At 34.4% G+C, this 144,179-nt stretch overlaps 1 long non-coding RNA gene across 1 annotated transcript; it reads right to left on the bottom strand.

The window, feature by feature from the left end:
• Positions 1-34,329: 34,329 nt before the first annotated feature.
• Positions 34,330-113,124, bottom strand: LOC125692052 (uncharacterized). The gene is made up of 4 exons (XR_007376427.1): positions 112,992-113,124; positions 55,967-56,077; positions 41,663-41,885; positions 34,330-34,950 (listed from the first exon to the last, which is right to left on the bottom strand). It is a non-coding gene; the product is annotated as an uncharacterized LOC125692052 (long non-coding RNA).
• Between the last annotated feature and the right edge of the window lie 31,055 nt (positions 113,125-144,179).

The raw sequence follows: 144,179 nt of genomic DNA, 5'->3' as shown, positions 1-144,179 counted from the left end.
TCGAAAGCAAACAGAAATAACAAAGTTTAAGGAATCCATCTATATAATAAAATATATATTATGAAAGTATTGATCTTGCAATAGATTAACTAGACATTGCAAATTTGTAATTAACTGTCAATAAGTTACTAGAATTCAATTCTTAATGTCTTGACCAGGGAACTAATCTATAAAGAAATGTGATTCTTCATTTACTTTGAAAAGTTATTTCATAAAGATCAAGTAGATTTCATAAATTTCATAAAGATCACCAAGAACATGCAGATCTCACTTCAGCTGAGGTAGAATAGCAGCGATTTTTAAAGGGCCAAGAGGATTTTATTACTGCCATGGAACTATGGAAGGGGTTAAACTTAACATTCCTCCAACATTTTATATATTCCTTTGCTGTACGTTGGAAGTGCAAATTTCTATAACAAGAAAATTGTTGAGCTTAAACGTTAAAAAATATTTTTAAATACTCTGATTATTCAAAAGCTTATATTATTATATTTTGTTGCCTGTCAGCAAACAAAACCCTTCTGCAAGTCTTAGATCATTCTGTCTAGCAAGGAATTTATAATCACCTTTGGCACTAATGGCCAAGTCACAAAGAATATAAAAGATCTTGATCTCAGTCATAATTGTTTAATATTTCATATCTGGCTCAGCAAGAATACATTTTAATATCTGAAGACCTTCCTTTAATAGAAAATCTTTATATTTGACTCAACAACAGTTATTCTTCATCATTCCACCTTCACAGAAATGTTCTATTTACGTTCCTCTTTGCCAGGTTACCAGACAATACAGCTGTTCACATGAGAGAAGATTTCATTTTCCACACTGGCTTTTGTCAACTGAAACTTCCGTTCCTCTTTTGTTCTCATGCTCCATGATACTGATTATTTTGCATCACAACCCTTTTAAAATAATTCAGTGAACCAGAGGTATATATAACTTCGACTTATTATTAAATGCTGAATATAATTGTCCAAAGTCAGCAACAAATACTAAATTTGTTCGAGTGCTCAAAATCTTAGCTGAAGCATCCTGTTTGCACTTGTATTAATAACATATTCAAGTAAATACATGGAAGCATACATCTGGATTACATTCTAACTATTTGGTCAAGAGAACAACTTAAGAAATGCATTTAATTTCCAACATTTTAATTTTATTCTCACCTGAATACTTTACTTAATTCTATAAAAGTAATTAAAAGGAATACTTTTCCTACGTGCCTAGTAGTCCTGACATTACTTAAAAAACAAAATATAAATGAAAATACATCAATAATAACTCCTAGACCAGTTTTGTTTAACCAGAAGTCTGCCACATTCAGCACAAGCCTCAATTTGCACATTTGTTTATTTTATAGCATTGTAGTGTTGACGGAGTAGTATTCAAAAGCAGCATTCCCATTTTTCAAGATCACTCTATTTATGGGAGGCAGCTCAAAAGGTCTGTTCTTGTGGGTATGACCTTTTTATGAGCCTCTGTGTTCAAGAACACATTAACCTTTCCATAGAAAAAAGCACATTATCAGTTCTGCATCATACTAGCGATATCTCCACTTCCACAAACTGATTACTTACATCAAGCCTTTTAAAATGAAACTTACTTTTGCCAGGTATGTTTAAATATTCTTTTTGATTCAGGCAATATCACCTTCAGAAGCAACTGAATCATTCATGTTCTCACCATTTCTAATTTGCAAGCTCTAACAAATTTCACTGTAAGGAATTTTTAGATTTTATGTCCTATTTAGTAACATGGAAAATCAGATGCAGTGTGGAAACAGACAGGATTGCTTCCAAACATTTGATACAAATCCAAAACCCCTCAAGCCTGAATTTATTTGGCAGGACAGACAATAGAAGAATAACATTGCCAAGACCCTGCTGTCTATTCCCTTGTGTGGTTAATTATTTTTGGTAGTTGATTGCTGTTGGGATTTTTTGTTTAGTCTGTTTGTGAGTATTTTTTTTGTGTTTGTTTGGTTTGTTTTTTTCAAGGGCAAATTCACCAAAACAACTGCTTGTCAGTTCACAGAAAGCTATGGATTTCTAATACTCAAATCATATTAGGTGGAAGTCAACAGTAATGTGCCATTTGGCAATTTAAGGTGTTATTTTCATATTTCACATAAAAACTTCATTAAGAAAATTAAGTGATCATTTTTCTCTTGTAGTCTTTCAATGTAGAAGAGTGGAGAACTTGATTCTAAGATTTCTATGCATTCTGTTCAGCAGCTTAGAATTCCTTTCAGAACCCATTGTTAGGTGGGCTAATAGAAATGGCGATGGAAGAAAATCTTTGATTATGAAGTGACAAGAACTCAATACTTAGGAAAAACAATTCAGGTTACACTATAATGAATAGCACATACCTTTGTAGTTATTATGAGTCTTTGTAACGGAAATGCTAGACTCTGAAACATCACCATCTAAAAAGAAAGACATCATTAACTGTAGTGAGACGCTCATTTTTTTGTTAATACAAAACCACTTTCAACACTGCCTATCAGCTGCATCTCTTTTGTCATATTCTGAACAGTCTAAACAAGAGTTGATCCATCCTAATGTAGCTGCCTCTGCTAGTATTAGGGCCTCTCAGAAATGCTAATTTGACATGGGAAGAAATGACATTGACACTTAGCATAGGATTTACCTTCAGAAATTAGGAGATCTGAATATAGACTTTTTTTTTTTTTTTTTTTCTGTGATAGTTGTCCTGATATTGATAACTACACTGACAGGAGTTGAAAAGAAGAAAAGGCACAAAGGCAGTGTAATTAAATCTGCAGAGTGATATAACAGCAGTAAGATTGACAACTGGCTAGGGAAACACAAAGGCAGATGCAATTCTCAAAATGCTTTCTGGTCTGGAAAACTTTAGATGGACTTAGAGAGCACTGTTCTGAGAGCACTGTGAGTTCCCAATCTCTGGGAACTCACACATTATGGGGAAGTTCTAGAACTGTTGTTAGCCATTCCATATGTGAATTATGAGTAAGACGTGTCTGTTAGTTTGTCCAGTTAGTTTGTCTGACTTCCTTCATATTAGATGAGGAAAAAGACTGCTGCAGGTGCTGCTGTGGCCAGTAATGGAAGGTGCATGATGAAGGACGGATTGCTCTGGTAGAATTGAAATACTATAATATTGAAATTGCTCTGCGGTCATGGTAAGCATGACCTGAAGCCAACTAAGGCACATTATCATTATTCTTTAAAAGACAAAAAGGGCCTTTGGATAGTGCTTCTAATGAAATGTATTTCTGCTAAAATGTAGCATGGACTGTAAGATCCAGTTATTTTCTAATTGTTTTCAAAAGATTCGTCTCTTTGTGGGACGCGTAAATCTCTTGCTGTTTTAGAAGGAAAAAAGTAAAAGCTCACATATTTTATTTAAAACATCACACAAAATTATTCCATGTAGAAAAAAATGGCACCCATAAACATTCATTAACACTTGCTGACTGTTTATGGAGACCAGCAGTGGATGTCAGCGAAGTGAGGTGATACAAAATCTTTTAAGTCTATGAGTTGTTTCTCATATTTTTTCAGGGTTTTTTTTTTTTTTAGGCATTATCTATAACAGCTTTGCCTATGTAAGTGTATGCGTGGAAAAATAGCAGTTTGTGGAATGGCTTAATCTGAGAGGAAATAATGACAGAAACTGAAAAAAATATCACATAAAAGTTATATTTCTGTTAAGTCTTTAGATAATTTATATTAATTCTATCAAGTGGTACAAATGGGAAGCAAATAGGAAATAGTTGAAAAATAATCTGCCTTATTTAAATGATTATCTCTTCATGCTGATTTTTAACATATTAATTTCTAGACTGCAAAGACAGTATGTTCAAAGCATTTCATACAAGCATTTAAAAAAAAAAATAAATAAATGTGCTGAAACAAAACTGAGTTGCCCAAACCAGTAATGTAACTATTACAAATTTACTAATTCATAAAATTTTAGATACAGAAATATAAAAAGACATAGAAACAATCTGAATAAAGCATTTACAAGAAAGACGTTCTAATTATGAATAAACTTCTATCACCTCCATTTTTCTCTTTTCATATGTGAACAGCCCACAGAACGCATGCTTCCATTTGATGGAGGATTATCCCCTGTATACACTTTTCTTTCTGAAAAGCATAGAGGTATTTTTGAGAAATAAATGTGAATGAGCAGAACAACAGGGATGCAATCTACAGTTATGTAGAAATTCCCCATAGAATACCAGATTTATAATCCCTTGGACTGCTTTATCTTCAAGCAGACTGCCCTAAATGGCTGTGAAATCTTGAAAATACCTATACTTAATGCTAGCTCTGATCCTCCCTCCTCTGCAGCAGCATTTTTATCTTATTTCAGCACGATTCTTTTAGCAGATGTCAATCTATTGTAAGGGTCAGTGAACAGTGTGTTCTAATTTTGTACCTACAGCATGACTGTATTTTAGTCCTTGCAATTTCCTGCCTCAGATAGGCAATTAGCTGCAGATTACATAAAATGACCTAACCTGTTAAAGTATTAACAAATGATTTTAAAGTAGCTTTTATATAGTTTTTAAGTGGTCATTAACCTAATTCCACAACTATATAAAACAAAATATTAATTTCCTTTCACTTTTACTCTAGAAATTTTACAGAGAGATGTATAACTACCAACATTTGATTTCACTTTGAAGAAATTATTCTGTCTACATTAAAACCTGTCAGTCTTCGAAGGCATGGTCCAGATTAAGCTCCTACTTACTGAAACTGAAGTTTGAGTCGTCTTTAAAGCAAGGTATAAACCAAGTATTCCATTGATCTTACAAGTTTTACTTCAGAAAGCTCAGTGCAAATACTTGGAACGTCAAAATTTTTGTGTGTTGCACAACTAGTAAATTTTAAGGCGGTAGAACTTCCTGGAGCTACTTTTTCAACGATTCTTCATTAGTTACAGTCTTTCAGTGAGGCATATTTTATGATTTTTTTTTATAGGTTTTGTCCTATTTTTCCCCATTTACATTTTGACTGACTTGCCAGAAAGAAAGAAAAATAAATAAATAGTAGAATCATAGATTGACTTGGGGTGGAAAGGACCTTATATCATTCCAACCTGCCTGCTGTGGACCTGGCCTTGAATGCATGAAAGATGCATGTTATCAAACTCAGTGAAAATTCTGAGCAATAATTATTTGTCTGGAAATGCCTGTGTGAGTGTTATTTTCAAGAACTATATACACTGTAGAAAGAAATTAGTCCAATATTCATATGTGGCTATAATACTTCTAAAGTCTTAGACAAGGCTAATCAGAAACAAAATATAATTTTCATTATCTCTTTCAAAATTTGAAGCCAAAATCTGAAAAAATCAGGGCCGTACAGACAACTGATTTTAGAAAAATTAATGAATGTTGCATAGTAAATATAAGTAAATATTTACTGGAACTTTTTGAACTCGCGTGCTGTCTTAATACATCACCTTAATACAAACTGTCTTAGTATTTGTCTTAATATACTGAAGATAAATATGATCTGAATATTTCAGTACTTCTGCTTATTATAGATGAGAATGAGTGCTAACATCCACCATTTTAAGAGTGTATATTCTGGCTTCTTATTTACAGGCCACAGATGTGTAGCTTAACTGTGAAGCTTAAACTAACGAGAAAGAATAAGATACATGAATATACTCTCAAAATATAGAATACTTCACAGAACTGTCTAAATATAAATTATGAGCATGTGCTTACCAAGAATCAGATGGAAACGAATTCATCAGAATAAGTCAGAAAGTCAGAAAAAATATGTGATAAACCAAATAATTGGCAAAGAATACTTTTTTCCCATCTTTGCTTGTGTATTCATTAAATTTCCTAATGTATCTAATACGATTTCGTCGTCTGTGTGTCAAGTTTTACATATAACAGAATAAACTGTGAAAGAACTGTTGAAATTCTATATACACAAGATGTTTTTCTGTAGTCTTTTCAGACATACTGTTTTTGGGAAGAACGAGTATTTACCAAGTGTAGGCCAAGAATTCAAACATTTACAGACAGTGAAACTAAGAAATGTTTTTCACTGCATTTATCAAACGTGGATGTTCAGTTATATCAGAAATATTATATATCAGGTATATCAGAAATATTATAGGAAACAAACAAACAACAACAACAAAAACCCAGAACAATAACAACAACAACAAAAAAAGGAGCTCACACAGCATATGCAATAAAATAAATAGAACATTTTAACTTACCCTCACCCTCCTGTCAGACAGGTGACAAAATTTTAACCACGTTTCCACCAGTACCTTGTACTTTGATAGGATGAAGAAGCCGTTTGACCAATAGGATTTGTGATGTTCTTGTTAAATAGCTTCAATTAATGTGCTATGTTATTTTCCCTAGGGTAATTCAGAATATAACTTTTTAGATTGTTTCCAATTATTTAGCAAGTAATAATAATAACAAACAAAAAAGTATTTATAAGTGACACGGAAATGTGCAGTAGTAATCTCTGCAAAGCACTTACAGAGAGTGGCTATGAAAGGCTTTGTGGAAATAAAGGTACTAATTGATCTTAATGGATTCTCACAGAACAGAGAGACAGCATGTACTGTAATGCAAAAAAAAAAACCTGCTGTTTTGCAATCTGTGTTGCATCAGAGTGGATGGATAAGCCCTTAGTGGAAACCAAGTTAAATATCACTACTTGATTAACTATCAGGAGACAGCACAATTATTTTATTTCAGAGAAATATTCTTCAGTGGCAACAATACAGGCTTTCTAATCTTCATAAAAAATATTGGCAAATTAGAGCAGTAGTAACTGCTCTATTTGAGTATACTCAATTTGAGAATATCACAGGAAAAGCTATAGCTATAAAGAGAGGGAGGGAGGATATTTGTCCAGTAAACATGCTAAAAACTGTTCAATCAAAAAACTTTTCTGAAGTTTTTATTATCTTGGCTGATACATAATTTCTCATGTGCCATCTTTCTTGGAAAGAATGTTTGAAAACATTACAGAAAGCTTCTTACCTTCTCTATGTTACTATTGTATCCCAGATAGCCATTTCAGCTATCCTTTTTTTTTTATTATTTTTTTATTTTTTTTTTATTTTTTAAATTTCCACAGATTTCACACAGGCCTTAAATATTCATGGAATCATAAAATGGCTTGGATGATAGCTTAAAGATTACCTAGTTCAGACCCTCCTGTCAAAGGCAGGGTTGCTAACCACTAGGATCAGGCTGCTCAAGCCCCACCCAGTCTCACCTAGAACACCTCCAGGGATGGCTCATCCACAGCCTCTGGGCAACCTTTTTCAACTTTTTCCCTGTGAGCAAAGGATTTCCTTCTACCACCTAATCTCTTTTTGTTTAAAAACATTCCCCTTTGTCCTGTCAGCATCAGACCATTCAAAGTGTCATCTCCCACTGTTTTATAAGCACTCTTTAAATACGGGGAGACACAGATTTGGTAATCATTAGTTTCACTGGGCAGTAAAAAAGTATAAGCATCTTTCCTCCTTGTAGTAATCCAGAGGCCCTGTAATTTCTAAGATCTTATGGACATAACATGTGTAGGACCAGCTTTAAAAGGCAGAAAACTTAAAACATTTATTTATCTCAAGTGAGATAATTTGGATTTAGAAAGGCTGTTTTATAAAAAACGATGTGTTGATTTTTTGGAGGGAGGATCTGTACGGAAATGTATTCTATACTGATTTACATTTGTATTTGGAAGGATTAGAGTTTTCTGTCCTATATGCAATGTAACTTCATTCAGCAAAATGTTTATTTATTTATTTTATGTAGAGCACATTTCTAAAGGAGGTGTCACTTCTAAGACACAGAAGACTCCATGTTATAATAAATTAAACAGGTAGATACCACATTATTAAACATAACTTTGCTTAGCATTAACAAACTAGTTTATCTTCTAGACTTTATGTTGGAATAAATCTTTAAATGGTTAGGTGGAATCTGCTGAAAAGGTAACATTATGTATATTCTCTCTACCTAAAATTTCTTAATACATTTAAAAGTAAATGAAGAGCTATTATATTTTTACCATTTTTAAAATAATATTTCCATATTCAACAAGTTGACATCAAAAGACATTATAAGAAAACAGAGGAAACAGAACTAAGAGCACGGATGGTCTTACCAGGTTCCAAAATAATTTTTCTCAAGGACCAAACACTTAACCCGAAGGAAAAGATTCTTTTCTGATGAGCAGTGAAGACCACTACCCTGCTGTTTCACAAAATGTTTTTTTTGGTTGGCTTACAAAAAATAGTTTACAGTTTCTGTAGCAGTTTCCCCTGTAAACAAAGTTTTAGGAACAGTGCTGGATTTATTGAAAAGGTCTGATCTACGAGAATAGGGAATTCTGGACTTCCTGAAGCCTGATGTTTGAAACAGTCCCAGTTTTTCTAGAATTTAGATTGTTTCATCTGTTTGAAGGTTAGATGTCTCCCCTTCATATATGAGTTCTACTTGCAATCAAGGAACATCTAACAATATTTTTAGAAGCTATTATATTATATATCAAGGTAGTTCTGCCTGTGTTTTGCTCACAATTTCAAGTTGGATTTCATCTAATTTTGGTTTGACTAGCAAGAGAAAGTATCTTCAGTTTTAATTACCCTTCAAAAACACAGTGACACAAAGATATCTTAACTGTTTCAAGATTGTACTTGTTACGAAAATACACTGATGCTCCTGATCTCTGCTCTTTACTAGTAATTTCCTACTGAATCTTATGAAAACAAAACACCTATTTTCCAGAAAAAACATGGCATAATTACAAATGAAAATGAAGAAGTATGTTTAAAAAAATAATGGCAGATGACATTCCTAAGCAATTTGAAAAATGAATTGAGACCGTAAAACATGAATATTGTCCTTCCATGAAATAAGACTATGGATTTATCAATAATTTTCACATTATCATTACTGTAACTACAACTATTACAAATATGTTTGGCTTAATGGAAGTGAAAGCAAATATTTTCTACTATCAAATTGTGAGTTTAAACACCTGCTTGACATTAAAAAAATAAACCTCAGGGCTACGATTTACAAGAGTGCATTTTAGCAAAGTTTTATGTGTCTTGAGATTGACTGATTTGCTAAAAGCTTCTCCTGTAGATAGAACATAAAGTACATGTTCTTGTTTGCAAATATATTTCTGTATTGCATGATTTTTCTCGTAGCTCTATTTGTTTAGAGATATGTTGAATTCAAATCCCTTACTTATAATACAATCTTACAGTATAAGCTTCTTTGAGGATCACCTGCATATGAGAATAGATGTTATATCAGATCCTCTGAATTTTTAAATATGCCATTTAATTTCCCTTAGCTTTAAAACCAGTCTGTCTAAATAATATGAATTAAATTCTATATGCCTCAAGAAAAACAAAAAAAACAAACAAACAACAACAAAAAAAGGAACCTTTCTTCTATTAGCAATCTGAAAAAATACACAGTGAGTATGGCTGAGAACTAGAACAGCTTATCCAGGTAGTTTCCATTTTTGAAGATACACAAAACCTGACCCTTTTTTAGCAGGGAGTTGGACCAGATGATTTCCAGAAATGTTTTCCAGCTTCAGCCATTCTGTAATTGTACACTTGCTTGTACACTGTTTCTAAGGGGGAACTGTTTGCTAAGGAACTGTTTGTACACTGTTTGCTAAGGGGAAGATGAGAAAAAAACTTCTTTACTTTGCTGGTGACAGAGCACTGGAACAGGCAGCCCAGAGAGATTGTGGACTCTCCCTCTGGAGATATTCTAAATCCACCTGGATGTTTTTCCTGTACAGCCTGCTCTAGGGAACCTGCGTCAGCAGGACGTTGGACTAGGTGATCTCCAGAGGTCACTTCCAACCCCTATGATTCTGTGATTCTGAAGAGAAGATTTTGAGACTCTAACTCTAAGACTATGTGGAAAGAGTCTGCTCCATCCTTCATTTCTGTAGCTTATCAATGGCATTGAGAGCATTTTTAATTCAAAGGAAATAATAAGGGAGAAGTCATAAGCAAGACAGAAACACAAATCTGACCAACAATAAGGGAAGCAAAAAAGGAAAGCAAACCTTGATGAAGGAATTTTATTTTTGTAAGATATGATTAAAAATATCTTATCCTTATTTGTTGAATAAGTAAAAAGAAACATGTAGAAGCACAGACTGAACAGACAAATTGAAACAATAAGCAGAAGCAAGCGTGGTCAGTCACGCTACTTGTGGGTCTAATTGCAGATAAACAGGGACTTTAAAACTGATAAGGATTCAAACCTGAGAGTATAAAATGTCTTTTTGCATAATCTCACTCTCTTTTTCATATGTTTTAGAAGTCTTATTGTTTAATTTTTAGACAATGTTTCCAGTGTAATGTACAAGTACTGCAAAGAATTAAGGGACTTCTCAAAAGCTAGAATTTCAACCACTGGTGGTTAACCTTTTAAATAGAATTTATTAGGTCAGGTATATATTAATCACTTATTGTCATTTATAATTAGCCATTATAGTCTTCATGAAATTAAATACATTCCTGCTCTTCATATGAATATCGCAGAGGAGGAAGAAGCTCACATGGCATCAGTGAGGAAAATTCATCCCACCACTTATGAAGCTCCTGCAAAGAGATCTGCTATTTCCTTATTATGTTCCATTTGTTCTCTATAAATCTCATGCAAAGCAAAACATAAAATACTTTTATTTTATTTAGGATTTTTTTTTAATATTATTTATGATTTCCACTCACCACTTAAAATCAAATAATTTATAGGCAAACCTCCATTTTCTAGACTCCTCTGTTTCTAATACTGTTTATTTTTCTAAGTTTATTATTTCACTATATGGTAACTCTGAACAGCTTGAAACTACTGCCCACCTGACTTAAAATCAGAAGCTGTAGGTTTATTGGCGTTGTATATGACCAACTGAAATATGAAATATTTTGTCCATATTCCTAATAAACCAAGCCTAGATTCCCTTCTTGAACAATGGCGTAGGAATTTCATTAAAACTTCGGGCTTTCATAGTGACAAAGTATAAAGAATAAAGTAGGATGGTTACACTAATACAGAAACTACTACAGTTTTACTGAAACCAAAAGTGATGTTTCATAAACAACCCAAAATAATCTGTAGGACAAAGTCATATGGAAGCACACCATTTCATCAAGAACAAATAGAACATTTCTTACCAAATGCATGTTCAGATGCCCACTTCACTGTCACACAAGGGAAAACATGCACAGGAGTTTGGAGAGAGCCATCTTATGTTTCACAGATGAACCAAAATTTTCTGACTGTAAGAAGTACTGTCCTCCCAGATTGGAGGGGATTGCATTTTTATTAAAAAGGTAAGAAAAGAATCCTAACTTACAGAAAAAGAAAAAAGGAACAAAATCTCTATGTCTATATACACCCATACACAACTTCTATAGTGAATAAACAATTAAGAGAAAGCAAAACATTTCCATATTCAGCATAGTAGACTGAAATTTTGCAAAGGTGTGTATGTGAAAGAGAAGAAAATGCAAAGAAGAAATAATTCAAAGCACAAGGAATAGTGTGGGAAATTAGGGTAAACTGCAAATGCTGACCTTGGGGAATAATGACTAAGCCGCACTGTATCACTAAGAAAAGAAAATCCTACTTGAAGTTGAATAACTGCAAAAACAACGAACTGAACAGATCCACAAAAGGATGTTTAGTACAGAGAAAAAGTTTCTTGACCTGGAAAATTGTTGCACTGCTATGAACATAAAAAAAGCATCCAAAACTATGTTATGCATAAAATTATGACAAAACAATATAGTACTGCTCCCTATTTCTTTACAATCCATTAGAGTAACAGTAATAGTACTTTTTGTGAATTTTGTCTTGTATTTCACTTGTACTACCTATCCCTTATTCAACCTTTTAGACAAAGAAATATACATGCCTGTAAGGAACCTCTGGCATTAACATTACCACTTAGTTGTCTTGTTAACATGTTTCATTTTCTGCCCTTTTGCCTTCTACCCTTACCATTGCTAAGTAAACATTAACATTGATTTGGTAAAATGTATTTTTCCTTGCATGTTACAGGAAATATAGAAGATTTAATACTTGTGTATGCTTGACACCACTCCATAGGATACAGAGAGTATCTTCTGCATACAGCACTAAGTTCAGACCTAGTACACATTTGGATAAATATACAGTCCATAGGAACTGCAAGAAAATGTGGAAATCAGGAAAAAATCAGGTAAAAATAATTACCTGTCCTTGATGGGGCTGCCAGGAGTACTATTCTGAAGTGCAGGTTAACCTTCATCCTTAGCAAAAAGAATTCTTGGAGTATAGGGAGTTTCTGATAGAATTTCCCATTTCCAACTGAGAATAAAAATTTCAAAGCTAAAATTAAGATGTTAATTACCAAATAACTGCATAAAATGTAAAGTCTCTTTAACACACTTTACTAACTATATCCACTCATAAAATCCAGCTTTAATGAAACAAAGTACATCACCTTTCTCAGAGAGGTAAGAGTTTAATAGATGTAACAAGCGAATGTGAAAGTATTATGTTGGTTTTCAGCATTCCTGTTGGGCTTAAGAGTCCAATATTAGGATAGAATATTAGCACAGATACAGTTATATTATAAAGGTAACCAGAAGGCAATGCCCTGGGCAAAAATATCTTACTTTGTTTACTAGTGGATCTATGTTATAACTATTTCTCTTAGTGTAACAAATAATTAATCAATTAAATAAACAAATAAATAGAGATTTGCCAAAGTCAAAAGTATCCCAAACAAAAGAACAAAGAAGAAGTTTTAAGTTCATTAATTTTGCAGAAGAAACATTAGCTTTTCATCCTCCTGGCTTTTGCACATTGAATCACTGTTGTATTTATATTAGATATTTAATTGAGTACTTGTATTTCTCCAGGCAACACTGCAATAGAAAATTAATATCTCTTTCTTTTTTCATGTAAGAAAAGACTTTCACATTTTTAAGTCAGTTGTTTGTATTTCAAATACAAGAATATGGATATTCTTCCCATTTTTATTTCTGTATTAGAAATAAAAATACCAATAGAGCTAATTATAAAAATAGCATATACTGACATTTCTTCTTGAGAAATATGCACCCTAAAATTGAATGTGAATCAAATATATTATAGTCAGTCCTTTAGGTGCTTTGGAACATTCATATCAAACATATTCTTCCTATCACTTCCAGTCTCTAATTTCTACATAGATGTTCCATTCTTTTCTCCACATCCCTCCACTTTTAGAATCTTCAACCATCAAAAGTTACAGTAAGAGAGAGAAGAAGCAATAGGTTTTTCTCTAATATATGAATTATAGTCAATCCACTTTCATTTTCAAAAGGAATGTATATATGCAAAACATCTCTGGCATAAATTTGAATAAAAAATGGGAGCTCCAGGCCATGGAGACAGGTATTTATTCCTACTGCCTAATTATTAGCTTGATGAGATAGCTCCTGGTACACCCAAAAATATATGGATATAATGCTGCTCTAAGTAATACAGATTTAAAAAAATAATGTAATACACATTTATATATTTATGTTCATATGATAGCATAACTAAAAAATTGCACATGATTAATAATTTTTTCATGTAGTTGTTTAAATTATACAAACTGAGATGCACATAATATGACACTGATGAATAAAATTTCTAAAGATATTTTTAACAACTGAGCCAGCCTCAAATGATAATATCTGAGCAAAATGTTAATACAGAACAGAAACATGAACAGTGAATACAGATAATAAGAGAATCCATTCAAATCATAATAGTATACATAGAGTTCTGTTCTGTTATTTTAGAAGAACAAAGAGGAAGGAAACTGTATTAAAAAATGAAGGCTACCATTTCCCTAGATAATATGATCACAGGTAGAAAAGCCAATAAAATAAATCATTTTAAATGTCTGTGAATGTATCAAGCAGAAAGATTTTAAAAACTCTCAATAAAAATTAGCAGCATAACATTTAAGTACGTGAATGTGTCTCTCTACTGTAGAGCTGGTCCAGAAAAGCTATAACTTATCTGAAAACACATAATTTGGACTTTGTTTCTCATGGAAAGGGCAGTTCAGTTTCTCCACTCAGATATTCCACCTTGATCCCAAAAGTACTCAAGTTTATCTTCTTTTCCTGCAATAGGAGATATTTCCTGTTGCTGAAGAATAACCAAAAATTCTGCTCATCAAGGATTTAAGCAGCATGCTGTAAGCTGAAGTGCACAGATGATGAAAACATGGACAGGCTACAAGGGAGAAATGTAAAGACATTCCCTACTCATGTAGTAATGGAATGAGGAAAACAAACACTCAGCTGGAGCTGATGACAGCAAAGAAAGTGAACTTGACAGTGACTGTGTAGGAAGCAGTTCTGCAAAAACACACCTGGTTGTTTTGATGGAGAACAAATTAAACATAAATCAGCAGCATGCCTTTGTAGCAGTGGTAGTCCAATGCATCATGGACTGTGTTAGCATGAGTGTAGCCAGCAGAACCAGTTATCCTTCCCTCCATTAGGCACTTATGAGAAAATATATAGAGTGCTACATTCAAAATATACATGCAAAAAAAAAAAAAAAAAATGCTTGAGTGAGTCCAGAAGAGGTCACCAAGATAGATGAGGGCTGGAGCACAGGGCATGTTGGAGAGGCTGGGAAACTGGGTTTGTTCAGCCTCAGAGAGGGAAGCTTAGAGGAGACTTCACTGCCGCCTATAACCAGCTTCCTGGAAGATTCACAGAAGATGGAGACAGACTCTTCTCATAAGTGCACAGTGACAGAAAGATAGGAAAGGGTAAACCTTTCTTTCTCTCTATATATAATATATATTTACAAAATTCTTACAAAAATATATGGCTGAACTTTTAACACTGTAGCGGTACACTGCAGTATCATGTGCCTCTTTTTTTCTTTTTTTTTCCTGCACACTTGCTCTGTAGCTGGTTGTCACCAGCAGGTGTGAAAACAGGTGGAAATTTCTGAATTTGTTGACATATGATACTTTGTTTCCTGACTGATTTCAAAATGCTGGATCTCACCCAGTATCCTGAAAGCAAGGAAGAGAGGAAACAAAACTGCAAAAATGCTATCAAATGCACAATTAAATAAGTAACACATCCTGCATGTTTATCAGTATATGCCTAAACTTTGCTTATCCAAAAGTACATAGTAAATATGAAATCTGAATTTCAGTTCAAGTACATAGCACTGGTGATTCAAATATGGCACAAACAGATGTTCCCCTTTTTTACAGTACTTTTAACATTCAAAAGCATGTGCAAGCTGGGTAAATTTCACAAGCATTTTCCTCAATTAGCAAATTAAATCATATTAAAATCACTGGCAAACCGCCTTTATAATATTTTTGCTATCTTGGCTTTTTTCCCTTTTCTCTGTAATGTTTTCAGTGTGAAGCTATGTTGTTATGTGCCAGCACAGTAGTTCCCTCAATACTCAAAAAGTATGCACATGCTGGCACCTATCCATCTGTACGTTAGTCAGAGTGCTTATTTTCTCTTACAGTGTTCCAGTGTTCTTCCTGGCACAGATCTTTGCCAGCAACTGACAAAATAGCAAACAAACAAAACAAACAAACAACTCTACAGTAAACAAACAAACAAAAAAAATGGAAAGGAAAAAAAATCTACTTTCAGGGTCAATCCCTGTGAAGCGGCGATACTTGATTATGATCTTTGCCAGAGTTTGCTTCTGCTGCCTACAGACATCTACATGGGAAACCTGTTTCTTCTGTTTGTTGCTGCCATTTATTACAGGGTCCTATTCACCTTCTAAAGAATCTTCCAGAGCCAGATGTATTAAATTACTCTAAGAAAGCAGTACTGCAATAAAAATGATTTTTACTTCATTTTCAAAGTTTCGTGCAGGTATGTGAACTGATATTTTATATGTAGTACAAAAGTTTGAAAATATAATTACAGAAAAAGATTATGAAGTATCCATGTATCCAGACCTGAGAAATAGGGTTCACATTCTATTGTATTCTACTATCAAATGCAAAGCTACCAGGATGTCCCATGAGTTGACTGTTCATAACGATGTTCTGCTCTAACAAGATTATTCCAGTTTTCATTTGAAACAGATGTACTTTAGCTATTCAGACAGTATTTATGTCAATTTTACGCTTAATCATTCTTCCAAGTTTGGAGTCAGCTTATACTTTTAAGCTAACATTTTAAGAAATAGAAATTAAAGTACATTAAAGGGTTTAATTTTCAGCAGCAAAATACAGTAATTTATTCTGGTCTCTTAACTGAGGTACAGTTGAATAATATGTCACATCCTTTGGAGTGCAAATAAATGGTCTTGAACTTGGGGAAACAGTCTTATATTCAACAATCTGAAATATTCTGAATAACAAAGGCTTTTTTATACATATTTTATTATTAAAAGTTTTTATCTACACTGGCATTAGTCATTGTTATCTATGATTTCCCTTAATTTAAAATGTAAATAAAGCAAAAAACAAAATGGAGTTGAAGTGAACAATAGTAAAAATATCTTCCTTTTAGCCTAAATGATATAACATATGCTGCCTAAATACAAGGCATTCATTTTAAATATAAAATCTCTCATTATAAATTCAATTGTCAAATAACACAATACAAAATAATTAAATAGAACCAAGTTAATCTTATGAATTTCTAATTTGCACTTTTATTTTGGCAGCTAGAATCACAGCATCACCTGTCATGATCTTATATTACGAAACAAGCCATTTATATGAGGTGGTGATACATATATAAAATCCAGTGAAGTTGTGTGGTGCTTATGCAGATTCATAGTATGTTTTCTCTTCCTAAACATTTCCCTATTTGTATTTAGGCAATCAAAGAATATTTTAAGTACGCATCTTACCTGCATAAACAGTGATAACTATATCACCATATTTTAAATGTCCATCTACAAACACCTTTTAGAATAAAATCTGCTTATCAATATCACTAGCCACTGTTTCTACCTGTCAGAGAACCACAGAATGGTTGAGGTTGGTTTTGAGTAAAAGGAAAATATACACGTGTTTATACTTAAAATAAAATCTGAGTTATAATTTGCATAACAGCATCAGAATAAATAACGTTCTGCTTTTCAGTTGCAATCAGTCAAGGATTAAAAAAGAACAAGTATGAGAGCACTATGAGACACATGATGTCATACTTTCAAAACTCAACAAAAGTAGCAATTTTGCATGCCAGTGCTCTTAGTCATATATAGCCCTTATTCTCAAGTTGTCTATCCAGGCTTAATCATTTTGAAAACTTTAGAAAGACTTCAACTTTCTTTTTGATATTCAAACTTAGTCAGAACATAGCATAGATTATGTAGTTAAATAGTACACAGCCTTTCAATTTCTTCTTTGATGGCACTGTTTTTGATTTGGGCATCCTGGTCATTACATTCTCATCAGATACAAAAAACTTAAAATATTACCATTTTGTTCAGAACTGCTTAAGACATCATACCTCCAAAAAGATGTAATTTGTAATGTTCCCAAATAGAACGCTCTCTACGGGTGTTTTATTAATTTCACGTGCATTTTACAATATCATAAAGTAATATATAATACATATGTTTCGTACTTTTCACGGTGTTCTGATTTTTTTTTCCAATTTTGCTAATCCAAAACAAAAATCAAGATTTTGAATTTTCTTTTAAGATTCATTTGCCTATCTGCACCATGTACATTAATTGAAAAAAGTTTTATATTGTTTGTGTGATTTGAAATCACTGCAATTCTTACATACTTCTAGAAGTATTATTTCAATTTAACCTTCTTTTACATATGGTACTTTGAGATTGCTAATTCTTAAGCTTTCTTCAAAAATAAATCATAAAAGATCTCTCTATTTTTTTCCCATTTGGTATTTATAATAGATCTCCTCCTTAAGTAATTGAACTTTCTCAGAAGAAGAGCAGCTTGTGTCCAAATGCAGTGTTATTTTAGAGCCATCTGTGCTCTTTTGATTTCATTTAAAATACCAAAATAGCGTTCCAAAGTAATCAGAATTTACACCGCAGTTAAGTCACCATCTAGCCCCAAAAAGCAGAATTAGCTACGCATAAAACATTCTTGCTAAAAGATTAGCTTAAATGAATATTGCATAGCTTTTTTTCATGTTTAAATCACTTTGATATAGGTTAATCTTTTCCCCGCAAACTTTTAAGCTTATTTTTTTTCTTTTTTCATGAACAAAATGTCAGAAGTAATGCACCGTCTCTCCTTGTATAAACAGTGAAATGAACCATTTAAAGAACTTATTTTATGAAAGTTCTAGTTTTCTATTCCAAATAGATGACGAAGCTCACTCTTTCTCTTCCACAACAATCTAATGAATAAAGGATGATCTCTCAAAAGAGTATGTTATAAAAACTCAAAATACTTTTTTCTGTCTCCAGAACATGAAAAATACTAATTTTTGGTGATGACTGCATTTTATCTGTTTCTACAGCTGAACTCAAGTAGCAGTTTCAAGTAGCAGTTACAGAATCTAAAGAAGCTTCCTCCTAATATACTTTATTTCCAATAGTGGAAACAAACACTAGAGATGATCCAGATCCCAAACGCAAAAGAAAGCAAAATCTCTTCTCAGTGGATGGAATATCATTGCGACAGTAAGAAAATAGACAGAATTTGAAGTGAAAAACATTAAAATGAGATTAAGCCAGCTCTCTTATGGATGGACCAGACAACCTCATGTTTGTCATCTCTATAATGAAGGTAGGAAAATGATGATGTACAAGAACAAACAATTTGGGTTCAAATCACTACAAAGGAATAACAGAAATAAATGGCAGTACTCATCACTCATTTGTAAAAGAGTGTCCCCTAGAACATCTTCTGTCTAATATAATAAATATAAAAGTTCTATGTATATCAGTTAAGGACCATGGTATGGTAAAATAATAATTGGGGGAAAAAAAAGTGAAACTTTAGATCTACACTTTTCTCTCAAAGCCCTAAGTCTTTACCTGTTAAAGACTTCTTCAAGCATACTTCAAAGTTTGTCAGCCCACTGCATAATATTTCCTACACAAAAAAAATTTCCTGACATGCTGGACATATTCACAATAGTAATATCTGCACCACAGACATTAAATTCCTCTAGTTCTTTCATCTTTGCTCTTATTTGAGCCTTGGAAAATACTCATGCTTTGAACGATGCTAAGCCTTTATGGCCATCAACAATAACATATCCAGAGAATTTTTTCCTTCTAAAATACATAGCTGGGAACCATCCAACACCTAATTAATTCTATTTTATTGATCCATGTAGCAGCAGCTAGTCTCACTTGATTTTTAGTTCTAGGCAGAAATTACTGAATCTCATGAACTGTAAAAGCACCAAAATCACTTCTTGCTTATTCTTCTAGCTTACTGAATGCTCTCCTAGACTATCCACAAATAATTCTTCCAAAGAACAAAACTGTCTTCACATGCTAACCTGCAAACAATCAAGAGTAGAAATGCATGAATGTCACTTGACAAGATATTATTAAACCCTTGTGAATGTAGAAAGCGTATGCATCATACACTGTCTGTATAGAAATACATTGGAAATATACCTACAGTATACCTCTCCTTTGTCTGGGACTGTAGTGCATAACAGAATGACTATCAGTCTGTTTGGCATCTCAGGGACATGTAGGTGTAGTAATTTTTGCTGATGAATAGGTGTCCCTATGTATTTTTTTGTAAAGAATGTGCAATTATTTGACTTCGTGCATTAAGAATTTAACTTTCGGGTTGCTTTTTTCTTTCTTTTTTTTTTTTTTTTTTTTTTCTTCCTGGAATTGTTGAGTAGCTTATCTGTTTTAACTGCAGTTATTGTTTCCTCTGAACACTGCAGTAGATGGTATTTGTATTTATTTTTATTTGCTACAAATTAACAGGAATGAAGGAGAATTTTTCTCCCTTAAAAAAAAAAAAACACATCATTTGCACATGAATCCTATTTGTTTCATTTGAATATTTCACTGTAGAAAGATTTATTTGGATTTATTAAATAACAGATGATCATAACATTTGCATATGCAGCAAAAAAAATGTATCCTTGGAAACTGTAATAAGCATAAATTAAACATAGCTGAAAGCAAAAGACAACTACTTTATATAATTCCTGTAGTACTTTAAAATGATAGTACAGTTAATCAGTGCTAAGTTACAGTGCAAATATTATTCTAATCCTTTTGATGCACATTAATAGCTAATTGGAAAATTGTGATGAATGTTACAAGATATAAGTACCATGAATTAATGAGTAGGACATTACTTTTTTGACCAAATGATGGATTCTATCGATTAAATAATCTATCAGTCTTTCAGTGTCATGTACTATCATGCAGAGTTAATGCTATTTCCAAAGTATAATGTTTATCCATGGTTTTGGCATAATTGCTATTAGTCAATAAATGTTTTCTTGTTTCAACTGGTTCTTTCTCACATATGGAAAGAGCAAGTAACAAAGGGAAAAGAAAAGAGAAAGAAAACAGAGGAAAAGGAAAAAAGGAAACAAAAGGTAAGAAAGGAAAAGGAGAAAAGAGGAAGGGAAAAGGAGGAAAGGAAAATGAGAGAGGAGCAAACAAAAAGTAAGAAAGACAAAGGAGCAAGGAAAAGAAGTTGTTTAACAACTTCTAGACAACTTCAAGAGAACTTTACTAAAGAACTCAGTTTAAAACTCAGGATTTTATTTCCTAAAGAAAATAAATCTAAGCTTATACCAAACTTCACTTTCTTCTGATATGAATATATTATAACAACAATTTTAGTCTCTAATTTACACATTCATCACAGAATGACAGATTGGAAATCTTTTAAGCAGTACAATCTGAAACTGTTTCTACATGACAAGGTGGCAGACAGCATCCTAAATAAACGGTAGAAACTGTAAGGCATGGTCATAAACGATGGAGCATATTCCTGGCCCTGTCTTCTAAAAAGAAATGTAAGATATTGCTAGTATTGCTGAGACTTACTTAATTTTGTGAGTTACAGGACTTGAAATTTGCAGGGTTACATGCTATAAAAGTGAGAATATCTCCTTTACCTACAGTACGTAAAGACATGCCAATTAATACCTGGACATTTGTTGTGAAATGTAGGCCTATTTCTATAGGCTAATGTTTAGATTTTTGCAAGGTTATGAAACATGACAAAAGTAAAAACTCTATTATTTAAACAAATTACTCTAAAAACGTTTAAGAAAACACTAAAAGTTTTTTTTGTTTTGTTTTTGTTTTTTACTTTTTATTTATTTTGTATTTGTTGTTAAGGGTATATGTAAATTGAAATTTTTAAAAATGTAAAATTAAACAGAAAAAAAGAGTATTATAAATGAAATATTAGGATACTGAAACATTTTTAAATATCTAATAAAGAAATACAGGCATTTCATCAAATTTGTCTTACATCCACAACTCTTAAGTTAAAACTGATTGGTTAGACAGCATAGGTGAACACAGAAGTTTAAAGTCATTGCCAGTGACAAAGATCCTGAGTGTATAACATTAGCCTTTATTTAGGCTTGCGCCATGGAGAAATAATCTGAAACATCCCTGAGATATCATAATATCCTTATTTATGAGCACATCAACTTCACAAATTCATTTATAGGTTTTGATTTTACATATTTAGTATTTTTCTGTACAAAATGTCTGTTTGGTTCTAAAATGCAACATATTGGTTTTCTAGATAATTATCACATTGCCTAATTGGGATCTTTATGTGTGGTTATGTTTATTTTTTACCTAATTTTCTAGCAAGGTAAAAGATAATAAGTAATTTTTTTTTTTTTTCTTAGGAAAGGTTAATTTATACAAGAAAAAAAAAAAACACATGAAAGCAGAATAGAACAGAATAGAATGGAATGGAAGCATATTAATCAGTGGATTGTCTGAATCCCTCTTGATAGGCATGGGACCTACCAACCACCACACTAGGAAGCCTCTTCCAGTGTTTGATCACATAGTTAAAAAAAAATTCCCTAATGTTCAGTCTGAACCTTCCCCAGCATAGCTTTCTGCCATTCACGTGCATTCTGTCATCACTTACAAGGGAGAAGAGCACAGCACTTCCCACTCCACCTCTCCCTGTGCGGAAGTTGCAGAAAGCAAAGAGGTTGCCTCTCAGCCTCCTCTTCTCCAGACTGGACAAATCATTTTCAAAACCCTCATTAAAAAAAAAAAAAAATTAAAAAATAAAAAATAAAAAAAGTAAATAAAAAATGATGCTTCTACCACAAAAAAGTAAACAAAAAATGATGCTTCTAAGACCACATAAAATGATTAGTATGTGGGATATCTTAAATACATACAAGAATAACTGGTCTAGAAAGGCTGGGCTAATGATCTCTCTACACTAAATATTAACCTTTTGGAGTGCCTCTCAAAGGGACTTCTTAGTAACAGCTATTAGAGAATTATATATTGAGTCCTTGAAATGCTAAAGATGAATTATACATATTAATTAGTTAATGTTTGTAGAGTGCTTTGAAAAGGAAAATAATAATGCATCAGTTAAGTACTAACTATATTACTCCACGGCTGTTCCTAAATAGATCTTTGATGCAGTTATGGCTTGTTAGTGATCACTGCTATTTTAAATTCAAGTGCTGTACAATTCAGGTTCTGCAAATGACCGAGTTTAGCACAGTCGGATTAAGGAATAGACTTACAACCATTCCTGTTCCATGGGACATATTTGTGTCATACCCTTGGCTCTGTATAGAAGTGCATGGGTCCATTTTTACACTAAACACACGAGAACTGACAACAATTGCCATTGAAAATGTTGAGATGGCCACTCATTTCAGGATGATTTTTGAAAATAAATCATTTTTGTACCCAAGCAAAAGATGCATGAGATGTGGAAACTGTTGAACAGAGAAGTCAATGACATTTTTCCCTGAATTGTTTGTGGAAACCAAGTTCTTTGTCAAGTTCACCTAGCCACCACAGCAGCCAGTAATGGGTGATGGCCAGACAGCCACTTGAAAACAGCTGCCTTGTTCCATGCAATGCTTCTGCACTGAACAACTGATTTTATTAGGGAGGTTTTGCTGTAGTCTGTAGTGGATGATGTAAAAACAGTAATGAAATCTTCATTAGTTACTACATACCAACTACTCCAAATTTGTATATATATTAAAGGCTGTATTTCCCTTTTTAGTAACAGAAATGCATACGTAAAAGATATACAAATACTAATTTACTCTTCTAAGCTCCAGATTTCACTGATTTGTTTAACATTTATTACTTAGCCATCGACATGCAGTTTTTCAGGTTTGGTACAGTTTTTCCATCTCAGAGATGGAGAAAGAGACTATAATCACTACCATACTCTGTTGAAATCTTAAAAGTGAAAGATCATCTTAGAAGCAGTTTTTCTTAACTGTTTTTCTTACAGAATACATTTATTCAATAATGTTTTTCTCTTTGCTTCCATATACTGATAGCACATACCTGAATACAGATTATTTGGATAGAAATTTCTAGGCAAGCAGAAAAATGATGTAAACAGAAGGAAAATGAAAAAAAAAACTTTCAGTTTATTTAGTGCAAATAGTTGTTAATCAAAACCAGCTTATCCTAATAAAAAGAGCAAAAATAAAATGTACCAGTAGAAAAATATGATTATAATGACCCATAATAAAGCACTAAAGCACAGCTGTCAGTTTTTACTGAATTGTTACAGAATTCGAAGGGGACACTGGCAATGACTAAACAATTTTATTTTCTTCTTTCTGAGATTTTATGTAACTAAACACTATGTTCCCCAAAATTGTGTAGATTTGGGACAATTATTTATGAAAAAGATTACAGAAAGAATTAAATTTCACAAAAGGTTCGAATTTCAATATCACCTCATTACTTTTGTAACTTGCTTCTAATTTTTACCTTTCACTTTCTGCACTCATACAAAAACTACATGCTGAGCTATCATAATAACTACATTCATGTAATAGCATAAGATGCAAATTGCTTTTCAAATAGAGAGTAATAATGGAACTAGACATGGTGACAATATATTGCAGATTGTGAAAAATAGGAGAAATTTATAAATTCCTTTTCTAAGGAAGCCTTTGCCTATTACTCCTTTTGATTTAAGGAGATCTCTTACATGCAAATTCATGTAAAATTATTTACTGCATGAATGACCAAGCAAAAGATTACTCTTAGAAAGTTCCTTGAAATTCTTGCACACTGCACTAGCAAAAATCAATACGGAAATGAAGTTAAACAGACATGATTATCTGCAGCCTGATTTCTGCATATTAGAGCTCTGTAGTGTCCATTACTAGCAAGGTCTCATAAAACACTATTGGTAAACATTATTTACCAATAGTAATATGGAATTTTTCAAAGTAAATACATAATACTTGTTTTTTTTTTTTTTACTGGAGTATTTCTAAGTTTGAAGTTTTATTTATCAATATGTTAATCACTGTACACACGAGATCCAGCCTGCAAGAATAAAAAATTTAACTCCATTAAAAAGAATCTCTACACAAATATTCACCATTTTGATTTAAGAATAATATAAATCAAAAAACATTAAAAGCAGAAGTGAGATATTTGAAAAGCTTCTACTGTTGGTTGTTTGGTTACTCAATGATCAGAGGTAAGAAATCCCGAACACACTTGAAAATTTTAACCAAATGGATACACACAGAGCAGAAACAAAGTAGGTATCTGCCAAAAGACTCCTTAGCCTGGTAATGTAATAGAGAAGTTCACTCATTTTTAGCCACTAAGATAAATAGCACCTTTGAGAAAAAAAGTCTCATCCTTATTTCACAGATTCACAGAATCACTGGATTGCTGGGGTGGAAGGACCTCATGAGATCTTTGAATCCAACCCCTTTGCTAAAAAAGGTAGTCTATATCAGTTTGCACAGCTCCGTGTCCACACAGATCAGAGTCACAGGTGCAAGACTCTACACTCGGTTTTGTTAAATCTCATCAGGTTCCTCCCTGCCTAGCTCTCCAGTCTGTTCAGGTCTTGTTGAATGTTAACATAGCATTAGTACTTGTAGGTTTACACTCTCAGTTGAATTTAACCTTGCAAAAAAGAAAGTCAATTTTAGGATTCACCAGAAAAGATTTTTTAATAGGAAAGCACAGGTACAGATGACAGCTGGTTTCTTTAATGCTGTTACTAAAACTGGCTCTAATGTGTGTCTTATGTTATTCTGCTGCACATTATCATAAGCCCTATTGCAAACAGTTACCTGTTCACCTGCACTATAATTCATTCCCTTGCACAGAAGAAATAGATTTTAATGATGGGCCATATCTGGTAGAATTAATTTAACCTCATCTTCAAATGCAAAGTCAACAACAACCAAAAAAAAGCATCAATGAAGAAAATAGGCTTGTTAGCTTTATATTACACTTCTCTTAGCTTTAAATAGATTTGCAAAAAAAAAAAAAAAAAAAAAAAGTTATTGGAAGATGAATGCTATAACAAATTAGGGTGATCTGTATGCATGACTTTTTTTTGTGTGCATGTCATTTTGTACTGTATTATTCCTTGTCCAAACAACACTGTTTTACCCTGATCCTTGTAAGAATGATTCAATCTCTTAGGAGAGGAGACTCATTTATTGTAATTCGTTCCTCACAGGACTTTTGAATTGCTTGTGGCTTGCTCAGAATGCACTACCAGAGTTGTCACTGTTTGGAACTGGCATTGTGCTTGCTGTGCATTCTTTACATTGCTACCTACAGTCTGATGGATTGATTTGAAAACGCCACAGGCAGTTTTAAAATCCCTTACTGAGATTGGCCTGGGACTGGTCTCAGCAAGATCTGAGGCTTACTGACTGAAACTTGTGCTGATGCCTATCAGCACTTAAATATAACTATTTAGTGTTCCAGTTGCATGCCCAAAGTCAGCAGGCAATCACACTTTTGCTGCATTGGACCATATGCTACAAAAGACAGTGCCCTCTAAAAATCCATTTAATTTGTCCTTCTTCCCTTTCTACAGGAATCTAAAATATTTTCCTCTATTCAAATTCAATCCTTCTCCTTCTTCCCCTCCTCCCCAGCATGGATCAGCCTCTTAAAACCTCTCTGCTAAGTCTGCTGCTATCTCTAGTTCTGAATTTTTTCAGTGATCCCATTTCTGCCAGTACTGTGTTTGTTAACCTTGGCTAGCACATCTTCTGCTGCTCCTTCTCTTTTTGTGCCTTTCTGCTATTTTCGGAAGCGTGAGAAGTTTTATATTTCATCATATGTAAAGAAAATCAAGTGAGTACAGCTGTTAATAGTGAAATCTGGTTTAGCATGATCTGGTGACCTCATACATTCTCACCCCTGTTTACTTAAATAGTTGATGCTTGGGCATGTCATACGTTGTTACAATTTTATCACTCTGTGTGTCTGTAGACATACTCACTTCTAATAATGACATTTCTAAGCAAAAACAGAAAAAAAAAAAAAAAAAAAAACACAGAAAAACCCCTAAATCACTAAAATAATTATTAACCAGAGTTAGTAATAAGGACATAACACAGCAAATTGTCATTCCTGTATTAATGGCATTTTTACCATGCAGTCTTATTGACAGGTATCTTACATCCAGCAGAATAAACTCAAGTTTAGTGGCATCTTTCTTATAGGGAATACCTTCACAGGGTTTTTTGAAATGAAGCAAGATTTCTGCAAATACTTGGTTTGATCTGAGCTAACAGATTTGCCTCTAAGCCTTAATTTTGCTAAGGACATAGAATTGCATTAGACCTCTTTTATCAGAAAAGCTGAAGCCACCTGGGATATCCTGAAGGATCATTCCATCTCCATTTTGTCAGCTGCCACCATATGCTACAAGGTCTTTCTCTCTTTCACTCAGTGTGAGCTACTAGAAGGACTCCAGCAAAGGAAGGTGTTCTTCATCTAGTTTTCACCTTCAGAGTGTGACAAGGTGTTATTACCAGGGAAAAAGAACTTCTAGAAAGCCTAGCCTACTTAGAATAACTAGATCTTCTTACAGATTAAGGACATACCAGATCAAACAATCAAACAAGGAACTACTGTTCATTTTCAGTTACTGTCTTGGTTTTAAGAACAAACAAGGACACTGAGATCAGTTTTATAAACACAACACTCTAAAATATTAGCTTGCCCACTCAATACATTACAACAGGTTTCATAAATCTGAATTCTTGGCAGCTTCATTTCATGGTGTTGCAACATTCGAGTCCCCAGAGGATGCTGAAGGTAAAACTTAGTAATTTCAACATATTCTAAGGTCAAAACACCTACCCACTCCCAGAAGGCAACAGAATAGTAAATGCAACCACAAGTACTAATATGGTACAAATAGCACCAAGAGAAAGAAATGTGTTACACAAACAGGGACTATGCATCAAGCTCTGCTATGTTCTTTTCACACAAAGAACAGCTGATACACTGCTGACAGTGTGTTTTATGTTTTAACATGCACATTTCTCACAAGTAATGAGGCTTCAGTTTACGTTCTTTATGTTTTTGGGTTTTTTTTTTCCTATTTTGAAGTTTCAGCAGTCACAGCAAAAGCAGTTGTTAGATTCTTAATAGTGTTTGCTTAGAGTCTTCAGTATTTGTTTAACTGACTACAAAGCAGTGACACCACATAAACAGAACAAAAGCTTCCTCTAATCTGTTTTATTGGGTGTTTTTTGTTTTGTTTTGTTTTTCTGATAATCACCCAATGCATTATAGAGAAAATAAGCAGACAATGTGAAGGCATCTAATATCATCCTGAAATACATCCAAAAAAAAAAAAAAAAAAAGTGGTGATGTCATGTATATTAAATGCTAGATCCCCATGCAGAGAAAACAGACAACTCTCGAGAATAACTGCTCTTTTCCTTTAGGGGTCTCAGTCCATGGCCCACGCCATTTCCTGCAGTGACCGTAGATTAAGCTGCCTTCCTAAAGATAAAATTATTTCAGCCTGTGGAATCTAGATAGTTTAGATATAAATGAAAACAGTCAGTGTAACATTAAATTTCTTAAAACTTAAGTCACCATCATATTTAGGTGCATAATGATGATGCTATAGCTCAACTTAGTAAAGTTGAGGAAGTATCACAAAGTTATACTGTTTCATAATATTAACTTGAATACAAAGAAAAATACTATGAAATGTAAAATAATGTTCAATGATCTATCCCTAAACAAACAAACAAACAAAACCTGAAAATAATCATTATTCCTGGTATTATTCATTATACCAAAGAAAAAAATAATCTCATTCAGCAAATAACAGAGGAAGTGTTTGAATATAATGTAGGGAAACCAAGATGATTCAAAGATTCTTATAAAAATCAGAAAAAGATGTAATCCAAAGTCAGGAAAAGTTTCTCAGTACAACTCATCAAGAAAATAATTTCATACAATTTCTAAATTTACCAACTATTTTTTAATTTAAACCTGTGTAAAGCATGGAAATAACTGGAGACAGATGCCCAGAATTTAAAAAAAAAATCTGAATAATGAACCTCTGTGGAAGACTTGTGAAAGTGTTTATTTATTTTTCCCTAAATACAATTTTTTTCCTCTAGCTATTCATATAGACCATTAATGTTAGAAGTGTGAAACACAATAACAATCTGCTAGAAAATTTCTGTAAATAACTCAGAAACAAGACAAGCACATATACGTCTTAAATGTTTATTCTGTGTGAGTATTTATCTATTTAATATTTACTTTCCTGGAAGTCCAGCTACTACTCTCAAGAGTCCTTGCTATGAGATAAAAATTAAATTTGCAAGATATTTAGAATTGCAAGATATGTAAAATTTTATTTCTATTTTTTCATACCTCCTTCAACTATGGAGACATACTCGAATAATTAGACTAAAGGTCCGAGCTGAAAAGTTTTTAATTTTAATGTCTATCACTACACTGCTAAAACCAAGTGGCCTATATTTTATTTATGCAATTTATTATGAGTACTACCGTTAGTAGTAAGTTTTTCAGGAATGGCTTTTGGTCAGCTAACATATTGCATATGAACATGAAAGCATTTGAAATTCAACCCTTTGGCCCTGATTCAGGCATATAGTGCAGCTACAGCTATTATAATATATTGTTGCATACAAAAACACAAGAAAAAGGCCAGAAAACTACTCTCCAGGGCATCAAAGTCAATCTCCTGAATAAATTTTACAATATTTTCAGAAGTTATGTATTGTCTCACATTGTGATCTAAAATATTGTTTCTACCCACACTGATATTCCCGTACATCTACTGGAGATAGGTATACTATAAGACTATGTCTGTTCTTGCCACATCTTTATAGCATCAGTAGGTTATAGTCACTTTAATGACTGAATGTCAACCAGATACCATTTCCATTACACAACTCTGAACACTGTAATCACATCAACAATTTATTAGCACTTCTATGTTGTCAAGACTGAAAAATTTATCTGTAGGGATAAAACTTCTAAGTTCAAATTAAGGAACTAAAATGTCCCAGTAAACCTGAATCAGTAATTTTTAGCAGCAACATTTTTTCTTCGCATCAGTTTATAATTGTCATTTTCTGTTCCTCATCAAAGCTCCACAGCTAATAGTCACATCTCCTAAAATACGTTATCATCTCTTATCTAAGAAAATTTTAGAAGAACCATGTAAAAAGGCATTTTCCCATTAAGGATTTACATTGACCTTCATCAGGATTCTCATTGGAAAATACCAGCCCGATATCCAAAAATACTTTTGCTGATACAGTGAAAATACACAGAAATGGTCCTTTTGAGCATAATCATTATTAATAATGAGTTGCAAACCAATGTTTCTGTTATAAAAAATAACGTATAACACTTTCAGCTTTCTGATTGCAAAGGAAACATTATCATGTTAGCTTAAAGTTTGAGTATGTCAACGTGAAAACTTACTTTTACTCCTTAGGCTTACAAAGTTATAATTAATGAAATTCTAATGTTCTGATCAGAAACAACTTCCTTCTTGAATTAGACTGCTCTATGAAAATGTCCTGTTTGTGTGGAAACTTGTTTGGGAAATGCAGGAAATCTATATGATTTTTGGCCCTTAAAGTCACATGCTTCAATATTCTCTTCATGTACAGAAAGACTGCAGGAAGATCAAAAGTAAAACCCTGGTCCTATGAAGTCAACTACAGGGAAGCCAAATGAGCAATTCTGGTGATGCTTCAGCTCATTAAAGATGTAAATTAAAAGTACTAACAACATAGAGATTTGCTCAACCTTTTACCAGTATGCAAATCCCCAATCTGATCCTTATACAAGGTTGGTTGATTTATTACAAAGTTCAATAAAGAAGTCTCTTGAGGCATTAAAACTGAAACTTCACTGTCAGATGCATTACTTCAGTACCATAGATTAGGATTAGTTTCAGTCCTGGTTGTCAAAAAAAAAATCTACTTTCAGAACAAATATACTGAATATGTTCTTAAGATGGTTCTGCACAATATTCATATGTATTTATTTGTAGAATTTAACCTTGAGTAAAATGTCTCTTCAAAAGTAGATTCTCTGTCAGGGACTCTATTACAACTTCATACTCCAACTTCATAACTCCAAAGGGCCCGCTTTGAAAGTCAATTCACATTTTGGATGCATCTCTTTCCTGTTCTCTTCAAAATATAGGAAAACACCAAATTTTCAGAAGAAATTTCCAAAGAAAAAAGGATGCGTTTCTAGTTCTGGTGATTCTACTCGAGGTCTTACAGCATTTAGACCACTGTGTAAATATTTTTATTTCTTCACAGAGCTGTCTGCTGTAACTGCAAGTATGAATAAAATCTTCAGATGACATTCACTCTATCATGCACATTTTTGATACCTACATCCTTTAAATAAAAAAGTCTGTTCTTCATGGCTGCTGAAAAAAAAAAAAAAACCTACCAACAGCTCAAAATTTAACTTGAATGTACTTACACGGAAAATGTACTATGCATCTTCCCCAAATACTTAAAAAAAAAATTAAAAAAAAAATTAAAGATTTTAAAGATTAAGAGAACAAGTCAGGGTTGTACAACACAAAATTGGCTACATAATCAGTCTGAGGTAGTGTACTGGCTTCATTAATGTAATTAACACAGAAGCTGAGGTTTAGTATTTATTTTATAGAAGCTCTCTCAATATTTGTTTATTAGCATAATGGAAAAAGCTGAACATATGGCTGGGAATAGGAATGTCTCTCATATCTTACACTAACGTTCTGTTCCAATCTCAACTTCAAAACCTGTGAGTAACAATTGCTGATCCTAAGTTTTCCTTCCATTTTTTACCAGAAACTGTCTACATTATAACATATCCCTGATAGCCTGTGATAAGGTATGCAAAATCATATACTGCAAGGTAAATACTGAACGTTAGTAAAAAACAAACAAACAAACAAAAAAAATTGTATTGTATTACATTCAATTTATTAGGATTTGTTTGTTTGTTTTTGTTTTGTTTTTGTTTTTACAGATACAGCCAGTACGGCAACACCATCATACACAGAGAAGAACAAAGATCACTCACTACTTCTCTGGGTTTATCTTTATAGCTTCCATTGAAATTCAACTAACACACACTGTGATTACTCCAGCCTTGGTGCAGTTGAAGTAACTCAGAGAGTACAGTTTGGAATCACTTTGTCACATGCCAAACAGCAGGCAGTAAATCTCTGACAACATAAATTAGTCAGTCACTGAAATAAGGAGTAATAATTAATCACCTCAGGGAATACCTGGCAGAATTGCTAGCCCCTGAGACTACTATTACTGACAAACACTGTACCATAATTCCAGCAGATGCTGCATCACCTCACATAGACAAACACGTAACCCATATGTAATGAAAAAAGGTCAATTATCTGTAAACTTCACCTTGATTATACCATGAGAGATAAAATCCCCTGCTAATGTACGTCCATGAAAATAAAGTTTTAGTTTTATTCATGATATACAGCATATGTGAGTGGCCTGATCAAATAATACTAGATTTTATTTATACAGATGATGCAAAAGTATAATTCTCAGTATTTTTTATTTTATTTTTTCCCACACAAATTTTATTACATTTTATGGTCACTATTTTCTTTAATTAAATTTTTGATTCCTTATATGTAATTTTTTTACTATTTTCTTTACCTATGTATCTACAGAGCATTTTATAATACAGAGTCATAAAATATCCCACTGTGAAGAATATGACATGTACGGATGCACATCAGAATGTCAGGAATCTCAGCTGTAAATCTGTTGCACTAGGAGAGCACAATTTCGTAAGTATTCATCCAGTATAAAAAAAGAACCAACATTTTTTACCTTGTTACTCTGCAGGAGAAAAGGAATGTAAACCTATTATTATGTGCATTTAAATTTTGCTACTTATACCAAACCTAAAACTGTATGTCCAGAAGTTGAAGTGATAGGAAAAAAAGAAAAAAAAAAAAACCTACTTAAAAGAGTAACTGATCTGTAATCTAAATCATATCTCTGAACAAACTCAGCCTTCATACAGTGTGTGGATGTGCCCAGTGCTGCCTTATCCCTATGTGCAGAACGTGAACACAACTGATGTCTCAAGCGCAGTTCTACTCTCCCCAGTGCTTTCATCCCATTGATCTTCATCCATGAAACCCATGGTTTTTCCAAGTTGCGAGTGCCATAATTTCCTCACTGTCTGAAGATACTCCTTACTGACAATCTGCATGCTTTGTTCAAATTTCAGGCTCAATTGTGTATATTTTCATCACAGTTTTGTTGTTGTTGTTTTTAATGGAATTTTTCCACCATAGTATTATACAATAGAGTACATTAGAGTATTATAATGAAATAAGAATACTTATTTTTTGCAATTAAATGCTCATGATAGTGTGAGAACAGTTTCTGATTTGCCTACTGAGGGGAAAAAAGGTACTTGTGTACCTTACAGTGAGCTTACTGGAAATCTCCGTTAAACTGATACGTAAATTCTGTGCTTAGTATGTATGCAAACTTTATTTTCAATCAAAATATACATTATGAAATTTGTATAATATTTAATAAAAATTCTACAATTCCATTACCAATTTGAATTCCAAATTGATTCCCACATTAATAGAGGTTATGTTCTGTTATGTTCTATAACTACATCTGAAAGGACACATCTTAGTTTTTTTTCTGTAACAGTTAATTTTTATAGACCTCAGTTACCTTTTGTCATTTTTTACTTCTATTGCTTAAATACACAGAATTACTGTTTTCATTTTAAAAACAGAAAAAAAAACGGGAGATAACAACACTGAATATGGGATTGAGAAGTTGCATTTTACAAGTCTCTTGAATAAATGCTTTGTCCAAAGACTCACATAATGCAGATCAGTCTGAACTCATACAGCTGTTCAAAAATATTGCCAATTTCTATTTTCCATTTATACTTGAAACAAATCTACACCTCTGTATCTACACCTCTTTCTAATGACTAACTAATAATGAAATTCCCACTGGTGTAGCTTAGCCATACAGATCTCCATCAAATGTGACACTGAAACCTTAATCTATTTCACAATTTTATCTTCACATCTGTGTTTCCATGACCCTTGACACAAACAACAACAGACTGATTCTTCAGAAGTCAGTTACAAGATACGAATTAAATATATACAAATGCTTAAAAAACAACAACAACAGCAACCTAAAAGGATTTAGAATGGAAAGCCCAGGCCAGGCAAAAGCTGCTACATCCTTAAACATACTAGATAAGTCCACGTATTAAAATACTGTTTTTCCCTTATCAACCAGATAATAAAAAGTACAAGCACACACAAAAAAAATACACTTTGGGCTTTGTCACTTCTCATTACAGCAAAAGAGAATGAGATAAACACTGACAGACTATTCTTTTTACTTTGTGCCTTTGGAGATTTTTTTCCCATTGATGCAAAATATTGAGCCTCTCCCCACTCCTGTGCAATAAAAACACAGCCAAAATTTCCTTTGATTTTCAAAAATGTAATTCTATAGTAGGTCCACTAATTTTAACTGAAATGCATCAAAACAAGTACGAGTAAGGATAAAACTGGATTTTATGGATTAATCACTGCAGAATATCCATACTGGTTTTACTTTGAAAACAGAAGCCAATGGAGGCCACTTCAGTGATTGGAACATTGGGTGATGTAGGTCAGTGGTATCTGGGAAAATAGTAAATAAACTGTTGAAATGCATAATTAGTACCTAGAACTAGTAAGTAACCTAGTTAGAAAAAAATGCTATCTAAAAATAGTTATTATCGAAGAAGATCACTACGCAATGCACTGCATGCCCTTATTAATTAAGACTATGGGAAGCAAAAATATTTAGCATTTTGCAAATTTAAGGTTGTCCTTCGTCAGTTGATAGAACAGCTTTAGCCATCTTTTTTCATGTATTGCAATTACAATAGTGACATAGTTCTCCATTGTAATTCAGCATAAATTACCTGAACCACTGTAGTAACATGTTACTTGTTTTCTACCTCATCAGTGAAATCTGGTAGCCAGAATTAGTAAGTAAATATTTGGCCAGCCCAGTAAGTAATACTTTTTTATTACCAAAATTTATAATCATAGTTCTTTTCCTATTGAATAATTGAATATATCCAATTGCTCATCCTTTTAACATTGATGTTAGGTTTCAAACTGGTGAATGGACAGGAAAGCAACATTAGAGACATTATTCTACTGTTGCTTTCCCTCCTCTACAATGATTTCAACTCAAGCAATAAAGTTAAATGGAAAAGGCACTATACTAGATTTTCAATTACAACAGAGGCAGGGAGCCACAATTATCCCTTTCATTACTGAAATACTTCTCATAGCTACACAGGCAGCATCCCTGCTGCTGCTGCTTCTGCTGTTCCTGTCGCCGTTACTGCTGCTCTTAAAGTGAAGTGCCCTTGAAAAGAGATGAGGTTACAGGTCACCAAGTAGAATTTAAAATTGCAAAAAATGTATATTGAAAGGAAAATAGAAAAAAAAATAATGGAGCTGGAATACGGAGATGTTTGGATATTCTTTCCGTTACCTCTGCTGCAAAGATATGATGTTTCTACAGATCTGTAATAAATTACAGTAGTACTAACTGCACCATTGGGTTGTTTGTGTGCAAGAAATATGAGCATGAACCCTATCTTTTAAAAATGTTTCAATTCAGAGACATTTTGTACCAAGTATTCACAGCCAGTGAACAAGTGAAAGTGCTCCATCTTAAGCCAATCCATTTTTAATGTATTACATATTACCGAGAAGAAATTATAATGTTTTTGTTTTGAGCATCTTTGTATGGATGCCATTTCTTAGGAGCAATTTTTTTTATTTTCCCTGTCCACTTCACTTTGGAAGTGGATACTCTTTCCACCCAGTACATAGAACTAATCAAGTTGCAAATCACAAATATTTGCATACCCTTGAAAGTGGTTTACCTTACTCATTCATGAGGTGGACAGGAATTTATGCCCTGCCTATCAGCTTCCTGGGTGATTCACAATTGACTCCTCAGCAGATCGTAAGAAATAATGAGATAAAAAATACCAAGAAAGACTCCTATGTCATCTTTTCACAAGAAAAGTAGAAAATTATGACCTATCCTATTAATATTCATGAAGATAGCAAGAATAGTATTAAAACTGAAATTCAGTAAAGCTTCTGCTTTGGATTAGACAAAATATGTGTCAGGAAGCCTACAAAGTGCATGTGGAAGAAAAGAAAAACTGTCTATGCAAGACTTCCTAAAACAAAATATTCATACCTGTATTTCAGAATTAAAATAGCAGAAAACTTTTATAAAAACAGTCCCTGACAAATAACAAAATAAAACTCCTTCATCATCAAGCAAGAGACTCAGAAATTGTCAGTTAACATACATGTTAAAAGTATGTTGCATGGAATATGTTGCATATCAATGTATCATAACAGAGTTGCTATCATGCATAAGTCTTGGTGAAAATTCCAGTCACTAAGAAATAGCTGTCCATTCATGAAGATTTGCAGATGAATGAATAAGTCTAGAGAAGGTGTTGGATACAAGAATCATCTGCTCACTTCAAAAGACCATTACACATTTTTTTAAGGAAAATAAAGAAAAAACTTCTGTATCCTGTTACAGTACAGTTTTCAAAATACCATGCTATACTTCAACAAGAAATAAATTTAAAACAAAGCTTTTTGAAATATCCAAACACCTTTTTTTTCCTTCCTTCATCCAGTACTGGATCAGGAAAAGGTTGGGTTTTTTTCTTTTTTTTTTTTTTTTTAATCAAGTGAAATAATTTGTTTCTTCAAGCTCGTGATGATTGCACAAATAAAATCACATGTATGTTAATAAATTATATCTCATAAATGCCTGAAATTACTTAATGTTCAGATTTTATATATATATGTATAAGGTGAGGGAGGGGAAAATGCAGAAGATAGAAGGCTGGAGTGTCAAAGTCTTTCTTATGATGGTACCATAATGGCAACCATTATTGTATGATCCTTTTCTGACTTTCTGACTATCAGATATAGATATTGCAGCTCAGAATCACAGGCCTCTGTCTCTGAGGTGAATCATCTTTCTTAACTCTAAAAATCTTTCTTGATATCTTGGCAATTTACACTCTTGCCGAACTATTATTTTGCAGTAGAGTGCAAGTCACTCTTTCTGTCACTGTGTGACCCAGAATTTTCTGTGGCAAAATAATTGCCTGTTATTACAGAAGTAGAACGAAAAAGTATTCAGATCTACCACAAAGTCTGCATCTTCCTGTGCAAGTAATCAAATGCTGCCCACCTAGGGAAAAGAAATATGTGCAATTTTAATAACTACATAATCACAGTTTGTGCAGGTTTTATAGAAAATTAAGAACTCAATTTCTGTTCTTTTGTTTACTGTTCCTCAAATCTCATTCAGCTTCATCAAATTGAATATTAAACGCAATGAGTATTAAGTATCATTTATTCAGTATAACAAGAACCATTAGTACCTTTGTTAGGAAAGATCTGTTCTTTTGTTTTTGTAGTTGTGTTATAGTGCTCCCTATATCTCACAGACACTATCTTGGAAACAAAATAAGTACAAAGGGGGCAACTAATATGGTAAAGAGCATCTCGTCATCTTCAGTTCTCAAATGAGAAAAATGAGGAAGGAGATGGCTTCAAGTTTACTAATGGAGTAGCTAAGGAACATGGGGAATGTTAGCGACCTAATTCCCTAACCCTATACTCAACACACTATTTTTTTTAAATAGTGGCCAGAAAAACTGTAATTAGATGAATTCAGAAACGATAGGCTTGCAAATACTAAATGCTGAAGTGAACAGTTAGGATAATTAATCGCATGACTGTGGGGAAGTATGATGAAAATGAATATTAGCCTGATTTGTGTGCCTTCTCTAAACATTATTTATCACTGTCACTGAACTTGATGGACCATTTGATTTGATCCAGAAGAGCATCTCTTATATTTTTCACGCTATTTCAACATGCTAAGCATAAGAATTATTCTTAATCATACCAAATGGATTAATTTCAGCATTTGCTTTAAATACTTTTCTACCCTCCTACCCTTAATACATACATCAGGATTCAAAAGTAAGGACAATGCAGAAGTGTTTGTAACACATACAATGCATTCATAAAGAAATTTATAGAAAAATATTCCAGTCCAGGCATTTGGTAGTCAAGTCTTCCTGTAAATCATCCAGGAAAAAGACCTTAAGAAGCATAAATACATGATTGTATGTTACTCATTATTCAAATATTCCCTTCTATAATCAATGCTACTTAGTAGATTCCACACATTTCAGAGCTGAAATAATATCCCTGGATTCATTTCTCTGAAGTATAACCTAAGGGGTAAATGATACATCCAAAGGCAAGAAAAAAAAAGAAATTAAATATGCTTACGTTAAAGCCAAAGACAAATAAAAGAAACACACTAGACTTCTTATTAGAAAACAGCACAAATTGCTAAGACATGCTAAGATACTCCCTTCTCTTCCCATTTAGGAGATTCACTGAGTAGACTTGCTGCTTGTATGCTAAATATTAATGTAAACTGAAACAAGAGAGTATCATCATTGCATTCATGGATATTAATTAAAGAAGATAAGAAATATAAGAAAACAACATCTAAGACTCCTTTTCAAGTAAATCCATTCTCCTTCACCACGACATCCATAAGATCTTTACAGAGAGGAATTCTCTTCCTCTGAAGGTATCACGCAGAGTCCTGGTAACTCCTGGGATTTTAGAAACATCAATCTCTTTATCACACCCTCTTTGGTTTCTACCTCTCTAATTACTACTTGCTCTCTCCTTCTTTGCTCTTTCTCCAGCATTTCAGATTATCCCAACTATTCCCATGTATGTAACTGTTGCCTAACACATTGAGTTATTGCAGACCTAGAGAAAGATGCAAATATGTCTTTGAGCCAGCTGCCTCTTATCAACTCAGCCAAAGTAAGGCTGAATGCCAGGAAAACAAGAAACAGGAGGTAGGTAGGATAAAAGACTGAAGTATGGACAGAACGCCTAATATCTGCAGCCAGGAATGAGAAGAGAAACTATTACTGCCCATGCTACCTTCACTTTTCCTACACAATCTTCTCACAACTATTATGATGAATTTTTTTCCTAATTTTTATTTCTACACAATGAAAGGTGATAAGCCAAGAATTCATCTTGAAAAAATATTGTCAATCTGTAAGACTGCAGGTTTCAAGAGATAAATTGCTTTACTTTTTCTTTTTTTTTCCTTTTTTCATTCTTCTATTAGCCATGGGTCAGAAAAGAAAATATTACAATCTGTGATGAAGGGCAAAAAGAAACTTAACTATATCACTTAGGAGCAAAACCAATAGCCCACAGTTTAAGGACAGAGGATCTAAAACCTTTGTCTAAAAGTGGTGCTATAGTTCTTCCATCTTACTGCCTCTTCAGAATTGCACTGCACAACTTAAAGAGTCTGCACATAGAATCTAACCTTAATTTTGAACAAACTTAATCCAGCTTGAATTAATGCTGAAATGAAACTCAAGTGTTCTCTAGCTCCTGACATCAACTGTTAGTTATTCAGAAAAATAGAGCTATCTGTCAGTAGGAGCAATGATCCACAACATATGGTCACATTGCAAGGATTCATTCCTAAAGTTAATTCTGACCTTTTCTGCAGTAGACAGCAGAGCACAACATGCTGTATTCAGCTATTGATGTGAAACTCAACAGTAAAAAAAATACTTATAGTTAGGCTTGTCCTAAGATACTTAAGGAACATACATAAATTGCAAACTGACATATCTAGAAAATGACAGACTATGCTCAGTTGTATTTGTCACAAAAATTCCCTAACATATCACTTAAGTAGACCTACACACTTCTAAATATCAACCACACATTTGACCAAAAAAAGCAAATATAGTGATGTTTTTCCCTGGGTGTTTCCTTTGTTATGATAGTAAACAACACTTTAAGGACTAACAAATGCATCTTTTGAAGGACTTCACTGTCCATAATTTAATTTTATGGAAATGGCACCCAGAAATACAGAAAACTGGAGAAAAATTATTTGTCATATAAGTTGACAAACTATTTTCTGAAAGAGTAACTTTCATTCTGTTCAAAAATAATGAACATGAATTTTATATATATTTACATAGTTGTTTATCAAATTAAAAGCATACGTATGAAAATTTGATTGAGTGACCATCATTTTTTCCCAACTTAGTAATGATTTGCCTTCAGGATCTAATAGATCTACCAAAGGAGAATCCCAGATCTTCAGTTATTGGCATACTGAAATTCTGAGTTACAACAGTGTGCTGGATGTGTTTACAAATAAAAAGATACATGAAAAGTGAGAATTTGGGGTATTGCAGAGTTAACACATCACTTTCACAAGATGCAATAAAAAGTTTCAAGAATAGAATTAGGACAAAGGGAAGTCATTTATCAGGAATTATTAATTTCTCATAGCTTATTGTTACACTCATCTGGTTATCCCTCTTACATGTGCTCTATATTACTTCTTCTAATGTTTTTAGAGTTTAATACTCTATAACATTACCATATACATTGCCTTGCCAACAGCTGTTGTCCATTTTTCAGGCTCTTCAATATTACATGGCATTTTAAATAAACGAAAATCTCTCGGTGCCTTGAACAACCTTGTTGTTGACTCTCAGGAATCAAAATACAAAAATGCAAAGGAAAAAAAAAAAAAACAAAATTCACTGTAGCTCAATTTCAAAGGTCCATCTCTCAACTGTTTTCAAGTTTCTAGATAACTATCAGTCCCTTTGTTTTATTTGACACAGAGGAGGTTTTCAAATGCAAATGTTCGTGATAGAGGTAACACAGCGGTAACACTTAGCTATCCATTTTTCCTAGTCCTGACTAGACAGCACTTTTTTTTCCCCTTAAAACCCAGGCTTGAGCCCTTCAAAATATTTTTCACCTGATCTCTGAAAAGAGACTTTACCCACAGCTGATGTTCAAGGTAACATAAATAGTCTAGTGCTTGTATTAGTATTATCTTCAATTAATTCTTTAGATTGGTCCTGTTTGAATCTTCAGGTCACATTCTTATCAGCAGGAATACCTGTAAGTATTCCTTCTAATGATTTTCCAGTACTTCTTTTCATGCATGTTTCTATTAAAAAAGTAGTTTTAAGGAATAAAATACTTTATTGCAGATTCTCAACACTGTCAATTAGTAATTTTCCTAGCCTATAATGAGTAACACTTTGTGCCCACACTCTGGGTAACTACTCTCAGTCTTTCGCTCTTGATGGTGTACTTTCTTCCTCTTTGTTCAATTTTATTTTTTTCATTTGTCTCCATAATAGCATATCAGTATTTTACAGACAAAGAAGAAAAACATCAAAATCTTGCAAATTTTACTGGCAAAAGAAAACCATTCCCTGCCAACTCAAACACTTAAAAAGCTGTTAATATTTTCTCCCTTACTACAACCATACATCAATATAGCTTTGAAAGAATCATTTAGATCTAGAACAAAAACAAGCTAGAAGAAGTCAAGTAGGCTCAAATAAATATTCACACTCTGTATGTTTACATAAATCAAACCTCCAAAGTCTTTCAAATTTGTTCACTCAAACCTGTAAAGCCTCCTTAACAGATATTTAAGATCTCCTCAGATCATTTTGGTAATTCAAGACATATTGTGCAATAAATAAAATATCATATAAGGAGACTGAAGACTGACACACACACACACAAACTGACTTATTTATTAAGTAACTCCTATTCCAGTCAGTCATAGTCACAGTAATTCACGCTATCAAAACCTATAATTTCTGCCACATTTTTCAACTTATATATTTTGTCATTTGATTTCTCAACTTAGATGTATTTATGCATTATTCCAGTCTTCCAAAAGCTGACTTCAGAGTAAAAGCTGCCGTTATAGAACATACAATTTTCTGAGTTTTTACTAAGGTAAGTAACTTTTTCATCTGTATTCATTAACAGTTATAAGAGCCATCCTTAATTTTAGCCCTATGTTTTTGGATGTAGAGCAACATTTGGAGCATTCATAATGCTTTTCCTCAGCTCTCTCCCTCAGGACATAGACACCCACTGAAAACGTGAAATATTTATTTTGTTACCTTAAAATTCATGGAATCCCATCTGTAGCACTACATTTAGCTCTGGGATCTCCAACATAAGAATGGACTTATTGGAGCAAGTCCAGAAGAGGGCCACGAGGATGATCAGAGGCTGGAGAACTTCTCCCATAAAGGCTGAGTGCTGCAGTTGTTCAGCCTGCAGAAGGTACCAGGGAGACATCATAGCAGCCTTCAGGTTAACACCATGGCCTCTACAGGAAAACTGGAGAGGGATTCTTTATCAGGGACTATATTGACAGGAAAAGGGGAAAGGACTTTAAACCATAAGAGGGTAGATTTAGATTAGATATCAGGAAGAATTAATTCACCATGAACATAGTGAGACACTGGAACAGGTTACCCAGATAACTTGCTGATGCCCTATCCCTGGAAGCGATCAAGGTGAGACTGGATGGGGCTTTGAGCAATCAAGTCCAGTGAAAGATGTCCTGGCTTCTAGCAGTGGAGTTGGAATACGTGACATTTAAGAACCCTTCCAAGCCAAACTATTATATGATTGTATGATTCTATGACTCTCTGAAGATGTCCTCTGGAGGTCCCTTAAAACCTCAACCATTCTGTTATTTTATGATTACGGACTCACAAATGTCATACAGCAAATACTTCAAGTAGAGGGAAAGAAGATGAAGGTACTCCTCCATGTGGGCAAAAGCACCATACTCTTCCCTATCTTTCCTGTTTATTACTTTAAGCAGCTTTTGTTAATGAGCTTTTAGAGAATTTCATTGTTGAAGTCCTAACTGGCTCCCTAAATCATATCAAGGCTATTGAATCTGTCAAGAGATATACATTATATCTTTTTGAGATCTGCTCTGTTTTTTCATACTGTTTGTTTTCATTTCTTTCTCCTCTCTCAGTTTTAATATCTTTTATGAGTGCAGCACTTTGTCTTGAAATAAAGCAATAATATGTTTGCAGTAAGTTTCCTTTTTAGCCTGAGTACAACGGGAACTAAATGATTCACCTATCTGCTAAACTTAACAATTTAAAATGAGAACGAGTGACATATCTATATGCCACTAATTTTATTAATTTGCATGTGTGTATTGGCTCTGATGATATAGGAACTGTTTCTGAAATCTACGTTTATTTCCTATGAGTAACAACTGTCAGGATAAAAATTCCCTCCATCATTTGGAGTTATTAAATTATATTTTTAGATAGGTAATCACATTATGCATTAATATTTTCAAGCAACATCCCATTTATCCTATTCCTTCGGAAAATAATTTCTGAACTATGGTTCTTTAAAGAAATCACAACAGAAGTGGTGCTATCTAATTTACTTAAAACAGCTTCTGCTTAGCAATAACAAAATAAGCAATGGTAATGCAAAAAATTCTTTTTTAAATAGATTTTTTTTCAGCTATAGCTGATTTTGCATTTTTTTCCTCCTTGGGGTGTTAAAAATCAAAAGGCTAAGTCTTCTCCAAATGGTTGATTGTGTACCAAAGGATGTAGATAGAAGGCCACTACACTCTACTGGCATTTCTAGATACAGAAGAACAACTCCGAGTCAGTGATTCAAGCCATTAATCTGACTAAAAAGAGTTCCACCAATTTCTGCAGTAAGAATCACCTTTCTTGTCACCTTCTCAAGCTTCACCTTTATCCAGATGCTTTTTGGTATAAGAGCAAAGTGAAAATATAACCTTAGGAGTGAAAGACAAGTTCTAGTGGCTCTACAACCACTGCAAAGTAAATAGCTCAAGGCCACTTTTCAAAAGAGGTAGTTAATTATATTGAGTTTAAGCTTAATTAATTATATTATATTTCTTTGTTTAACACTTTCATTATTTCCTCATGAAAGGAAAAAAATGATTTAAATATAGAAAGATAACTTTTTGTTCTTCTTCATAATAATAAAAGTCATAGCAAAATAGCAGAAGACATATTCATATAGGCGGAAGAAAAAATGCAAGAATGTTAGCTAACTTAGTTTGGTACTTAGGGAATTACATCTGTTTTCTCCTGCTACTCCTTCCAATTATAGTATCTTCACTCACAATTATGATGCCTGTCATTACCAAAATAACATTAGCAGTGGTAATAAAAGCAAAATAAGGATATAGAAGGAATTTATGAGGACTGCTCCAAAAGCAATTCCTCCTATTTTATTATGTTGGATAACAATATCAGAGGCAGATATTGGTGGTATGGCAGCAGAGGCTTCCAAACAGTACTCTGCTACATTTTGTTGCCATGCAATAGATAGCAGCAAATGGACAATCTGACAAAATGGTGTATGACATGGAAGTGTGTATGAAGCAAAGGTGGGATCCGCTGACATTCATCAGCGCTTGCTGAACGTTTATGAAAACCAAAACGTGGATGTCAACACAGTGAGGCTGTGGGTGGTGTGTGGCAGCAGCAGTGACAGTGACAATGGGTCACCTCCACTAGTGCAGATTTTTACAAGCATGCCATGCAGGCTCTTCTTCATTACTGGTGGAAATGTATAGCTAACGGCGGTGACTTTATTAAAAAGAGAGTTTTTTAATGAGAAATTGCACTATTAAATAGTGTTACTGTGCTCTTTGTTGTTATTTCCACAGAAATAAATAGGATACATTACTTTCAGAGAGACCTTCGTATTATCATGACCTTTGCCCTAATATCAACAATAGTAGGGGAGAAATCATTCAGAACTTTTTTTCAATAAAAGCTTAAACAGTAGAGAAGATTTAGTAATAAGATTATTTATATATATATATATATTTTTTTTTTTTTTTTTTTTGCAGTATGGTCAAATGCATTATTTCAATTAATGTTTAAAAACTAAACATTTTTATTTGTGATGTGAGACAGCTTGTTGAAATCTCTTTCATTTTATTTACTTTTAAATGCTATAAACATAATCAGCACTGAAAAAAAACTGTTTCTTAAGCAGTACCAGAGTTACTGAGCAGACAGGAGAGAACCTTTGACAAAACTTCACTATCTGTATAGTGACAGCCCTACAAATAGCAAATGTCCTTTTTGACAATTTTTTTCTGCTTTGGTTGTTAAATGAGTACTTAGGGAGTTACATCTGTTTTCTCCTGCTTCTGATTGAGAACCCGCTTCTAATTGAAAGCCCACTTCTGATTGTTTCTATTTGCAAAAACTTGGTAGAGCAATCAATGAGGAAAAAATCATCAAAAAAAAAAAAAAAAAAAAGGTAAGTCCTTGGGGAACTGAGGTTACCTTACAGGCTCCTTCCATAACCTACCAGAAATCAGTTATATATATGGTGCACAGACAAATACAGACATAAAGACATTCTGCTCACCCTTCTTATCACTTCTGTTGTCACAAAATAACCACTTGTCTGTTCACCTCTGCAGCAGGAATTCATGTGTATCTGAGAACGTAATGTGGTTGTCAACATGACAACAATCTTGCGTTTGCCGCTTCAACATCTGAACAAAGAGCTAGCAGAAAATGTGTGAAATATGTTTAAAAAAAGATCTTTGGATGTTAAAGTAAAATTCCCTCTGGACTTTAAAGAACAGCAGGAGGTCAGTCAGGAAAAAATATTGGTGTTGCAAGGCTTCTGAATAAATATCAGTAACATCAGATGCAATCTGTTGACTTGAATTTGATATTACAGCCTACATGCCGGACAAATCAGTTCTATTTGAACTAAAATTAAATGAGGCACTTGCTGCAAAACATCAGTGCATACTGCAAAGAGCTTTCTTATCAGTGATACTAGTCCAAATCCTCACCAGGCATAAATTGAAACAGCTAAAATGTAATTTAGTCAGCAAAAATCTGCCAATAACAGGAACATTGCTTGCCCACCATCTTCATTTTATCATCCTCACTCTACGGTTTATAGTAAACCAAGGATTTTTTTAAAGTTTTTATTTTCTTTTCAATCTTTTTACAGAAAGATTTATAAAAGTTTCTGTATAACTCCCCTATTGATAATGTAGTTCTGAGAGACAGAATACATTCCCAGGACAACTCTGAATTGCTTGAACAAATGTCAACTGCAAAAATACCTAGCTTAGAGGCAAGGTATCCAGGTGAAGAAAATCTGTGAAGTAGGGAATATGGGACAACAGTTTTCTTATTGATACAACATGACTACACTGATGATAGCTTGTTAGAAGTCTCAATCCACCTGCTATAGGTCTTCTGCCAACTATGAACTGTAATGGCAGGAAGAGTCATTACAACCTGATTAGCTAAAATGATGATTGCTCTTTTGGGTCAATACAACAACAACTAACACCAGTTTTTGGCAAGTATCGCTTTGTCACCCGCTAAGCCTGTGTATGATACTGAGAACTGAAAGGAAATGCATTTAGAATAATGTTGGCTCTGTATCTTTTGATGTTTCTGGGTAAGATACAAAAACATGGATGCTTATAACTTGAAAGTTATTAATTCAATTCATTAAGCACTTCCTACCATACTATAATAGGTAGTCTGTTGTTAAATAATGATTTCCATTTTCCCTCTTCTGAAGTGCCTGCATTTAAATAGTTAGGGAAGTGCTCTCTTGTCCTGGGCCAAATGATTCTCTTGTGGAACTACACTGATAACTTATAAAATCTCCTTTGCAGAGCAGTAGGAATGTCATCCAAGTAATTAAATGCAGCAGTTATGAAAGGATAGTAAAATGTAATCTACAACAGTTCCCTTAGCATTGCAGCAGGCTGCATTACTTTTGTCTATTACCATAATGGCAGGAACTGCAGTCATTTTTATACATCTGTTTCTGTGGTCAAAGCGAACCATAACATAAGAGACTTGCTGTTAAAGGATTTCCATTCAGCCAGAAGATTAGGCTATTCCACTTCGATTATACAGCACTACAATGTAAGGAAAGGGAAATAAACCAATTGTAAAGCATAAGGTGAAAAGCACTGAAGGTACTGATAAAATACATTCCAATGCTTTGGGTTTATTTTTAGCTTTTTGCTTGGATGGCATGCAAAAACAGGTAACATTAGCATACTTTGCTTCAGACATTACCATATGCATTACTAGCACTTGCACTATATCCACATTTAGGGAGTTTTGTTCCATGCAGCCTATAGAGAACCAAGCAAATCAAATTCTTTCCATAATTTTACTCATTTTACTACAAAAATGCTTTAATTTGTGAATCTGATGGAAGTGTAGCCCTTTCTCATCATTATTTGAAAGCTCCCAGCCTATAAAGGGCACTATCATAAACATGCTGATAACACAAAGAAGAACAAGAAATAATAGCAGACCCTGGTTGTTATCAGAAGACAAAGCACTGGTAGCCTTTCTTTGGTGAGATTTGTCAATGCATTTTCTACACATTGAATCTTTTGTTATTATCTTATCACTTCAGCTTATATATTTATATTCTGTAGAACATTCTGATGAATTTGAAGGTGAGTGATCCTTCTTACAAACTACTCCAATTACAACTATTCAGTTGTTAGCATAAGCCTACTAGCAAATACAAAGGAATCCAGAACTTCCTACATCATGAATTCAAGTATGCCATTTTCCTCTGCTGCTCTTGGACTCAGAGCTAGGATGACAGCCACTAAATCCAGAAGCAGTGTCCAAACCTAGTCTCAACACACTTGGTAGAATTACTTGAACAAGTGAATTCACCTTGCCAGTAATATGAATTCATTGTCATGCTCTTTTTATATCCTTTTTATTTTTTTTTTTTATCTCATAGACCTTGCTGCATATGTCTTCAACTTTTCCTGTATGTATTGCCTCCAACACATATGTGTAACTTTCCAAGTGCAGACATATTTTCCTTTCTTTCTGATTCTTCTAAGGCACATATCCAGCCTTTTTCTCACATTGCTGTAGAAATGTAAGACAGCTACCTTGCTGCTACTTCAACTATACCTTTTATTTGGATGAACATAAATGACTCTAGTCTCTAGGGTCCTAGTCAGACAAGAATATTTCATAAGCAATACATTCATTCAGGGATTTTGTTTGTTTTTAATAAATTCCACCTTCTGAAGAATTTTTCAAGGCTTTGATCTACTCAATGTTAGCTCACCAGGACTTAGAGAACTCTGTTCATTACACAGAACTTCAACGGACTCTGGTGGGTTGATAGTCTAATTTTAAATTTCTTCTCATCCCAAAGAAGTCTGTTTATTCAAGTACATGAGAAAGGTATCACAAAGAAATGACTTGATATTTTGAGAGCTGAACTGATTAAAATGTACATTTTTCCCTTAATGAAAGCTGCAGCTGTTTTCACGTCCTAGAATTACACAAAATCTGCTTAAAATAGGAATGAAAGCTTCTGAGATCCTTTTCATTAATCTACACATAACAGTTAAATGACTGACCTTCGGGTAGGTGGCCAGCTCCGCGTGGAATGTTATTGCACCTCAACTGTTACAGTACAACAGACAAGTAAGATAAAAAGGAAAAGAAATGGGGAGTGAAAGGACATATTTATTTCGAGTTCTGGCTTAGAACACCATTGGATAAATGTATCATGAAAAGGAAATGCATTTTGAAAGTTTAGTGACAGAAGAATTTTAAAGAAAAACTTATCTGTAAAGTCTTTCTAATTTCTTTGATAGGCAATACAAAATAGGAAATGGAAAGTCTATGTATATTTTGTTATTTCTTAACACATGTCCAGGAAATGCATTTTTTGAAAACCAGACAGTTGGTATGAAAAGTGCAAAAAATCAAGTATTGTGATGGAATTAATCAGATGAAGTCTAAATTTTCCAATTGATAACATGTTGAAATTTAACTTCAGGTAACTACTACTTTTCTCAGACGTAATTAGGATATCTGAATTTTGGATGCTCCATCAATTGTCTATCTAGTAACAGTAGCTTTTCCATGAGGCATTTGGTCATCCTGTTTGTTGAAAATCTGGAGTGGAAATTTGACTTAAAATCAAGTACTCTCAAAAGCAATTTGGGAATGAATCTGTAATCCTTTGCTTTGTGATACAGGGAAAACAAAGTAACAACAACAACAAAAAAGACTTTCAGGAAAAAGGAATTTAGCAGCAGAAGTTTGTATTGTCCATGAAGCTATCCCTTCCATCAGGTTGGAATTATTAAGAAAGGAATCATGAACTTCACTAAATATGAGATTACCGCAAGTTGTTCCCACAAGAATTATCTTAACATAGCTGCTGCCTAATTAGATAGCATATCTTGCGCCTTCTATGTTTTTTTCCAAAGAGCTGGTAAGAAATATTACTCATATACAAGAGATATGTTTTTATTTTGCTGCATCTGGTATTTGTTTCCATTGAATGCACACACATAAAGCTTTTACTCTGACTACTATGCCCTGAGATGAGTTATGCTGAATCTCTTTATCCCTTGATCTGTGGAAAAGTCTGTCTAAAGTGTATTTTTTTTTCTTGGAGAACAATATGTCTGTTACCTATTGTTTGGTTTTTCTGATTGTTTAAGAACAAGTGTGTATTCATATGATACCAGAAGAAAAAGTAGTGATATATTTTAAATGTGCCAATTTCACAAAGAAACCAGTAGCTAAAATATTATGTACTTATCCACAGAATATAAAGCAAGGAAAGTATCCTAATTTTCAATATATATATACTAAATCAAAACTAAATCAAAAATAAAGTAGGAATAATGAAAATTCAACTTAATTTTTCAACTGAACTGCTATTTGTGACCAAATAATTTCTATCCAAGTAAACTTATTTGAAATGAACTTTAAATTTTATATTTTCTGTGTTTCATTAAACTATTACCATACTCTAGTTTTCTGATACTGTGAGCGATCATTACATTTTTTCCTGCAGTTATTAGCATGACATGAAAATGACATGGTGAAATTTAGAGTGCATCACTAATCTGAGAATTGCTCTGCTAAAACAAACACTGTATTGTATTAGTATTGTTGTTTTAGCAATCGGAAATTCTAAAGCTCAATGACCTGACATCCCCAAGATGTTTTAGAAAGCATCACTGTATTGTTTTTATCACAAAGTTATTCATTCTAAAATTATTTACAGCCACTGTTGTACATAAAACAGTGGATTTGGTGACTCTTCACTACAATTCAGCTACTCCTAAGTTAGGATTTCTCATGGATATATAGCCATATCTGTAGTTCAAAGGTAAACCACATCTTTACAAAATATAAAACCATATGTTCTTCTTAATAGCTCATTAACTCTATAGATGTTTTTTTTTTTTAATTTTAAAATTAAAATGAGATTAAAAATTATTTCAAGAATATTTAATTTATGCAGGACAAAACATAAGCTAATGGACTAACATGTAAAACAGCTATGCTATCATAAAAGCTCTTCAAAGAACATGATATTATTAGTAAATTAGAACAAAACAATACAACAATTCAAAAATTCAGGTCAGGTCTGATTTTCAAACATAGTTTTTCTACATATATTTCCCTCTCCTAGAGGCTCCAGATCCTCTCAAACAAAAACTGCACCATCTTCTTTTACATATTGCCTATATTTTCTAATTTTTCAGTGGTTCGCAGTAAGAATCCATCAAAAATTGGTAGCATAGGCATTTTGCTAAAGCAGAGAAGGAAAGGAAAGCATTGCTTAAAAATAAAAATAAACAGGCTAAAAAAGAAAAACAACCCAACAAAAACATTTGGTATTGACCAGCAGCTTAGACCTTGTATAATGAAGTCATAAAAAGATAGGTGCAATAACAACTGGGGAATAATGCATTGTAGGATATTGTTATCCACTACCACACAATCTGTGACTTTGCAATATGGATGAGAGTAGTTTGTACATCATACATCCACCCCACGTGCTCCTCACCTCTGCCATGAAAACTCTCTTCTTAAAGTTGACTCCTGTAGTTATGATTAAGATAAAAGCAGTATCTTATACACAACTACAATTGTGTATTGTAATCGAAATATGGTCTAATGCCTCCACCTACAGACCTGTCACCCTAAAATTGTATTCCATGTCAGTGTCCATTTCTTTCTTCTTTGGAAAAAGAACACTTCTCAATTAACATAATCACATCTATCACAAACTGAAGATAAATCATAGAATATTCACACTTAAGACTTGCCTAACAGCATGTTGTAAATTTGGATTTTCATTATGAACAAAAAAAGCAGTACTGGCCGCTGCCTCTTTTAAATTGCATCTTACGAGGGGAGAGATCAAAAAGTGTTGCAATAATTAGTAACTGTTTCCTGGCAGACCTTGTAGCAAATGAGTATGTACTAACCATATTTCATACATGATAAACTGCAGTATTTTAAGTGTGAGTGATATGCAAAAACTAATAATAATAATAAAAAATGGGGAAGTGGAATCTAACATTTTGTGGCCTGACAAGATTTCTCGTGCTTACCTTTGGTTAACTTCATACTTGAATTACACGTGTAAACTTAACAGCAGTCATTTCATCCGAGATTTACTGTTCCAATTTTTGAAAATAAAGAAAGCACATACAATCCCATTTTCTTTAAATAAACCTAAATTTTTACTAAGTAACTGATGATTCTATCCCTGACTGTTTTGATGTACAGAGTTCAGCTTCTTCACTGCCTATAATTCTGCCTGATTCAGCTAGAAATCCAAACAAATGGGCAGAGTGCAAGGAGTGTAGAACCTCCCTTGATCTGCTTGCCATGTTCTTTTTAATACACCCAAGATACCATCAGTCTTCTTTATCACAAGGACACACTACTGACTCCTAGTCAACCTGCTCTCCACCAGGACACCCAGATCTTTCTCAGTAGAGCTTTTTTTCCATCAGAACAACTCCTAACCTATACTGATGCATGCAGTTATTCCTCCCCAGGCTCAGGACTCTTCACTTGCCCTTGTTAAATCTCATAAGATTCCTCTCCACCCAACTCTCCAGCCTGATGACAGCTCCGAAGCTGATATTCAAGAAATGAGGTGCAACACAATGCAGAAAACATTTCCCCTCCACATATCACCAGAGATATGCTCAGCATTTGATCACTTAGCTAAGAAAGATATGAGTTGTTCATTTGCCTTCTTAACGTTTGCCTTCCTATTCCTTGGGGCGGAGGTGCCTGCTTTCTTATCTTTTCCTATAAAATCAAGTCTTGGAATGTTCTTGGTTTAAGCTCTTGTGAAATTTATTTCAGTTAAATCTACAATTGTCATAAAAACTTGCAGAACAAAAATTATACCTTCACATCATATCATCCATGGACAAAAAGCAACAGAAGTAAATTGTAGCAAGTAGAGCAAATGCAGTTTTAAGTTATCAGTTATCTAACCCTATTTTTTTTCCAGCCAGTTAAATAAAATCATGTCCTTTATATCATGTTCACCATGCTATTTCTGTCACTTAAAGGCAGTTTCCAGTGTTATACATAAACTGGATGAGAACGACAAAATATAAAATAGAAATTCTATAGACAAAATGAGATTTCCTTAAAGCCAATCAAAATATAAAAGTAAAAACAATTGTTGGATACTCTTTCAGTCTTCAATTACATGGGATACTGAAGCATCTTTTTGGCTAAACATAAAACCAACAATAAACTAATAATTTTGGAGCTAAATTAGAGAAAATGACAGCTGGAATTTTCATTGTCTTACTTCTTCAGCCAACATTTGAAGCATCCTAGAAAACTGAAGCTTTCTTTTAAGGATTGTCCTTGATATATTTTCTGTTATTGCGTGGAAACTAGGAATAATGTCAGGGAGAATACTTTTTTCCAAACCTAACAGTCAGATTTATTCTATAATGTCACAGACCTACTTGGGGTTAACATGAAGCAGTCAAGTTATTTTATGCACATCTCAATAGCTTTAATTGAAACATTTATCATTCAAAAGCTGAAGCTGGCAGGAGAGTATTGACATTAAGAGAATATATGCAGATTCCCACAGGGATTTTATTATCCAACATCACGGAACACCTGCCATACAGTGGTCACTGTCACTACAAGCATCTCTGAATGACATAATAACAAGTATGCAAGGGGCAAAGAGAGAAATTTCTGTGTATTATGTGCACATTTGCTGTAGAGCACAAGCGCTGCACTAAATTTTTATGAAAGCTTTCCAGAATAAAAGCTATTGTGAATCAAAATGAGGCCTCAAATTACAGTTATTACTTTAAGTAAGAATGCTTTTAAGAGAATATATTAAAGAGAACAAGAGAAATAGGGGGGGAAAGAACAGTGGTATTCCATATACACTGTAAATAACTTGAAACTTGGTAACCATCAGGTGTTAATGTAGCATTGTACTTCTGCTTCACTATTTTTGACCTAAGATCTTTGCAAGGGAGGCAGTGAGGAATGTGGGTCGTACAAAATCTGTAAAGTAGTTTAAAAAAACCTCAAATGAAACTCAATGCTACAACCATTGTGTTTGGCAGATGAATGGCTTTGCCTGAAGATAAGGGTTACACCTTAGAGATACTACATAAATCTAGCCCTTACGGATCTGAAACTCAGAAGCAGAAAATATTGCAAATCATACAACAGGGAAAATAAAAATAAATCATGACTAAGGAAAAATTCAAATGTGGTTCCTTGCATCTATTGTTTATCTGTAAGCAAATGAGGGGAAAATTATGGAATACTTTATGCAAAGAGAACTTCAATATCAAAAAAGACCCGAAATAACAAAAAGCCAAAGAAACAGAATGTTTTTTTCTGCTACACAGCTTTTGATGATTACAATCTTAAAAATAGTTGTTTATCTTACAGAAATACTGAAGCTACACTATGCAAATATGTGCCATTTTTAACACAGATTTCAAGTGTAACACTTAGAATAATGAAAGGATTTATATATACTACTCATGGGAGAACAGGTCAGAGAGGAGATACACAGATGTGGTCCTCCACTCAGAATCTATATGGCCTACAAATGACCATGACATGACTGCAGCATTTCAGCCTGCAGTGTAGTGCTGCCCCTTGGAGTATGTGATATTGAGCAACTAGAAAGAATCCAAGGCAACATTTCTACATGATTGCTACAGATTACTGCAGGAAATCAAACTGTGGTACAGTTGACTCAGCAGACATAAGTACATTTATCTCTATCTTGTGCATACTGCAGAATACAGTGCTTTTGGTCCTAACTGAAGATCAAATTTTTTCTCCCATTTTGTGCTTCAAAGATTATACAAAATCTTCTGAGAAAAAGACTAAGTTCACATAGATTGAATGCTATGCAAGTCTGATACATTCACAGTATTTTATCTATGTTTATTGTAAAATAGCAATTTAATTCATATTTCTTAAAATACACGTTTATATTTTATATTTTGTATTTATATTTTAGCTTGCATTCATATTTTATTAAAATATATTTTATTAAAATAATTACTGACAGCTACTCTAAAACTAACATTTCCCTTGATATCAGATTTCTGTTTTTGTTTTAACAAAGAAATCAAATTATGTTTTAACACCTATGGCATATCATAAGTTTTGTTTATCATTGCTGCTGTTTTGTTTTTAGGTCCATCTCCCTAACCTTTCCCCTTTTCCCTTTCCTGGGTTGTAGGTCCTCCCCCACCCCACTAGTCATGGAACTGGGCTGAACCAGCCCACAAGCCATTGAAAATGTTAGATCTAGAAAGCTTTAAATTTTATTTGTACATTTTGCCTATATAAATAAAAATACCAACTGCTATGAGATAATGTCATATTAAAAATATATCCATTAATTCCAAGCTTTCTTGTTTATTTTTCAAAAATTCTTTTCTTTTTGAATGACAAAAAACTGATCAAACTATTGTATTCAGGATGCGACGTAGAATAGATAGGTGAAAAGCCATTTTGTTTATCCATTACCAGGTGAAGAGACCAGGGGTCTTTTCTGACTACAGCAAGCTTTGGTACGATTTGGGAAGATGATCTGCTTACAGTATAAAAATATAAACCGTATTTCTGTGCATGCTACTGACAACATACTTTAAATATCAAAGTAAACAAATTAATAAAAGACTGGATTATCTGACTCCAGCATATGTCACAATTACAGTCTGAATATGCCCCATCCCTGAAGGTGTTCCAGGCCAGCCTGGATGAGGCCCTGAGCAGCCTGGGCTAGTACTAAATGTAGAGGTTGGTGGCTCTGCATGTGGCAGGGGCATTAGAGATTCATGATGCTTGAGGTCCTTTCCAACCCTGGCCACTCTGTGATTCTGTGAGTATTCCAAGAATACTGTCCATCAGTTTTGATGCAGCTGTTTAATTATGCACTGTGAGTATTTAGTTGTCTATCTGGTTTGTAGATATATATTTTTAATAGTGCTTGAAAATATGCATCATAGAAATGGAAACTGAAAACACTTGCAAGTCTACACTTAATACTTGCACGGTTCTTCAAAGCATAACATTTTAAAAATGCTGAGCGTTACCAAAAAAAAAAAAAAGAGGTGTTTAATCCAATTATTGTTACTGAGACTATAGCATGTGCCTCTCTCCCTTCCACATGATTTAGCACATAGAAAAAAGAATTGCATAGCAAATGAAAAAATGACAGCACAGTGGTTCTGAAGATTATTTGATCAATTCATTTCCAGTGTTTGTAAAAGTCACTGAGCTCAAGACTCTCAAAAGCATTCCACAGAAAAGAGACAGAATAACTTTTTTTAATTATGCAGATAGTGACAGAGTCACACATTACTCTGTAAGCCTACAAATCCTTATGACAGTGTATAATGCATATCCTTAAAACTCTTTATCCAAAACTAGATGTACTATTTTTTCCTGAGAAAATCTGAATTCATGCTAATTTTATTCTATTCAGGTTTTCCAGTATCTACCTCAGAGAATAAGATATAGGCTTCTCCAGCTGCATGGAAGCACCAGGTTTTTCAAGTATCTTAATGCTTTTTGTGTGGCATTTTTATTGCTGAAAATTAAGCTCCATTTGTATTCACAAATGAATGTTGATTATCTTAGACTGCCTTGCAGTGATTTTTACACATCCAAATTTGCAAATCTGTATTTAAACATACACAAAAAAAGGCAGTAAATTTGCAAAAGATTTCCTTTGTTTCCTTGTGCTATCAGTCTGCACAGACACCACCGTGTAATATTTTAATGGGACAAATTGTTTTATACTACTTTTAATTATTTGCCCATACATAACCAACAAATTACAAGTAGTTTGTTACACCTATATAAAGAGTGACACTATCTTTGTCTCTCTGGCTCTTTTCAATTGCCCCTTCTTAGATTTTTAGGTCTCTCGTAGTTCTAATGAACTCAACTTCATCAGGCTTTTCTAAAACAAAAACTGGGAGAATGGAGTAAAAACTCCCTATTCTTGCTGTAGACAGAAAAACTATTAAAACACTCCAAGATGAATCTTACCTTACATTTTTGCAGTATACAGAACAGTCCTATGCAGATACACCAGTGTCCTGACTGCCTGCTCCAGCAGCTTCATACTTCTTCACGTATAATTAGAATAATTTTTCATCTCTGGTAGAAATAAAAGCAGAAGGAATACGTAAATGAAAGCCCATAAATGGGAGATATGTCCAGTCTCATAAAGTTGAGGAATGATTTTCACCCAGAAGCTTTTGATGAGTGACTAACATTTCATCGTATAAAGAATTAACTCAAGTAAATCATGAAGTTATATTCGGTCCTACTCCTTTTCCTGCTTATACACACATGGGTATTTGTCAGTAAATATCTCAAGCAAAACATGTTGTATGAAAGTCTGATCTAGACTTATACGTTTTGCAGCATACCTCTTTGTTGATATATTAATTTTTTGTAATTCAGAAGTTATAGCATTTAGGAAAAAAGCGAAACTAATTGAAAATAAGCAAAGTGATTTCAATTCTTCCTTTTAAGTAGAATACTCTAGGTATTCCAATATCCCTAGTGATCTTTGCTTTCTACCATTCAGTACAATAACACAAAATTAAATTAAATTTAAAAATTATAATAAGAAAATATTTTTTTAAAAAAAAACTACCAAGAAGGTGCTTTTGTGAGCTGATTTATTTCTGGTGCTAACTGTTGATTAAAGCCATCATTTATCTTTCTGTTTAGAAAAATAAGTGGGCTATCACTCTAATTTTAGAGCACCTTTGATATAAAATTGTTGCTTTGAAGGAAAGTAGTTTGAATTTTTTGTTCCTGTGCTGATTACAAAGCACCCATCTTACAGATCATTTCTATACTAATTCTCTTCCTGAAGCTCACGTTAAGAGAAAATTGCCTTAAGAATCTCTTTGAGTTATAAATACTGAGGTTGATATCCCTTAGTGGTACTGCTTATCAGTGCAAAAGAAAAATAATTTCTTAAATATGCAAGCATTATTATGAAAACATTTACACCATTACCTTACTGAAAGAAGAGAAAGAAAACAGGGAAGAAGGAAAACTGCTGTCATGCAATTCTACGTCAACCTTCAGAGACTCACAGACCACTATCTTTCCAAAGCATATAGTCTATTTAATTCAAATTAAATAAATGCATATCATTCAGGTACCTAGAGAACCTCAATTGTTAAAGACAAAAATACAGGCACATATCATAAGACCTATTCCATCTTAGAGTCCATGAGGCAGAATATGAAATTATATTTGTGTGCAAACTATCATATTTTTCTGGTTCATTTTCAAGATCTGTGGTATTTACATATGACCTTTCCATTTTTATTAACAGTTTATTGGATTTTGGCATTCCAGCCAGCAGAAGAGAAAGGTAATTTACACAGAGATTTGACAGTTATACACACAGCTATAAACTTCAGTCCATTAACTTATTTCTCATGTAACCTTTACCTCATTCTACCCAAACACCCAAATAAGCAGTATATCTTGCTTTTCTTTATGTTGCAAAGCCCTCATTGTAAGTTCCTATTTATAGAACATCAAGTGGAAAGAAAAGCTCTGCACAAGCTTTTATTAGAGCTTTCTTTGGCTTTCAGTATATCTATATCTCAATTTAAATGATACAATTCAAAATCAAAGATGTTTGTAACTGCTGTTGTTGTCTTGCATTAGTACACCATGGTGAAATATTCCCCCCAGCCTTTTTTTTTTTTTTAAATCCAGGTAAGGATGTTAAAAGAGCTATCCATTGTAGGGATATTTAATTTTTTGTGATTTAAACAGATTTGTATTTTCCATGCATACAGTGAGATATTACATAAGTATATGCATAAACAATATGCAGACAGAAAGAGCGACTGGTTCCCTGGAATATTTTAGTGTTATATACAGAGGCTCTATGCAAGATTTTCTGAATTGATCTCCATGATACCATTGTCTTTTGGTAAAGCAGCCCTATGGCTTGATTACCTCTAATACAGAATGAGTTCTTGTGGAATAAATCTACAAAGAATTAAGAATTTGGGGCTGCCAGTGCAATTGCAAGGTAGTTCAAATGAAATAATCCAACATTTATTTTCTCATTTATTCTTTACATTTTTAGTATTTGTATTAAGCTTCCTCATAGTGCACTTAAAAATGTAAAGATGGAATCTTGCATGGAATTGCTTCTTCCATAGAATGAAAGGTGTTCTAAGCACTTTATGGCTTCAAAGATAATTATATATATATATATATATATATATATATATATATATATATATATATATATATATATATAAAACCATATATTAATCAATAGCTAAGTTCTCATTAGGTTTCAGTTGGCAGAATTTTTCCCTAATTTGTCATGTCAAAGTTATCTCTTAGCATTTGTAAATTCATAGCTTGTAAGAAGAATTCAGATACTGCATCATTTTCTCTGATTCCTGGATATGTCAATAATTTAGCATAATGAAAACCAGCAGTTAAACTGTGGTTGGCAGTTCTTTTAAACGGAATATCCAATTCAATTACAAATACACCAAGACATCAAAAATACTAGACTTCTCAAGAAAAAAATGTAAATTATTATTTACCTTTTACAGAATTAGTACTAATTTCTAACCAACAGTCACTTTAATTTGATTTCATCAGTCAAAAATCAAAATAACTATTCCAGTGGAAATAATTTTAAAAGAGAATTAACCTGCCCTTCATTGAATCTATTAAATAGGCAAAGCTAGAAACAAAACAGGGCAAAAATATTATTGGAGTTACTCATTACTGAATTCTTTTAATTTTATTCAACACGTTGTTCTTTGGGGAAAAAAAATAAAAAAATAAAAAAATAAAAGAGAGAGAAGGCTGGTTCAGGGATGATTAGCTAAGAAAAGAGATGCAGTGAAGCCCAATACAATTCCTCAATTTGCAATTACTTTCACTTGTTCGCTTATTTTTGCAAGCAATTCAATCAGGATTCGTTTTTTACTGTTAATATAAGACCACTGTTTTGTCCTCTCTTCCAACCTTAATTTAGTCTTACCAGTTAGTTTCAAATGTGACATTTTACATAACTTAGTGAAGACACTCCAATCTTGATAAAGTACAAATAATTTTATGATAATTCTTAAAAGAATCACTATGGAAATGTTGCTAGCAATTTGTTTCTCTATCTGTTTAGCTCTTGAATCCCAGAGACTGTTCTGTTCTGTTCTGTTTCTGTTACATTATTAGCTAGAATTAAACTTTAATATATTTTAAAATAGATTTTCATTTAATAAAAAGTTGATATATAAGGTAAAGTAAACTATAACATCTGATTTTATCTACTACTTTAAGTATAATCAGTATATAATTTTTGCACATAATAGTTAATACGTGATAATTATTTTAGTTTGCTTTATATTCATCCATTGAGGAAACACTGATGTTAGACAAATTCATCAGCAGCAAAAAAAAAAAAGTGAATTTTAGGATATTTCTAAAATATAACAATCAAACTGAATACAAATTAATAAGTCAAAAAAATATTTAAACACAGGAAGTATTCCAAAGCTGACTGAGATTCAAATCTTTCCATGATCAAGAGAAACACTGTATCTACTTCCTTCTTGATTTGACAGACAAAGGTGACACGTAAGAGTTCTTTAATCCTTAGAGAGTGCGATGAGTACAACAGAGACAGGGTGGAGGCAGAACACTCTGTGAAGGCACAAACTGAACAGACTAGCTCGTATGCTCTGCTTTATCTAAACCTCAATAAATATGTTTTGTCTTTGTAACAGCTATGTTAAATTCATCCTTAGTAAAGCAAAATGAAGAATGAAAAAGATATATATTTTAGAGAGAAGGTTCAAAAAAGCATACTTGATTTCTGGAAAGTTCTAAGAATAATATTCAAAGATGCGAATTAAATTGCTCCAAAGGAGAAATCAGGATTCAGAATACTTTACTTCAAATTATAAATCTCAAAAGTAGATGGAGGAGAAGACTATCCCATCATTATTGTCATCTGATAATTAAAATTCTTGTTTATGCTACTTTGGATGCATTTGTCAACAACTGATCAATGATTCTAAAACAGCAAATGAATCCTGTGACAAGGAAGATAAATATAACTAGTTTATTAAATATAACTAATTCTTAGAGGGTTTCAGTCAACAGAATGCAATCAAACTCCTAAGCCAACTCTTGCTAAATGAGCTAGCATATTTGTGCAGAAGCACTGATTGATGCCGTGTGAAACAAGATAAATAAACTGTACCTGGAATTGTTAATCCAAAGCCCTCCAAATCAAAAATAAATGAAATGAATGTTTTGGATCCACAAGATAGTACAAATTGCTACTGTAAACTTCTTGTAAAATGTAATTTGTTGGAAAAAAGAATAATAATAAAACATTTAAAAAAAAAAAAAAAAAAAAAAGTCTTTCAGGGAAGTGGATGGTCATTCTATTCTCATATGAGCTGGTCCAGCTCCACAGCAAAATTCATTGCCAGAAGAGATACCAACTCCAGCCTTGGAAACACTTTAACCATGTTAAATCTGTCTCTCTTGATAGCTTATTAAGAACATTGCATTGGACGTTTCTGTAAAGCACCAAACTGAACAATAGAGACCTATATGAAAGTTCACATATTAATTGTTGATCTACAGTCACAGGTGCATTAATGGAGAACTCAGGCTCTCCTATTGTATTCAGTTCTGCTTAGTCACTATGGCTTACTGTTTGGACAGAATGTTTTCAGATCAATATGAAATGAGAAGGATTCCTAACATGTTTAGAATGATCTCACACCTACTTCTGAAGGACTATACTAATTCTGTATCTTATTTTTCAACACACTTATGCTTATTTCTGAATTTTTTCCTATTCACACATTTGTTCCAGAAAAAAAGAAAAAGAAAAAAAAAAGAATGAGCATGAACTCTGATTTATACTCCCCTATAAATAGGTAGTTCCTGGGAATGCACACATCTATGTTCCTCTATGATAATGGGAAGGAATTCTATACTTGGAGGATGGTGAGATATCAAAAAAAGACTGCCCAGAGAAGTTGTGGATACTCCATCCCTGGAAGCGTTTAAGGCCAGGCTGGATGAGGTGGATGAGGTGCTGCGCAGCCTGGTCAAGAGAAAACCCATTGAAATCATAGAATAACAATCTTTTCAGTTGGAATGGACCTTCAAAGGTCATCTACACCAACTCTCCTGCAATGAACAGAAATATCCTATAGCTTAGTCAGGTTACTCAGAACCACATCCATCTTCACCTTGAAAGTATCTAAGGATGGGTCATCCACTGCCTTTCTGGGCAACTTGTTCCAGTTCCTTACCATCTATACTGTAATAAACCTTTTCCTTATATCTAATCTAAATCTCTCTTGTTCTATTGGAAACCATTTCCCTTTGTCCTGTAACAGCAGATCCTGCTGGAGATTCTGTCCCCTTCCTCCCTATAGCTTCCTTTTAGATACTGAAAGCCTGCTATCAGGTCTTCCCTGAGCCTTCTCCATGCTAGAGTGCCAGCACTCTCAGCTTGTCCTCACAGGGGAGGTGTTCCATGCCTTCGATCAATTTTGTGGCCTTCCTGTGGATGCTGCTCAACAGGTCCTGTACTGAGGACTCTATATCTGGACACAGTACTCCAGGTGAGGAGTACTCTACCAGCGCAGAGCAGAGAGGATCACCTGCACTTTTGGTGCAGACCAATTGGTTTTCCGGGCTGTCAGGGCACATTGCTAGCTCATATTCAGCTTGCCATCCACCAGTACCCCAGGTCCTTTTTGCCAGGACTGTGCTGTCAAAAAAAGTCTCTTTCTCTCTACAATTTCACTCTAAAACCACACTTCCCCTCAGACTCCCAAAGGAACGATTCTGGAAATATGACGGCAAATACCTTTTTCACTGTCTTCCACAGCTAAAAGTTATGAAGACAGTCTCAAACTTAATGTATATATACTGCTCGGCTTTCATAGGTAGTAGAAAGTGTGAACTAAAGGAACAGGAGTAACCAAACCTACACTCAAAGTAGCAATCTTCTTCCCATTTCCGCTCTTTTGCAGCATTCCTTATTACTTCTACAAGTATGCCTTTCTTTACTGCATATCCTTGTATTTTTGTCAAGAAAATAGAGAAAAAATATCCCAAAGCATAATAAGCTGGAAACTTAGATAGAAATTACTAACTTTAGAAATTGTTACCACATGTGAATAGGATATTCAACTCCCCTCAACTCCCAGTTGGATGGGGGAAAGAGCGGAAACAAAATAGAACTCGTGGGTTGAGATAAAGACTGTTTACTTAGAAGGAAAAGGAAAATAAGAGGAAAAAAAAATTGAAAGAAAATTGCAATGGTAACTATTGCAGCTCCACGGCAAAACTACTTACCACCTGATGCTGCTCAAGCAACGTAACAACTCACCACCTGCTGACCAATGCCCAGCCAATCCCCCAAGTAGTGGCCAGATTCCCAGCCACCTCCCCACAACTTTATAGCCTTCTGCATAATGTCACGTGGTATGGAATAATCTCTTGGCCACCTTTGTCATAGACCTGCCCTGAGTGCACGCCCATCATTCAACAACAGCCACCAACAATGCACTATCAACACTGCTTTTCTCCTCAAAACCAAAACGTAACATCATACTAGACACTACAAAAAAAAATTCCATTCTGTCTCAACTGAAACCAGAACACAGAGTTATGAATAAGGGGTGTAATTTTGGAGTATAAGATGTAGGCAAGATAGACAAAAGTAAGCAGAATTGGAAGCATCATAAGGACTCGTTAAAGCTAAAAATGTGTGATGGGAGCAATATCTTTCCATCCTTAGAAGCAAGTAGGTGTTATCAGTGATTTCAAATAAGAATTCTATCCATTTTATTTAATGAGACATCTAAAGAGAATCACAAAATAGAGCATTCCTGCAGTAATAGAAAGCACAGTGACAAATGGGAAAGGTTGTGATTGCTGAAGAAGTTTGAAAGTATTAAGGAAACAATTATGCCCATCAAAATGGGGTGAAAATCATCAAAATTTCATCATATCCATGGAATTTCCACTAAAAATATATAATATGGAAGGTTCTTGTAGGAATGAAACTTGTGTAGTAATGAATGAGTATTCACTCAGGCTTTATAATCTTTAGGAAGGCTACAGTCTAATCTTCAGCTAAATTGAAGCTTAAGCTGAAGTTTTGATCATCAGTTTTGTCTTGCATTTTTCCATTGGTTCAGGAATTTGATATTTATAAATAACTCTGCTATCCAAAATGAGCTTAAGAGATTGAGTCCATTAATAAAATTAGACAAACAATTAACATTATCAACTTGGCAAGAAATAATACAGCTTCAGAGGCATTTTGTTGTCCATGAGCATTTAACATTACAGAGCAGAGTTCAGTAAGCTTGAATCACACAATAAAACTTTGTATGCTATTGTAGTATCACCTGAAGATCAGTCAACTGATAATGTCTGCCTAAGATGAATATTATTAAGTAAACAGAAAACAAGTTTGAAAATGGTTAGCAGAGGTAACTGAACACATTGGAAATGAGATCAAAAACATTTCACATAGATTTGTGGTAATACATGTGTTTCACAGAGCACATTACACAACATGACTAGAATGACTACTGCCTTGGGAAAGCACAAAATAGTACACAAAAACAGGAGAATTATCAGAATTAAAGCAGGAAAGATGATACGCAACAAGAAACAAGGAAGTACGTCCAAAGATTGTATGCTGATAGTTTGAGAAGAATCAAGAAAAATATCAACTAGAGGCTTGCTAGTACGTATTTAAAACAAAGGATACTTAAAAGAAAAATGAAAATTAAAAAAAAAAAAGCAGCTAAAAGATTAAATAAATTAAAAAAAAAAAACTGAATTCAAAATAAAGCTTTCTCCTGCAAGACAACTGCTGAGCAATATTTTTCAAATCCGAGGTAGTTCTTTACGAGGACCTAGTAAACGGAGATGATTCCATAAATTCTCTGCGAAATGAAAAATAGTCCCGAGACTGATATTACTTCAAAGCCTCATTTCATTTTGTGTTTGCTCAAGATCTTTTTCTGCACTACACGAATGATCCAAACTGCCAAGCTAAACAGCCATCTTAAAGGCACCAAGCAAAACAGACATAACTGCTTCCGAAGTCTAGTATGGAATATAAAGAAACTAAAAAATGCAAATAATCAAAGATCAAGCATAAGCGAAGCAAAATTAATACAGACAGCTTGTTAAACAGCATATGGAAAAGGACTCTGGGATTAACAATTTAGTAAAATAAGTATATCTGCCTTATGATTAATAAATTACGTCTAACCTCTGCCAACTCATAGAGAACAGAGAATTTGGGACTAATAAGTAGCAAGAGTAAAAGAAGGCAGGAAAGATTTAGGCTGTAGCATTTACACTAAAAAGGCTGAGCATGCAAAAAAACAGAAAACAATTTTCTGTAAATTTCTTAGCGTAGTCCAGGTAAGCATAAATGCTGCTACTTTTAGTGGAAGGGCACATACTGAACTAGCATGACAGCACAGGATAGTGGGCTTGCCTTGGCTTATGTTGGCTTTAGCTTGTTTGAACAACATGCTCGTCTTGGCTAACTAGCTTACCTACCTTACCAGCTTCAGCTGTAGATTTGTGAATTCATCCTGACCATAAAGTCAGATAAAAACTTTTATAAAGAATTACTCATGGTAGTACAAAATACGTAACTAAGACCAATAAACTGAAATTAAGCAAGGGAAACTTTAAATTAAACTTCAGGATAGATTATTACTGCCATATTTTAGTTTTAGTAGTATTAGTATTTGGTTTGCAGAATAATAACCTAATTGGTTGTTTCCCTGCCATATTCTGCTTCTTTAATCTTGATTCTTTGATCTTCTAGTTAAGTCAATATTTTTTTTGTCAATATGTCTTTTTTCATATAGATAACTAAGCTAACTACCTAACACTGCAGTGATTGGAAATCAAATTAAAAAGAACAGTTCTATTCTTAAACACTTTATAGTTCTTCAAAAGAGATCACATTAAAACTGCTTACTCCCTCATAAAAATAACATCCATTTGTGTAACATCAGCACATGCTTTTTACCGGATTTGTTTTCCACAGCTTCGATTTCATTTTACTGAGGAGAAACTATAGTCATTTTACATGATTAATTAGATGTATCTTAAAGAATTTGGAACTAGGACTTTAACTTTTTAGGACACTTTTGTTTGAGTTTTATACTACAAAAGAAAATTAGTTAACACTGAAAACAGTCTTCAAAGGATTTAATTCTTTCAGCCTTTGTTCCTACCTTTTTCGTTCCTAATGAAAAAAAGAATTCTTAACGTACTATTTGAATAGAGAGCAGTTAATTAAATCATGCTGCAGCTGAGAATGAGATGTTATGATGGAGACATTTCTTGAAACACAAAAGCCAGTTTTCCATCTCAGTATTCTAAACACTGGTGCTATCTGTTTGACAGTAAATGTGTACAGTAAACTTTAAAAGCTAGAAGCTATATCTTTCATTTCTATCAGGTTCATGCACATCCTAAACTTTGTTCTGGTCTCCAGTCAGGGAAGTTTGGTTGAGAAAGAGATTTTTTGTCATCATTTCTCTATCATTGATTCCTTCAGTATGATTTATCTACCCTTTCTCCATCATATGATTTCCATATTAAAAGATATGAACAAAACTAATGAACTACATCATATTAAGAATCGCACTAGCCTTAGCCATAATCAATCTCCTTTTCCATTTACCAATTTTTAATTTGCTCTCTAATTTGCTTTAAATATTTCTTATTCTTACTTTTTCATACATATTCTCTAGAATCTCAGTGTCATAGAACATCATCCTTCACTGGAAGGATGCATGCAACAATTCCCTTGAGGAAAAGCACTGATTATGGTAACATACAGCATTTTTCCAAGTCTATTAAGTAAACCTAGAAAAATGTAGAGGACAGCTTATTTTGCACATTCCAGTCCATCCTCCATATTTAATTTATTTCCATGCCTGCTTAAACTGGATGTGACTAAAGAATGTATCCATTTCTCTCTATGAATTTGTCAGATATATCATAAGAAAGCTAACTCATTTGAGATGTGATGGAGTACAAATGACCGGGAAGGAATCCAGCTACATGATAAGAATAGATCCAGAAAAACTCCAGCTGTTTATGCAAATGCTGATCCTGAGTGGCTGGCACCTAATCAAGAGCCAGATGATCAGTGGCATATTTGTGTATTCTTTTAATGTATAATGTATGTTTACCACATCAAACAGGAGCCACCAACAAAATTTCCCTGCAACATTTAAAGGATTTGTTAAACTGGGGCATGCAATAGTATCTTATCTACTCGTACCCAATTAATCTTGCCAGATTGAGGTTATATCTCAAAATTTCTGTCCTGACCTCTTCAAACTTTAAGCACTATCTTTCCTTTAAAGCAACTTGTGAAAAAAACAGCCACTTACGAGGTACACATTGCCAACAGGTCTCTCATTTTAGCTTTTCTTCAGTTAAAAAAACTTATTGAATATTTTTAAAATATTTTTCTGTGCATCTCTCAATCTCTTTACTGAGCTTCCTTTTTTGCTGAAGTGAAGAACAAATGAAATTCACTACATAAAGACACCAAATATGTAAGCATTAACTTTCGTATTACCAGTTCAAACGCTACAAACATCGACCTGTCTTGAAACATACAGTACATGGTCCAAGTGGAAGCAATATTGTGTACATAACTGGAATCATGGTTTTCTGTTTGCTAGCACTGTATTTTGAATCCCATTTTTCTTTTTTAAAGAATTCTGGGTGTAACTTTCAGTAATGGCTATATATAACATTATATGTCTTACATGAACGAGTGAAGTAATAGCTAGACTTATCTATCCCTATATTTATTAGAAGAAAACTCAGAAAACAGAGCGTTCATTAAAAAAAGGAATATTTAAAAAAATATACATTTTTATAACAAAAATGTTTCATCCAATCTTAGTTTCTATTGATTTGTATTACATGTATTTATCATATGTTTACAATATTTGAATACCAGTTTATATAACATAGGTAATACAATTTTATTTTACATATCTGCTATTAGTAGTAGAAATATTTTAACATGCTTCCAAATTATTTACATATTAGTTATCTTGACATCTTTATCTCTCTACTGCATATTGACATGTAGAAGGTGAATTGCTGAATTTTTTTCCTTCACTCAGAGCACTTAAACACCAAGCATGGGCTGTTGCAAATGTTCATGCTATCTTGAATGATTAAAATATTTTCAAAATATATACAGGTGCATATGCAGTTGATACTTGCATAATAGATCAACAAAGCACAATTGCTTGTAACTACAAAATGTTAACATGTGAAAAAGCTGCCAATTTTATTTTGAAATGATTATCAGATGAGATTATAGTTCTAAATCTAAAAACAATCAAGAGATCAATTCTTAAGTCAAATTTTAAAAGAAATATCTTACATTTCATTGTTACTGAAAAGCCAATAAAGAATATTCATATACTTCTTTAATAAATATATTCTGTGTTAATCAGGTTGATCATGCTCTCAGAAAATTCAAAATAAAAACATATATGCTGAGCACTAAAACACAAGAATATCCCATTGCTGTGAAACCAGTTTCTTTACAATTTTGGAAAAAAACTGAACTTCTGTACTGATAAAGCCTTTTCAGCTTACAGTGAATTTCTCTCTCAGCAGTTTCTTGCTGTAGTCTTCCTGTATTTTATAACTTTATAACCTCAGCTTTACTCAAAACATTTTTCACACAGCTGCTACTGGTCCCATATCATACAGTGCAACTATGTTCTTCTACTGACAACGCTGCTCAACGTCCACTGAAAAATCTAGAAGCAGAAAAATCTCTGCTCCTAGAAAGAAAAAATTCTGACCTGCTGCTTATGATCTGTAGCAAGTAAAGGGGAAGCAAAATTAATTTATTCATGAAATTGGAAGAATTTTACTAAAATACTTTTTTTCTTTGAAAAGAATATATTAATTTTCTGAAATTAATCAGATCCAATTAAATCAAATACAACTACGTTATTCCTTTCATCCAAAACAATGCATCTTCCTTTCTCTGTTCATTTTGAAAGTCATACAATCTTAGAATTAATACAGAAATGTATTAATTTGTATCAGCTGTGGAAGACAAAAGTAAATAGCTTATTTGTTTTGTGAGGGTTTTTTTTTGTTTGTTTGTTTTTCCTCCAGTAAGTCTGAATCATAATCACTTCTGAATCACTTGCTATTACATTTTGAAAATATTGGAAGTAGTACCTACAGTCACAATGCACACCATATGCAACATCGTACCCTGAGAAGAAAACTTAAGTTTTACATTACCATAGCTACTTGAATTGGAAATTTCATCTCAAAAGCATGTACTTCTCAGCCCAAGGGTTTTTATTGCAAATTTCAGTTCAGTGCAGAACAGCTATGTCTTGTTGGCTTAGTTTTACAGAGGAAATCATTGCAAAAGTGTGGGAAAGTACAGAAGGTAAAGTCATGCAAAAATGATAGTCAAGTCAAAAATGATATGCAGTTGTTGAAAGAACAGCAGAGAAGGCTGGGGGTAGGATGCAGAACACTCAGTAGATATAATATAAAACAAATACGAACATGTTACATATGTACAGAGCGTTCAGAGAAATTGAGTCCAAGCAATACTCCAGCCTGATCTTACAGCAGCTGACTACAGAATGCCTGGCCAGCAAATACTCATCTGTTGACTCCTTGGATGTAATAAGCACATTGATTAACAGTCTAGTAGCTTGCTAGTGCTAGATATCTACTGGCTGTATTAGCCAATATATAACTGATTTGTATTCATAAACTGTGTATATCCTTGCACAAGTCTCTTCATGCAAAGCAAGAAGTATCTAAAGTCCAGATAGAGACAGCTGCAGGCATGGCAGAGGAAGGCATATATAAAATCTCTGTTGAAAACTTCTTGTGATAAATCATCATGCATTCTAACAAGGATAAAAAATATTATATTCAAGCAATTGAAAACAAATTAACATTGATTCTGTAATATTATCCTACTTATCTGTAAGAACAGAAAAGGACCTCAAAAATAAGCAAATGAAACAACCACCACCTGAATATGAAACGTTTCTAGCACAAAAAGTAGCTCATAAAGCACGCACTAATTGGCAAAGTATTTAGTGCTTACCCAAAGGCATCAAAACCAAGACAGTAACACCTGTAGAATGACAATGTTCTTTCTAGGTACCTCAGATGTGCATTGTTACACCGATACTTCTCAGCAGCAAACAATACTGAGTTTCAAATAAGGAACTACAAAGAATGCTGCTATCATTTTGAGCCATACTGCAAAATGAGAAGTGTTCGAGCAGATATCACCCTTTTCTGAGGAGATAAAGTCATATGAAGGATTTTATTTGCTGTAGAAATGAGGATCTGATTTCCTTCAAATGTCCCCGCTCATGCCAGTGATATATACCTAGTAATATAAACACTCAGATAACTTTCACAACGTGTAATTTCATCACAGCCTTTTGGGCACTTATTTACATTAAACTTGACTTATTAATGTTGGGTATCTAAAAACTCATGAATCTAAAATGGCGTCAGTATTTTTTAAAAAATCTGACAACTAAAATAATAACCTAGTTTTTGAAATAAATTTACAAATAAAATAAGAATTGCAGGATTCGAACTACCCATCAGCAGTTGCTTGCTCGTCTATTATATTTAGACCCCAGTTCCACACAAAGATTAAGATGCACTCTTTCATCTGGTAGAAAAACAAGGAAGAGAACAGAAACACTTCTTTTTCATGTCAGTTTAAGACATTCTTGAGTTGGCCTTGTATGTGATCAAAATCAAACTTGTAATGTGTTTTTCATATTCCAGAAAAACGTGACAGCTTTTGCTTTCAAAGACTCATTTTCCAAGAGGAAAACATAGTTCTCATGTTCAGTTCCGTTGTTTAGTTTTTGCTTTGTTGATGTTATTTTATTTGGGCTGATTTTTCAAAGTTTCTTTGTTTTACACAGCTTCCAGTATGTTTCCTGGCACATAGACGGGTCAGAAAATGACTAGGAGACATGGAAATTGTCAGTAGTTTCTGTTTAATGCTCTTAAAAGTTGCCAGGCCTTCAGTGTGTCTTAAGGGATGGGCACAAGAAAAAAGTAATGGAAAGAACCAAATTGGGTGACAAAGAAGAACAATTACAAGATTTCACTCACATAGCACACAGCTCTCATAATTTCCCTCAGGAAAAAAAAAAGTATTTTTCAGTAGTGTGCTTAGCACAATAAAATCTTTGATTATTAAGTGTGCTATGTATAAATATTGCTATAAAGGAATAAAAATTAGTATTTGCCTTGAGACACTCCTATAATTCAAAGAAAAAAAACCATCAGTTGCTACAGTAATTACTACAATAATGTTCTCAAAAAGAGAAAAATACACCAATATGTGAAAGAATGAATTAAAAGAATTTGCATACTTCTGAAACGTTTTTCCTTTTTATTCCTTCTTGCTACTGTATAATCACCATATGGGGGTCAAACTTGTAGAGTATAGAACTTGTATTCATACAATACTTACATGAACACTTTTAGCTACATATAATTATGTAAAAAAAAAAAAAAAAGTATATGGTGTGTTCTAAATTCTACCTGATTTCCCTTCAAGAAATGAGTACTTTTTTTCAGTCTTAGTAAATTGCTTTTGCTCTTGCAAGGCCTTCAGGAAGATCTTGGCTTATCTTTCTGACTTTTTTATTTCATGGGTGACTAGCTATGAATTCAAGTTTAATATGTACAAAAAATGAATCTCAGCGTTTTCACCTCTTGAGCCCACTCTACTCCCTCATCCTCTGATTACTGTGTGAATCAGAAATCTCTCATACCTGTAATCAGGCTATCATCCTCCAGCAAGAAAGCTTCACCCTGTCTTAATTATCATATGATATTTATTATCTTGAGGTCAGGTCTTTTTGCAATTTGGCATCTGAAGCCTATCAACTCCAAAATAAATAAGAAATAAATAAAAATCCTTTCATCTTTCCAGGCTCAGAAAGAGCTTGATAAGCATCTGTAAAGCTGCATCATTACCCTTCTCCCAGTCCATTCTTAACAGCCTATTAAATCTCTCTTCTTTGTCCAAGAAAAACTTCATAATAGGAACACTACCTATCTGCTATGACTACTGCTTGTGAGGCAAGTTATCAGTTGTATCTCCCTTTCACTATGTTTGGTATCTATCCATTCTGATTTCCCTTCATGGTAAGTTATTTTGCAGCATTAGCTCTATCTTTTTTTTACTATTTGCCACCAGTAATTCACCTGTTACTAAAAGAGTTACTATTAAATCATCAGATGAATACATATATAAAAAAAATTCTTAACTTGTTTTCCCTAAACAACTGCTGTGAACATCCTTTACAATCTGTATCTATTAGGGAAGGGTGTGGGCTCCTTATTTGTGATTTTCTACTAGAATATCAAAAACTTGGATTAAAAACTATTTGGCTTCAATGCAACATTGTGCTATCCACACAATAAGGTTCAATAGTCATGTTGAGTATGTCTTCAGCTGTCACCTTATTTTAAACCCAAAATCAAGCAAGTAGAAATAACAGACATGAATGCAGTAATTATTTATCTATAAAGCTTAGCTACTAGTTCTCATGACTTAGGACCACAAATGCCATTTTCAATAGTCTATGACAGAAGACTAATTCTTTGACTATTAAATAGACAAATGAAAATAAAAACAATAACGAATCAAGTCATAACCTAAGAAGTTTCTCTATTTCTTCTCCTAGTGTAATACTTGAATTTCATATCTGTGCAGCTGACCACCACTTCCTTTTCACTACAGGGCGTCTGTTTATCAATCAGCTACACCTAGCATTGCACAATTTCTGAGTGAGAGCTCTGCTCTGCATAAAACACTAAATATACCAGCTGGCTGACAACTTGTCAGCCAAAGGAGGTACCTCAGTGTTTCACTAGTATAAAATGTCTGGGGGGGGGAAAAAAAAAAAAAAAAAAAAAGAGAAAAAAGGTGTGGTCAGAAGATACAATACTACTTCAGAGAATCCCAAGTTGTATTTACATTGGTTTAAATTCCTAAGTAAATCCATTGATTTTAAGCTAGAAAAAAGCACACTGTTCCTCTTACTCCGACTCTCAACCCCCCCTCAAAAAATATAGCAAACAAAAATCCTAAACAAGCAGAATTTTACAGTCATTTTTTTGCCATGATTTTTCACACAACTCAGCAGTACCTCCCCATACTTTCTGGGTTTTTTGTGTGATTTTTTTCCCCCCAATTTGAGCTATATTCATTTCAGAAGCCTAACTGAAAAGAACTCATACGTATATGCTCTGAAGTACAGAAATTAAGAAATATATCATAACGACCAATGAAAAGTGTGGAAAATGTAACAATACAAAATGCTTAAATTCCACATGATGAGAATTCATTCATGAATATACCCTGTGCTCTATTTTTAATGGATCATTGCAAAAAACAGAGTGCTAATAGGACATCTTTGCCCAAAATTAATGAGGATAAATGTAGAAATAAAAAAAGGTTATGATCATAATCTATCTGCTCCCAGAACAAGGTTCAAAATGAGGTGTTCTGTGTTTTAGAAAAATTTCTCTTAAAAATTATTATATCCTTAAAGGAAAGAGAGAAGTAGAATAATGCCTTTGTTTATAAACCTTCCCAAACTTTCTCTGTGATGACTTCATTTTAAGCTTAATGATCAAAAAGAATCCTAGGTTATTGCTCAAAAACAAAACAAAAAAAATATGCATTAATAATTTACAGATGTTTTAAGGGTTGTTCGAGGGTAAAGAATGGACAGTATTTCTTTTGTTTAGTTTCAATTCACATTTCTTATTTCTTCCGTACAGTTGTTCAGAAGAATCCAGGCATCTAATTTTGGATAAAACTGATATTGCATAGAAGATCACCGCAATATATAACACACTCTCAAGGCTGAATTTGAAAAGGCTTAATAGAACAGGAGTACTTATGTTCTAACACCCTTAAATATTTGGGATATTTCTGTCTTATTTTTTTTCTGTTTTTGAATACTCACAACTACTGGATCAGTTTAAACTATATTTCTAAGGCTCAAACTTTGCTGCAAGTACCACATTTTGGTATTAGAAACTAAAATCTATTACTGACTCAAATAAATATTTAAAGGTTAACCATGGCTAGGAATTTCAAATCATGATTATATTAAGCTGGTTAAACTTCTGGCACTTTGTTGAATGACACAATCCTATTTAGTAGTTTGTATTGAAGCAACAGAACAGCTTGACCTTTCAGTAGGTAAGATATCAACCTGCCACTGGGCTCCACATAAGTCTTGTGAACTGCCTAATTTCTATTTAAGTCTTTGACAAAGATTTCCATCCATCTCAAGAGATAAATTTCGTTCTTACTGAATATATAGAAAGCTTTTCCTTAGTCCTTTGGAAGTGAAGGACATGATAAAAGACAAGTTTCTGTACAAAGATGAGAGTCCCTAACATAATTCTCTTCGATTGTTTGATTTCTTTAGAACAAGATGCTCTTTCTTCAGTGAGTATAAGTGAGAGCAATTAAAGTAAATGGTATTTCTTTCTCTCCCTTTCTGTCTAAATACCTAAATTATTCTACTGTGTATTATTTGGTTTATCTATTCCTATCAGGAAACTGCTCAATAAAGTTGATGGAGATGCTGAGCTTTGAAGCCTGCAAAATGGAAATGAAAAGCTTGCAAGAACAGACTTATAGTGTTGCCCTGGCCACACCAATTAGAAACAAACAACAACAACAAAATAGAATTTTGTTTCCATGTGCCAGCAGTTCTGATACAAAGAAATCATAGCTTTAACATCAAGGCCAGCAAAAAGATATTCTACAAGCAAACCAAATACATAAATGCATTCCTATTTAATGTTCAAATTCCATTAATAATCAAGCAAATGCTTAAAAATCTTTCCTAAGAAGGATGTTGCTAAATTACCTCATCTGTTTTCTTTTCACAAAGATATAATCTATTTCCACAATCTATGTTTTGAATGAACTCGTTTGACTTAGCTTGCTTTTTACAAGGGCTATTTTTAAGAAAAATGCATGTGTATGTGCATGCGTTAGAAGCCAGACATTTATTTAATGCAGCCGTGGACCTTAGGAACACGTTTTCAACTGTAAGTGTTGCAGAAAGGCTATCGAGTTTACCAAATACACATCAGGACACAAAATGCATTCCAGGAATTAACATACTGTAATGCAGAAGGAAAGAAGGAAACTAATTGCTTCAGCGATATCCACAGCAGCAGGCAACAACAACAATGGAGGAATCAGCAGAAAAAAAGAAAACACTTTTTTTTTCCCCCCACTGTTTATAAATGAGATGCAGCATATGGATAATTAAGGCTATTTCACTAGATCAGACTACAGCTCTCCAAGCAATCACAAAAAAAAAGGTTTTCGATGCATAATGGTTTATTTTAAGATTCTTAAAGCCATTAACACATCAAAAAGCATAGACTCATCTTGAAAGAACAGTTTTATACCTGCGGGTTTTGCATGATATTATATACATATAGATAGATAGATTCAAGATCAGAATTACTTTCATTATTTAATATACATAATTTGATGTATATTACTGTTCTATCTTATTCTCTTCCATTATTCAGCTTTGAACTTCCATTCTTCTCAGTTTCTGAACAATCAACTGCTTACGACCTTTTCAGTGTTGACTGAGTGAGCATGATTTCCTTTCAGCTCTTTTTCAGTCAAGAGTGTCCAACCAATTCAACTCTCATGAAGGTGCCTAACTTTTATCACTTGTAGCCTCAGAGTTATGCTAGACTCTCATGTATGTCACTAGAGACAATCACACTTCAAAAACAAAATTTCATGAGTGAAACATAGAAATCTTCTTAAGAAATGGTGTCCCATGAAATATAAATCCCAAAGCATAAAACAAGTTTGGTATCTAAAGGACTTACTTCTAATGTTTTTAATAGCTTGTATCTTGCTACTGATATCTGAAGAAAAATATTAATTGTGGAAGACTATGAGCTACCACGTGTAGAAAGAATCTTTTAATTTCAATTATCTCATTGTACAGAAAGTCACCCCACAAGAAGAGGTACTTCTATGCTGTGTGTTACATTTTCCAGATACATGGTTACTTTATTTCTAAAGGAAACAATGTATATGTAATAGGATCAGTGCAACATTTTTAAAGAATCTCTCAAATTAGAGTTTTATTTGAAAAAATACATATATATCTGTAATATGGGCTTCTTGAAATCACAGAAAATGAATTATTCATATCAATTAGCTGTAAGGACTGAATAAGCAATGAGAATACCACAAGATGCTAATATAAGAGAAAGTGCATTTAGTAAAGAAAAAGACCAGAAGCAAAAATGGTAACACTGGTTTTAATATTAGTTAATTGGTAAAATATAAGTTTATACATATATATGTGCACTATCCCCTAAAACTTCAGTAAATTATAAAGGAGTACTTAAGCAATGATTGATTTAATAACTCATTCTCCCTACTACCTAGTATTAGTTTTTATATTGACAGCTTTCCGTTCAGCTCAGTGCAGGAACTAGGGGGAAAATGTAGTGATAAATAAAAGTCTGAAATTATAGGCAGGCTTCTGTTTAAAATTGAATTAGTGAATTCCTAACTGAAGTACAAAGTTTTGTCTTTGAAGGACCATACTAAAGTTCATGTTCTTAAGCATACTCATTTTCCAGAACTATCCAGACTTCTGAAGAAACATTAACGAGCAAGTTGATTATTTCCTCAGATGATCTGCAGTAGAATCAGTAACTTTGGAGTGGCAGAAAATGGTCTCTGTTGTTGTATTACTTCCCTTCATGATGCAGTTACATCTTAGCTAAAACAAAGCATCACCTACTGTCAAATAAAAGCGAATTTTGACCTGAAGAGTTTCATACTTCTTCATGCTCAAAAGAAATGAATGAGTGGCTCTAGTGTTCTGATCAGTCTGGGAATGCATATTCCCACAACTGAGCATATTCACAAATAGAGAAAAGAAAATTCTGACACGTATCTCAAGTCTAACTTGAAAAAAGACTGAAAAGAAAGAGAAAAAAAAAAAAAAAAAAAACCAAACTCATAAATTTCTAAAAATTTCTCTCAAAACATAAATGAATTTTTGGCTTTGTGTCTCCAAAATTTCAAAGGCTGTTTTGTCTTTGGCCTGGTTTATTCAAGGTAATCAGGTATAACAAAATAAGCTGATACTATAATCTTATTCCTTTACTGGTAAAGCAAGAGAATTAACACATTTTGTTCTTCTTTTATGCCTGAGAAACAAAAAGGAAAAACATATTCAGCAAAAGTTGGTTCTCTCCAAGCTCCATAGAGAAGTACATTAATAAAACAAATACGTTGTTATTTTAGTTTTAGTTCTCCTTTAATTACAGTTCATCAATCACTGAAGAAGCTAAGAACCTTACAAGGCTGCTCTCTTCAACTGCTACTGAATGAGAATCTAAGAATCATTTGAGTCGGAAGGGACCTTTAAAGGTCACCTACACCAACTGCCCTGCAATGAACAGGGACATCTACAGCTTGATCGCGTTGCTCAGAGCCCCATGCAGCCTAACCTTGAAAGTCACCAAGGAAGGGGCACCACCTCTCTAAGCAGCCTGCTCCATTGTGCCACCATCCTTATCATAAAACACTTTTTCAATATCCAGCTTAAATCTCTCATAATATAGTTTGAAACCATTTCCCCTTGTCCTGTCACCACAGATTCTGCTAAAGGCTAAAATACTTTTTCTAGATACAGATGGGTCACTATCAGGTCACTTCACAGCCTTCTCCAGGCTCAACAGACCCAGCTCTTTCAGCCTGTCCTCATAGGAAAGGTGTTCCATCCCTTGTATCATTTTTGTGGCCCTCCTCTGGATGCAGCCTAACAGGTCCACATCTCTCCTGTACTGAGGACTGCACATCTGGACACAGTAATCCATGTGATACCTCACCAGTGCAGAGCAGAGGGGCAGGATCAGGTCCCTTAACCTGCTGGCCACACTTTTGACGCAGCCCAGGATATGGTTGGCTTTCTGGGCTATGAGGGCATATTTGCTGACTCATACCCAGCTTTACATCCAAGAGTACCCTCAGGTCCTTTATGGCAGAGCTGTGCTCAGTCCTTTTGTCCCTCAAATTGTATTGTTCATGGGGGTTGCTGTGACCAAGGTTCAAGACCTTGCACTCAAATTTTTTTGAACCTTATGAGGATCATCTGTGCTCACTGCTGAATCTGAGGAGGTCTCTAAGTCTCTCTAGGATGGCACCCCATTCCTCAGGCATGTCAACCACACCACACAGTGAACTAGTGAAGGTACGACCTGTGGCTGCAACTAAAAAAGGAAAGATATTTGGAATCAAATGAAATCTTGATTTTCCCAGTTCCTGCTCCCTATTCTGTTTTAACTCTGTCATTTCTAAATGGACTGCTAGTCTTGAAAATGTGATCATTCATTTCACCACCCAAGATTACATATATATTTGCTGCATAAATTCTGGACAATGTGAAGATTTCACTTTAATAACAACTTCTTTTAGTGACTGTTCCCTTAGTATAGATAAGGAATTACATATAGAAAGATTCTTTATATCAACACCTGATGACAGGTCAAAGTCTCACAAGAATTAGAGAACATCTCAGCCTCTGAGGTTGCAGACATTTAATCATTTCTTCACTAGTCTGGGCAGCTGCACACTGACCTTCTCACCATCACCTGCTTCTGGGCTGTCAGTCCCAGTACACTGTGATATAAGGGCTGCTTTGCATGCAGCTTTACTAAAAAGAAATGCCGCTAACTGTGACAACAATCCTAATTAGATGTTGAAATACTATTGTAAAGATCTGTCACCAATGATTACTCATCTCTTTAATGGTTCCTTCACACAGAGCACTGTTTCAGCTATTTAGAAAATGGCCAATATTATTATCATTCCCTCAGGGGCTTATCTAAGCACTCTGAAGGATTACTGTCCAATTTTACTTATAAGCAAGGTTGCAAAAGTCATGAAATAGACACTTTTCAAGGGGAAAATAAAATGTCTTTGCAGCAAGAATTTCAGCCGTAGGAAGCTGGGAGCGTTCACATACCTCTAGGCAATCTGTAACACAGCAATTATAAGGAAAACATCCTCTTGAGAGGGAACAAGATTTTAAGAGAATGAGACCAATAAGGGATAAGAAGTAAGGAAAGGATTAGATTCAAGACTGGAAATAACACTTTTGAATCCCCAACCTTCCTATATGTATCACAAGATAAAACTACATCACTAGACAAAAATGGCATGACCTAATTTCCACCAACAGGATAACTGCATGCTGTTATAGACAAACCAACAGAACAGACATTTGTGTTCACACAAAGAATTTTTACTAAATGTAATATTAACAACTTGGTCACAAATAGAATAACTGGGATTAGTTTTTCAACATATCTTTCTTTGAGTCTTCTGTCACTCCCTTCCAATACCTAAAAAATCTGTTCCATTCTGCTTACAGAAATGATTATTTAGCTCTAGCCAAACAGCTACCCTAAAACTCCTAAGCCCAGACAGACCTCTATTCTAGCCAGTACTGTAACGCTTAGAGGATGAACAAGGGACTAATTTATCATTTATGCTCCCTCACTAACAATTTAACTTGAACACCTGCAGAGCTTCTATTCAGTCATAAGAACACTTGTTGAAGCATATCATCCAAATAATAAGCCAAATTTTATCTTACAGTTGTTGTCTGAAAGCCAATTGTTCTGCACTGTCAACAAGAGAATCTAGGAGTACTGCCCATTAGAAACAAATACACTTTTTTTTTTTCCCTTTGGGTCCTAACTTCAGCTTGATCTTGAACTACAAGCTATGGATTTTTGCTTTTTAGTCTATTTGCGTATTTCATCCTGCAGAAGTTGCCATTAACACAGATAAGCACTGCCTGAGGGTGACTTTTAGAATTTAGCATTGCCATCTAACAGGACGAGCATCTGACTGAAAAAGCACTTCTTTTGAAATTAGTGACAGAAGAAATTATTCTATGTGATCAAGTTAGTAAGAGACAAATCCATGAGATCTTATTCCCTGTGGATAATGGAATAACTTAGAGATTACTTTTCTATGTAATTGTGTTAGCAATAATAAATAAAATACTGCTAAAGTATTTAATCAGAAATTATTGGCAGAAACTAGGAGGAAGGAAAGAAAGGGAAGGAAAACAGGCAGAAAAAAAAAGTGAAATAAATTTATATTTTAAAAAAGCTCATGGTCTGTTGTAGAAACATCTATATTTTCTTTGATTCTGTGACTGACAAACATGTTTGTGTAGTAGTGTTAACAGTGATCTGGAGTGATTAGTAGCAAATGTTTTAGAAGATGTCATTAACATACACAGATTAATACATAAATAAAATCCTGACCAAATTATGTCTAACTCAGTCAGAGAACAGTGTTTCTGATGTACGAGTGTTTCACAGAATTACTAGTTCTTTAAAACCTTGAAACTGAAGCTTTATGTTCAAGGAATACAATGAACATATTGACCTTTGAATTCCTTTGTTCAATTCTTTTTACTAAAATTACTTACTTCTATAAAATACTTTCCTATCAGTAATGGAACTTTTATAGAGAAGAATATTAAAGAAATTTTGTTCTGATTCTGAAACATTTTGAATTATATTTATCATCAGCAGTTGTAAGAGGAACGTAACGTATCAGGAATGTCAAGCACGAGCAGGATCAGAGCTATTCCAAATAAAGTAACAGCTATATTCAAGAAAGTCACAGAATCACAGAACTGTAGGGGTTGGAAGGGACCTCCAGAGATCATCGAGTCCAACCCCCTGCCAAAGCAGGTTCCCTACACCAGGTCACACAAGTAGGCATCCAGGCAGGTCTTGAACATCTCCAGAGAAGGAGACTCCACAACCTCCCTGGGCAGCCTGTTCCAGTGCTCAAGTCCAAGTATTTATTCATTTAGAAGTCAAATATATTGCAGATATATGAAAGTGATAGTATTCATAGCCTTTTACATTGTATTTAATTTCTTAGAATTCTTTCACATTAGATTACAAAAGCATGTATAAATCAGCCTCCATTATGTATATTGCTCAGTTTTGACATTTACTTCTATGCATTTATCATTTGTAGTTTCAAATTTTTGTTATTTTAAAGTTGTCATCCACTGTACAGACCAAGTGCATCTACAGGTATTTTTTTGCTAGGCTGGAATAAAAAAAAAGACAGGAGACTGTAGAAGTTGATATACATGCTTAGATTTCATGTTACACACACATTCTCCATTAGCATCCCTGACTCATACAAAAAAAAAAAAAAAACAACAGGAAAACTAACTACTAAAGCTACGTCATTCTTTGAGGTCAGCAGGTTTTCCTATGAACACAGCAAAATTGCTGTTGCTCTGAGCAGAATTCAGACCTCTTGATTCCTTTTGCAAAAACAATTTGTTTGCAGTTTGCAATTACATGTGTTTGAAAAGCATATTACATAGCTCCTCTTATTATCTTCAGCTATTACAGGTAGATTTCCACGCGTAATATTATTATTTTCCCAACTCTGTTTACTTCACCAGACTTCTCAATCAGTCTGTTCTTTGTTTCTCTGACTCACTTTTATAACTTCTAAATCCTTACCACTTGTTACCAGTTCTTGTCTTTGCTTGTGTTATCTCTCATCTAGGTTTCCCCTTGCCTATCTCATTCTCTCTCCTAGGCCACACTTCCAGTTCAAAGTAACCTTCTGACCTCTCCCAGTCAGCTTCTCTCCTGCTGTCTTTAATTGGCCAACATCAGTTCTTCACAATTTCTCTTCCTCTTCACCTCCATGGTGAGTCTCAGTCCTAAGTAATCTGTGTCTCTTGCACACAGCTTCCAGCTCCCCTATACTGAAGGATTGTTCTGCTTTCTCCTTCCTCAAAACACTCTTCCACAAGGTACCTCTTTGTCCACCCTCCAGCTCCTACTCCTAAAATAGCAGCTGGAGTTTTCCAACTCAAAAGGTATAGTTACAAGGAAAAAAGATCACAGAAGACATGAGGTATCTAATCTAGTTTCAGTGTGGCCTGTAGCACACAGATGTTGGAGTTGTAATCCCTGTGTCACCACCACTATTCATCCCTGTGCTAGCAAATGTGCAATGCCACTGAATTCTGTAGTACAGTCAAGCAAAACAGACAACCATGTTTGGCCAGATCTGGAAAAGTAGAGCCGTGACAAAGATTATCTCTTGTGAGAATTTCAGATCCTTTCTCAAAGCAGGGAAGTTGCACAGCTCACTCACCTGCACTAAATAACACATTTTCTCCATAGCCCAACTTTCAGAAGCTGCACTGTTCTGATTAAATATTTTTTTGTGTAAATTCTCTACAACTGTTAGAATGTATTAGCACATATCTTAATAGACTGAGGACAGAAAACAAAAACGGGCTACTTCACATTTCCATGTTACTGCTAGTCTTGATTTCTGAAAGCTAATAAGCAAAAAAATAGTTACATAAATAATAGCTATATTTAATCAGGAAATAAATAAACAAATGAACCTGTTAAAACAAACCAACAGGTTAACTGTAGCTGCCTTTCCTGACTCATTTGAAGAGCAAGGAATTCAAAGACAACCTATCCAAACATCAATACCTGATATCAGCAAAAAGCTCTCCATTTCCTGGCATGCAGGAAGTAAAATAAATAGTGGCATAGCAGAAGGTAGCAACTCAGAAATTGCTGTAATTATGTAAGCCTAGTGGCAATAGATTGAAGTGTTGTCTTCTAACCATCTAGCATATGAGTGCTATCTGCCCCCAGAAACTTAGTAAGTCCAGCAGTAGTTCATATCTTTCTTAGAACAACATTCCAGTGTTACTGGTTTAAAGACAATTACTTGTTTTTTTTTTGTTGTTGTTGTTGTTTTTTTTTTTGTTTGTTTTGTTTTGTTTTTAAACAACATTTATTATGCTTCACTGGTTTTCCCTGAAGTGATTTATGGCTCCTTAGTACAATGACCAAGCATCACAATGACCAGTACACATACAATATTCAGCCAACACTGATGCATGGTAGGTTCTAAGGGATTGCCAGGATTGAGCTTGATGAGAAAATATTTTTCTTCATGGTACCAAGAAAAAATTAACCAAACCGTCATATAAAACCTCAAGCCACAGAACTTGACCTGAAGTAAAATAACTCTATTTTTTTTTCCTTACACAAACAACTCCCTTGCTGCATGACAAGGAAAATCCAAATAATCATACTTTCAGAGCCCTTGCTACCTGTAGCTTTTTTTTCTTTTCTTTTTGTCTGATATTTGTCAGGTTTGATCTCTCTGTGGGCTTATGCCTTCAAATCCATGCCTTTACGTAGTCCAAAAAGAATATTTTGACTAATGTGCTACAATATCTTTTTCTGCGGTGTTCTCCACTTCTTCATTAATTACAGACAACTCATTTAGCTGCCTTCTGGCGAACAACAAATAGCATTAATTTAGTCATTACAAAGTAGCACTCTTTTTTAAAGGAAAGCAGAGAAAAAAAATAAGTTCTTTCATTATTAATGTATGTTCTGTGGATATTTTTCTGTGAAAAAAACCTCAAAGCAATCACGAAGGGAAAAGATACCTTTACTTTTAAAAACAAGTTGTGAAGGATAAGCCAACATAAAATGAAAACACCTACTCTTACCCAGAAATCTCAATCAGAAACCCCTTAGGGTTGTGAAATAGGGGGTTCTGATCAGAGTGGCATAGACTGAAATATCTGAGGAGTGTATCAGAGACTTAAATCTGATACACTCCTCAAGTATTTCAGTCTATGCTACTTTAGACTTAAATCTAAATGAAAAGAGGCAGGCAGCAGGTTTGTTTGTGAGTAGTTGCTTGCCTCCCATTCCAAGATATCCCACTCATGCAATTTGTAAATCCAGTTGTCAGGGCATAAAAAATGTTGAGACTTCTGAAGCAGAAGTTACTTAGCCACATGGCAGGCAGGAATGAATGCTGAAGAATCAAGCTTCTCCATTTCATTTCAATAACATGTTATATAAAACAAGTGAGTAGGGACACCTTGGCATGTAAAGCAGTGAGTTTAGAAAAAAAAAATCATATAATTTAGTAAGCATATGAGGAGCAGCTCATTTCATCCAATGAAAGCTACAACAAAAGAATAATCCTGTAATGGCTCCTTGACAGTTTATTTATTTTCCATGCATATGCTTAGGCAGTACATACTGTTTATTTTCTAAGCAGCTTAGCAGATGGGAGGTAAGTAGGATGATGATTATAATTCAATATAAAATACATTTAAATAAAGTTGGGGGTCTGACTTAACTTACATATTTTGACTTCTAAGGGCTTAAGTCTTCAGCAACATCCTTTGCTCAGCTGCTATTCTTATTTTCTGAATGTGGAGCAGTCTCTTATCACAGGCTGCCACACTGCTGGACAATGTAGAATTGGTATAAGGGAAGAATTAGTTCCAGTAGCTCCAGAAGAACAAGATTCTACACTACAGGCAATTTGACACAACCTCCACCATGCTGATTTTTATTTTATTTTTTTTTTTTTTGTAGTTGAAACTTGAGTTGATATTTTCACTTCTTTTTCTAATATCTTTTCTCTGATAACTACCTGATCCAACTTACTATTGTTTTTGGTGAGTTTTTATCTCAGCAAAACACTCTTATCTCTAGTTTTAGATAGGTGAGGAACAGAAGCATTATGTAGTTTGTTCAATTTTGCCCAAAAAAAACTCACTGAGACAGTATAGTCCTTGAATCCAAATATAAAACCTCCTAAACACTTAAATTTTTTTGATGTTACAAAAAAAAAAGAAAAAATTATTCAAGGAATACATCTAATTGGTGAACTTAAAGTAAAGGTAAAAGACCTAATGCTAAAGATAAAGCTGGAAGATATTTCTCAGTATCACTGACAAATTATTATACTGGATTGAATATCTGCCACTGCAAATATTAATTTAGAAATGAAATGTCTCAGTCAGTCATCTAAGACACCTGCAGATTACTGTTTATTACCCACTGCAGCAATAGGGAAAAAAGTAGGCAAGTTAAACGCAGCAAATTAATGTTTGTGGGTTGTTTTTTTTTTTTTTAATAGATTTTTAATTGCTTAGTTAATTACGGACAAGAATGCCTTTAAGTATGCACCTCAGAGATAAAAGGATTGGGGAAGCCTTAAAAGTGGGATACAAAATACAGGTATAGAGAAGATTGGATTTTGCAAGGTTTATGTATGGTTTGTAGAATAAGTGATCATTTCCAAGAACATGGACTACAAATAACAGTGCCAAAAAAAAAAAAAAAAAAAAAAAAAAAGAATAACATCTTCTGCCTGTCTATAGGAAGAACATTCACGGAACACTCATTTTGATAAGTTAATGGGAAATTTGATAAATGCATGGAAGAAAATTCTATCTTAAACATAGGAAACTCAGGCTAAGGGAGCATTTGAGCTGCATATTCTGTGCACTGGTGAAATATCCGCAAGTTTGCAAAGCTCTTGTCGTGCAAATTTCCTTCTGAGTGGATGGCTAGTGAACCTACTAGTCTTCATGTCCAACTAACTGCTAATACATTGTTTTCCTCTAATATGCCGTAACCTGATATTTCACAACAAATTAGAAAAAAATAAACAGGACATCACAAAATTACAAAAAAGATTAATGCTTGCATTTCTCTTCCAAAGACCATAAGTTCAATAAGTCTGTATGACATGGACTTTAAGTTTTTTCCAGAGAATTCAAGTTAATTGAACATTTTTGTCTTCCTGCCATTCTTCCCTCCCCCCCCCCCCTCCCTCCCCTCACCCCCAGCAGTATGTTGATTTGTTAAAACCTGTCTTATTACAAACTCAGGGTTAAGGCCACCATGTCACAATGACATCCATATATGATACTGAGATACAAGCTGCTATTAAGACACACAATACTATTCAGCACAAATAAATAAGGAATAAAAAAAATAAAGGAAGTATAGATACCAGTGAGGTACTGTATTTTCTTACTGCCCTTGTGAAAACTACTCACACTGATGGACCTACCACTGAGTATATTTCTCAAACAATAAAATGAAAAACATCAAAAAAATCCTCTTAAGCTCAACCAAGGATCTTCTCATTCTGACCAACATGTTTTATCTGGTGAGCTTGAAATAAAAACATACAATTCCTCTTCTTTCCAAAATCACATTAAAACTTCTAAAGTCTTGAAAACTCCATTCCAATAGTTAAATTTACGTTAAACTGAAACTGCTTTCCCCTGTTACTCTATTATTGCTGCAAGCACAGACTGGTTAACATCCTATTTTATGTATTCTTAATATCTAGGTAAATTTCACCTTTGAAATTAATTATTGCACCTGAATATTTTTACAATTCTCTCATTGACAACAGCATGTGCTTCTGGAAAAGCTGGTTTTCTACCATGCCACCTAGATTATGATTACCTGCGATGATCATGGTAAAATACCAATGTTTAAGGTGGTACATTCACTCAATCCATTTTCAGAAGAAAAGCCCGATGTAAACACCTACTCACTAAGAGAGAATACCAGATGCTATAACAAAACCACAGCACAGCATAATAGCCTCCTTTTTCTTATGCTACTAAATTGAACGGATTTTTTCCCCTGTAACTTTTAGTACTAATAAAAGAGTAAAACCAACAGCAGCTACTGACTTGTGTGCAGTCACTGGGAGTCACACCGAAAAGTAAAAAGATAAAGGAAGAAAAAAAAACAAAAAAGGAAAAATAAAATGCTGTAACAAAATAGCCAGTGATTATTAACTCTTTACTGAGAGTGCCCAAGCAGGGCCACAAGGATGATCCGAGGACTGGAGCGCCTCTCCTAGGATAACAGGCTGAAGGAGCTGGGCTTCTTCAGTCTGGAAAACAGAAGACTGGGGAAACCTCAGTACAGCCTTCCAATTTTAAAGGGAGATTATAAAAAGACAAATCAGCTTTTTACATGAGTAGGTAGTGATAGGACAAGGAGGAAAGGCTTCAAACTAAAGGAAGGGAGATTTAGATTAGATGTCAGGGGGAAATTTTTAACTGAGAGGGTGATGAGGCACTGGCACAGGCTTCCCAGAGGGGTTGTGGATGCCCCAATCCCTGGAAGCATTCAAAGCCAGGTTGGATGGAGCCATTAGCAGCCTGATCTAGTGGTTGGCAGTCCTGTTCACAGCAGGAGGATGGAACCTGATGATCTTTGAGGTCCCTTCCAACCCAAGCCATTCTATGATTGATAAAGGCACTAGTTATTGAGTGGATTATCTCATGTCATTAAGCAACAATAGACTTTTAACATTTATGAATCAGGAAAAATTATTATAGCCTGAAAGCAAAACATTGAACTCTTATTACTTATGTCAGACTAGAATTTTCACCCAGCCTAGGGCACACACTTCCACTCTTAATACTATGGGATCAGCATCAAAATTTTCCTGTGCAGCTGAACTGTATTTAGCAAGACAGTGACTCTAAATATATGCCTAGAGTATGTACAGCTACCAGCTTCTGACTAAAGCAGACCCACTTAACTGAAAAATTCATGTATCTGTTTCTCTTTAAGATAAAACTTAAATTTGAAATACCTGTATCATCTTATTATTAGAGGGGCTGGAAAAAAAATAAATCAGATTAAAGGAGAAAATTGAAGGAACCAATTTAAACTGATTTAAATCAACAGAACTGAGCTACTAGTTACCAGTACAAAAGAATGCACCAATTTAAGCTGACTGACATCTTGACACATTTGTGTTAAATATATATATACACACACACGTATATATATATATACACACATATATATATATAAATAAAACAGAAGATCAAGAGGAACTATGAAATCCCATTAGCCATTCAACATAAGTGATAACTACTACAAAAAAGTTACAAAGAATTTCACAGAGAACAGTTATAAACAAGTCACATGAGAGGGAGACAGTGGCTTACAATTTCCTTTCATTCTTTCCAATTATTTCATATCTCCTACCCCAGCAGATCACCAGCTAGATCTTTCAATTACAGAAATGTAAACTGAGGCTACCTGGAAGTGCAAGAAGTGGAACAGTCATAACTCACATCAGCAAACATGGATTAAAATCACGACGCTTTCCTTAAGACACTTGAAATTAAATTTGGTCAGGCATACTCAGAGTGAAATGATTAGTCACAGCTAACTCAGTGCAGAGAAGCCTTGCCAACAGCACCCACTTCTACAGTTCTTGTCTCTCCTCCTCTAAAAATCATAGATATATGAAATGCAGCTACACTATGGTGCTCACTCCTTGGAACCAGAATCTACAAAGGCATATGGAGCATAAGTCAAGCTGGCTAAACATCTGCTAAAAGAGCTCTTGGATGAAAACTAGCCATGTTGACATGCACCTGATATAGAGATCTGCTCGCTCATTAAGCCATTCAAGGTGATAATGTGACACAGCTATCCTTTTCTGGGCCACAGCAAAAATGCTGCTGTGTTTTGTCGGTAAGCCTAACCAGGGTTCTCCTTCCACAGACATGTTCATGCCCTATTTCACATGTTGGTTTGTCAGCACTGAATCAGCTTGTTATTTGAAGGAATTTTTACTCACAATTTAGATGTTTTTTTTTTTTATGACTTACAATCCTCTGATTGCCACTTCACACATATTGTAAACTATAAATTCAATCTACATATGTGTTGAGCTGAATATAAGCATGGTTTAATATATTTTGTATATATTATATACATACGGCTACACTTACTCACTTACATGAATATATTTCCCTTAATGAAATATAACATTTCTTAAGACCTGAAAAAAAAGTCAAATATTACGTTCTGCTATATAATTCAGCCAAAAGTATTGCAGTGACCATATTCAACCAACCGACCAAGCTACTCTGAGGATCTAAAACACAGTAGAAAAACAGATAACGATTTCCAACAAGATACAACTAAACTGTGTAGAAAATATAAGGAAAGCATTCAACAAAGGTTGTAGTTTGCTCTTAATCTGATACTAAAGAACTTGGTGTAAACAGGACAAGCAGTATTCCTGGAAAAATAGAAAATCTTGGAAATAATAATTAGGCTGGTCTATCCTAAGTAAGTCCATTGTACAAATTTAGCTAAGGTTCAGACTGAAAAACGTTTTCTGTGAAGAAAATCATTGAATAATGCCCTGTAATGCCACCTTGCATTTCAGCAAGAAAGCGGAATAATGGTTGTTCCTCCTGACCCCATCTGTCTTGCTGTACCTGATGCAGACTGACAGCACTGTAATCTGTACCATACTGCTTTTGGCATACGTTCCTCACTTCCCTTTCACAGAAGTGTATCAAGATTGAAGTTTCCTTCACTAGACAATACCCAGACAGACCCCTGCTCAAGTTCAGTGTGGATCTACTACCATCCTAGGAAAAAACTGGAAATGATTTTTCTCAGAAATGACACTTTCAGTGTCCTCGAGCACAGAAGCAAAATAGACCATATAAAATATTTCAAAAGGGATGAAAACTATTTCCTTTGATATAATTCTTTAGTTACATCTGTTTTCTTTTCCTTCCTGAAATTCTTTCACACTTTTTGAAGTGATTTTCATCTTAGCAGTCTTAAGACCAACAAAATACAAAACGTCAAGTATTCATGCATTTTTTGCTTTCTCTAAAAGCTTTTAGTAGTTGTACATGTGCTTAAGAAAGTAAATTCTCCTTCATGATTTGATACCAATTCAATGAAGAAATAAGATTTTATCTAAAGATACTCCAATAGCAAGGCTCTAAAAATCTCAAGTAAGCATGGTACACCTAAATCCTCTTCACAATTCTACAAATTATTAGGGACAGACTTTCAGATCTTTATACAGCAGACAGCTGATAGCTTCAATGTAATTTTCCTTATATTAAACTTTTCTCTGTTCATCAGCTTTAGTATTTTTTAGTAATTCTGATAAATTCAGCTTGCTGTAAGTGAACGCAGCTCCATCAACTGACAGATTTCACCACAGGTGCTTATGACCGTTGGGATTTTACTAAGCTGACTGATTTACAGCTTTTTTGTTTCTTTGTTTATTAATATAAAATTATATAGCTTTTTTCACCTAAAAAAACCGTTATGAGTTAGGTAGACAAATTCTTAAATGTCTTAAAAGATAACATAACTTGATATGGAAACAGAGTCCATTTTAACTACTCACAATCCATTCAAAACAACTTTCCAGAAGAAAGGATTGAACCAACAAGTTATTGATAATGAAGCACAATTTACACACTTTCAGAAGCATCGCAATAAGCTGCAGATGTCTGAAAAAATTAAAAACTATAACTTGAAGCATCATTATTAGATTTTTCTGCTGTAGAAAACCCACTTTTCATACTGTTCTTGATGGCTTCTGTTGGAATAAGTACTCTTAGCATATGTTCATTTTAAATGCAAATATTAGGGAAATGAAAAGCCATAGTATCTTGATGAATTTTGGATGCCTCCCAGGAACTAAAGTGGTTTGATAATATGACAAAATCATGTTAGTTGCCCAAGCATAAATTTGCCTTGTCCATCCAAATATCAGTATGCATTTGGTCAAATAATCTGAAATACAGAGACTTGTGAGTGAAACTGTTCTCACTGTCCCTAGAGGAGGAAAGAGAATGAAGTATAGTGGACAAGTTATAAATGATAAATGGAATGACACAAGAAAACCTACTAATGGCATGTTCCACCGATCATTTTTGAAAGAAAAAAATTAGAAATAATCCAGAAAGTTTCTCCAGTTATGAATAATGAAACCTGGTTTGGCTAAGCAGGAAAAAAAAAAAAAAAAAAAAAAATGCAATTCAACAGACCTGAAGGGAAAAACATATATATGCCAGAGATTTTCTGTTCCATTTGATGAAACCAAAAAGACAAAATTAATTGAATGGCAGAAAGGAGGATTACAATAAAAAGGCCGAATACAGTAACTATACACTGAGATGAGAACTTTAAAAAAAGAGAGATAAAGACAAAAAACACTAAAACTTACAGTAAGGGAAAGTACAATTTATATGATTTGGGCAGGGTTTTTTGTTTGTTTGTTTTTGTAGAGCCCAAAGAAAGTACATCATAAAAGATTGTTAGAGAAAACTGTGTCAGATCCAAAAACAGACACCATCTAATGAATCTCTAGAACAGTCAAACTCCCTGTCCACCTCAGGTTGCCTTCAGGCCCAGAGAGAGAATTACCTAGCTATACCTAAATTGCTCCCAAGCTCCTGGACCTGTAACTATTCCCCATCTGCACACAGAATTCATCTTGAAGTCCTTGGGAATGCACAAAGGCTCACATCTCAAGGCTCACATCTCTCTGTGCAAAACTTTCTATGTGAAGAGAAAAAAGAAATCCTTTCAGCCTGACAGCAGGAAAGAGGAGTGGGAAGGGAAGAGGTAAGAAGCTGATGGGTTTGTTTTTGGAGGGGAATATGCAGTTTTGTTCCAAATAGTCTTTTTAAATGTAGCATTATAAACATGACTCAGAGTTACATGGATTCTATAATTCATTTAATTATTATAAAGGTAGATTTTTTTTTTTTTTTTTTTTTTTGGCCTCCTTATAAAAATCTTCCCATTAAACTTTAACACTTTTGCAGTGCTGGAATTACATACGGATGCAAAAAAAAAAAAAAGCTAATTTATACATTTCATTCTGCACTGCTTTGTTCTGCTGTTTTTTTGTTTTCGTTTTTTTGTTGTTGTTGCTGTTCTTTTTTTTTCCCCCCCTCTAATTCTTTGTGGTTTGGTCCTTAAAAAGTGTTTTTTTCTTTCTAATAAGAATTGCAATTATTTTAGCATTCTTGAAAATTGTATTTCTGTAAATACAAATTGACTATCAACTGTAAAAGAAAAAATAAAAAGCTAGTTCAAATTTTAAAACACCTCCTGAAGTTATCTAAGCTTTGACTTTCTTAGTTTAGTCTTTGTCGAAAATATGTTACAAAATGGTGCATCAGGACATAATTACATTTTCTACCCTGTTTCAAGATTCCAAACCTCACACATATGCCATAAATCAAGATTGGATTTCTATATACTAAATTTCTGAGCTTTTCATTTGACGTTTTTTAAACATCAACTTTTAAACACAGACTTACTGTCCACAGAAAATCATTTCTTGAAGGCTGTCACAATCCAAGATATTTTAAAATCAAAGGAATACTTTAAAACATACATACATGCATGTGTGTATGTAAATGAATACACTAAAAAAAAAATATATGTTGATGAATGAGAAAATTTCTTTTGGACTTTACAAACATTCATGTATATAACAACATGACTTTCATGTTTTTTGTGCCTTGAGCTTTTATGATACATTTAAATCATATTTTCATTGTTTTCATACATAAGCAGAAGCATTCTACCCTTTACCAATTAAGGAGCTTTCAGATTCAGGTATCTCAGACACATGAAAAGCTTCTTTTGCTTTTCACTGCCAAATTTTTTCTAGAATCTGAGGAATTATAATATTTGCACAAAGACTGAGAACAAATTTGTATAACGGAAGAAGATAAATCTTAAAAAAAAAATCTTCAGGAGTTCTTACCTACTGCATGTTACAGAACTTAGAGACTGGGTGTAGGTTATGACGTAGCACATGCAGATGTTCCATGACTAAAGTTTTCTGATCATTTCTAATGTCCACTTCATTCTGACCACCATAAATGCTTGTCAGGCTGGTTTTTCTTTCTTTGGCTGTCTTTGATACAACAGAACGATATGATGTAGGCTAATTTGAATTGATTTAGTTTTGAATGATTTGAATTGAAATAGTGTTGTATTGATCCGTCCTTCAAGATATCCTTTTCCTCTGCCTGTCAGTGTTATGATGTTTAGCATGATCAGCACGTATGGGTGCTCTTGATAGTTCTAAAATTATACTTTATTTATTAAATCCCTTGTATTACGTTATAATACAGTATATGTTGTTCAATTGGATATGCCTTATTTGCTAGTAGAATTTAAAGCCTCTGAATTGTTTCTCCTATTAGCACATCACTAAAGCTATGATGTTTCGTCTTGTTTTTTAATAAGAGCCATCTGGGAGGGATGAAGGAACAAAGGGAAAATGTTAATAAATCATAGGGTGGCCTGAGTCGAAAGGGACCTCACCAAATATCTAGCACCAACATTCATGATGTGGGCAGGGTTACCACCCATTAGATAAGACTTCTGAAATTTTAAGATGAACTAAGAACATTAGAGGTAAAGGGCCACACCAAAGAGAGAACAACTGAAAGCTAATGATGCAGGTGCATCGATGCAAAAGACAGAAATACGTGAAGTATTAACAGATTTAACTGAAAACAGAATTAACTCATATCCATATATTTCAGATGAGAATCAAGTCCAAAATATTGAATGCTAGGAGACAATTAAGGCTTTAATTAGGAATAAAACAATAAAGGACTATGGGAGTCACACATTACTGATGTTTTCAAAGCTCGAAGTTAGATTTTTCAGGGAGGTCTTCATTCCACATTAGAAAAAAAAAAAAAAAAAAAAAAAAAGAACTATGTTGAAACATTCCTCTCATGGTAGGAGCTTTTTGTCAATTTAATGAAGAAATTACGCTAAAAAATACACAAAGACAAGTTTTTCTTACTTTACCACTTGTCTGAAAACCAGAACTAGACAAAATTAGATAAAAGTGAAAGGAAACTTTCACCTGAGAAAATCACTGCCTTCCATTAAGGATTTCATCAATGCACATTTTAGCAGATTTAAAAAAAATTCTGTTAGCCAGGGGGACAAAGAGACTACATACTAATTATTCCTTTTGATCTTCACTTGCAGGAAGACATCTGACAACTGTCAGAGATAAAGCTTACAATTAGGCAGCTTTTTTAAATAATTAAGTACAGGAACTGAAGCTTTCCCTAGACTTCCCTCCTTTCTTCTACCTCCGGCTGTACTATTGCCTAGCCAGCTGAGAAGTCATATCCAGTCACTTTTCCCCACTGTAAATAAATACTAAATAAAAGTCAGCTCTAGTCCACCCAAATCACTCAGGTGACTAAGTTACCACCACGCTACTAGTAGAAATTTAGTAGAAATTAATAATCAGTGACCTTTCTAATTATGCACCAAAGGAAAGTTCACTTGATTTTTTTTTTTCCAGAAAAAAATTCATCATCTAGCTACTCAGTCATTAAAGTCTCTCCTGAAGATGTTTACAACTAAAACATAAAAAAAAAATATAACCCTCATGAGCAAAAGATGAAACGGAAAAACCAAAGATGAAAACGTGCAAGGACTATGATGACTTTGAGGAAGTATTTTATTGCTTGGTGAACCTCAGCACTCAGAAGCACAGTTCCACCTGCATTTGTTCTGTTTTGCATACTCTATAATTAATAAATACTTCGCTTTTATCTTGCTCATAGAAAAAAGTTAATAAGCACTAGAACTTAAGTAATAGCAATTTCAGGAGCTGTCTTAACGAAAAAAAGAGGATTTGTAGGGGAGTCAGGAGAATTCTATCACAGCAACTTCCTATGCTGAAGAGCTCTTCTAGCACTGACCTTGGCTTCTGCTCCCCAGACTTACTGATGTCAACAGAAATCAAGAATGATTGGATATTACAAAACCTAATTATCTTCTAAGATTTTTTTTACTGACTAGTATAATATTCCTGTTTAAAGATGTAGATTTCTTTTTTAATCTAATGTCTAGAAACATATATCACTATACTTGCTCTCTGTTTTTTCTTATTTTTCCAAATATTCACTGTGCTCCTATACAGAAGCCCACCTCAGTGAGATATCCAGATGCATCTAGACACTAATGTTAATCATAAAAACAAATAAATAAGCAAATAGTAAAGCTCTTAAAAACTGCCTGTTGCATACTCTTGAAAGTAAAAACGGGATATATACTGAATGGGAAGTTCCTTGCGAGTTATTGAAACAGATTGTCAGAATAGGGAGGGTCAAGAATCATTAGTGATACACAGCATTTTGAACTAGCATGCTAAAAAGGGACACTACTTTCTTAACCAGTGTAACTCTGTAAACCCACAATACTAATCAAGTCATTAAAAAATAGTGAAAAACGGGTCTGACACAAAACTACCAGAAATAGTTGAACATTTCTGCCCATTTCAATAGTGTTAGACCAGATCCCTGAAGTATTAGCTTAGTTTGATGGTGTTGTGAGAGAAAGTAAGAGATAATATTAAAAGGTTTAAAATTGAGAGTTAGGCTTAAAGAGGAATAAATCTATATGAAATTATTCCTTCCCTACCCTCTTTTTTTTTTTTTTTTTTTTTTAAAAAAAAAAAAAGGACAAATATAGATGGATAACAGTAAGCTAGCAGTAAATCTGATTTTAATAGTATATACTACATAGTATATACTACATACCCTGTGCTTATATTTGCTTTAGGGATAAAGTGTTGTTTGCTTGAATGTCTACTGCTTTGAGAAGGTTCTCCAAATCTTGACGTTTGTTGAAGTTACTTTGGCTCAAATAATTTAAGCACTTTAAGTGCCATTAAAGCACTGCTTCTTCACCATGTTTCACTGTTGCAACAATAAAAGACACAGTAAGTTGTTTCCAGGTAACAAAACTTTTTGTGCTGCAATAATACATGAACATGGTACAAGTTCTTCGCTTTTATATCGAGTGGAGGGGTTTTACAGATTTGCAAAATATTAAAATTGTTAATTTCAAGGCAGCAGATACAAATGTCCACTACAGAGATCCCCACTTTTCACTTGCAAATATTAGTCTTATTTGGATTACTGCAAAAAAAATTACGAGACAAACTTGTATGAGAAAAAGCCACAGCTGATTTTTTGAAGCTTGATTTCTCACAGAACACTCTAGCGTAGCGCTGATGATGTTTTGTATTACCAGACATTAAAAAAAAAAAAAAGTGTTGTATTACATTTTCATATTATTTCCCCATGTGCTGGCACAAATGATACCAAATTCCTCATGCCTCCACTTTCCTCTCAAAATAGGGCAGCCTAATCTGATCTGATTAATGTTCATAAACATCTAAAGGAACAAATGGATGAGGCCAGGCTCTTCTTCATGGAGTGCAGTGATAGAATAAGGAGCAATGGCCTAAAACACAAACATAAGTAGTTCCATACATAAAAATAAGCTGTTGCTTTTTATGGTTAGGGTGATGGAGCACTGGAACAGGATGCCTAGAGGCTGTGGAGTCTCCTTCTATGGAGATATTCAAGACCAGTCTGGACACCTACCCATGTGACATATTGTAGATAACCTAACTTAGTAGAGGGGCTGGACTCTTGATTTCTTGGGGCCCCTTCCTACCTCTGCAATTTGGTGATTCTATGCTTCTATTATCTATACCAGCACCTAGGAACAACTTCTTGCTCACGGTATATCTGAGAGAATACAGATTGTCACGGACCTAAACCATGCCAGAAACATTCACATGCTGCTTTTCATGCTTCTGGCATGGTCTTCTTCATTAACACAGCAGATCTGTTATGTTTCAAAAACTGCATTTTAACAATTAATTATAATACAGTACTCAAAGGAATGCTCCAGATTTACTTTTTTCTTGGCTTGTCCTGGTGATTTATAATTTTCAGCATTCTCTAAAAAAAAAATCTCAGGCAGCTTTTATGGTTATTTTCTCCCCAGAGGCACCACTGAGGGAAACGAATCACATGAATTGTAGTGTCTTCCCCATCGTGCCCTGTGCACTCTCCCTCAAGAATATATTGCAAAGTCAAAATTACTGCAGCACTTATAAGGTACACAGTGTTCTTTGATTTATGCCAAAAAAAAAAAAAAAAAAAAAAAAAAAAAAAAAAAAGACGAAGTATATTATCACTATACACTTTCATGTTCCTGGGAGGTGGAAATAAAAAAAAAAAAGACGTCAATCAGAGGCTTCTGTGCTTAAGTATCTCACAGGCTTTAGTTCAATGACTTTAATCACTTCACACTTTTGAAGAAATTCCTCAGCTTTTTGTCACTGACTTTAAAGCAAAGACACGTAGCCTCCTTCCAGCTAGAACAAAAAATAGTTTCCCTTATTAAGTTTAGCTTTACTAGTTTCATCATCTCTACAAAATTACCAGATTCTGCATCACAAATAAAAAAATACTGTAACAGTTGAAGGAAAAACTATTCAATATTTTGCTGCTTTCAGTGAGTTTGTGCTTTCTCCCAAGCACATCTTTAATTGCTTAAGAAGGATTATTAATTGCTATTCCAAACTGCTCAGCAATTCTAACAACTTATTGATGAAATGTTATCTTCCTGAGGCTCTAGACTTTGCTTTCATTTACTGTGCTATCACTAAGGTTCATTCATTATATTCAATATCAATATTATGCCAACCTAATCAAATAATTACTGCCTTTTTCAAATTACTCTCTTCTATACAAACTAAACATATTACTCCCTTCCTAAGTACTTTAAAAACTACAGCAGCAATTTGGCCCTATGACATCAACATGCCATGTTACTTCTTTCAATCTTATTTATTTTGCCTTCTACTTTGTGTCAGGGAAGGCTGTCTGTCCACTTCACTATCTGCCTATATGTCTTCACAACTTCCTGTAGCTGAGGCCTGAGCACCATCTGTGTTCAGAGAACCTTTTTCATGACAGAAAGCACTAATGGTAGTAAAGCCAGCACGGATCCAAAGATGCTTTTCTGAAGGTGAATCTGTGCCTCAATTCCTAAGCACAGACACAGTACAAGGAGTCCTTGCTGACTCCTCGTTACTTCTGGTTTTGTTCTATTCCTCAGTCTTCACTGGACTTTTTTTTTTTTTTTTCCTAAACATTTTTCCATACAAAGTAAAGCTTTGATTCCATAAAATACTTCCTGTAGCAAACTACACATCCAATAGATTCCATCTAAAACCTACAAAGAATTGCTTCCACTATCTTCAGTTCTCAGTCTTTAAAATATTTTAATTGCAGCTGGATATATGAAGTTCAGCTTAAATTAGGCGAAATACCATAAAGGAAGGACAAAACAACAGAAATATGTAAAAATAGCATGGAAAATAATCAGAAACACAGTGCTTTAAGCAAAATAAAAATTGCCCTTAACATTCAGAAAGCTAGAGCATGAAGAGATGTACTTTATGAAAAGCAAATTTGTGAATAATTAGTATTTTCACATCTCAGTGGAATAGTGCGAGATTTTTATGATATACATAATATACAAGTTTCAGTAATAAAAGGATGAAGAAACAGCAATACAATTATGAGAACATAAAAATCCACTAGATCAGATATTCAAGACAAGAATAGAATTTTGTCTATTTACATCACGTACATTAGCAACAACAACAACAACATGGTTCTTGTTAAATTCTGGGATAAGTGTCCTGGAGCACTGTAATATAGCAACTGAAGGAGAATGGGGCTGATAGCATGGAATTAATCTACTGAATGGTAAAAAGAATAGCATCAGAATTGTCACGCAACCTACTTGTTTTTCAAAAAGAATCTGAACATATAGAAATTGAGATTTGGGATTAAAAAAAAAAAAAAAAAAAGGAGGATTTAAGTCATAATGATGATTTCTGAGCATCTGATACCTTGTAGCAGCACTTCTGACCATTAGAAATTGCTACAAATATTTACTTGACTGAATTAATAGAACAATTTATTCCCACAAGAAATTATACACTTTCACCAGCTCCTCCTTCACTGTCTGTTCAGTTCCTTCTTAAAGATAAATTTTTTAAAAATAAAGAAAAAATAGCCAAGGTAAATCTGTTAAATATATATATTTTAAAAATATATATTATAAAAAATATATATATTTAAAAAAAAAAAAAAGAAAGAAAACACTGTTGATATAGGTATGTTCAGGTACCAAAAAAAAAAAAAAAAAAAAAAACCTTGGCAAAAAAGATATACAAGCCAAATTAAAACTTCAAAAACACAGAAAGTAAATTTGCCGTGGAAATGGAAGAGCTAAGTTGTGGGGCCTTTTAACCTTTCCATCTTTCCTGTTTTTTTCCACCTTTTCAACTGTTAACCCAAAAAACAGTGGGAGTGACAACAAAAGATAAAACTGAATGAAGGATCCCTGTTTTAACTTGCAAGTTGCTAAACTTCATGGAGATTCAGAAGAAATAACGTGTCTAGAAAGGATATCCTTTTTTTCCCCTTCTAAAATGAATGTTCTTACATCAGAGAGGTATTCATCCCTTATGTATTAAAAAGATAAGCATTATTATCTGGTTAATAAAAAGTGAAGTTGACAACATCAGCAGCTTTCAAAATAATTGTACGTGAATTTGATCAGCAGAATGTTATTAACACTGCAAGATGAAAAACAAACAGGATGGAAATTTTCACATTTGGAGACATCATTATATTCTGTTTTTGAGAAACAGAAGCAAACAAACCCTTGCTTAAAATGCTAATCACGCTGAGTTCACCACCATTATGCTAGAGCACTGTTAATTCTCTGCAAATATACAAGATGACAGAAATTTCCTAGAGGTATGTAAGGTTACAGAGCTCACACTTCAATCATGTAATTCATTTGGATTTGCTGGAATTTCATATATAGGAAATTCATTCTCCCCCAGTATAGGAAACTTCACTAATTGTCAGAAAGTACAGACAAAAAATGTTGATACTGTTGTACATATGTGTTTCACTTAGTATCTGTCTCCTTCTATAATAACTACAGGAAAATTTAAATTCAGACATCTCATTTGAAAGCTTACGCTGAACGTTTACTTGGTGGTATTCTAGTAGGGGTCAGTAATGGCTTTTATGACAATTTTCTATTTTCTTGATCAGCCTTCAAGAAAAATAAAAGGCAGAAAGAGAGGCAACATGCTTCTGTTGAAATTTCCTGAAACTGAATTTTGTGTACATGTGTGCGTATTCACAACAGAGAAATAATATGCTTAATTTCCTTCGCCACTTCCCCCCAGCCCTGACCTGACTTAAACTCCTTTTTTCAAGGTTTCTGTTATGCCAACTTCATCCATGCCCAAAGTCATAATACCACCTCAGGGCTTAGATTCCAGCTATTTCTGAAATCTCTTCCAATTCAGTAGTAGAAGAGTTCTATAGAGAAAAAAAAAAAAAAAAAAAAAAAAAAAAAAAGAATATTAAGATTTGAGAAAATTAAAGGCACAAATAGCCTGAAAACTTCCATACAGATTCTTCAAGTTTTATGCGAGAGCTTTCTTCTGTACCCAGTGAGTCACTTGTAAATGGGATTTATAAAATCAACTAACAAACTATTTCAGGACTGATATTCAATAATGTACAGCATTTGAAAAACATAAGAAAACCAAAGAATACATTTTTGTTATTTTGCTGGTCTACTTCAAAAGGAAGAATAATAGAAAGTGGTCCAGAAATCTAAAATTATTTGAATACGAAAAAATTAGTAGCGAGCAGCTCAAAGCTGAAAAATTTTTCCATCGAATAATAAGCCTGGGCTGAAAGCATCACATTTAAATGGTAGTCTGCAAAAATATTTTAAGTAATAAATATTTCAGCATCAGACAAAACATATATGTAGATTCAAATTTCCTTATACATAAATAAGAAAATTTGAATCTACATATAGATATATTCAACTTTCTTATATAAGCACAAACACCTTCTTATTTCATGTATATGAAGTGGTTGATGCCAACTCTTAAGATAGTTTTCCACAGAATCTCAAGATTTGTGCCAAAGGGAAGCTGCAGACTTGCCAGAATTCAGTATTCAAACAAGGAAAAAAATCCAAGTTTATTTGTAATATTTCCTTTCGCATCTGTGTGCCTGTCATTTACTGTCAAGATATATTGTAAGGGTATGTATAAGGAGAGAGCAATTTCTCCTTTAAGGTTATCTGGTCACACACAGCAAGCAAACGTTAAACAATATCAAGAACAGAATATATCACTACACCACTGATCAATTCCAAAGTGCATTCACCTTCACTGCTGTTCCATATGAAACAAAATAGACTTCAAACTCATGAGATTCAGATATCTCAAAAATAGAATACACATTCACTTCAAATACCCAAAGTATCTGATGTTTGCACTAGGCTGGCAGACGTGAAGAGACCTATACCCTCTTGGAGAGCTGTCTGACAATCAGATGACTATACTGGCATCTAAAGCAGTACCAGATGCCTACATTTATTCTGAATACCATTCATCATGTCTATAAAGCCATAAAAACAGCAGGTAGGGAATAATTACTCACAATTTCTCAAATATAAGATATGGACATTAGCAGGTAGCAGATTTAAAAGCAAATATTAACCAATACATTTTCACACCTGTGTCTGCATTTGGAGCATAGGGCTGCTGACCAAAATGCCTCCAAGTACACATCAGCTGTACATACCTCTCATCATCTTCACCGTACATTCACTCTAAAAATGCGAATGGCACCATTAAGAAGCTGCAACATTGCTACCGCTGCTTAGTCAGAAGACTGGAGGGTGCTTTATAAGAAGGAAAAGAGATTGAGCTTAGAATATTGATAATGCTAAACTTACATTTCTTACTGGTATGCTGGGATTGAAAAGCTGAAGTGAGAACTTAAAGGATAGAGGACCTTTTCTAAATTAGCAAAAAAAAAAAAAAAAAAAAAAAAAAACAGTTGAAATTCAACTATCAAACAGAAATACAAACAGGCTACTCTAAAAGTAATCCCTTCTGTTTTATTCTGTTAGACAACATCAAAGGCAGATGTTAGTGATATGGTAATAGAGGTTGAACCTTCCCACCAACATCCCATTTCATTTTGTTGCTGTGTGACAGATGACAACAGAGGGGCACTCTGAAAAAATGGCACCAGACATGGAATGGTGTATGAAGCAAAGGTGTGTCACTGAATTCCTCTATAAGGAAAAAAATGACACTCTCTGACAGTCTTTGACACTTGCAGAGTGTTTTTGGAGACTTAATAAAGGAGGTCAGCACAGTGAGGTGGCAGGTGGTATGTTTCAGCAGCAATGACATTAACTGTGGGTCACATATGCTGGTGCAGATATTTATGAGCATGGCATGCAGGCTTTTGTTGATGGCTAACAAAAATGCTAATGGTGGCAACCTAGCAACTCTGTTGAAAAATACTGTTTTGAAGCTGAAATTTACACAATCAATCAGTGTTATTGTGCTCTTTTATCTATTGTAGTTCTATGGAAATAAATAGGAGGCATTTCTTTTGGAGCAACCTACATAAACAACAAACTTTCACCATCTTCTGACAGTGTATTAATGAGCCAATAAAAAGGCACTACAAGTGTACAGGAATGAGCAGTACAATTCCCAAGGGCAACAGATAATTTTGATGTGAAATATCTTTTTTCAAATGCAGCTCAGGAATGTGACTGGATAAATCAATAAGAGAAGAACAACCTAAAAGTGAACTTCCTATCTTTAAAAATGGGACATTTGGGATATTTTTGAAGCATCTGTTTACTTAAGAACTTTGAAATTGAAAATACTGATACCTAATTAACACCACATCAGTGATAGGGAAAGAAAAGTAATCACACCTATCATTTGAAAGTATTTCCAGCAAGTCTTAGCTGCATGCTGATCCTGATGATTTCATTCTCTGCATTGAGTCTAACTCCTTATCCACTATCCTCAACTAAAACTTTGAATTTTGCTGATAAAACTTTTCAACGTGAAAACGTTGGATAGCTTCTGAAACATTTGTCCTATGGGAAAGTTCCTGGCCTTCAGCAGTGGAACAGGTCAGATTAACTGCAACAATAGCCTTGCAAATTAACTGATAAGTAGAATTTTTTTATTTTTTTTTTTTTAACTTTAATCTATACCATCATGATGCATGAACTGTATTTTTCTATAACAAATGGATCACTTTGGAATCGCATTAAGGTTATATCACTATACAGAAAGCAACTACAGTGCTAAATTATTAATGATCAGATTCTAAAAAAGTGTGATGAATTGCAACACTTTGACTGTGACTTTCAGTTAGATTTCATTTTTTATTAATTCACTAGAAGCAGTATATTTACTTATCTTTATATACATAATCTGTTTGTTCTGTTCTAATAAAACAAGCTTGCTCTTCCTTTTAACTAAAAAGCACATAAAGAACAACACAGCAATACTAATGTAACAAAGTCAGTAAAAATAACTGTAGATCACATGCACTAAAAAGAAACACTGTCCTTGAATTCTGATATTTTTTTTTCAAAACCTCATAGATGTGAGTTATAATCTTTCATTCCCTTTTGAAGTATACTCAGCCGCAGAAGTCAATGGTGTTTACAAATTGAATTTTCTGAAATGCTTCAGGTTGTTTTGGTGGAGAAGGATTTTTCAGAGTGTGACTGATTCCAGCAGGTTCTCTATTACTAGCAGGTACCAGACACTATGAAAGACACAAGGACCTGAGTTTTCCCTACTGTACAATTTAAGGTGCTTTTCATGAGCGCCTTGTACGTTCCACATATAACTGATTTGCTTATTCTGAAGTACTGCAGTCTTAGCCACACTCAAGCTTAAAGCTGGAAATCAAGAGCAGAGATTGACACACCAAAGGATCAGTCACACAGCCATCCAGAGGGACATACGCTGGGTAGGTAGCTGACGGGGACTTCAAGGTGTTCAGTAGGGAGAAGTGCAGAGTGCTGCACCTGGGGAGGAACAGCCCCAGCACCAGGACATGTTGGTGGCACCAAGCTAGAAAGCAGCTTTGCAGAAAAGGACGTTGAAGTCCTGGTGGGCAAACTGAGTAGGAGTCAGCAGTGTATCTTTGCTGCAAAGAAGGCTAATGGGATTCTTGACAGCATCAGGCAAAGTATCATCAGTAGGTCAAGAGAGGCAATCCTTCCTCTCTACCCAACATTGGTGCAGTAGCACCTGCAAATCTGGCTCCAGATCTGGACTCCCTATCACAAGAGAAAGCTGGACATATTAGAGTCCAGAGGATGGCTCTCATGATTATCAGTGCAAACAAATAAATGATTCTAAAGTTATTTTCAAATTAAAGTACATATCCATGGATGATTTACTCTCACAACTCTATTTCTGAATTACATTTATACACTTCAATTATTAAATAATGCTGTTTCTGTTTCTCCCCTTGATTTTTGACACTGGAAGAAATCTACTATGCTTTTATTTTCTCTATGTTCTTATCAAGGTAGGTAGTAGCACAGATGTTTGAATTTATTATCATGAAAGTACAGATTGATTATATCAAGTTAAAAAGACATTTTTTATTAGCTCACAGAATGTCAAGGAGTAAAATTTGTGAATAAACATTGCAGCATCATCACAACAAACACAATTTGACATTAGTGAGAAAATACTGAGTATCTTTTAAATGGGATACGGGATTTAACGTAACAGCTTTTGCATTCATTTTCTAAAAGTATGGGATCAATTCTCATTTATACTAAGTGCTACCTTAAATGAGAGGTAGCCCAAAAAATAATCATCTTTTCAATTAACCTGAAAAGAATGGTTGAATTAATAGCAATAGATGGAAATATAATTTCAGTACAATAAAGGTGCATTAGCTTAAATGAAAAGCATCACCTTTGTTTTCCTTAAAAGGACTGGAGCATCAAGGGAGAAAAAGTCAAAATTAAAATTCACCATTTGATACTTAATGAAGTGCAAAGCAGGAGGAAGTTAATGTGTGAAGATACAAGTTGCTATTGTACTTTAACAATGTATTTTTTAGGACTTGTGAGTATGGCTGGAGTCCCTGTCCCTGCAGGTATTCAAAAGACCTACAAATGTGGCACTAAGAGACATGGAGAGTGAAGGGACATCATGCTGACAGTTGGAATTAATTGCCTTAAAGACTTTTCCTATCCTAGATTATTCCATTATTTTTTAGACATAGTAAACCAATAAGCTTATAATCATATCTACAAAAATTTTCATTATTTTGGCAACACAGAACAGACAATAATTGTTCCATATTTAAAGTAATTCTTAGCTCTCTATGACAACTATCATTCACATTTCAGATGTATAAACAAGAAGCAGCTTCCACAATGGCAAAATCCATGGACCATCACAGACTTAATAAATGAGTATTCAAAGGAAATGAAAATTTGAAAACAAATTCTGATTTTCTAACACTGATCTGAGACATCAAAAAAAAAAAATGAATACCCATAGCATTGGCACTATTTCTGACCGGCCCTTCCTCTCAAGATTTTCATTAATACTGAAGTTGTAGCTTTTTCTAAAATTAAACAAAAATCAAGCTGAATGACAACAGTTGTCTGATAATAACACAGTCCATCTCTAGAAGTCAACAGAATTTCAAAATGTAAGCTGGTCTAAAAGAAAATTTATTAGCCAGTTTATTCAAGGTAAATGGTTGCACTGGTAGCAACAGATGAACATGGACTCCCATGTAATCTAAAAACATTTCTCCTAGCTTCATCTCCCACATTTAGTTTTGAACACAGCTGTCACAAACAAGTAGTCAATTTAAAAGAATTAACGGCGAGATAATTTCCAGAAAACATTTTAAGAAAATAAATTTTCAAAACATAGGATGGCAACCATATATTTATCAAAATTTTCATAAATCAAAGATTTATGAAAACTTACTCCCAAGCAATTCTCCAAGTTTAAATCTTCGCGACTGCATTTTATAACCCCATCTGTCTCAATAACGCTGCACTCTGAGATGATCCGTTATCCATGCAGAACTAATACTCCCAGCCACCCTGTCACCATAATTTAATTTCTTACTTGATTTATTGGCTTTTTATATAATTTCTATTAGGAAAATCTTGGAAATAACACAGGAAAGCAGCATAAAACAAGATCTGAGTGTAAGAATTTAGGAAGTATCTATCCAGAGATTATTTACAACGGAGGGTTCCACTTCCTACAAAGAAAGAAGTGTGTGTAGGAAGACAAACACAGGTCCACAGGAAAAGCCTGCAAGCCAAATACAGCAGAACATTCATGAGGAAACTGTAGACATTTGTACTGATGGAGGAAGGAAAAAGCAGCAGGATGTAATTTTGAGAAGGAATAGAGAAAGATTTGATTTGAAAACTGAATCAGTACTAGTTATCTGACTGAACTATATTGGAACACCCTACCTGCTGGGAATTGCCACTGGCAGAAACAGAGGCTGCAGATACATGGGCAGCGAGGGAGAAAATTTCCTGGCAAGATTAAAACTACCTGCATCTCATTTCACCCAGACATTGGAAACTTACAGAGACAGATGTCTGGCTAGGCTCCTGGCAGAATTCTGTAACCCAAATAATTTGTAACAAATAGTAGGAGTACAATACAATATACAAATGTAATACATATGACTACTAATACAAGAGTCTGGCCAGTGTAAAGCAAACTGACTTATCTTTTATTTCCACCTCTTAAGTATGCAAAAGCATGAGCCCATAAGAATTGTTAAGTTTTAGAAGGTACTTTCCCCTTCCATAAGATCTCACACTGAGATTAGTGATTTTCTACAAAATCAAACTAATACTCTGCTTATTGGCTCAGTTTAGAAGAACGTTCGTTTTCAGTCAATTTGGAATAGGCCTGAATGGATGCAGAATTAAATAAACCAACCTAACTCTCCAGTTGAGCAACCTGTATAGATAGATGTAGTTCAACAAAGAATCACAGAATCCCAGAATACTATCAAGTTGGAAGGGACCCAAATGAACCACTGAGTCCAACTCCTAGATCCGTACAGAATCACACAATTCGAAGTCTATGTTTGAGAGCACTGTCTAAACACTTCCTGAACTCTGGTAGCTTAAGACTGTGACCATTGCCCTGGCGGAGCCTCTTCCAGTGCCTGACCAACCTCTGGTGAAGAACCTCTTCCTAATCACCAAGCTGACCCTCCCACGAAACAGCTCCATGCCATTACCTCAGGTCCTAATATATAATACACATACACACACATATATGCACATACACTATATATAAAAAATATACATACACAGAAGGAAATTTTAATACAGAAACAGTTTTAAAGTTACCTTAGGGGAAGTGAGCTCTAATTAACATATTAAGAACAGAACTGGATACATTCCAAAGAGGTAACAGCATAATTAAATCCAAAATAAGGCTATGCTTAGAAACCAATACAGGGTTATTTCATCTTCCTGCATGGATATTGGTTTAACAAATGTCTTCATTCATACTTCTTCTTAATAGGATTACTCTAACTATGGTGTGTTTGCTGTTGCAGTGCAATCCTTCTAACTCAAAAGTCATTCTGCTATACAATTTCTTCTTACTGGCATTATATCATTTATTGCGTCAATGAAAGAAGACAGAGCTGTTTTATTAATTTTCAGCATTGAAGGTTCAAAAGTTCATTTCTAATTTTAACATGATCGAGTATTTTTCCTTCTGTTATTAAAGGACTGGGGGTCATAGAAAGGACAAGACAAGAATAACGGAAATATATCTGTTAATTGTAATAGGTGAATGTCATATGTATTGTTTTGTGTTTTTTTTTCCCCCCATCCAAAAGATAACTTGTTAGCTGCAAAAAAAAAAAAAAAGTTTCTCCTAAACACACTCTACCTAGGAAATTGACTTCAAAGTGCAAAGAAACAAATTTCAAACAAATCGTTAAGGGCAAAGAATTAATAACCTCAAAATATAGCACAAGAGAGTACAAAATCCAGATTTAAACCTTTCTTAATCCCTGTTTCAACATAGAACAAATTGCCTATCATAGAGTTACTCGGTTTAAGTTAGCTGATTGGCATGATAAAGATTAAATCCTGAGCTGTACTGAAGAACCATAAAAAATGCTGTCTCCACCACGTAATTACTCCAGGTGTGACTTTTGCTGAAGTCTTGCCTGGAATATTTACTTTCCTGTGCTATCACCATATGGAGTGCTCATTCATACTCTCATTCTGAAGATGTCCTGCTGTCATGCATACATGTGCTAGAGACCTAAAAAGGCTGAACATCACAGCAGGTACCTGATACCTCTTCTCTTGGTGTAGCAGCTGCATATTTGCTTTTCCCTCTCCCTCTGACTCCCCAGATGCACTGATGATTCCTGCTGCTTCAGCTGTGCTACATTAGCTTAGGCCACCCTCTGAGCAGGTAGGAGTTCTTACTATGGTTAGGAATAAATAAATTACAAAAATAAAATTCTCAAACAAATGGTAATAATACACCTAGGAACTTTCCCAATATCGCATATTTAAGCAAAGATGTTTTTGAAGAAGTACAGAAGTAAACACACTGGCTCACTTCCCACGATTTCAGAAGTTTTAAATTCTGTTGAGCTTTGGTATAAAAAAAAGTTGGAATAAACATAATAAGTTGTCCCCAGTTCTCATTAAAATCTATGCCCAATGGATTTCTCACACAGACCTTCATGAATATTATCTTTTTTCTAAATACAGATAAATCACAAAACTTCTTTAGCTATACCACCTCACCAGTACAGGTGATGCTTATTTAGCTTCATGATTACTTTCAAAATTCTTTTCTCCCTTGCTGCTCCACTGTCAAAATATTCTAGCAGCTCTTTAACTGCTGTTTCATAACTAAAGCAGCATCACATAATTTAAAAAACACTGCTTTGCCTCCTTAAAGATTTAGCACAGTAAGTAACCATTACTAAAGGTAATGAATATCTTCAGAAGTAGTGCAGAAGGCTGCATTTCTCCAGTCCTCCCCACTCCTGAGACTCTCATAAGGTAATCTGGAGTTGTACTGCAAAAAAACAGGAACACTGACTTCTATATTTCTAACTTCTATATTTTGTAACACAGATAAGTACTCTTGCTACGAAAAGTCACACAACAAGTTTTAATATATCCAACATGGCCTCAAAACTCTTTCAGATAAAAGAATAAATCATCACAAGAGCCCCAGTAATTTTATATTCACTTCAGCATTGCCTGTTGCCTTTTTAATTTGGATCATCTCAAAATACAATTATAGAATGCCGTAACTGAGAGTTTCTTGGAGAACAAAAGCAACAACTCTGTCCTTGCATGGAAAAAAAATAGAGTTCTTTATGGATGAGAGAAAAAGGTCTTTGTCATACACTTCAAAAATAAAGGATTATAAGAGGCTCTACACTGCCATTATGTAGCGTTTTCTCTAAGTCAATGCATTCCCTTAGCAATGCATTCCCCCAACTAAAAGTCCCACTTTTTATCTCTTCAGCAATAAGAATTATTTTACATTTCAATTAGAGGGCTGAAAAAAATTTGTACAACTGACTTTCCTTTCTCTTTAAGAAAGGTGATAAGAGTCACAGCCTATGAGCTAGTGAGACATCACAGAACTCCAAGAACCCTCCATGGTACAATCACCAGAGTCAGATGTAGATTTCAGCTAAGCAAAAAGTGCTTACTGTTTTGTCCTTTGTGTTAAAAACAGAACAGCATAACTGCTCATTTTGAATCCACTAAAAATAAAATGAGAAAGTGACATTACAGAATATTCAAAGAAACATCACACTATATTTTGTGAGAAACACATTATTCCATCTAATTGCTATGAAATTACAGTTAATTATTTCTGATGCACTCTCCATGCTTCATTTATGTTGAAGAAATCAGGAAGTGTTGAATTACATACACCTTCTGAGAATCAGGAAATAGAATAAACATCTCAGGCATAGGTTGTGGTTTATTTTGTTATTTTTTATGCTGTTGTATTGTGTGTATGTTTATTATTTCTGCAAATCATTGGAGTCATGAACTTTGCAGGCACCGTTGCAGTACCAGGAAATTATCCCAAATCTGTGATGCAACAGTGGTTCTTGAGCATTTCATGGCTGAATGCTACTTCTTCACAGTGTATTACTCATGCTGTACACGTATTCAGGAACTGGACTCAATTCTTCTAGGTCCCCTTTCAACACAAGGCATTTTGTGATCTGATTTTTTTTTTTTTTTTGTGATCTTAAAAAAAAAAAAAAAAAAAAAAAAAAAAAAAAAATCACTGATTGTAGAAGTAGGAGTCATTAAGAGATTTCTGGCTGACGAAACACATCCAAAACTTCAATGACCTTTTCAGGATCAGCAGTGATCTTTTATCTTCTTTCTAATTCACAAGTTTTTTGGTTGTTGTTCTCAAGAAATTTTTTTTTTTAAATTATAAAGAGTGCTTTCTCATGCTTTGGAAAAGCTTTTCAAAATAAAGAAAGGAAAATTAGGAACTCTTCCCTTTATGCGCAATTGTGCTTTTCAAAAGTACAAATACAACAGGGAGAGTATATTAATCTTCAATTAATCACAGCTTGTTTGTAAATTAAATAGAAAAGGTCATTATACCCAATTGTAGAACACACAGCATTTAAAGTGGTAAACATACACAGTAAGGATTATTTTTCGTAAAATATATTGACATTTTGGGGAATACCCCTTAGGATTACTTGTTCCATATTCCAAAGCCTGTCATTATGAGACCACATACATACACAAAAGAATAAGGGAAATAAGGGATCATCTGAAGTTGTTCTTTGTGCATGTATGGTAAGTTGCTCCAAAAGCAGTACTTCCAGAAGTGGTATGGCAGTAAAGGTCAAAACTTTCTGTCAATATTTTGTTATATTTGTTGTCATAAGACAGATGGCAGCAGAGGCGCAGACTCACAGAACTGTGCCGGACATGAAATTGGATATGAAGAAGTATCACTGTATCACTGAAATATCAGTGAAATCAGAAATATCAGTGTATAATGGAATTCCTTCATGAGAAAAAATTACACCCACTGACATTCATTGACACTTGCTGAATGTTTCTGGAGACCAAACAGTGAATGTCAGTACAGTGACATGGTGGGTGGTGCATTTCAGCAGTGGCAACAGCAACATGGAAGACATGCCCTGTTCCACACAGCCACGCACAGCTGTCACACAACAAAATGAAGTACATCTCGTTTAGCCCATCTGAGCAAATTGGCTAACAGTAGTGACTTTTGAAGAAAAAAAAAAAAAAAGTGTTTAGGAAAGCTTCTGGACCTACTAAAGTCACTTATTCTAGCATAGCATACAGAATATTTCACTTCACTTTGAAATATCTGTTTATAGTCAGGAAACACAAATTTTTAGTTTGCAAGGAGAGTTCAGACTGAAATACTCATATAACATAAATCACTACCAACTCCTTTATGTGGCAGTACGCAGTCTTCAAATAGTAGGCCTACTCCACTTTTATTATCTTAAATTATATTCTCTGGACCCTTGGGCTGGATGCCCATCATCTCTCCATCACTAGCAATCTTTCTGTACCACAGAAGACTTTGTGACTTCACGATCCTTGCCATGGAGAAATATTCCTCCAAAAACTTGCATTAATGAATCACTGGTTTCTTTCCCCCTTTGCTCCTTTAAAAAATTAACTGCACTAGCAAAGCTTCTTCAGCCCAGAGCACTTTGAAATCTGTTGGTAACTTTTATGATGACATTTTTACTGAGCTAGTGAGGATGCACTTTACTCAGCTAGTCCTGACACTTGCTACAGAACACTTAATGAGGATGGACAAAATTTACAACATATTCTATTCCATGACGGATCACCACAAAAAAAAAAAAAAAAAACACTGACAGCTATACTTCTTACACACAGAAAACGTACAGTAACATTTCCACAGATATTTCTGCAGTACTCAACAAATGCAAAGCAAAACTCCACCCTCAGAATTCACTTCACAGCACAGGAGATCCTACTGCAGTGATTAACAATTCTCTGTTTTTGCAGACATGTTGTGTGCAGTTGCACTGGAATTACAACATAACCCATACAACTACCTAGGGAACAGTGACCATTAAAAATCATAGAAATGTTGACCATCCCATCTGTGTTAACACAGGGCTTACAGAGATCACATTGACAACTGCCTGTTCAGAAAATAGAATGCTTAAATATGTCAGTAAATGCAATGTTTTTTATTTTTAACCACTACTAGTATAAGTACAAAGGCTTTGAACTGGTTTCACTGTTATGGGCTCTGGATTTTTCTGATTCAATTTATGTTGCTTAGTCAAGATAGAAAGTATTAAGAAATCAGATTACTATTTTTTTTTTTTTCTTAGCTACAATTTATAGTGAGAACAAGTAGCTATTCAATGTAGCTAGAATTGACTGAAACTCTAGAATAAAATAGTGAGGTAAAGAACATATATGATGGAACCAGATACTCTATAGACTGTGAACAAAAACAGTGCTCAGTCACTACAGGGATTCCATAATTCAATTAAAACCAGTTTTTAAAAAAAGAGAACAGAAAAAACGAGTAATTGCACTAGCAATGTACTGTTGACCACATTTTAGCTGTATTCCCTTGTTCCTCTTTTTGGACATTGAAAGGTTCTAAGTATACCCAGGGTCCTTTCCCAGCAGTTCTACACAAAACCCTTTTCCATTTAACCTACCACACTGTAAACATAACCTTTGAGAAGGCATAAAACATTTTCACATTGTGTCACTGAGGTGGAGTTGGGAGGGATATTTTCTTAAAACAAAGGCCATTCAGTTAGAGAATGAGGAATGCCTTTGTAACTTCAGTAATCTCAAGCGGCTGCCTCCCTCATAACACAAATACAGAATATACATCTATATACTTGCATTTATAGGTAAATATTTCCGCATTGGTATTTCCCATGTGAATATGCAACAGAAAAAAAAAAAAAAAAAAAAAAACCAGCATAACTTCTTCCTAATGTAAATATTCACATCACTACACAACAATAAAATAAAGAAAAAAAAAAGCTCTTCACAGTAACTGACATATCGCTTTGAAAAGTGATAACATGCTTAGACTGCAGCACACAGACTGCATTTATAACAGTTTGAAAGACTGTATTTTATGTGATACACCTATGGAAATGAAGCAACTCCTGTAGACTTTTCAACTTAAATTAAAAGTATCTCAGCTGAACAAGACATAGACAAGTCTACTGTGTTGAACGCAGGCTTATTCAAACACACTTACATATATCCAAACAGAAGGGACAGCATAATGAGCACAGGTGTTTCAGGCCTTTTAAGCAGCCTTTGAATGCTGTGCCCGAAAGGACATCTCCCTGACTTACAACACAGCTGCTATGAAAGAATTCACATGGTTTCAGTCAGGTTAGAAACATCTGAGCTTTGTTCAGTTGTCTGACCCAGGAGTGGCCAATGCCACCCCCAAAACACTAAGAAACTGTCATTTTGTGGAACCCAGAAATAGCCCAACCTGATAAAATTTCACAGAAGTTTGGTAACCATAAGTTCAATATTAGCAAATAACTTCCAAACCATTCTCAACCTGCTCTAAAATTGTTCTATTGCACAATGAATATTGCTGTTTACTTCAAATATTAGCAGTCTACCAGCCTTATAGAAGAAGAGAGATAAGGTTATAACAAATATTCTTGAGCCAGTCTCTTTCAATATCTTCAGCTGGTAGTACTTCATATAACATTAACAGTTTTACTGGAATATAGGTTGAATCCAAATTCAGATACCCTGAGTACATAAAAAACTCTCAGCTATGCAAAACTACATTTTGCATATAGTAGGGGCTAAAACACCTTCTACAGTAAGAACGTTTAAAACAAGGAAAACGTTTCGCCAAGCCTTCTCTGCCTAAGATCACAGAACTTTTTAATACTGCGCTAAAAGACAACACAGACTGTAATATTGCAGGTACAGGTGTGGTGGTTTTCTGTGATGGGTAGTTAAACTACATATCTGTTTTCTAACTCTTCCTCAAGAGAAAAGGGGGAGAATAATGATGAAAAAGAGCTCTAAGACTGAGATAAGGACATGTGGATTGCTCACTGATTATCAACACAGACATAGACTCAGCATAGGGAGATTAACGTACCTCATTGCCTGTTTACTGAGAAATTCAAAGCAAAGTAAAAACAGCTTCCCCCTATCTACTCTCTCCTGCCTCCTCCCCCGGAGTAGTGCAGAAGAACACAACTCCATGGTCCCTCCCATTGCCTGCCATCCTTCCCAAACTGACCTGTATCGGCTTCCCAAGGGCGCAGCTCCTCGAGCACTGCTTCAATATGGCTCCCTTTCACGAAGCCCACTGCTCCACGGGCAGCAGTGCTTCCTGCCCTACTACGGCTCCTCCCCAGGGGATGCAGCTCCGGCCCGAGGTTGCTCCTGCGGGGGCTCTTCATAGGCTGCGGCCTTTATGCCACATCCGCTGCTGCACAGCGTGCACGGCTGCACTAAGAGATCTGCTCCACGTGGTGTGCGTGCGCTGCAGGCGACAGTGCGCTCCACCTGGCAGGCACCTCCTGGGCTGCAGAGAGCATCTGCTGCTTACCTAGAGCACCTCCTGCAGGGCACTTTGGTGCTGGCAGGGCTGTTCCTCTCGTTCTCAACCTCTCTCCCAGCTGCTGTTACGCAGTACTTCTTCCGTTTACTAAATCTCCTTTCCCAGAGGAACCCAGTGTGCTCGTGGCTCAGGTCTAGCAACGGTGGGTCTCTTTTGGAGCATCTGGAGCTGGCTGTGTTCACAGAAACCACACCTTTAGTCCCCTGCAACCAAAACCTTGTTATGAAAACTCTGTACAACAGGAAGTAATTTTGTTTTTTTAAAATGTGTTTTGCAGTAAAAGAATGCAGTATTGGCTACCCTGTTTATTTCTTTGCATTTTCTTAGCTATTAAAGTGATACTGAAACAGACTGGGTACCTAAGCTAACTCCCCAGTGCAAATTTCTGTTTCCAATCCAAGAATTCCCTGTGGTGGAAAGCCCAAACAACTGGTTGTCATCTCTTCAGTCAAACTCAGTGTTGAATAAAGAGCTTCAGGGGCTCAAGGTAGAAAACAAAATTATGTCAGTGAGGCTGAGTGCAAGGCTGAGGCTGAAAAATGCCAGGGACTATATAACACTGCTCTTTTTGTATTGAAAAAGTTGTTCATCCTCAGTATTCCTAAGTTTACATTCTCATGAAAACTGCAGAAAATACATAATTAAATTTCTTTTGGATGCATTTTTGGAAGGGGAACAGAAAGAAGTAGAATTGCTTCCTTTGAATTTTCGTCTTTGTACTTTCTCAGTCTTCGCCCTTTGGATGCACTCAGAGAAGAGATTTTGGAAATAAACAATTTCAGCATGATACTGTGACAAGAATCAGGTGAGACAGTAAATAAGCTGTCAGAAAAAGCCTTCCTCATGTGGCAAATATTTTATTTTAGTCAGACATGCAGCGCCTGCACAAGAATGAGAGATGCCTTGAAAAATGTTGTGTAGTATGAGCATGCAAAGGAAGACGGAGGAGTATAGCTCATCATGCTGCTTCTCCATTTCAACTGCTTCATAGAGTTAATATGACTACTCAGGAGAATACAGGCTGAGGAACAGGTTGCAAAATGAAAAATATGACATTTTTATCACAGGGGAATGGGGAAGGCAAAATATCCATCAATACTTGTAATTGAACAACAAATGTGGAAAAAATAAGAAAGAAGAAAATATACAATTTCTGAAGAAGAAAGCTGACATTAAATAATTTACTGACTTACTAATTTAGTCCACAAATTATTCTATCCCAAAATGTGAGGTTTTTTATACAATAGGCTTATTTGTAAAAAAAACCAAGAAATTAAGTGATTAAAGTTGTTTAAATGTGACTTGAAATGTATATATTTTTCGTAAGTTTGAAACTAAATTGTTCCTATCCATATATCATTTTCTGACTAGGCTTTCTGTATTTTTGAATTTTGCAGTATATTACAAAGTTTTCCTTTCTGCTCTCTCATCAGAACCAAGATATACTTGCCACCTCTTCATTTGGGATGGAGGGAAATACTTGTTTATCAGACAGAAAGCAGTAAGGTAGCAATTAGTGCCTAAGTATCCTGTGAGTTAAGCTATATGTCTTCCATGTAAGCATATTATTTAGCGTACAAAAACCAGTTATTTATGTGCTGCCAAAACTGTTACAAAGAAAAATGCAAACAAAATGGCATTGTCACAGAATGTTTAATATTTTATAATGGTTTTGCATATTGCTAAATTGGTTGCACATGTAGTTGACCTCTGTTCAGGCCTCAGGAAACTTCTGTAATAAAAGTAAGAAGGCTGCGCTTACAAATAGCATGCGTCTGTTCTCACTTCTTTCCCAATGTATTTCTCTACAACATATGCACAAAAGATTCTTCCCTTTATTATTTATCATTCTTAAGAGCTACTCTACTTTTAGAAAATTACAGTTAGCAATTACACTATATTGTACTATTAGTAATATTATTGAATCTCTGTAATGAAATAATAAATAATGCTACATGAGAGATTCATTTGGAAATGAATAATCCGATATTGCCTAGCAGACGTACATCTAGCTCTATCTTCAATTAATGCAGATTTTCATAACTGCTGTTTTCTTATATCTGGTGTCAAATTTCTTTGTTGTAGAAGTCTTGAACAAGCAGTTGTGTTCAAGCTTGTGTTTTTCTGTCCATCTGAATAATTTATGTATGCTACCTGTATGCTATACCCGTTAAGGTAAAAATAAAATTAGAGGCATGTATCTGTCAGAAAGATATGTACTATGGCAAAAAATAGTAACTCAACTTTATTTTATAACATGTTTTCAGCTCAATGGATTAACAGCTGCTACTTAATACCTTTTTGCCAGCCATATGGTACAGTATACTTCTCGAATTGTAGCTGTAAAGTAATGACTTAATAAAACTTTTTTTTTTTTTTTAATTTTAATTTCAAGTCTATTATGCAGACATTCTGTCTCTAGCCAAAACTTGTTTGTGAAATTAAAACAATTATATTTCTATTAATATATTTTTTTAGAAATGATATTTCAGTTGTGATTCCAACTACCAAGACAGCATCAGTTAGGAATTTCGTGTTATAATTTTACTCTAAAATTTGTAGATAATAAGTAGGAAACATTAAATCAATGCATATAAATGACTTACTAAAAAGCTTAATGTAACAAGGCATTAATGAAAATAGGGGTGGGAGGAAAGAGGAATGCAAAATATATGATTTAACACGAATAAGAAGTTGGGTGTCATTAACTGTGTAACAGATTTAGACTAAAAATAAATTTACTGTTAAAAATGCGAGAGGGCCCACATTTATTCAGATATTTAGAAATAAGGATTCAAACATTGACAATTTAATAAATTTTAGTGGTTATCAAATTTGTATATACATCCTTATCCAGATACTTCTATTGTCCTTTTCTTCTTAATTTTTTTTTTTAATCTAAAACTATTGCCCAAGAAACCTGCAAAATCACATACAGAACTAAATAACTGCTGGGAAAGGGGCATCATTTAACTTTAATCTCCTGTCAAGTGCTTATCCATCTATCACAGATAGGTGGAATGCAAATTTAATTAAAAAGACTGCAGCTGTGGGAATTATTATCATTTTTTCTGTCTTGTAAATGTGCTTCAGATCATAATAAAATCCAAATGCAGATAGAGTTCAGATGTAAGAATTCGCTGTTTTCAAATTCATATAAAATTATTTTCCTATATGGCATACATTTTCACTTCTGCTCTCGTATTTGTTACTGAATTATTTTTCCTTGAAACAAAAAGCTCTGTAAACACATTGCTTGACTCAATAAATTTTAGACAGATTGAATTTTAATTTCAATTTTGATATAACTTTATCTTCAGAAGCCATTATTATTATTCTTATTATTGTTGTTACGAGGACAACATTTTCAGTTAAGTGTTCCTATGGGGAATTTTTTCATTTATTCAGTGTGTCTAGAATCCACTCATTAATCACTTTTAAAGGCAGATGAATCAAGTTAAAATTAATGGATGGATATGTAAATGGAATATTAAAATCTTTACTACATCTTTAAGACTCACACCGCTGTTTTGAATAATGCAGTAATTTCCAATACTTAAAAAAAATAACCTGCTTAATATAGAATGTCTTTGTATTTTTAATCCCAATCCCCAAGTTAAATTAAACTGATGACATAGTACATAGTATATTCAATTCTGTCATCTTCCATTAAACTTGTATACTCATTAAATAATTTTAAATTCTTTTTTTAATATATATTTTTTGCAAAGACCTGCAGCTCTCTGAGGTACTATATGCTAAAATAACCTTGCCTAAACCATAAGTAGGGGTAAATTTATTTTTGCCTTGTAATTTCTATTGCGCAACTACATGAATATGGGGACGTGTTGTTATCATTACGTGTTGAAAAATAAAGTTTTTACTGTTTTCAAGTTGCATAAACTTAATATGCTATGAAGATTAAATACATTTTCTTTGTGCTGAAGATTATTTGCTTTGTAGTTATAGGAAGTTTAACTAATCTTTATTTCAGCAGTATTTACAAAAAGAGCAAAGAGATTTATTTAATCTTTTTTTAAAAAGATCTTAAATTTTATCTATTTTCTGATACAATAGACATAAAATCTTTGATAAAGAGTGACTGAAAATAAATCCACACAACCTCCTTTTCCATAGTTCTAGCTGCATAGTCCTGTTTATAGCTTTACAATGTTTGTGTAACCTTTATCCAACTGTTACTGAAACTACCATTCAGCACTGAGCAGAGCAGAAACTTTTACAGTCCTTATTCGATGTGTCACAGCAGACCTTTAACATCACTCTTCTATTTTCTCTGACATCTCCTTGTGGTTTATTCTCTTTTTATCTCTCCTTTCTATTGCTGTTGCAATTCTAATATGACACAGAAAACTGATAACATGCTTCCTCTTACCTGTTTATACTGCTAGATTTTTTCAGTATATAAACTATGGGGTTTTTTTTGGTTTTATATATTTTTATTACATTTTTATTATTACATACTTCATATAACTATATAACTATATTTTTTACTACACACACACACACATATATATATATATATATATAAAACCTTTTTTTTTAGTATCTATTTTGAGTGGAATAAGGACATATGTGCACCTGTGTATTCTAGTTTATCTAGAAACATCGATCTGTTATGAGATCTAAACTACTATCTAGTTTATTTTGTACATTTATCTGAAGTTAGACATTGCTGAATATCAAAACCTTCAGAATAAAATTATTGTGAAAAAGAAAACATGTTTCTGGAATAGTTTGTTTGTGGTTTTGTTTGTTCATTTCTTTTGGTTTCAGTTTTTCATATTCACTCAGTTGTTCTGAAGGACATTTGCAGTAATACGGGAGCATAAGTAACATTTCTGGAATTTTCTGAAGTTAAAAATATTAATCAAATAGCAAGCTAAATCTTTTCAGCTGTCTTTTTTCTGTGTTTTATTATTATTTTTTTTTTAGATCTTATTTTCTAGGTTTGACTTCAGGGAGATGCAACAACTGCAAAGCAAATCTTCTGTCACTTTTGTTGTGACTCTGTTTTTTAAGTAGGTACATAAACTGAAAGCCTGTGGTATGAGTAGGCTAGGCATTATGTTCAGATGCACTGAAATTTATTACATCTGACAAGTATCTGGATTTGGGTATTAAGTTTCTTAAAAGAAAACATTCAGAATATTTTTTTAAATTTTTTTTTTGTTGTTTGGTTTATTTTGAGGGACAGAGAAAACAGTGAGGGACAGAAAACAGTTCTTAAAGAACAACTTTTGTTCTCCCATGGCAATGCTAGAAGCGGCCTTAATAGCATGAATCTAGACTATTTCTGAAAGAGTTTATACTAAATGTAAGAAAGTGTTTGAAAGGAACAAGAGATTATCTTAAAATCCTTGAGAATGCCTAATATGTCCTATCCAGAAGACAAAACTTGCAGAGCAAACAGAAGTCATGTTATCTTAGGACCAATGGTAAAGAGTACCACAGGAAGCAATTCAAAGAAGAAACAAAAATAAACATTAGTTGAGGTAAAAACAAAAATGAAAACATTTTAAAAAATAAAAAAGTTATAGAAGGAATGTCTTTTAATTACCACCTCTCATCCTTTTATTGACTTAGTTAAATTCAATACTTTTTCTACCTGAGAGTCTTTTTCTTCAAAATAATAGAAACTGTATAAAACTATGAAAACTAAAGACGCAGAGACTTAAGAGAAAGAAGAAATACCAAATAATGGAACCCTTTTTGTTTTGTGTGAATGGTTGTTGTTTTGTGGGTTTTTTGTTTTTTAGTTTTCTTTAATTGTAGTTGTTATTTTAAGTCAACACTGCTTTAAAACATTTTTTAATATTCCTAATTTACATTGGTGTGATCGCAGCATAACCATGTAGAGTCAGTGCATAAGATGAAAAGAGTAAGGAAAGACAAGGGCATTTTTTTTAGTATGATAGTGCTTAAAATTTTGCTTGATGTAGCATTGGCTTTCATTATTAAAGTGCCAATTTTTCCATACTATTTAAAAATGGAAATATTCTGCCAAGTTGTATAATAACTATTGCAGGGGACTTATTGAGATGTACCCCTCTTACAAGAAAGTACAACACTGAGGAAACTTTGAAGGCAGGGTACAGTAAATTTGTAATGAATCTTCTTGATGACAGTTCCCTAGGCAACATGAACTACAACCTTGAGACTGGCGACACCTGTGGAGCCTGGTGTATTGACTCTAAGAGAGGCAGCACGGAGAGTGGAATGAACTGTAAAACTGCATAGTCAGTCTCTATGAAAACATTGCAGGAATGGGAACTTGATGGCACTATGGGACTGATTAATTGTGTTGTGTTACTGTAGGGTAACAATAGTTTTGCCTTTTTCATTTTTTTTGTCAAAAACACATCCTTGGGTGAATTTTGCTCATAATAACCTCATAATAAAAAAAACATATCTCCACCCAAAGGATACTTGTCACTAAGGTGTGACTACCCCTCAATGAGCACATCTTCTCAATTTCTTAGCCTATACTTTTAAAAGCAAAGCAAGAAGATTTTATACCAATCACAACAAAAGTATGTATGACTAAAGTCACTCAAGCGCTACCTGAAAGTTAGAAAGTAATGTAAAAATGGCCTAAAAGGTATGGAAATTTAGGGAATATACTGTCTCAGACAAGTCTGGAGGACTTCACTGGCTTCTGGGATCAGTTGACAGGCTGAACCTTTCTTTCCCCTGCCTTGTGGGAAAACCTGCTGGTTGAAATTCGCACACTCGGCTATAGCAGAAGTGTTCTTCCAGGAAACTCAGAAATCTCTATTGAGTTATTCCACGACTTAACACATTTGCAGTCAGCTGTGTAATTCATATTCTTGGTACCCCAAACAACTGGAAGTTGCATCTATTCAGAATATTTGTTTTTTTCAGAATAAACAGGTAAGCGCAAATGAATTCTGCCTCCAAAGTATTTTTCTGGAGTTAAAGAGTTAGTGCAAATAACACCTCTTTCACAAAAAGAATCTGAAGCTTTAGAGGCAAGGGCTTTCTACAACCCCAAAGAGCAGAGAATTTAAATAACCATTATTTTGAATCACAATTACTTTTGTGAATTGTTTCAAATGTTGGGGTCCCCATTTTCAGCACAACCCTTACCATTTAGAGGCTTTATTCAAGTGTATCAAAAGGATAACTGTGTCTGGGTTATGACTTTCAAAGAGAACATCTACAAAGAGTAATTTTTCTGAATGAGTTTTTCAGAGAAATTGTGCCAAACCTATCAGATATCTTTGTTAACTATATTCACTTGGACTGACACAAAATAAAAGAAAAGCACTTAAGTAATCATATCGGGCATATTTAGCAAGAATAATAGCAAGTCTAAATGTAATTATGTGGACAAATTTTGTTTTGTATTTTGATATTGAATGGAACAGAAATCTATACTGATATTTACTGCTATTTATTGTGTTCTTTCTTAATTTAAGTTTAGAAGTGTTGCACTTTTTTGCCAAAATATTTATATAAATATTGAAATGAATATCAATGTGTAAACTTCATGCATGAAGCAGTTTTATACCTAGAGAAGGCATTCATTCAAATTAGCTCAAAAGCACATGAAATCACTGTGGATTCTAATGGGTCCCAGTTTGGCAAGACACTAAATTTAAGCACTACTAGACTACATGAAATGATCCGAGACAGACGAATTTCATGATTATTCAGCGAGAGCAATTCAGTAGTTGTTAATTGCTATCTGGGGACATAGACACCATGCCTCTCTGATGGGCAAGCTCTCCCAGGGCGAAATACTGCTAGCATAAGGCCTTTTCTGCACACACACTGATTAAATGAACCAATTAATTAAGTGCTCACGTGTGAATTACAATGCACTTGAGTTTGGGGGAGCATTCAGCTTGAGTAGCAAACTAAGGAGACAGTTGGAAGTTGGGGAAAGAACTATGGCAGGTGTTAGAGCCTTCTGCCATGAGGATAGCTAATTTCTGCCTTCATACACTTTTGCTCTTCTGACCAAATGCAAAGATAATAAGCCTGCTGTTCTTTATATTACATACAAGTAAGTAGCAAATACATATGCCTGTTTGAGTGATTTCATGGTAATAATCAAAATGTAATTGATAATTATTCAGTTATAAAATCAGAAATAAACTCCCGAGACTGTTTTTGAATAGTTTTGCATTTCTGAGAAACTCTTATTTCACCCTATCTTTTTTCATTTTCATTTCATTTTTTCACTTGTGAAAATTTCTTAAAAATACAATGTCCATAGCCTATCTACACATCAAAATTGCTCTCTGAATCATTTGTTTCTAAATGTCACTCAGCTTCTACTTTTTCCTTCACCATAGACATGTTCATGGTTGTTTATGAATATCAAAATATTAATTTCATATTCTTAATCTTGATGAAGATCATACAGAAGTCAAGGCCAAATCCTTGGTTGATTTCATATTCCACACATTAATCAGGAATTAGAAGAGTCACAAAGCTAACTAGAAAATGGTTTTTCCTATACAGCCTGTAGTGTTATGGGTAACTAAATCCCAAAACATCTAAAATTGATAAAGCCACATTTTACTTCTGTAGTTTATTTTTACTAGTACCAGTACTAGTATACAATTTCCAAAACTACTTCTGTTGAACAAGTCATACCACTTCTCAGCTTTTATTTAACAGGTTAAAAAGTCAATAAATTTCAGTAGTATATTTGTGTACTTATAAATGATTTAGAAATCTACTTCAGAAACAAGATGTCCAAAATTATACAAAATATTACAAGTAAGGTCTCTATATTATTTTGTGGATTTCCTCATTTCTCCTAGAAATATACTAGCTATCATACCCTTGGATTGTATTATATCAGAAACTTACAACTATCCTGTGATTGACTGCTACACCTCAGCTGATCAGTTCCTAGCTCACTGCAGAAAGTCTCAGTTTTAGTCCTCCAGTGTATGACCTTCCATGCTGTGCTATTGAATTTCATCCCATTTCTATTACATGAGTCCTCAGGGTCATCCAATATACCCCTGGGCTATTTCACTCAACTAATGATTCCTGCCAAATACATCCTTCAAGTCTTTTTCTTATTCCCACTTCTGTGACTTTCTTCTTCCTGCCCAGAAACTCTTAAAGACTTAATTTCCAAGTCAGTTCTTATGCCATAAGATCCCCAGAAGATAGACTGATATCTCTCAAGCATTTTGGTCCTAATTTATTCTTATTCTGGAAAAAATACCCTTTAAAAATATTCATACATTTCTAATAAATTACAAAGGAATTAGCTTGTTTTCTACTTTCAAATAAACAGGTTTGAGAAATAGAAGATAAGCTATCAGAAAGTGGCAATCCATTTGTCAATATCAATTTAAAAATAATCCCAGATTATAACTAATATTTTTTAAAAGCTACAATATTTCATAGTGCTATTACACTGTGAAATGAAGAGCATAAACATAAGGCGTGCACAGATGCCATCTTATGTTTATTTATCTGTCAGGAAAAAGACAATAAAAAAATTATGATTTTTGTGTTTATTTACCCAACTTGATGTCAGGTATTCGTGCATATTTATGTATCGAATTTTCCCAATTATTTTCTTAATTTCTTAATTACAGAATACCAATGCAGTTAGACACTTTATAATAATCTGTGCAATTCTACTCAAAAAGCTTCACAATATGTGATAAACAGCTTCTCTTTCAACTAAGGATATTGTTATTTTTTTTTCTTCTGAAGATACAATCTTCCAAAATTTAGAAAACACTACAAACTAACTATTTTCACCAGAGATAAAGTTATATGTTCAAATTTATTTAGAAAATAAATAATAATAATCAATGTAGAATGTTTTTACAACTATCAAAAACATTCCAGCTAGTGTAAGAAAATGACAAATGTCTAGCATACAAATATTAATTTCCTGAAATGCTCAGTACAACATTACTATACTTAATGGGCAATCAGTTTAAGTGAAGTTAATGACATAGATTGCAGCAAAACTGTAACGATTAAAGCTCGGTTAAAGAGGGATAAGACATAGAGGCATCAGTTCAGCCCTGTGTCAAAGCAATCGCTATTTAACATTAATTCTTTCCCACTGTTAAATAAACCAGAACAGCAACAGTGCCTAGCAGTCCTGATCTTGTGTCAAAGCTTATTGTTCCCTGAATAAGTGTAATGAGAAAGAAGCTGCTCATCTAGAAATCTTTAAGTTGCTGCCATTTTCTCTTGGGAGTAGAGATAGCTTCTTATTTTTGCATCGCCTCTTTCAGGATTCATCCTAACATTACTGCATTTCAAACAATACAGAAAGAAGGAATGTCTCTGTTTAATAAGAGCATACAGAAGCCCTAATAATCCCATATCTACTTAAGAGTTTGTGTGTTTCAGTTCAGATTAAGTTTGTTTTCCAAAACAACTTTGTTTCACTTAAGCCTTGTTTCATGCTGCATGCATAAACATACTACAATCCAGTGAATGCATACTAAATTTTAAAGTTCAACACAAAATTTTGTGGGATCTCCACATAGATCTCAGAGAGGATATAGGGGCAATGTCTTGCACATGGGTCAAAGCAACCTCCGTTACCAATAGAAGCTGGGAGATGAAAGGACTGATTACAGCCCTGCCAACTACACTATCTAGGTGTAGGCATTCATGAAACAGACTATTGTTTACTGAAGTTTCACCTTTCAAGCAAAAGTGGGCACATAAATCTCATTGTCAGATGTAGCTTCATAATTTGTAAATTACCCCCTGCCCAACCTAGAAAAAATAAAAATAACAATAAATACGTAATGTTAATATAGGAGACTAATAAGTCTCATTTCTTTTCTCACTGAAGAAATTGACACTTCCCAGAAGAATTACATATATGGCATTTAGTACTACAAGGCATCTATCCAAAATCTAATCTGCCTATGATAGTAATTGGTGGGTGATCTGCCTGTCTGTACCTCAACCCATGAGGTTTTTCATTGTATGTTTTCCCTGTGTTCTCTTGAAGAGAAGAAGGTATAGAGAGGCCATGTGGTTGCTTGATAACTACTGGTGTTAAACCACAGCAATCCGGCATCTGAATTTACATGCAAGATGAATTTGGAGAATACTTTATCTCAAGGAAAATACATATTTTGGCCATTCCTGAAATAACACTACGCATCCCTTAAATGCAGCTTTTACACAAACAAGTTAAATACACTAAAGTCACTAATTCAACACAAAGTCTTATTAAACACATCCTTTTTGAAATAGCAATACTAGTGGGTTCTTTTGATTTAACAGCAAAACTAAAGCTGCCATTACTGCCACAGCATATTTATTATGGCATGTAGTTGTCTATTATATATTCAGTAATAGCCTGTGATGAATTGGATGTTCATTGTGATAAGACAGAAGGTTAATTTTTTTGTTGTTATTGATGTTAAGATTAGTAAACAACAAAGCCAAATTTGCAACTCGCACGAGTCAAAACCTGCAAAAGATGTGTATTAGAACATCCATTCTTTTTTTCATAAGCTATTCCCACATCTCTCCTGTAAAAATTCCATCTAAACAACACAGCAACTCCTTATCTTCTGCATTTTCTTGCTTTTCATCCTAGCCAAGTTGTTTATTTCCCTCTCACAAAATAAAAATAAAAAATAAAATAAAAAAATATATTGTTGAAATACTACTGTATTAGTGCAAAGGAAAATAAAAAGGACTATAACCTTAGAAATATTATAATTACTTAAGCACAAAAAGGCTAGACGCAGACGGGCGATATTGCTATCCCAGAACAAATGAACTGAAATGAAATGCATCCCTCCAGGTGCTTTGGAAGATGTCACAATCTCTTCAACATGATGAAGCTAAGAGGCTTACAGAGATCAGGGTAAAAGTCAGTTAACGGGGTTAAAAGATACAGTCATCACAGTTTGAACTTTTAACCTTGAAGAAGTTATGATTTTCTCTACTAATGGCTACCATAGGGACGTTTGAATGCAGGTTTCACATTATTCAAGTTAAACTAGTGATAATGTCACTTGATAACAGTAGGAACCATTTTGCAAAATGAGGAAGTTTAGTCATTCAGTGCCTTCTGATGCTGGTATCTGAGATCTGGAGTTTCAGAGATCTAAGTATTCCAAGCGAAAGCTCTCCATCACAAAGAGAAGGGCAATTCTCATTCTTCTGGATCTAATGAGAATAAAACATTATAATACTACTACACCCAATGTCAGGTACCTACAAGGCATTTATCTAAGATGTCAGTGTGAAACTCCACCTGCACATCATGGCACAGATGAAATCACATTTGAAATTCAGTCTCATTTAATGGGTCCTTTTAAATCCCTTCCTGGTCAGTTTTTCCTCTAGGTAGGGATGGAGAGAATCACTTTACTCAAAAAAGCATCCACCCTCTGCTCTATTTTAGCTTAAAAAATAAAATAAAATAAATAAACAAATAAATAATAATGAAAGGACATCTGCAAAAATCTACGAACAATAAAAACACACTGCTACTCTTGCAGTTAGCTACTTGCTACTAGTTCTTGGAAAACTGTTTACAAAAACATTTCCTGCTACCATTCTTCCAATAAATAACAATCCGTTTTGCCATTAATGGATGTTCCAGACCTCTCTGTTCCTAATGTGTTCTATGTTGCTACTGGGGCTTCCAATTATTACTCCAAGTCATAGCTACCACCGCTGCAAGCAGCCATAGAACCCTTGTTGTTTAACATCCTGACACTTAGCCCTCCAGTGGGCTGTGTCCTCTTCTTTTCTCCTTCTGCTATTCAAACCTTAAGAAGGGAGACACCTAAATCAATTTACCTCTGTATCCACATAGACACAGCCAATCACCTATGCCTTGCAGAACAACAGCGTGCAAGGTCAGTCTCTTTCTGAATGAAACACATGTCAAAGTGTCAGCCCCGGGAAGCCAAATCTTTTTGAGCCTTTTTTTGTTGCCATGAATGTTAATTCAAATATCAGAAAGCTATCAGGCATCACTGACATTGTTCTGTAATTGAATGATACTAATCATGATCACATTCTGACAAAGTAATGTTTTTTTCCAGGTCAACTGTTTTGACAGTTTCTCACTGTATTACATGGAGCAAGCCGGAACATAAAATGAACAAAAGACAGAATCCTATTCAATACATACATGCTCTTTTACCACACCTTTAACCTTCAATATGAAGCTAAAGGGCATCTTTAGATAAGGTCATCATAATGGTTTGTATTATGAAAGGTTCACCAAAAGATTCATATTCATGCTACATAGAGTGCCATCCAGTTTATATAAAAAAACAGCACAAGCCTGGCTGTGTAGTGTCTGGAAAAAGATCAATATACCTTGTATAAATCAAGAGTCTCACATTGGTGATAAATCAGCTGTTTGGAAGATAAAGGTAGTTACAAGTGAGTGAAAGACTAGCAGTGAGTGAATTTAGCTGCTGGAAGAGTAATAACCTAGGAAAAAAGCTGAAGAAAAAACACATATATAAGGTCAGACAACTGTGTGGACATTTAACATCATACTTGCAAGCTGAGATAGGCATCAAAGTTGACATTCTGAAGTTGACACTGTTTTACCAGAGAATAGCCTTGTGAAAACAGTTAAACACTGTTATTTCTCCAAAAGGACGAAGAATACATGTCAAGCATTGACCCAGAATAGCACACTGCCTTGACTATGACTCTGCTTTTCAAAGGCAGGCTGAATATGCAAATCATCATGAACAATGGCCACAAAAGTACTTCTCATTCTACAAGGAAGTTATGCATGTTCTGTCCACTGAGTTGTGTATGCTAAACATTTCCAGACTAGATCACTGTTATTCCTGAATCTGAAACAGAACTGTACCTCAGTTCTTTCATGTACTGGTGATACTGCTGTGGTTTCCTCCACTCACTTAATACTGCAAACTTGCAGCTGTAAGGGGCTAAGGCAACTCTCACTTTTCCTTCCCAGATCTATGTGGTAGATAAAATTTCCCAGAAAATTAAGGATTAAGAAACCCTGAAATAGTCTTCCAAGATCAAGAAATAGTACAAGAATACTATGCAAGACTGCATTCAAAGTTTTCTATATAGAGAGAGATGCTTTGGATTTTTCCTCTAAATAATGGGGTCAGTGTAGCTTTCATGAAGTATCTAGAAAACCTCACTTTTCAAAAGTCCTGAAGTCACACTGTCAGAAAGGCATCCTTAAAGAGTAGCAAGTTCTATTACTGTTCATGTTCATCTGATTATTTTATGTAGTATTTGAATCATTTTATACCAATCACATTTCTAAATTTTGTCAGAAATCCTATGATAAATAGTACTGATAGCATCTTAGCATAAATGACAGGATAAAATCACGTGTGCTGGGCTGGAATCTCTAAAGCCTTTGAAAATTAACATATTTTTATGGCCTTACTTCTTCCTCCTGTGCATATTGTATGAAGACTAATGCCGGTAAAAGAATCAGCTTTTTAGTAGTTACCTGATCCACTTCAGTCCCATTAACTGTTAAAATCACACTCTTCTACAGAGAGGCTGTTTATCCTAGAGAAGACTCTAAGGAGGACTTATAATAGCTTTCCTATACTTAAAGGGAGCCTACAAAAAAATGGGAGAGACTCTTTGCCACTGTGATAGTACAAAGAGTAATAACTTCAAACTTAAAAAGGGGAGATTTAAATTGGGCATGAGGAAGAAGTTCTTAACCAAGTGGATGGTGAGGCACTGGACCAGGCTGCCAGAGAATTTGTGGATGGCCCATCCCTGGCCAGGATGGATGGGGCTTTGGTCAGCTTGGTACAGTGGAAGGTGTCCTCACCCATGGTAACAAGTTCAAACTGATAATTTTTAAGTTTTCTTCCAACTCAAGGCATTCTCTGACTAACACCAACATCCAACAAAGATTTTTCCCAACCAGCTTTCCATGTCTTCTTTGCTATTTGGTACCTCTGCATGTCAGGCAGTGTCTCAAGGTCTTCTAGTTCCCCAACTCCAGGCTTGTACATCTCGAATTCCTGGCTGAAACACAGTGCTGACTGTGATGCTCAGAAGTACACTTACTTTCAAAATCTACTGATTCCAACAAGAGTTTATTTCAAACTTTGATTTTAACTCTCGAATCTTGATCACACAGCTTAAGTAAATCAAATAGTAGGCAAGTTGTATATGACAAATGTCATTTAAAGTGAAATAAAAAATGTGTTTAAGTGGTTTGTTGGGTTGTGGCCTAAATGTATTCCCACTGAATCCAATAACTTAAAATAAAACTAGTGGAGAGAAAAGAAAAATATTAAATTTGATTTATTTGACTTTACTGATACAATTTGTGTATTACGTCTTAGATAGCTCAGTTTATATGAAAGAAGTTTTGTGACATTTTGAAGCAGGGGCACAGAAAAATTTGACAAGTCAATCCATTTCAGAGTAATATTTTTAATGATTTAAACTCAGGCGTAGTTTAGCTAGTTTTCCTTAAACTTTGATGAACCATATTTCCTGCAGCTTCAGGGTATATCTGTCAATTTGTAAGCCAACATAAATTAATTTTCCCACCAGAAGCTGGAAAGAATCTAAAAATATGGTTTATAGTTGAATTTTTTTTCTGCTTCAACATAGTGATTATGCATATCTCAAATAAAAAAGAATACAGTCATATATATTTGATAAATATATCTTATATTTTGTCTGCATATCTTCACACACATTCACACATTAAAAAGTAGTTGTAAAGTATTGTGCTTTTTTTAAAGACACTTGAAAGTATGTTACTTCTTTCTCTCTCTACTCCAAGTCATAGAATAAAAGGAGAGTTAAAAAAAAAAAGCTCACAGTGAAGCCTACATAAAGGCTTACATGAGACATATTACAAAATCTATGCATTTAAAAAAAATAATTCTTTTATAAGGTTGTGAGAGGTACGTCCATGTTTAAACATAAAAAGAGCAACTGCAGAGGAAAAGATACGACAAGAGTAATTTCTTTATCAATACCCATTCAACTGAATGTAGGATGGCTCCTCTGAAAGTAATGCCTCCTTGTGGGGGAAGATGTAACTGTGAGTGAGATTACCAGCCTCTTCGGAAGACCCTATCACTGTGAAACCTTGGGAGACTGGAGTGTAAGACAGAGAGCAAATGATTCCCGTTTGTATCTAACGGTAAACAGGAGTTCTTCTGTATGCTTTGTTAACCTTGTCACACTTGAGAAACCTTTCATCCTTTATCACTGTTGTCTGGGTGAAGCTAGGCCAATTAACTAATTAGTGGAACCTAGAGGGACAGGAATTTCTTGTTTGTAAGTGAATGGTATATAAGATGCCTACTGAACACAGTAAGGTAGAACTATTCTGATGCTACAAGAAACAGATAACAGATAACTCTAACTCAACTGAGCGCTGACACATCCTATTTTATTATGTTGGTTATTATGTTGGCCCACAGCATCAAGCATGGATGTTGGTGGCATGGCAGTAGAAGAAATTGAGCCGTCCCACCAATATTCCATTACACTTGATTGCCATGTGACAGATATCAGTAGATGGGCAGTCTGACAAAATGGTATCTGGTATAGAAGTGTCTATGAAGCAAGGGTGTGTCACTGAATTTCTGCACAAGGAAAGAACTGCATCCATTGACATTCATCAGTACTAGCTGAATGCTTATGAAGATCAAACAGTGGATGTCAGAACTGCATTGGGTTATGCTTTTCAGCAGTTGTGACAGCAGATCACCTCCACTGATACAGATTTTTTTACAAGTACAGCATGCAGGTTCTTGTTCATCACTGGCGAAAATACATAGCTAACAGTGGTGACTATGTTGAAAAACAGCATTTTGTAGCTGAGAAATTGCTCTATGAACTACTATGTTATTGTGGTCTTTGAATCTGCTGTCATTTCCATGGAAATAAATAGGAGGCACTACTTTTAGAGCAAGCTATGTACATTTCCTTTCATTTCCACATAATACAGAAAAAGTCTGAATGAGCAAACACATTATCAGTAAGGAGCAGCTATGAAAGAATGCAACTGAGCAGGACCACCAGGCCTGACCCAGCTGTTTTACTCCAGCATTCCCACATCAATGCTGTTCCCTGTGCCAAGACCCTATTTTTGCCCTAAAATCTACATACAAAAGCCCATCTTTTTTTTCAGAACTTCACATCCTCAGTGGGACTGTCTGTGAAGTGGGGAAACAATTATCTGAACGAAGTCTGTAGATGCTTCTTTTCTGATAATGTGTCTCACAAATTAACAAGTCCCTGGAGTAAGGGAGAATATGAAGTTGTCCACGAGGATAAATGCTTCTCTAAAATATTTCCAGTAAGTTGTCATTATTTAGTGAATGCAAGAAGTATGAAAGTACATCCTACTTATGCCACAGTATTACACAGAATCACAGTGGTTGGAAGGGACCTCTAGAGATGATTGAGTCCAACCCCACTGCTAAAGCAGGTAACCTACAGCAGGTCATACAGGTAGGCATCCGGACAGGTGTTGAATATCTTCATAGAAGGAGACTCCACAACCTCTGTGGATAACCTGCTCCAGTGCTCCATCACCCTAACTGTAAAGAAGTTCTTCCACATGTTAGTACAGAACTTCTTATGTTCAAGTTTTAGGCCACTACTCTTTGTCCTACCGCTGCACACTGCTGAGAAGAGCCTGATCTCATTCATTCATCCCCTATCTCCATTCAGATATTTATAAACATTTATCAGATCACCTTTCAGTCTTCTTTTCCCCAGGCTGAATAGATCCAGGTTACTCAGCCTTCTCTCATATAGGAGATGCTCCAGGCTCTTTATCATACTTGTGGCCCCTCGCTGGACTCCTTCTAGGGGATCCCTGTCTTTTTTGAACTGGGAAGCCTAGAACTGGACACAGTAAGTCTAAATGAATATGGCCTCACCAGGGCAGAGTAGAGGGGGAGGACCACCTCCCTTGACCTGCTGGCCATGCTCTTTTTAATGCATCTCAGGACATCACTGGTCTTTTTGGCCACAAGAGCACACTGCTGGCTAATAATCAACCAGCTGTCCACCAGGACTCCCAGGTCCTTCTCTCCAAAGCTCATCTGCTGAGAAGAACTAGATCAGCGTCATGGTTTTATGATCTTTGGTCACCAGTATTCCACACCATAACATCATGTAATGCACTGGGGGGGGGTATGACTTCTGCCAAATGTTCGTCCGACAGAGAAGAACTACATTTCCCCAGGAGGCTTTGCAGTCAGCAAGGAGATAGAACTCTGTGCAAGGTCACCTGATCCTTGTTCTTCACCTGCTCTTCGCTGTCTGCGCTTCGCCATCTGCTTTTCTTCAGTCACTCAACTGGACTGCACTTCTCACCTCAGCATTGTGGTGAGGTCTATCTACCATCCAGACAGACTCTCTCTCTCTCTCTCTTTGTATTTTTTGCTAATACTATATTTAGTAAATCATTTGTTCCACCTCAGATTATTGCTGTTGTTTTCAAGTATTTTGGGGTCCCCTGTTTCCCCTTTCTCGGAGGTGCGGATCCACAGATCCCTCCGCCCTGCTGGTCATGGAACCAGGCCAAACCAGCCCATAAACCGTTAACAATCAGCTTCAGATCCTTTACATACTCTTCTTTAATTCCAAAGAGACTGTATTCAGACATTGCATTTTTAAGACATTATTTTATGCTCTATTGAATCTGGTCTAGGTATTGTAAGCACTAGGTTCAGGCTGAAGCTTAGTTAGCAGAACTAAAACTGAAATGATCTTGTTGATTTTTAAGAGAGTATAGACAGCAACTACCAAGAACTCCAGAGTAGTAAACATAGTTATCTAAGTAGTTAAAATTAAATCTTTCATGCAGAAAAATGAAGCAGTTGCTCTGTAAATAATTCAGAGAAATGGAAATATGATGATACTGACCTCAGGTTCTGTTGATTTTATTTCATTTTAATTGCTATTATATTTAAGTATTTTAAGTATGTCTGCAGGGCTTTTCTAGAACTATCATGATGATTTAATGTGTCAAATTACAAACAGGATCGTTCCTGAAATGATAGCTCAGTTTTATAATTGGTTGTAAAAGACTGCAATAATTTCACTTTTTCTATAGGCAATTTTTCTCCCTATTAAATATTTCTTTTCAATTTGATAATATATCACAACAACAAGGAACCTTGGAAAGGCTACTCTTTATGGTGCGGGGAAAAATTAAAATGAAAGAAAATTCCTACAGAAAAAAAATTCTTTATGCATTTCCATAAATTCAGAAGATGGGACAAGGCAGTCATGCCTAAAAGAACCCTTTTAATGCAACAATAGCTACTGAACCAAGTATTATATATGCTTAATTACAAACAACATTTTGCACAACTAGCTCTTTATTTTATTTTCATTTACCCAAATGAAATTCATTCACCTTTTATTCTGTTAGTACTTTATTTCATGGTTTATTTCTACCAATAAAAGTTTTAGAAATTTTAGAAGTTTCGAAAGCTAACAATGAACACACAAAGTTTGGCTCCTTCATGGATGTTGAAGCAAATCCCATGACAATAACTACATCCTATGAAACCATTGCATTGCTGCCATTAGCATTCATGACAACCACAACTCTGTGATTTTAACTCCCTTCCTGACTTTGTTATTAGCACAAGGCAACTGTCAAAAATGTAACCCCCGGACTAGCATACTGACAGATAAAGGAAGGAGAATGGATGAAAGGGGAGACGTACTAACTGTAGGTAGATGGAATCCCTCTGTTTCAAGAGGAAGAATTCAAGAAATCATTGTTTAACGAAAGATGGACAAATTAATTACACTTTTTTTTTTTTAAATCCCTTTATTTAAGAATCTAATCTAAGCAATAGCTGAACTTCAGCAAAACTTCAGTACCCCTTGAGCTGGGGCTTCCAAGTCTGCCCTAAATGATATTGAACACAACCGAGTGCTCCTGCTTCCTGTGCAACTCTTTAGCCAATAGAAAACTTTATATAAAAGATACATTTAAGAAAATTGAGTGTTCATAGTTACCTGCAGAAATGGATTCTTGAAATCAAATGAAAGAAATGTCTGCCTGGAGTCTTAAAAAGGTGGAAAACTTTAGAGAGCACTTCAGAAGTAACTTAGTATCGACTTTATGTATTTTGCTCTGTCTTACAGAGCTTGTTTTTTCTTATCCCACTTAAAGGGACCTATCTTTCCCTATTTCACCATATGGGTAATCTTTAGTACATATGACCAGGCTCTATTGAGAAAGCTTGACAGAGAAAGCTAAGTCCAGCTGCACTCCAGTCTCTTATCAGACTAACATGGATATGACATTTAGACCCCTGTCTTTCCATTCTTTCCATTTTTATCCCAGCTTCCGGAAGTCTTGCTTATTTATTTGCTCTTAGAAGAAAGGTCTTTGTTTTATGAAATGCTTACATACTGTCTACTATGCAAAACATGAAAAAGATCATAAATAACGAGGAAAAAACACTTATCACAAAAAAAAAAAAAAAAAAAAAAAACCCCAAAGCACAGAACCAAAGTAACAGAATATATATATTTTTTAAGACTTTGCTTTTCTCTCTGAGGGAAAGCCAGATACACACCCACGTTTAGTTCTGTCAAAGGGAATCATTTTTTCATCCTGCACAAAGACAGCAAAGACTGAAGAGAGTTTTCTCCAACATTCTTCAGTGTTCAGGCTGAGAGTTTGTTCAGTGTGCTGTATAACTGTACAAGCAACCACCCCACTAATATTGAGACATAGTTTAAATCATTTGGTTAATTACTGTAAACAAAGAAAGCTACTTATCCAGCCTGTCCTTCTTGTTCCCAGTACATCATGTTGTACATGAGAATATAGATGACACTGACAGTAAGATTTAACTTTTCCTATGAATACATTGCCACATGTTTGCTGAAATGCACAAAGTTGTGATTCCTGTGACTGCAAGAACAGAAATGTGGTTCCAAATATTTGCAACAGTAATATTTCTTTTCAGCTTTTATGACATTTCATTTTCACATGAATGAAGAGGAGACCTCATTAGTTTTTTGTTTTGTTTTTAAACTTCCTGACATAACATGCCAATATATACTTTGCCTAATCACTAATTTAATGAATAGCCAAGCTTTGCCTCTTTGTGTTCTAGGGATCTTTTTAATAGATCAGTTCTGAAGCACTTAAGTGTGAAAGAATTGATCTTTATATCCAGGAAAGATTATGCTTACAACTCAACCTAAATTCCTTCTATAATTAATACATTCCATCTGCAAATTATTCTTCCAATTTGTGATTGCATTTGCTTCCCTCTGATCTCACACTCATGGGGTTTACATTTGCCTCAGGGAAAAGATCTATCAGGCAAATGTTCCAAGAAAAAAAGTTGACAAATATTATATCAGTGAATCACATGTGATTCCTTGCTTTTTGCAAGCAGTGAGATTTGCTGTTGCAAACAAAAGATGGCAGTGAAGTGGAAATGGACTGATGTATTACAAACTTGAAGCTTTTTCCCAAATGGAGATGAATTTAAGAGCAGACAATGAGAACAGCTGCGTGGAAAATAGTCAAAAGGCAATGAGAAAGACTGAAAGGACAGAAAAGAATGATAGACACTAAGTGATCACCCTAACACGGAGAAAGATGTTTTCAGGAGAAGCCTGAGGCAGCATGTGTCAGAAAAAATGTATTTCTGGAATAACTCACAGCAATTATTAGGATGTTATGCAGGGTGGCTGAATATGTGGCTGCATGGATGGAAGACAAATCAAAGGTGAAAAAGGCCTACAAGAGGAACAAGAAGACTGAATTAATAACAGGCAATAAATTGACTTCAGCTTTTTTTTTCTTTGCTTTTTTTTTTTTTTCTTTTAATTTAGTCTCTGGCACTTTTATCTTATCCTGTACGCTCTAGGAATGTAAGAATTCCTAGATAATTGGTTATGCGTTTCTATCTTATGTTTTTTTTCCTGTGGCCAAAAAAAAAAAGTAATCTGAAAAGAAGAAAGAGCAGATCAGTAATACTGAAATAATTCATCTCATGTTGTTCTTTTTGTTCTCATAAATTAAACAACAGAAACCACTTCTCAATTGACTACCTCACTAAAGGAACTCAAAAAGACCAATTAGATATATGAAGTCTATTATTTTTTTTAACAGACATTTCCTAATCATATTTCCAATGCATTTATGGTTTTAAAACATTTATCCTTTAAAACAAAAAGGTAAGAAAATATGAAGTCTTTACAGAGTGTAGACAAGAAATCACACCAAATAAGTGGCTTCTAGTAAGACAAATTGATTTCTCACACACCTCCCCTACCTTTTCTTTTTTCTTTTTTTTTCCTTGATAAATCTTTTTGGTACCACATTCTACAAACTGTAAAGCTTCCACTCATCCACACTGCAAATACTTATTCATTCTTCTTTACATAGTCCCTCATTGTATAATTCCCTTATTGTAACTTTAACTAAAACTACTGAATCTATATGGCCCATTTCTAAATCAGTCTAACTCAGTACAGCTACACTGCCTTTAGGGGAATTTCATCAACCAAAGGTCTGTGTCTGATGGGCTATTGGGCAAGGCCTTGAACACTCAGCTACAACCTGTACATCCTCTAAATGGTTCATAAAGCAGAGAGCAAACAGATCCTGGCCTGGAAGAGAAGTGTGTTCAGCCATCTTGCCAAATCATCTCTCAATGGATTTTTAAGCTATTCAGTATTACCATATGGAATGCTACTGCATACACACAGTTTTAGAGAAAATCTTCAGAAGAAAGGCAAGTCCCTTGATGACATATTTGGGTGGCCCTGACTGTTCTGGTTTCCCAGGCAGGAGTTTAAAAAGATATGAAAAGGGCAGAGCTGTGCTTGGCATATAGGAAGAGGAGTGTTAGAGTTACTCTGGGGAAAAAAAAAAAATAAAATAAAAAGGAAGGAAAGAGAAAGTGATAATCCAGAACAAGCCCTTGAAAATAAACATTCTTCTGTCCCTCTATAACTCTATTTCATTTTTAGCTCATTAGCAGCAGAACTAAACAAAGAACTGAAAATAACCATACAGTGCCTTAACGATAAATCCACCTTGCCTTTTTTTGGACAGATGTTAGAATCTGGAATTTGCTGTTGAATGCTTCAGGCAAACCCTTAGACTGCATGCTGTCATTCCAGAACTCTTTTTTTTCCCTGTGATATTTCTAGCTAACATTCAGTGTATGTCAAAATAAAGTTATAATCTCCACTTCAAATTAATACCCTTATACCACATCAGTCTTCACGAGTGTTCTTTTTATTAACTGAAGTAATCCAAATTGCTTCAGACTGTGTCCAAACCCAAGTTGACGTATATATTTGACGTATATATACTGTTCTATTTTTATTTTTATTTTTCATTTCCACACAGTTACTTAAATGTAAATCATAAGAAGCCTCTGGATATCATGAGCAGTTTGGAAGACTGACTGCTTGGCTATACTGAAACAATATGTGCTGTAATGACAAAAGTACTGTGTAATTTGAAACATAGTAATGCAACTTGTATTTCCACTAAAAACAGTGTAAGAATCAAGCTATTCTAAGAGGTAGATACAGTTTCAGATGCGAACACTTGCAATTCCTGAGGCAGCAGAAACGAAAAATAAATTATTCCCTGATTTGAAATGTGTTGTTTCAGTCCAACTTTTAAAATAAGCACCTATAAATAAATCCTCAATGTTTGCAAGGTTTTCCCTTGTGTAGATAAATATGCAATTTCACATGTCATTTAGTCATTGAATCAAAAACCTCCAAAATTTCTCACAAGTTGCATGCAAGAGACTGACATTAGTCTATTCCCATTGTAGCTATAAAGGAGTTTCATAATTAGAAATATATAAAAGAGCCTGAATTTCCCAAAAATTCTGCAGACGTATTTGTGAAGAAACAGCAAAATGAGTGAGAAATATAAGCGGCTGTTTACTTGATAATCTCTCTCTTAACTGTGAATCCTGTGCAAGATCAATAAGGAAAATTTTGATGACTTACTGAGATCTGAAAGACTCATTTTTCCAATTTTCCCCCCTTCTTTACAAATAAAATAAAGTGTGTGTGTGTGCGTGTGTGTGTGTGGGGGGGGGGGGGGGGGAAGAGAAGTAAAAGAATCTGAAGGAGTACCTGGATTTAAGAGATATAGTGTCTTTATAAGAAGCCATGAGCACTTTTTATCATATAAACACAGAGACTGATGCAATAGAATTCAGTAAAACCAGCATTAGATGTAGATTAAAATTAGTCAGTAAGTTTGCTATGACCAGTACGTATGTATGTGTGTATATATATATATATATATACACACACACACACACACACACACACACAGGATGGAGAAATTTGACATGCTACCTAACTGCCATTGCAGAAAACAAGGTGAATTTGCCATCTAAATTCCATACCATTAAGATGCAGCTATAAGAAACCATTATAACTATGTGACAATAAATTGTGGGAAGAAGTCCCTTCACCAATATTTAAGATGTTTTATTCTCATGGTCATGTTTTTCGTTCATTTGTTTGTTTTGGTGAGAGGTAAAAGAACAAACTAAAGAGTACATACTAAGCATTTCCTGAGTTTGAAGGAAAGGAAACAGACATAATTTTTACAATGCCAAACACATAAGCAAATAAAAACGAAACTAACACGCTCAAACAAAAACAGGACAGCAGTTCACAGAACAGACCTGAAGGGAACAGTTACTGCCCAAAGGATCTCTGATTGTATAATTAAATGCCTGTAAGAAATCCAAAAGACATTTGCTTTTTGAATATAGACTTCAAACTTGCCACTTCCTCAGCTAGGTGATACAAGTAACATCTGAATAGACAATTAGCAGCAGAGTTGCTAAGAGGAAAAAGTTGCAAATATTGTATTATTTTAACTCAAAAAGTGGAAGACAATGTGCACAAAATCTAATGAGAAAAATCTTCTCTATCATAAGATATAAGACTTATGCAGCTCTAACCTGTATTTGAACACCTGTCCAAAACTGTAATGTGTTATTACTCCTGTATTTCCTCATCATTAATTCAAATGTAATTTAATGTATGCACTATTGCTTACACATCATTATCTGGATAAGTTGTCACAGCCTGGGGCTGTAAAGGAAATTTTTTTATTTGGAACAGGAGCTTATAGCAAATCACTGTGTGAAAGAGATGCCAAATTCCTGGGGTCCCTCTCCCTGATCTCCAGTGCCTTACTGCAACCCCCATCCTTCCCTCATTAAAAACCAAACAAATCTGTGAAGCAAGCAGCACCAAGCAGTTTTGACCACGTTGAAGAAAAGCTAGCTTTCTGGCATGTAAGAGTAATTATTCAGATGTATTTCTCTCTGCAAGGAGAAGCCCACAACCACATTCCTGCTCTGGTTAATTTAAGAACTGCACTTACTAACTGCCTCACGCTCTGTTCAAGCAAACAATAGAATTTAAACCAGCCTGTACAGCATCCTCCCATCAACTCTGCAAAGAAACATAGAGTAAGGCTAGAGAAAGAATAAAATAGATATTTAACATCCATGCAGTAGAACTATAACCATACAATCACTAAGGTTAGAAAAGACCTAAAAGATCATCCAGTCCAACCATTCACCTATTCCCAATAGCTCCCACTAAACCATGTCCCTCAACACAACATCCAGCCTTTCCTTGAACACCCCCAGGGTCAGTGACTCCACCACCTCCCTTGGCAGTCCATTCCAGTGCCTGACCACCCTTTCTGAAAAGTAATACTTCCTCATGTCCAGCCTGAATCTTCCCTGCCGTAGCTTGAAACCATTCCCTCTGGTCCTATCACTAATGACACGAGAGAAGAGGCCGACCCCCAGCTCACTACAACCTCCTTTCAGGAAGTTATAGAGAGCAATGAGGTCTCCCCTGAGCCTCCTCTTCTCCAGGCTGAACATTCCCAGCTCCTTCAGCCTCTCCTCATATGCCCTGTGCTCCAGACTTCTCACCAATCAATACTAATTGCACCCAAGCACATTAGTTTTATATCTCGCTAATAGAAATGTATTGAAATTTTATAACTTTTTAAGGTTTTAAAATCATTTTTTAAAACTTGGCTTCAAAATTTTCTTCATGAACAACTTCAGACTTAAAGCTCTTGGGACAAATAACAGCCTTCAGTGTTTTTTCAGATTTCAGATAAAAATATGATGCTGCATTTATTATTATTATTATTACTCAAAACTCAGCTATTCAACTTATTAAGGCTCTAAAAAAAAAAAATTGAAAGTTCATATAAAATGGCTTTTATTTATGTTGGTCAATAAAAACTATTTTTTGCATATTTTTCAGAGAAATTCTCATTGGAGAAAAAACAAACAAAACAAGTTAAACTATCTGCTCCATTGAAAGATATCCTCTAATAGCTCTCTTAATTTTCTCCTACTGTAGTTCTGTTCCACACAAGAGTCAACCCATTATATATATGTATAATCAATGAATATTAAGATGTTATAATTATGAAATAAACAAGAGAGCTAGGCAAAGCAGATTATAATAACAAAAACAGAATAGATAGAAAGCTTACCCATATCCTGGGCTCACTTATGAACCTCCAGCAGAGGGGATCTCCAGAAAAGATCCTTCCCCCCGGTAGCCAGCTCTTAAATGGGTCTAGGAGAGGTGCAGCCAGGCTCCACCCCTTCCGGCAGCAAAGGTGAATTGCCTTCACCTGTGCTCCCATGGCTGATTCATTGCTCACCTCAGGTGATCAATCAGAGGTTCAGGCCATGATTAGCAGTTCCCATACAATGTACCAGTGAGAACACTGAACCATAAAAAAGAAACAAATACTGACTGCTTCAGGAGCCCCAGTGCTGCAGAGTTCTGTAACTGATCAAACAGAACAAAATATTTAAGCACTATAATACTGTTACTCTTGGGAAAATGTGTCCCTATGCATTTGTACTTACATGCCATTCACTGTATATATTCTAACAGATTTGGGAAGATAACTATGGAGAAAGCTATAATTATGTTTACAGAGGAAAGCCAATTTTTATATTTACTTAGAGAAGGCCATTAGCTAAGCAGTAATTACCTTTCATGGGGTGGTATTTTCATTGCTGTTAATTTTGTCTACTTAGATGTGTAAAGCAATAAGATTTACACTAAGTATAAAGAATGGGGCTAGAAAAGCATAATTTTTTGAAACGGTATTACAAATACCTAGATCATATTACAGTAGAATATTTTTGGGAAAATGTAAATCAAGTAAACCAAATTCCACAACTTACACACTGATGTAGTATTAATAAATAATACAAATTCTATCACTGTTTTAACAATAATGATCTGCTCCACGTTTTACTCAAATTATTCACTCATTCCAGGATTGTTTCTGATCATTTAACTTTATGCACTATTAACAGCTCTATTTTTCAATGGTATGCTTTTGCAATAGCCAAAACAGTTCAGTAGAATCACAGACATAAGGAGGCTAAGGAACCTGGTCAAAATACTACATAATGAAAAACAATTATAAGCAATTGTTGTTTCTTAGCTCTCTTTTTCACTTTAAAATCTTTCTCTAAAACATACCCAGAAAACTGAAGAGAAAATAAATCTATCGTCAATTAAAAGTCTCCTTTTAAATAATTTTCAGCACTTGAGAAGCAGCTAAAACTACTCTTCTAAGACAGAAGAAAATATAGAAGAAATGCAAGGTGCAAACAAACCTTGAAAATATTTAAATACTCACTATAAAGAAGCCTTTTAAGCTGTTTTTAAAGTTGCATTTTGAGACCCCTGTTGATTTCTTCTGTGTTAAGCATTCCCATAATACAGAAAATGGTATCCCCCCCCAGTCTTGCTTAAAAACAAAAAAAAAAGAAAAACAAAAACCAAAAAAACAAAACAAAGAACAACTTCTTTGTTTCTTCCTTTTTCATGAGAACACCTGGCCTATGAAATTCAGTGACAGAACCTTCCCTGGGGTGCCGTTTTTGTAGAAAGATAACAAAACTTTAAAAAGTATATATTTCTTGCCTCATTGGAGCTTACACAGCTTTATTTTAAACTTTTTCCATCTGTTTGCCTGGCTCAACTGTGGGTACCAATATGTTTAAAGCAAGCTATATTATTTGTCCAACAGAAGCTTGCAGTCAGCAGGCTTCATTCTATTTCTAGCTAACAGTAAAGCCAAAAAGTTCCTCTGGGAAGAAGACAGGAGGGGAGGCAGGGGTGGGGAAGGAAGAGAACATTTCTCTTTTCTTCTATAAAGAGCTGCACTTGTAAAAACTGGATCAAAGCTTCTTCATGGATTAATGAGAGGATAGGAGTCATTCATTTCTTTAAAGGCAGTGGAGGGAGCATGAATTAATGAAAATAACACTCAGGAATACTTGTAAAGGCTTTTTAGTTAGGACGACAGCTGGCCTGAGATCTTGCTCTGCCTCCCATTTATATCAAGTTCTGCTTCTGTTTACTCTCTTCCACCACCACTCACATACCTTGTTTGGCCTGCAGAAAGCAAAGAAGCAAAAAAAGTCACCAAACCCATCAGCACCATTAAGGAGTGGCAAACAAACTCTTCAAAAAGATTTGCGTCACCAGTATTTAAAGTTAGCCATCTTTCTTAATGTTTCATGATTTAAAATGAAAAAGGAAAAAATGAATTCAAATATTATAGATGATTGATTTGAAGATATTTATCTTCTCAATTCAACAGCTTGCACACAGTGCATATTGCAGGGACAAAGGGAGAGAGCATGTGAATATCATCTTTAGACTTCCAGCCATTACATGGCATTTTGCTCAAGCTAAATAAGAAAATGGCAACTGTAGATGCTAACTCCTGTCTACAGGCATAATATACAGCCAAAGTAATGTAAAATCCACACAAGTACCTGATAGATAGATAATAAGCTCCATTTCTTTGGGATTTTGATACCACCCTTTCCAGTACCTGCCTACGCTGCATTAAGCAAAACAAAACCCCACCAGCTGTCATGTGCAACTCATTCTTCCTCTCATTCCATCCCTGAGGGGACAATCGTGTGCACTGGAGTGTTTTCTTTTGATAGGCACTGCTCCTTTTTACAGTGTACATGTTTTTCTCCATTTATACTGGAGAAAACAAAGCCAAAGGAGTGTACATTTTGAAAGAGGTAAAGGGCAGAGAAGCTAGGGCTATTCTTGATTCTTATAAGCCTGTTGCTAAGAACTTTCGAATATGATAAGCCTTTGGAAAAGTAATCAGAGCTGATCACACACAAACTCCCTCATTTTACTAAATCGGCTCCATAAATCAACACCAAAATATTCTTAATAATACCTATGGAACTGTAAACATCTCGACTCACAGAAATCTTTTTAGAAAGTAGTTGATAAAAACAGTTACATGTTCTTTTCTGTTGAATTGAAAGGACGGTGTGAGAATAAAGTGATGCTTTTCTCTAGGTTACTTCGCAATACTGGATTGTTGCAATCCTTACTGCAGCTTCAGAATCATGTCAAGAGCTTGTTTTTACATTGGTTGAAAAACTAAAGAAAAAGGGATGCGCATTCAGGGGCTTTTTTTTAATTTCAGTGCATCTTCAGTGAAGAGAAAAATAATGAAGTGAAGACAATCCAGTGCTTTAAGCTTGGTCTGCTCACTGGACTAGGCATGATTGTACAGTGGAATCAAGGTACAGTTGTTCAATAATTTGTTAAAAGTATGTGATGAGTACACGGGGAACTTTGAAATCCAGGTGGATTTTCAACATTCTGAAACGTATGAAATTTTCTATTGGTGTAGATGAATGTATGTGTTTGCGAGCTTATTTGTATTATTAAATACAAAATTCCCATTTAGTCAGTGGAAGCTGAAGTTCCTTTCTATCTTACATTTTTTAATTGTGAAAATATTATTTCAAATGCTTTGAAAATTGACCACAGCTATTTCCTTGGACCCTCAATACTGCAGCTGTAAAACAAAGTGCCTTCATTTTCCCCCTATATCTGCACACTGCACAACAATTATATACACCAGCTGAGTATCAAGAATTTTTTTTTTAAATTCCCAGCTGTGTGATTTTCTTCATCAGCATAGCATCTATAAGGCACATCAGATTTACTGACATGTGATGTCAAATTTGTTTCTAAATGTGTCTTTCTTTTAAAAAAAAATCTAGTGTTTTTACTTATCTGATTAATGTTCAAAGCACTGATGTATTCTCATGAATTCCCAGTCTGCAGAAGCTTCTTAACAGAAATATATTAAGCATTAAATATATCAATAAGGTAAAATAGTAAAAAAGCACATATGCAGGCTGTACTAGGTGTATAAACTATGTATGAGCGTATACTAATATACTATCATTTCTGCTATTATTAACCTTGCCTAGGATTGAGTTGTTTTTCATCAACATTATATTCATATTTTTTAGAAAAGACTGGTATGTAATCAATTTCTGTTAGATTTCATATAATTCTATGTTAGGAAATCAGTCAGAATGAAACATTCTACAAAAGTTATAGGGCTTCCACTATCTTCTTCAGAAATAGTCCTAAGAAAACTGATTAATTGGAAGAAGACATTCCAAATTCTGCTAAGAACTTCACATATGTGAGAATCCTTCTTTGTTTTTTGGCTCAAAGCTTGCTTCCTGAGGTATTTCTTGCGATAAGACTCTGAATGATTTGTTGAGGAGGCAACTAATGGGTGCTAACCGTGTGACAATCGATATCACTTTGGGAACATTTGAAAGCCCCTTCCCCCAGAGCTGCTTGCTCTGTAGAAGAGCGGATGAGAGTGCTCAGGAGTGTTCACTGGCAGAAGATCTGGCCTGTGACTGAACAGCTCCAGCTAGTTGTGGGAAAATTGGGGAACGATACCATCGTGTTCTGTGAGAAACAGGATGCAGA

This window comes from Lagopus muta, chromosome 4 (genome assembly GCF_023343835.1).
Source record: "Lagopus muta isolate bLagMut1 chromosome 4, bLagMut1 primary, whole genome shotgun sequence".
NCBI lineage: Eukaryota > Metazoa > Chordata > Aves > Galliformes > Phasianidae > Lagopus > Lagopus muta.
Note: the sequence above shows the minus strand (reverse complement) of the source record. Positions and strands in the feature narration are given on the sequence as shown.